General features: G+C 56.9%; 9 protein-coding genes across 13 annotated transcripts in view; 5 read left to right on the top strand and 4 right to left on the bottom strand.

Moving 5' to 3' along the window:
- Positions 1-1696: 1696 nt before the first annotated feature.
- BMP1 (bone morphogenetic protein 1) lies at positions 1697-42459 on the bottom strand. Of its 2 annotated transcripts, XM_081236694.1 has the most exons (20): positions 42286-42459; positions 35100-35213; positions 32141-32305; positions 31838-31955; positions 31357-31535; positions 30492-30597; positions 28626-28750; positions 28004-28119; positions 19814-19916; positions 18005-18121; positions 17596-17741; positions 17299-17494; positions 15904-16029; positions 14946-15106; positions 14345-14525; positions 10458-10583; positions 7262-7389; positions 6662-6875; positions 4585-4835; positions 1697-2426 (listed from the first exon to the last, which is right to left on the bottom strand). In XM_081236694.1, the coding sequence occupies exons 1-20, from the start codon at positions 42437-42439 to the stop codon at positions 2292-2294; spliced, it is 2961 nt and encodes a 986-aa protein (XP_081092820.1). In that variant the 5' UTR covers positions 42440-42459; the 3' UTR covers positions 1697-2291. The 2 variants fall into 2 exon arrangements, with proteins under 2 accessions (XP_081092820.1, XP_081092821.1); XM_081236695.1 differs by lacking the exons at positions 1697-2426; positions 4585-4835; positions 6662-6875; positions 7262-7389; positions 10458-10583 and adding an exon at positions 10914-11274.
- A 944-nt stretch (positions 42460-43403) lies between these two features.
- SFTPC (surfactant protein C) lies at positions 43404-46116 on the bottom strand. Its single transcript, XM_081236874.1, has 6 exons — positions 45987-46116; positions 45091-45249; positions 44626-44748; positions 44289-44399; positions 43795-43942; positions 43404-43604 (listed from the first exon to the last, which is right to left on the bottom strand). The coding sequence occupies exons 1-5, from the start codon at positions 46026-46028 to the stop codon at positions 43805-43807; spliced, it is 573 nt and encodes a 190-aa protein (XP_081093000.1). The 5' UTR covers positions 46029-46116; the 3' UTR covers positions 43404-43604; positions 43795-43804.
- A 6367-nt stretch (positions 46117-52483) lies between these two features.
- LGI3 (leucine rich repeat LGI family member 3) lies at positions 52484-60243 on the top strand (the record flags this gene model as incomplete). The annotated part of the gene is made up of 8 exons (XM_081237025.1): positions 52484-52689; positions 53549-53620; positions 54436-54507; positions 54830-54901; positions 55002-55073; positions 55722-55891; positions 56048-56212; positions 58270-60243. 8 exons carry the CDS (start codon positions 52484-52486, stop codon positions 59085-59087), a joined length of 1647 nt encoding a protein of 548 aa, XP_081093151.1. The 3' UTR covers positions 59088-60243.
- A 3918-nt stretch (positions 60244-64161) lies between these two features.
- Positions 64162-68251, top strand: REEP4 (receptor accessory protein 4). Its single transcript, XM_081236999.1, has 9 exons — positions 64162-64218; positions 64592-64689; positions 65502-65574; positions 65969-66045; positions 66137-66257; positions 66678-66791; positions 67208-67343; positions 67509-67663; positions 67757-68251. Exons 2-9 carry the CDS (start codon positions 64658-64660, stop codon positions 67820-67822), a joined length of 774 nt encoding a protein of 257 aa, XP_081093125.1. The 5' UTR covers positions 64162-64218; positions 64592-64657; the 3' UTR covers positions 67823-68251.
- A 7347-nt stretch (positions 68252-75598) lies between these two features.
- On the top strand, positions 75599-75703 carry HRURF (HR upstream open reading frame; the record flags this gene model as incomplete). Its single annotated transcript, XM_081237728.1, has 1 exon — positions 75599-75703. The coding sequence occupies one exon, from the start codon at positions 75599-75601 to the stop codon at positions 75701-75703; it is 105 nt and encodes a 34-aa protein (XP_081093854.1).
- Positions 75704-77192: 1489 nt separating this feature from the next.
- Positions 77193-90048, top strand: HR (HR lysine demethylase and nuclear receptor corepressor; the record flags this gene model as incomplete). Of its 2 annotated transcripts, XM_081237624.1 has the most annotated exons (18): positions 77193-77804; positions 78798-79545; positions 80766-80916; positions 80995-81182; positions 82624-82788; positions 83657-83746; positions 83926-84041; positions 84891-84972; positions 85368-85531; positions 85648-85884; positions 86083-86248; positions 86448-86517; positions 86693-86823; positions 86945-87064; positions 87163-87278; positions 89153-89317; positions 89720-89848; positions 89986-90048. In XM_081237624.1, 18 exons carry the CDS (start codon positions 77193-77195, stop codon positions 90046-90048), a joined length of 3513 nt encoding a protein of 1170 aa, XP_081093750.1. The 2 variants fall into 2 exon arrangements, with proteins under 2 accessions (XP_081093750.1, XP_081093751.1); XM_081237625.1 differs by lacking the exon at positions 89153-89317.
- Positions 90049-95418: 5370 nt separating this feature from the next.
- Positions 95419-98187, top strand: NUDT18 (nudix hydrolase 18). Its single transcript, XM_081237024.1, has 3 exons — positions 95419-95696; positions 96629-96842; positions 97092-98187. The coding sequence occupies exons 1-3, from the start codon at positions 95535-95537 to the stop codon at positions 97685-97687; spliced, it is 972 nt and encodes a 323-aa protein (XP_081093150.1). The 5' UTR covers positions 95419-95534; the 3' UTR covers positions 97688-98187.
- Positions 98188-99806: 1619 nt separating this feature from the next.
- Positions 99807-114157, bottom strand: FHIP2B (FHF complex subunit HOOK interacting protein 2B). Of its 3 annotated transcripts, none has more exons than XM_081237698.1 (17): positions 114068-114157; positions 109737-109815; positions 107395-107567; positions 106624-106728; positions 106207-106329; positions 105762-105989; positions 105459-105655; positions 105033-105141; positions 104724-104800; positions 104175-104364; positions 103454-103599; positions 103206-103334; positions 102950-103040; positions 102603-102746; positions 102123-102263; positions 101811-101911; positions 99807-101576 (listed from the first exon to the last, which is right to left on the bottom strand). In XM_081237698.1, the coding sequence occupies exons 1-17, from the start codon at positions 114110-114112 to the stop codon at positions 101438-101440; spliced, it is 2217 nt and encodes a 738-aa protein (XP_081093824.1). In that variant the 5' UTR covers positions 114113-114157; the 3' UTR covers positions 99807-101437. The 3 variants fall into 3 exon arrangements, with proteins under 3 accessions (XP_081093824.1, XP_081093826.1, XP_081093825.1); XM_081237700.1 differs by lacking the exon at positions 114068-114157 and adding an exon at positions 108275-108455 and having other exon boundaries at positions 109737-109816; XM_081237699.1 differs by lacking the exons at positions 109737-109815; positions 114068-114157 and adding an exon at positions 109183-109261.
- A 3868-nt stretch (positions 114158-118025) lies between these two features.
- DMTN (dematin actin binding protein) overlaps positions 118026-121896 on the bottom strand; it is a 23375-nt gene continuing 19504 nt past the window's right edge. The window contains 6 exon segments of the mRNA XM_081237542.1: positions 118026-119889; positions 120025-120105; positions 120395-120521; positions 120523-120649; positions 120824-120872; positions 121044-121108. Of these exon segments, the coding sequence (XP_081093668.1) occupies positions 119776-119889; positions 120025-120105; positions 120395-120521; positions 120523-120649; positions 120824-120872; positions 121044-121108 (563 nt within the window). The 3' untranslated portion in view covers positions 118026-119775.

Below are 121896 nucleotides of genomic sequence, written 5' to 3'. Positions count from 1 at the left end.
TGCAGCCAGCTCTTGATCAGCCTGCAGTGCCCAGAGGCAGCCTCTGGGAAGATGGGCCCGGGGAAGACTGGGAGGGCCCACTAGCACGGGTCCCTGAGTCGTTAGAGGGGCCTGAGTCCACGGTGGTGATGGAGTCTTGGGACGGGTGCCCAGGGTGGCTGCATGGGTCAGTCCTGAGCTGCCTCCGGCTGTGCTGTTGCTGTTCACAGGGGCCCTGACCTGGGTGGGGGAGGACTGGGTACTCTCTTGGGCCGCAGTCCTGCAGTCTGGATGGGGCTGTGGTCCTGACTCTCTTCGCACATGTGGCTTGTAAACTGGCAGCGCGGTCCTCTGAGCTTCAGAGGAACCTGCAGGGCTGGTGAGGAGAGCTGTGACCACTGACTACAAATTCTGCCATGGAGCTGAGGCCAAGTTTGTTGGCAAAGTGTCCAGATGAGATGCCTGGGCGGCTCCAATGGTTTGGGGGTTTTTGTATTCTGTTCACGGCCCTCTGAGCTGTCCTGAGCACTTTGATCAGAGGAGGTGGAGGGGTGGCCGTGACATCACAGCCTGTGACCTCACTGGCCCTCCGGCCAGCACCCACTCCGTCACCTGCGCTCAGGACTAGAAGAGAAGGCTACAGCCTGACCATGGGAGCTGATCCTGCATGCGCACCAGATACTAGCCATGTGTCTGGTTTCCACTGCTGCTTTCTGCCTAAAGGACCAATATGGGATGCACCGTGCCGTATTGCTCCCTGGGGGTAGGTCCCCCCACAGTCCAGACAGCAGCTGGCACAACATCTGCCTCTGCAATGGGAAGGAGTTTGGGGCCAGTAAAAGACCTACAGTCCCCCGAAGGCTCTCAGGGAGCTCCAGGGCTTGGAGCAGGCTGCCTGCTCGCTCTGGAATCTGGGACTGGCCAGTCCAGGCAGAGAACCTGGGTCCTCTCTGGGCTTTCTTTCCCTGTGAGATCCACGGAGAGAAAGGGTAGAGAGAGCCTCCTTTGAAGGGAAGGGGCAGGGATGTAGTTTCTCTCCACCTGGTCTCGGGGAGACAGGTCTGTGCCTCACTATTGCCTGGAGAGGAAGAAGGCAATGGCAGGAAGGAAGAAGCCAGACAAGACACAGCCATGGGTCGCCCTGGGAGAGGGGGCCAGAGCTGGAATGTTTGCTCAGTGGCCGCGAGCATCTGGCTCTTGTCCCACTGAGGAGAGAAGGATCCGAGGGGCCAGCACTCGGGGTCCGACCTTCAGGAGGGCGGGCACTGGGGGCCAGCTGGTGGATCTGTACTGGCTGATGCTGGTGTTCTGGGTCCTGGTGGGCTCCCCTAGCCCGACACCCAGACCCAGAGACAGAAGACGCGGATGGACACTGGATGGACAGACACACGCCATCCCCTTTTACATAGCTCCTCTCTCCCCACTGAACAGCCTGTTTACAGAACGTTCCACCCCTTCAGTTGTGTGGGAGAGCTGCGAGCAGTGTGTGTACACGGGGCACCTGCAGGCTGAAGTGTGCGAGGCGAATCTGTGTGTGCCCGACCGTGAAATCCCACCCTCTGGGGCCCTGGAATTGACGGAAGGAAAGGCAGCCAGTGAGGCCAGGTGTCCTGGCTGTGGGCCGGCCCCGGACACAGCAAGCTTGCGCATCTGGAGTGAGACGAGCCACCCCACGCCCGCCGCCCCCACACCCCAGACAGCATCTGGCACAAGATACTGGCTGTAACACTTTCGGTTTATTGGCTGGGGTGCCCCGGTGTGGCCGACCAGCCACTGGGCCTGAGCGAAGCCCTGTCTTGCTGCCGCACCCACTCCCCTGCATCTTCCCGCCCTGGCTCCTGTGGGACATGTACGGAAACTCACGCCCCAGGAAACAGGGGGAAGTGGAGGCTTAAAATAAAACCAAATCAGGGCTGGAGAAGGGGTGGGAAATGTACATTACAATGAAGATATGCCACCGGCCATACACAATACAGCGTGTAGAGACGGGCAGGGAAGGTGGGCGGGTCCCGCTGACAGACCCTCTCCCACCGGGCTGGGCCCCCAGAGAGGAATGGCCACTTCAAGTGTCTCAGGGGAAGCTCTGGCTCCCTGGCCCTGGCCCTTCACTCCTGGCGGGGGCAAGGGAGGAAGGGGTCGTGGGGCAGTGGCTCATGTAGGAGTCCAGTGCCCTGCCACACCTGGACCACTGGCCCGCAGGTCCTGGCACCTGGGGGACGGGGACGGGGTCCCGCCTTCTGCCCGGCCCCCGCTGTCCGGCTCAGTTGACTGAGGGCAGCGGGCCTCCCGTCCCCGCCGCGTGAGGGCAGTGGTCACTTCCTGCTGTGCAGCATGTCCTGGAACTTCGTGCTGGTGTATCGCAGGTGGAAGCCTTTTTTGGTGATGGTGTCATCCGAGTGGAATTTCACCAGGACAGAATCTCCCGCAGAGTACACCTCCTCGGGAGGCTGACAGAGGAAAGGGGTGGGCATGAGACTGAGGACCAGGGGCTGGGCTGCCGTTTCCCTCCCCGAGTTCCCCAGCTGTAAGGAAGGCGGGCAGCTCCCGACTTCCGCCAGATTCCCCCAGCGCCGAGAAGCAGGAGGAGGATTCTTGGGAGCAGGGGTTTAATGGGGTGCCTGGAGGAGGGGAGGTAGCAGCGGGTAGAGGAGCTTGTCTTAAGTGCAGAGTTACACTCTCATTCCACATCCAGCGCTGCTACTAACTAGTTAGCTGTGAAGTCTTAGGCAAGGCACTGCCCCTCGCTGGGCCTGGCTTCCCTCAGAAGCAAATAGGAGCAAAAGCTCTCTGCTCTCCAAGCCTAGAAGGGCTGGTGGCAGGAACAAAAAGAGGATAGCTGTGAAAGGGAGCAGCTTGTCTGAGTGGCTGCCTTGTTGCTGTCCCGGCTGTCTCTTGGAGAAGACAGGACAGCTGGGTCCCCCAGACCCGGACTCGGCCACTACGCTCCTGCCCTCCCCCGATGCTGGCCATGGTCAGCTCCGGCGGATGCCCCTTCCTAGGCTCCTGCAAGCCCCTCCTCACCTCTGTGTGCAGGCCCTCAGAATGACAGCCGCCCACAGGGCATCAGCACCAAGAGGCCCTGGCCCTCAAGGCGTGGAAACGACCATTTCCGAAACCCTTGGGGACATTTCCAGCAACCATGCCGGGAAGCCCTGACGGAACTGGGTTCCTTCCCCAGGTCCCCTCCCGTTTGCTCCAGCCTGATGGAAGTCTTTGGAGGAAGCCACCTGGGGACACCCAGTTTGGTGTGTGACTCACCCAAAGGTGTCAGATCAAGGGAGTCATAAAGAGCTAAGTGGGGAGGGGGCACTAGCTTGGTAGCCTGGGGATTCTGGAGCGGCTGAGGCAGGCAGGCAAGGGGGCTGTGTGCTCCGCTTCCCCAGCTCTCCACCCTGTCCCAGCCCGGCCCAGCCCTTGCCAGTTGACAAAGGCTGAAGCTCTGTTCCTAAGGGGATATTCCACCGGCCAGTGCTGGGTTCAGCAGCTACTGCTGCTCCTGGGAAGTTTAACCCTTCCTGGGGCACCCAGGTAGCCCTGGAGCACGGCCATGAGATAGGCAAGGGACCAGGGAAGTGATGGGAAGGAGGGCGTGTCTGAGTGTGCCTATGAGTGTGAGTACATGTGCAAAAGTGTGTGTGTGTGTGTGTGTGTGTGGAATGGCGAGGGGAAGATGGCATTCACTGAAGGAGGAGAGGATTAAAAAGAAAAGAAAAAGAAAAAAACAAAAGAACTCACAAGCTCTGCCTGGAGGAAAATAAACCCACCTCTGTGGTTTTCCTGTGGCCTTAGTTAAAACCCTATCAAGCGGGCTTCCCTGGTGGCGCAGTGGTTGGGAGTCCGCCTGCCGATGCAGGGGACACGGGTTCGTGCCCCGGTCTGGGAGGATCCCGCATGCCGCGGAGCGGCTGGGCCCGTGAGCCATGGCGCTGGGCCTGCGCGTCCGGAGCCTGTGCTCCGCGGGGGGAGAGGCCACAGCAGTGAGAGGCCCGCCTACCGCAAAAAAAAAAAAAAAAAAAAAAAAAAAAAAAAACCCCATGAAGCAAACTTTTGCCCACTGCCTCTGAAAGTGCTATTTTATGGACCAAGAAGTAATATTCAGTATCTGCTTGGACAGTGACATCAATGTGCTTTGGGACCAGCTGGCCTTTCACCAAGAAGAGAAACTGGCAGCGGAAGAGATGAGGGTATTGTATAGCTCCGCCAGAACGACTGCCTAGCACGACTCAGCTCAGTCCTGGTCTCTGGCTCCTGCCCCAACCTCTGCCCTCATTCCAGGCCCTGGTCAGCTGCCTTTGGACTGGGACGAGGGAATCAGAGGGCAGAGGGAACTCCACCCCCCTCTCCAGATGCAAACTACCTTCGAGACCCAACCAAACTGGTGCTGAGCAGGCTTGGGTCAGGGCAGGGCCTATCCCAGAGGCTGCAGGAACCTCTGTGTTGACCAAAAAGGACCTGGTTTCCTAGGTGGGGATGGCCCAGGGTGGGGCGGGCCTCTGCGAGCGACCACCCACTTTGTAGGCCTCTGGCCCCTACACCGTGCCAGGCAGGTGCTGTCCCCTGGGCCGGGGCCCCAGGCCTGCAGAGGTGGGGGGCGGCGGGTCTCACCCCGGAGCCGCAGTAGCGCCCCAGTCTGGGGGCCGTGCTGTCGTAACCGTCGAAGAGCTCCATGTAATCGTAGCCGCAGTCGGCCTCCTCCTCCACCTCGAAGGTCTGGAACACCAGCTCCACGCCATAGCCTTCCTCGGCCACGATGACCCACTCGCAGTCCACGCCCCCGGGGTAGTTGTTGTCGCCAAACTGGGCATGGGAGTAAAGGTCCTTGGTCTTCACCTCTGCCTGCACCTGGCCTCCACACTCTGAGGGGGGAGGGGGACACAAGATCAGCCACCACCCCCTGAGCACGGCTGCGGCCCAGGCACTGTCCCTCCCCCTATTCAGGCCTCCTGGTCGGATGGAGGCCCTGGGACAAGGCCACATGGCTAGTGATAGGTGGGTTTGGACCCGGCCCAGGCCTTGGCCTGGAACAAGTGCTCTGTGGCTTTCCCTCTGGAGAGATGCCCGCGGAGGCCCGGGGACGTGGTGGGTGGAAGGCCGCTCTGAGTGGAAGCCCCAGGGAGAGGTTGCTGCTAATTGGCTCCAGCTGATGGCTGTCACGGAAGAATGTGGGCCCTGTGTCGCCTGAGCTCCCATGCTTAAGCAAGAAGACGTACTTGTGGATTTTATGCGAAAACTCCTAATTTTTAAACGTTGGCTCATGTTTTTAAAAAACACAGTGTGGGCCAAACAGAGCAAGTCTGAGGGCCAGCTGGAGTTCCGGGCCTCCAGTGTGTGACCCTGTGCTGGGAGGGGCAAATGAGAGCAGGCAGGGCGGGGTCAGCCCGTCCACCCCTTCCTATGCCCTCTGGCCTCCAGGACACCTGGGCTCACGGGTGGGGAGTGGATGGGCGAGGCCTGGGTCAGGGGCTGAGTTAAAAGGGAGGAGCGGGACTGTGGACCCATCAGTTCTGGGGCTTCCCCAACAGGTAGCTTAAGACCCACAAGAAGCCTGCTAAGCCCCCAGCGGTCACCGTTGGCCTGATGTCCCAGGCCTCACAGGACTGGGCTCCAGCCTTTCTCTGTAGCCACACCATTCCCAGTTCACTGTTGTCCTCACATGCCCATTGCTCCAGCCAAACTAAATGACCTGCAGTCACCTGTGTACGCCCAGAGCTGTCTGGGGTTATGGCTGTGCTTGGTCTCCTCCCCTGCCTGCAATGACCCATCACCTCACACCCAGAGCGAGGCCCTTATCGTGTTTTGTCTCCTGCTGTAATTATCTGTCCGTGTCCTGTCCCTCCCCTGGGCTGTGGGTCCCCGTGTGGGCAGGGTGAAGGGCTTACACCTGATTCATCTCTCCGTGCCCCTCTGAGTCTCCTGCAGGGGCCCAGGGCTCAGTAGAAAGGTTGCTGAATAAACGAGCAAGTAAATGCAGAGTAAACCCCTCAAGAACTGAGAGGTTTGTCTGCTTCGTTCATTTTTTTTTTTTGCAGTACGCGGGCCTCTCACTGTTGGGGCCTCTCCCGTTGTGGAGCACAGGCTCCGGACGTGCAAGCTCAGCGGCCATGGCTCACGGGCCCAGCCGCTCCACGGCATGTGGGATCCTCCCGGACAGGGGCACGAACCCGTGTCCCCTGCGTCAGCAGGCGGACTCTCAACCACTGCGCCACCAGGGAAGCCCTGCTTCGTTCATTTTGTGACCCGCACTTAGGATGCTGCCGCGTACCTGCCACGTGTTCACAAATGTCTGCGGAATGAATGAACGCGTGAATCTGGGGGGGTGGAATGTGGGTGGCCTACTGCACAGTCAAGTGTCCTACCTCTGGGGACTCCAGGGGATTCCCTCCCCATCTCTGGTTCTCTACCCACTGTTGTCACTGCCCTGTTTTCTGACCTTCGCACCCCTCATCCGGACCTCCTCTCCCTGGCCCAGGAGGCTGACTCTCTGCCCCTCTGGTCTGGCCTTCAGGACATGCTGTCTCTCCACCCGGCCATGGGCTGGGCCTGTCTGTGTCTTCAGGAGCTCTCTGTAAACCTCCGACTGGAGCCCAGGGCCTGCCTTTGAGACCAGGATCAGCAGATGCCTCCAGGACAAATGACCACACAGGGCACCAGCTGCCCCCACCCTGGCCTGTGGTGGGCTCACCTGTGGAGTGGGACGCCTGGAAGCCCTTCCTCTGCACGGAGTTGTCAGAGTAGAAGCGCAGGAACATGCGGCTGCCCGTGGCCAGGACGGGCTCAGGCTTCTTGCTCCCACAGAAGCGGCCCAGGACGGGGGCCTTGGCATCACGCCCGTCGTACGCCTCCAGGTGGTCATAGGCACACTCAGGCTGGGACTCGATGTCCATCTCCATGAAGGTCTGGAGGGCATGAGGGAGGACAGCGAATTAGGAATTATGTGGCCGGGGGCAGGAGGCATGGGCAACAGGTGGCAGCAAACCAAGGCCCCTGGACCCCTGTTCACGGACACCAGGGCAGTGGCCACTGCTGATGGATGGGAGATGGGGAGGACCTAGGAAGGAAGTGACGGCAGGTACAAACCCACTGTATGCTGGGAAAGGGCCTCTGTCCACACCAGACTTGGGCTTCTCACAGGGATGGCAGCCCTGTGGGCTCAGCCAGGCCACCAGCCCGCAGCCTGCATGGCCCTGAGCAGTGCTCTGAGTGACGTGGGGCTTTGAAGCTGACAGGAAATAGGTGATGGGCAGATGGCACAGAGGAGCGGGGTGGGGAGTGGGCACCTTACCAGCTTGACCCGGTGCCCGGGGGTGCTAGAGATGGCCCAGGTACACTCCTTCTTGCTGGGGTATTTGTCAGGCCAGTTGGGGCTGGTGATGGTGCCGCTGGTGGATGTCACCCTGTGGTCACAGCCGGCTGTGGAGAGGTGAGTGAGGGGAAGGGGATCAGCAGGGACCCCAGTGCTCCAATGGCCCCTGTGAAGAAAGGAAGGAAGAAGCCCCTCCCTCCCCTCCTCCTCCTTTCTTGCTTCTCTTGTCCCCCACTTAGAGGTGGCAGGAAAGCTCACATCACTTCTTTCCCATTCAGTCACCCAGCCCGGGGAAATCGAGCTGCTTGGTTCCAAGCTGGACCTCACCTGGCACCGTCCATGGAAGCACCCCTCCCAGGCGCCCTGTGTACACTCCTGGACCTTGGAGGCCATTTGGCCATACCACCTCTGCCCTCCACGAAGCTGCCATCCTCTGATCTCCTGCCATGCTTCCATATCCACAGAAGACTTTGGCACCTGACTCAGTTCTCTCCACCCGACTCCTGCCACCATCCTAGGTGATGTCAACAAACACATGGATGGTCCACCCACACGCTGGCCTCGTGCCCCTGACCTTCTCAGCTCTATGGGTTCTCACCTCTCACCCCCAAGGCTTCGCCATCACCCTCCAATTCTCGATGCTACAAACACACCACCGTCGCAGTGGCCACCTCCCGTTCTTCCAGGGCGCTCAGGCCCTCCCTTTCCCTAACACCTCCCCAGCTTTAGAGAGAACCTTCCACTTCCTCCCAATACTTCCTCCTGGGTTGACTTAACTTGCTTCTCTATCAGCTGGACCATGTGGCCCATCACCCCAACTGCTCATCAAGGGCCATGCTTGAGCGGCACCATCTTGGAAAACCCCATTCGTGGTCTCCAAGCATGGCTGGGCCCCCACTCCCTTGACGTTCTTTGGACTCGTCCTTCACCAGCTCCATCTCCCACCTCCTCAGCTACGGCTCCGAACCTTTGGCCCTCTCAACTCCCAGCCCCGCTCCCAGTAGACAACCTCACCTCCTGCTTCCTGGAGAAAAGCAGGGCCCTCAGATATGAACAACTTCAACTTCCCAACCCCTACCTGCAAACTCACCTTCCCTCCTGCCTTGTCTTAGAGAAGGTGCCACTCCTCCTGGGCAGGAATGGATTTTCCTTCCTGGAGCTGGAGCTCATTGCTGCCCACCATCTGGGGACCCTTGTGTCACACATTTCCCGCGCTCACTCCCTCTGCCAGCTCGGCCAGGCCACGAACCTTCCTACGCTTTGCCCATCCTGAAACAACGCTCTCCTCCTGCTCCCACCCATCCTGTCTCCTTGTCTTCAAGAAAACTTGCTACACCATGTTCTCACTACTCAGGGCTCCTTGATCCACTGCAATCTGCCTTCTGCCTCGGAACAGCATGGCCTCACAAACTCCAAGGCTGATGCTTCTTATGCGTTATCATCCAATCTGACAGGTCCCTCTGAGGAAAAGCCAGTGCACTGCTGGACTGGGGAGGAGAAAGGGGTGGGTGGGGTGCAGGCCGAACAGCTGTGCCTATAGTCAGAGGCTCACAGGATGAATGCACACCCGCCAGGGTCCAGAGGGGCAGTGCCCTCGCAGGCCGCCCAGCAGCCCGGGTGGAGGCAGGTGGAGCTCCTGGCCTCCACGTTTGAGCTATGAGCTGCTTCCATTACCCATCTTCACCTTCCCATGTCCACACTCACTGCCCGCCACCCCATTTTTACACCAGTTTTCCCCACCCTCTAATTTCTCCTTCCATGCCCACTTCTCTCCCCAGCTACACTGCAGTCTCCTCGGGAGCAGAGGGATCCCCTCTTGAACCCCCTACAGAACTTTGCACAGAGCTACGCCCTCCGCAGGGGGTCAGGAAATACTGATTTGTTACTAGCCTAGCACTTGAGTAAGAAACGATGAGTTCTTCTAAAGTGAATCGGAGCTACACACAGGCCATCTTCCCAGGAAGCTTACACCTGCTCCTGCTATCTTGTTGATGTCAATGCTGAGGGTTCTTTAGCAAAACCCTGTTTTTCATAGAGAGTACAGAGATGGCTTGTAGTTTAGACAACATCAGAAGAAGGTCTCCCCTAGCTAAAAGATAAGGGGGCTCCGTGAGTCAGGTACTCTATATTTGGAGAGCCTGAAGTGATGGGGATGGAAGCCCTGGAATGTCCGTTGGGTGCTTCACCTCTGTTTATTCTAGTCGGCAGTTTATTTGCTGGTACTTTGGTTGTCCACCTAGTAATGGTGAGAAGAGGCATTTGCCAGGCACTGTGCTCAGTGCTCAAAGCAAGGGCTCTAAAGCTTAGGACCATCTCATGGGTGAGGCAGTTGAAGCTCAGAGAGCCAAAATGACTCACCCAATGGCACACAGACTCTCAGTGTCAGAGGCGAGTCTACATTGTGCTGCTGGGATAGTACGTCCGCAGCAGGCACGGGCCACAGTGGAATCGGCAACTGGGAGCGGGCCAGGGTTGTACTGCATCCAGAGAGGTGTCACGTGATACGGGCAATGACCCGAGAGCTGTTTCCAAGGATCTGCAGGGCTTCAATGTCAGGGAAGCAGCAGCCTTGTTCTGGGTGTCCCCAGGGGTCAGAGATGTGACCGATACCAGTGACATACGTGACTGCTTGCTATGAGCCAGGCACTGCTCGGAGCACATCACAGCGCCCCGCCCCTAGGAGGAGGGTGCCGGTGCCATCCAGGAGTCACTCAGTGAGCAAACCCGGGTGCGGAGAAAGGAAGTCAGCTGCTCAAGGGCACGTGGCTGGCTAAGTGGTAGGGCTGGGCCAGGCAGCCTGGCACCAGAGTCTGTACTCTTCACCACTGTCCCAGCTTGCCTCCCTGACAGCGGGAGGTCGGACAAAGAGAAAGACTTGGACATGGATTTTAAGGAGCACTAATTACCAGAACAGCCTAACAATGGGGCCTGGGGGCGGCCCCTCCTCTCCAGAAGTGTGTGTGGCTTGGATATTGCTGGGGGGGGGGGAGGGATGGGGGGGGCGTCCGTGCTCTAGGCGGGAGGCAAAACGAGGTGACCTCAGAGGTCACTCAGCTTCTCGAGTCCAAAGAGAGGCCGAAGGAGATGACACCTCTGAGCCCGCTCCCCAGCCTCGGTCCTTCAGGCCTCAGGCCGTGGGCAGGGGAAGGCGCCCGGGGGCTCCGGCAGCGCTTACCTTCCTTGCAGTCGTGCTTGTTGTCGTGGAGGACGAAGCCGCTGCGACACTGACACTCGTAGCTGCCGAAGGTGTTGACGCAGTCTTGCTGGCAGCCACCGTTATCCTTGGAGCACTCGTCCTTGTCTGCAGGGGGAACAGGCAAGGGCAGACCAGTGTGTGCAGGGCTGAGGGCTGCGTCACCCCAGGGGAAGTGGGAGGACTGGCTGGGCGTCCACCTCGCCCTCCCCCGCCCCCCCCACAGGCGGGGTGGGGAGCGGAGGTCAAGGCGATGGTGGGGGTCCAGGGCACTGCATCAAGCGGAGGCAGCTGAGGGGGGCCCAGCTGTGCAGAGAGAAAGGAGGAGTGGACGGAGGGAGGCTGGGGTCTGGAGCGGACCAGCATGGGAACCCTCTACCATTACCTGCTTACTGGACAGACGGACAAGTGGAAAAATAGACACACGGACAAGCAGACTGCAAGAGAAAGGAGCAGGACGCAGGGGTCCCTCTTTTACTTCACAACAGGAAATGTCACAGACACCATCAAAATGGGAGGGGCGGGAGGCAGGGAGGGTCCCCTGTCCACGTGAGCGGGGGCGGGGGCGAGGAGAGCACCAGTTCTGTCCGGCCGGGGGGAGCCGGGCCGGCATGGCCGAGTGGAGGTCGGGGTGGGCGGCAGCAGAGCCCCCAGCCCATTCCGTCCAAGGTGAGGTTCCTGAGTAACAAAGGGTCCGGGAGGCCAGGCGGGCCTCACTGGGGGGTCCGGTTTCTTTTCTGCACTCGGAATTTGAGATGGTGGGGCCGTCCCCGGGGGGGCTGCAGAGCTGGCCTCTTTTCTGAAACGAGAGAGAGAAGGAGAAAAGGGACCAAGGGGTGCGGGTGGAGGGCGGGGGCCAGGGAGGGAGAGCAATGAAAACCAGGCCCGGCTCCGAGGGGGGTCCACGGGCAGCGCGGGGTTGGGGGCAGGACACACATGCAGGACGGCCATGTCCGGAGCAGCCAGGCCACGGAGGGGCAGCGGGTGGGAGGAGGCACAGCGACAGGGGACAGATGGGAGGAAGCCTGCGGCAGGGAGAAGGTCTTGGGGGTGGGAATGAGGCCCGCATGCTGGGGAAGGAGACGTCGAGTCTCTAGCAGAGGGGAGCAGTCCATGGGAAGGGGGCCTCATCCAGAGCTCGGCTCTCTCCTTCTGGTGCTGCAACTACAGAGTGTGTTACAGACACAGGCACACACTCACGCCAACACACCCACAGACATATTATCCCTCACCCTGTACCGTCGTCCCGACAGGGTAGCACAGACACTGACCCACAGGTGCACAGGATACAAGTCAGCCCCTCACACACAGACACCACACTCACACACATCAGCCATCAGCCACCTGTGTACACGTGCACACAGGGATAGACGCCGCTGGCTCACTCCCTGTGCGTGAGGAAGCATGCACAGGCACACACAAGCACAGGTACAAACAGAGACACACGTGGATGCAGAGACCACGGGCTCGTCAGCAGGCCACTGCGGACTCGGGAGGGCTCACAGGCGCAGCTGCACCCATTCGGGTGGATCTGCACATGCGCTCTCCCATGAACACAGAAACCGACACACAGAGAGACACGTGGTCACAGGCACAGACGGGTACATCACAAACACATATTCTCCAGTCTCTCCATGGTCATTTTGGGTACTGTGTGCCTGGAGCAGAGGCAGGCATTCAGGGAGGGGGAGTGGACACACAGAATTCCAGAGATGAGCCCCGAGGTAGAAAGATGCCCGCTGACATTCACATGGCCAGGCGGGGTCTGTGACAACGGCGGCCCTGTGCCGGGTCTCCCTTGGGAGAGGGGCCCGAGGGCTGGAGCACTGGCTCCCAGATGGCCCTGCTTCTCCAGTCCACTCTCAGGTGAGCCAGACCCCGTGGGACCCAAACAACACAAGGTCAAGAGGTGGAGTCCCCAAGTCCTCCCCCAGGTCTCCTCAGTTAGAGCATCGGGAGGGACCCTGACAGAGGGCCCTGTGGAAGCTGCCTTTGCACAAGCCCTGTGAGAATGTGGGGTGATGGGCACCCTACAACCCATCCTGGGGTTTCACCGGGTAACTCATTGGCGACTATGCTGGGAGCTTCAGGAGTCCCAGCTCACGGAATGAGCAAAGATTGTCCTGAAATTGACCCCCATGCCTTCCTCATATTTGCACCCCAAAAACCGAGTACAGTGCCTGTCACATTGTAGGGGTAAAAGAAATACTTGCCCAATGAACGAGTGAGTGGGTGAGTGAGTGCTGAGTGCAGTGTTGAGAGCTGTGAGCCCTGAGAAAGGGCTGCTTTAGTGCCCAGAGAGGGGCTCTGCCATGGTTGGGGGCAGCCTCTCCTGGGAGCCAGGGATGCAGGTTGCAGGAGGGGCAGGAGCAGGGAGTGGACACGGGCTGGGACAAGGAGATGGCACTCACCCTCCAGTGCCAAATGCCCCGGAAGGTGGCTGGGGTCACACTGAAGGTCTTCAGGCTCTCTCTTCTTCTTGCCTTATGGTCTCCTCGCTGGGTGTCCCAAAAGTCCAAATAGCCCCCCTCCTGGGGGGTCAGAGTCAGATGCCCTGGACCCTGAGGGCTGAACCTTGATGCCCAGCGGTGAGGGTCCTCTGCAGGTTTCTCATGAGAAGGGGCGGTGCAAGTGTGCATGTGCAGGTGTGTGTGTGCGTGCGCGTCTGTGCAGAGCTGAGGGTGGGCTGAGGGTGGCACAGTGTCGGGCCAGGGCAGGGTGGTAACCGTGGGTGGAGAGCCCTGGGCTCTAGGTCTGACAGGTGGGGTGCTGGTCCCCCTCCGCCCCCCCCCAAAGACTGGAGCAACAGAAGGGCAGGAAGAGACAAGAGTAAGCAGGTAATGGTTTCCCCGGGGCCGAGCCCATCCCTGAGTAGATGTTACGTCCCCTCAGCCCTCTGGTGAGCACCTCACACGGGTTCCAGGTGGGCCCAGGGAAGAGAGGGAGTCGCATTGCAAGGGTCTCAGCCAGCAGTGGGGCAGGGGCTGTGAGGTACTGTAAGCAGAGCGGGGTGGGTGGCAGTACGAAGCAGGGAACCAGTGCACAGGGGCAGTGCATGGCATCCAGTGGGGCAGGCGAGGGTGCAGGGCGGCCACATAGGGGGCTTGAGGATGCAGGACCCTGGGCAAAGGAGGGGAGAAGGAAGGCAGCGGGGACCCGGCCGGAGGCTTCTGGGCTTCCTGCCGCCCATGCCTGGCCCACCAGGCGTGCAGGGGATGAGGATCCCTGGGCTGTTCACCGACTAACTGTCTGCTCCAGCCAGCCCATGGCCTCCTGTCTGCCCGGAGATGGGGCCCTCAAAGGGACTTGACCCCAGCCTTACATGGGGCAACTGTCAACAGACATGTGCTGGTTGGATCTGAGTCCCCCACCGTGGGCCTCGGGGGAGTGGGAAGGCTTTGGGGTTGAGGGAAGGGAGGCTCCTCATCGCTTCTGAAGGCCCCGGCATGACCCCATTTGGTGTGTGCAGGTTCCGATTAAAGATCCAGCCGCTGCCAGATAATCCGCCCCACAGTCCAAGGCAAACACCCTCCTCTTCTGCATGCGGCAGTAGCCGGCCTCACTGAACTCCCTGTTCCCAGGGCCTGACCTCTCTCGGGTCTTGGCTTGCGGCCCCTGAGGCCTGGAGCGCCCTCTCCCTTCCTTTCTGCAGGCCTATGTCCTGCCCGGCCTCAGGTCGGCTCCCATACAGCCTTGAGGGCTCAGGAATAGCGGGGTTCAGGCGGGGAGGGCTGTCCTGGTGGTGGAGGGCCAGTGGGGGGAGCAGGGGACAGACCCTGCTGCCCGGCACCAGAGGGGCTGCAGAGTACAGGGGTGCAGCGGCAGGAAGAAAGGGATGCGGGGCTCGGAGCTGGGGAGTCCGGGGTTACCTGAGAAGAAGTGGGCCTTGAAGCCCTTTTTGGAGACTGTGTTGTCGGACTTGAATTCCACACGCATGTTGTTGTACTGGGAGGTGATGACCTCGGGCTTCTCGGAGCCACAGAACTTGCCGTGCAGCTTGGAGTCGGCCGTGAGTCCGCTGCGCACCTCCACGAAGTCGTACTTGCACACCTGTGGGGCAGCGCAGCTCCAGGCCCACCTCCTCCAGGAAGCCTCTCCTGACCACCCTCGCCTGAGGAGGCTCCCTGTTCTGTGGGTCCTTTCGCCTTTAGTTACCTGCTTTGCCACATCTAACAATTCAAAAAGTGCCACCCCACCCCATCAGTTCCTCTTGTGCTCCCCACACAAGCCCCCAGCCCTGCCTCTCCCCACAGGCTTCTGGACTCCACGTCCTTCATTCCCACGTGCCACGTGCTCCCTGGCCTTCAAGGCCCTCCTCCCTGAGCCTCCCCTGCTTCCCCTGAACCGCCCCCCCACCCGCCGCCTCTACATTCCTGGAGTATTTCTTTCGGAGGGTAGGAAGCAGGCACCAGGCTGAGCTCGCAGGCCTCAGATCTCCCTGCGTCTCCCCAGCCCCAGGCGGGCACTTACATCATTGCCTTCAGTCTCGAAGAAGTCAAACTGCAGGGAGATGCGGTACTGGGTGGGCGCCACCAGCTGCCAGATGCAGTTTTTGTTAGGGGGGTACTCTTTGGGCCAGCCCGGGCTGGTGATGGAGCCATTGAGCTTGGTGAGGAATCCACCACAGGCAGCTGGGGGAACAAGGGAGGTGGCGTCACCCACCAGGAGTCCCTGCTCTAGAGAAGGGCACGGACACAGGCTGGGGTGCGTGAAGGAGGAGGAGGGGGTTTGTGGGTTCCCCCAGCCTGGGGGGCTTGTGTGTGGTCTCTATGGGGAAGGAGGCAGGAGAGGGGGGTGTCTTCAGAGTAGGAGGAGATGTGTGGTCACTTCAATTTTCTCTGGGAGAGAACAGGCCAGGCGTCTGCTTAGAGGTGGGGGGTGGGGTGAGGGGCTCCAGAAAGGCAGTACCAGTGGGCGGGGGGGGGGAGGGGGCGTGGCTGGGAGGGAGGCAGGGAGGACCAGGGGGCAGGGACTGGGAGGCACGGAGGGAGAGGGAGCTGCTCAGAGGTGAGTGGAGAGAAGCCCCGCAGCAAGACCAGGCTGAGCTGGAGTTAGTTAGCCAGAGAGTGTTTCACTACCTCCTGGGAATATTTATAATGAGAGGCTGGAACTCAGTGCCTGTCTAAGAACAGTGGTTTCCAAACTGTGGATCATGACCTACTGCTGGGTGATGAAATCAATCAAGATCAGCATTTAAAAACAAGAACAAGAATGAAAACAAAACCAAACCAGAGTACATCACACCTGGTCACAGTGTGTTCCGGGGGACTGAAATAGACAATGTATTCCTTATCCATGAGTAGTGACCAAAGTGCCAGGGAATCCTAGTTTTTCTGGAAAGGGGTCTGTCCAAGGGCAGAAGAGATCCAGGCTGGAGGGTTTGGGGTGGGAGAGGGAACAGGGTCCTGGGCAGCCTGGGGGCACTTACCCTCACAGCGGCGCTTGTCAGGGGCCAGCTCATACCCAGGGTCACAGCTGCACTTGTAACTGCCCAGGGTGTTGAGACAGCGCTGCTCACAGCCCCCACGGTTGGGCCGAGAGCACTCGTCCACCTCTGCGGTCGTAAGGAAAGGGTGTCAGTGACTCCCAGTCCGGGGCCTGGGTCCCTCCTCCTGCCCTCTGCTTGAGAGTCAAGTCCAGGGTCCCTCAGGCTGCTAGGACCACCCCCAGTCCCATTCCAGGGGGAGGAAGTCAGCTGTGACCTGCTCAGAACCCCACTCGGTTCCCAGGGGATCCTGTCTGTGACAACCCCAAAGGGACAGGCAGTGCCCTGAAGGAGGGGACAGGTGGACCCATGGAGCCTTCCTTCTGACCACACTGGCTGGGCTGGTGGCCACCACCATTCACTGGGGCCTCTCATGTGCCGTCCCCGGCTGAGTACTATTCTTTCACCTCTGCTTCAATCCCTACATGAAGCCTGTGATGGAGGGACTGTAACTGTGCCCAGCTTACGGACGAGGAAATGAGGTTTGGACAGAACATCCTCAGTGCCCAGGTTCACGCCGATGAAAAGTCCACGCTGCCTTGTCTCCACCCTGAGCTCCTAGGGTACTTCCTGCCTGCACATCTCACCAACGTTCCTTCAGTACAAAGTTCTGGACTTTCAGGCAACTCCTGAATTGTTATGTCAGTTCTCTGTCGAGCACCTACCGTGTGTCAGCTACTTTTACCTACGTTTGTCACTTACTCAATGAGGTATGTAGTGTTTCAGTGGGACCTTTTCTGCCCAGTTAGGCCATAAATTCAAGGGCAGGGCGCCAGGGTCTACGAATCCCTCACAGTGTGTTGAGTGAGTGAATGAGGAATGAACGAAGCCATGGCAGCACCATTCACAATAGCCAAGGTGTCCACCAACGGATGAAGCGAAAGGAAATATGGTTCAGACACACAGTGGAATACTATTCAGCCTTAAAAAAGAAGGACATTCTGCCATATGCGGTAACACGGATGAACCTTCAGGACATTATTTTAAGTAAAATAAGCCAGTCCCCAAAAGTCAAATTCTGCATGATTCCACTTACATGAGGTATCGAAAATAGCCCAATTCATAAAATTAAAGAGTGGAATGATGGGTGCCCAGGGCTGGGGGGGGGGGGGAGTCATGAATCAGAGGGCATAAAGTTTCCGTCAAGCAAGGAGGTCTGCACAGCACCGTGCCTCGGTCAGCAATGCTGGTTTGTACACTTAGATGTGTTCCGAGCATAGATCTCAGGCTAAGTGTTCTTACCACGGTCAAATAAACTTTAAAAAATAAAAAGAAGGAACAAAGGCGGTGGGTTGGCCACAGGAGTGGGCCGGGGTAGGGGAGCGGGAAAGGAGGCACCTTTGAAAAAGTTGACGGCGAAGCCAGCTTTGTTAATGGACCCATCAGAGACGAACTTGAGCCACAGGCGGCTGGACGTGCTCTTGATGTCGTCCGGCTTCTCGTAGCCGCAGTAGCGCCCGATGAGGGTGCTGCTCTCGCTGTGCCCATCGCGCACTTCCAGGTAGTCATAGGCACAGCTGTCATGGCGCTCAATCTGGGGGTCGGGGGCTCCGTCAGCAGGAGGAGCCCTGGCGGCCCAGACCCAAGCCCCGGAAGCCCGCAGGAGGTGGGCCGTCCTGGAGGTCTCTGACCCACCTCAAAGGACTGGAAGGTGAGGCCCACATGGAAGCCCTCGGACACCTGGATCCGCCAGATGCAGACTTTGCTGGGCCGGTAGTCGTCGGGGTAATTGGGCGACTGGATGTGGCCGTTGTCCTTTTTCACATCTCCCCCACAGATGGCTTTGGGGACAGGGAACGAGGTTGGAAAAACAGGATGTCGGTCAGAACGCTCTGCAATGTTCGAGAGCCCCTCTACCCCCCTCTTCTAGCCCTGCCCACCTACATCCCCGGCTTCCCAGTGCCCCTGGCCCTGGCCAGCCCCAGTGGGATCTCTGCTTCCTCCTTCACGGGCCCTCGGCCTTGCCCCTGGGGTGCCAGGAGGGAGTGGTTCTAGGGTGCCCCAGGACCCCACCTCTGACTCCCCCGTCCCCCTGCCTCGGTACCTTCATAGACCGCGAAGAAGCCTTTCCCGACCCAGTTGCTGCTGCTGCGGAATTCAACCCAGAGGCGGCTGTCGGTGGAGACGATGGGCTCTGGGAGTTTGCCCCCGCAGAAGCGGCCTGCACAGACAGCGCGGACAGGGGGCATTGAGGCCCAAAGTAAGGCCCTCTCCCTTCCCGCACCAGGGCTGCACCTCCAGGAAGCCCTCCCCACCTCTCTGAGGGGCTCGGGGGCTCTGGCCCTGTCTACACTTGACACACATTCAAGTTGGCCTGCATCTGGTCCAAGGTCCAGTTTGGCCTTGAAGAGCCAGAGTCCACTCTAGAAGATTTCATGCCCTTGAGGGAAAGGATAGGAGTCTGTTTCTGGGAGGAAAGGTGACTCCTCACGTTAGCCAACGGTACCTGTGTTTTATTTACTTTTTAAAAAGAGCATCACCATCACTACTGATCCTTTCTTATTTACTCTCCATGCAAACAAGTAATAACCAAAAACAAACACAGTTTTCTTTTGCTCAAATGCAGGGGATGCCACGGGACCCCAAATAAATCCCAGAATCCAGGGACTGGGTGAGAAAATGTCCTCTTTGAAATAAAACCTGACAAGAATCCACATAAGCGGATGAGGCTGGCCATCTGTGGAATTCTTTGTAGTCAAGAATTGACTAGGGGGCTTTCCTGGTGGCGCAGTGGTGGAGAGTCTGCCTGCCGATGCAGGGGACACGGGTTCGTGCCCCGGTCCGGGAAGATCCCACATGCTGCGCAGCGGCTGGGCCCGTGAGCCATGGCTGCTGAGCCTGCGCGTCCGGAGCCTGTGCTCCGCAACGGGAGAGGCCACAACAGTGAGAGGCCCGTGTACCGCAAAAAAAAAAAAAAAAAAAAGAATTGACTAGGGATGATTTGTGTGTTCGTAATAAGATGGGTGTTTCCCAACTTTCAGCAATGGACAGAGGGTGCTGCCCTAGGAATGTAAGTTATGAAAAAGAAACTGCAAAAAAAAAAAAGAAAGAAACAGCAATCTTGGAAATGCTAACACTCCTGTAGCAAGAAGTGTCGTAATGACAGCTGCTTTGGGTGACTAATAAGAAATATCTGAACATCAGAAACTGGGGGAAAAAAAGAGATGGTTAGCAAGGATTTGTCAGCCTGCTTCAGGCAGAGGCTGTGAGACAAAGTTCTAACGCTAATGAGCGGTCCTGAGCTACTTAGGCTCACATCCAGATCGAAGAAGGAGAATTCATGTAGCTCTTCAGCCTCTAACTCTGTGTCCATTACAGCATCTTCTGTCCTGTGGTTCTGACCCATCCATCTCCCACTTACCCACTCCCCTACCCCGAGACAAAGCACCCTGTGCAAACAAGTTTGGGCGACCGTGCCAGGAATGTAGGCCTCTGTGGTGCACCAGGCTGCATCGTGGGCACCCTCAGGCCACATCTCGCAGACAGAAAACAGAGCCTCTGAAATCGCCCAGATGAGGAAGAGAGCCTGGAGCTGAGACGATGGGCCTGTCCATCTCCCTCTGTCACCTTGTGTGACTGCCCACACCTATACACTGACAGCCACCCTCTGAGGGAGGCCTGGAAGCCCATACTGAGGACCTTGAGGTCCAGACTGGGGAAGAGACTTGCCCAAAGTCACACATTTAGTGATGGAGCTGTGGCAGTACTGACTATACCAGGACCCCTGGTTCCCATGCTAGGGTGCTGCCCATAGCCAAGTGCTAGTGTTGGGGGGAGGATGCACAGCGTGTCATGTGAGTAGTCCTAAGAAGGACGCAGCTGTGGAGGAAGTAAGGCAGGGCTGTGCCGGTACCTCGGAGGGGCGCCTTCCTCCAGAAGCCATCTCGGACCTCCACGTAGTCGTACCAGCACAGGCGGCTGCGGTACAGGTCCATGGACGTGAAGTTCAGGATGATCTGGGGAAGTGGGGGAGGAAGAAGGTGACACCGCTGCCCACACATCGCCCGCCGGCCTCGCCCACCAGCCCCAGGACCGCTGCCTGCCTCGTGAGGCTGTTTGCCATGGGTTATAAATAGTTAAGTGTTCCAGAAAGGAGCTCCTGGCACAGAAGTGTCCCTCGTCTCCAGCCATCTGCCAGTTCTAGTCAGCATTCTTCCCAGATACCCCAAGCCAGGCCTCACTTAAAATGCACAGCCTCGTTGAAAATATGTTTGAGACCTTGGGTCTCATTTCACTGATCTCCTTAGTAAGGAGCCGTTGCTTAGGGTTAAACAAACCCAGCTCGCTTCATGGTCAACTTAAGTAATATAAATTACAGCATCTTTAGAGGGAAGAGGTCTCCTTGGTGAGAGGAAGGGCCCAGGGAGGCATGTGGGACTGGGGGCAGGGGGCGGCCTGAACGGGAATGAAAGGTCCAGAGCGGAAGAGCAGAGGGAAGAAGGCCTGAGTTACCCATCATCACGTATTTACTGAATGCTGATTCTAGGCAGGGCTCGTGCTAACCGCTGAAGGGACTATCAGGTCTGCATGCCTCCCAAGAATGGGTTTAAGACACTCAACTATACTTCAATTAAAAAAAAAAAGGGGGCTTCCCTGGTGGCACAGTGGTTAAGAATCTGCCTGCCAATGCAGGGGACACGGGTTCGAGCCCTCATCCGGGAAGATCCCACGTGCCGCAGAGCAACTAAGCCCGTGCGTCACAACTACTCAGCCTGAGCTCTAGAGCCCACGAGCCACAACTACTGAACCTGCGTGCCGCAACTACTGAAGCCCATGCGCCTAGAGCCCGTGCTCCACAACGAGAAGCCACCGCAATGAGAAGCCTGCGCACCTCAACAAAGAGGCGCCCCCGCTCACCACAACTAGAGAAAGCCTGCACACAGCAACAAAGACCTGACGCAGCCAAAAATAAATAAATAAAGAAAAGAAAAAAAAAAAAAAAAGATATGTCCCTGTCAAGGAACTTAGGACTTAAAAGAATAAGACATATGCATGAAAAGACCACCTAGTGAAAAACTCAGATTCCAGTCATACGAGCCTGGGTTTGAATCTCGCCTCTGCATAAAATGGTACATAAAATGAATGGTGCATAAAATGAGGAAACAGCATCTCACCCTAACACAGCAATACATGGGTACAGATACTGCCTTAAGCACCTCCTTCACATAAACTTATTTCAGCCCTTGAACTCATCAAATGTTCACCTAATACTGGAGGAACGTTTGATACCTCGGTAAGTACCAAGTCTCCCCAGCAGGGGGGCATATGAACAGGTAGAGAAGCACACTTCCTAGGAGGGAAACTGCTTAGTAGTTTCCGGAGTGAGCCCTGAAGCCTGCTGTATGTTCAGAGTCCAACAAGCAGGGACTCCAGAGAATGGCACCCGCATCTGCGAGGAGTGTGCAGGGGGCATGAGAAGGCCCAAGGGGCCCACCTGTTAGGTGCTAGCTGGGTTCCCTGCTGGAGGAGAAGGGGACAAGGGTGTCCATCTCCCCTGTGGCTCACCGCAGTGTTAGAGGCAGACAGAGTGGAGGCCAGAATGAAAAAGATCCCACAGGTGCTGGCAGTTGCTGTCTGCAGCCAGTACTGCCACTGGTCAAGGAAGAGCTCCTGGCTCACGGTCACTTTAGCACTGACCCCGTCAGAATTCTTGGTGTTTTCTTTTTTTTTAATTTTAATTTTAAATTTTATTTTATTTTTACTTATTTATTTTTGGTTGCATTGGGTCTTCATTGTTGTGCGCGGGCTTTCTCTAGTTGCAGCGAGCGGGGCCTATTCTTTGTTGTGGTGCGTGGGCTTCTCTTTGCGGTGGCTTCTCTTGTTGTGGAGCATGGGCTCTAGGCATGTGGGCTTCAGTAGTTGTGGCTCGTGGGCTCTAGAGCACAGCTCAGTAGTTGCGGCACACGGGCTTAGTTGCTCCGCGACATGTGGGATCATCCTGGGGCAGGGCTCAAACCCATGTCCCCTGCATTGGCAGGTGGATTCTTAACCACTGCACCACCAGGGAAGTTCCTTCTTGGTGTTTTCAATATCCACCTGCACTATCCTTCCCATTTCCTGACCTCTGAATTCCCTAACCTCCTCTTTCACCCTCTCTCTGCCCCTTCTCAGCCAGCACACCATGCCCTCGACCTTGTTATCATCCATAATCTCAAATCCAAGGACCCCACTCTACAACCATGAGCCCCAATCTTTCCTTGCTCACTCCCTCTGTACACAGAGCTCAACGATCCTTCCGGTTCACTGCAACCTTCAATCTACTGAGCCTGTTGTACTTTCACTGCCTTTCACTCCCGTGTACTCACATTTCTTCTGACCTAGCTTGGAACCCATGGTCCATCTTTCATATTTTCTTTTGATTCACACATGAGTTTAAATATGTTTGTGTTTGGGGGGGCTTTCATTAATTTTGTTACTCTGAGATGTAATCGAGTGAGATCACGTTTTGAAAAGTGCACTACAGGGGACTTCCCTGGTGGCGCAGTGGTTAAGAATCTGCCTGCCAATGCAGGGGACACAGGTTCGATCCCTGGTCTGGGAAGATCCCACATGCCGTGGAGCAACTAAGCCCGCGTACCACAACTACTGAGACTGCGTGCTGCAACTACTGAAGCCTGTGCGCCTAGAACCTATTCTCTGCAACAAGGGAAGCCACCGCAATGAGAAGCCTGCGCACCGCAAGGAAGAGTAGCCCCCGCTCGTCGCAATTAGCAAAAGCCCACGTGCAGCAACGGAGAGCCAACACAGCCAAAAAATAAATAAAAATCTAAAAATTAAAAAAACATGAAAAGTGTACTATATTACTCCTTTTTGTTTTGGCCGCGCTGCATGGCTTACAGGATCTCAGTTCCACAACCAGGGATTGAACCCGGGCCTCGGCACTGAAAACCTGGAATCCTAACCACTAGGCTGCCAGGGAACCCCCGAAAACTGCACTATATTACTCTTTATGATGATGATTAATCATCATTGGGAGTATTATTATTATTATTATAAAAATACAAGTCCTGGCATTTTGAAAAACTGAAGTTGAAATTCTGTTCTAACTCTTGCTATAGAGCCAGTGTCTTATGACCCAATATTTTACCTTTTTAGAAAAGACCAAATATGACCACAGAGGAAGTTTGATTCACTATGGAATCCTCGGTGCATGGCACATAATAGTTGTTTAATAAATATTTCTTGAATAGAATTTTGCTTTTTGGAATCTATTCTAATACACTTGCCCAAGTGTATAAAGATTTAAGTTTCAAGGTATTTATTTTGGCAGTAATAAAAGCTTGGAAGAACTTAAATCAGCATCCATCAAGAGACCTGAGGGGATGATTAAATAATTTAAGGGCAATCAAGATGATGGGATGCCAAGCAACCACGAAAGTGATTGAGGTAGATCTATATGTGCTGACATGGAATGATGACTGTGATTTATTGTTGAGTGAAAGGCAAGTTACAGAAGGCCACCCCCACACCCCCACACTAGAAGGGTCTGGAAGGACATCCCAAGTGTTACCAATGCTTAAGTTGTCTCTGTGGAGTGGGATTTGGAGGATGATCAAGGGGAGAAAATTCACGTTTTACCTTAGGCATTCCTATATTGCTCAAAATTTTTACAACATGCATATGTTATTGTTATATCTAGCAAACAACAAAAATATCTTTCGAAGAGCTGCTGGGTGGAAGAAGGAATGCAGAGGGCCGAGTGAGGGCTCCCTGACTCCTAAACTTACACCCTTAACCCCTACTCCACGTGGCCTCCTTGGGCCTGCCAATCAATTTCACTCAGCAAGCAGCCCTGAGAACGGCAGCCACTTTCCCTTCCTCCCCGGAAACAACTGTGACTCTGTCCAGGGGGGATGGATTCAGGCCTCTGAAAAAGAAACCGTGCCCAGCCAGCAGAGCCCCACAGGGCCCACCCAAGACCTGCCACGGGCAGGAGGAAGCAGAGGCCACCTCACGTGGAAGGAAGAGACCTGGGCGAGCAGTCAGGGGCATCCTACAGGGAGGCGCAGCCACAGCTATACTGAGACCGGAGGTGTCTAATTAAGAGTTGTAACAACTTCTGTCGTGTGGAAACAGCTGTGGGCTGGTGGCAGGGGCACTGCCCTTTGCCAAGGAAAACTGGGCCAGCTCTGCCACTTCCTGGCTGGTGACTCCGGCCCATGGCTTGACTTTGTGCCTCGCTGTCTCTGTCTGAAAAATGGAGGTGACCATAAGGACTCCACTGGGGAGTCGGGGGTAAATGAGATACGGGTCCAGAGTCCCCAGGTGCACCCTGCGTGTGGCAAGTATTCCTCATGCTTGTTGGGTGCTCTCAGGGAGGAGATGGGAGAACACGCCGACCCTGGGGGACCTGTTGTCTGGCTTCAGTCAGATCTTAGGCCTCACGTAACTCCTCTGGGCCTCTGTTTCCTTATCTGTAAGATGGTAACGGTAATAGTACCAGCCTCATAGGACTTAGGGGAATCAAATTAATACATGTAAAGTTTACGACCTTGTCTGACACGGGTGCCATACATACATGTCACACATCCATATGACAGGGTATGCCACTTGATAAACATTAATTTCACTCCTGGAGTTGAATTTGCTTAGATAGTTTGATACTGGGTTCACAGGATGGTCCAGATCAGAATCCAGGAAATAGAAGGTGGCAAATGAGGTACCCGGGGAAGTTGACCGGGGCTCACTCATTTAATAGAGCAGGACCGTAGAATGATACTAGCAGCTAACATTGATTGAATTCCCACTATGTTCCAGGCAGTGCCCTAAGCACTTTATGTACATTAACTTGTTTAATCCTCGTATCAACCCCATGAGGGAGGTACTATCACCAGGCTCATTTTACAAATGGGGAAACAAAGGCACAGAGAGGGTAAGCAACTTCCCCAAGATCATACATCCAGTAAAGAGCACAGCTGGGAGTTAAACCCAGGCACTCTGGATCTTAAACTTATACCCTTAACCTCCATTCCATGTGGCCTCCCCAGGCCTACCCATCAAGTTTGCCCAATGGCTGTGCAAAGAACGAGCATCAACTTTCCCTCCGTGCTCAGAGCTCTACGCCCTTCAGTGCCTGAGAAGAGGGACTTAAGGGAGGGCCCAGCCCAGGCCTTGCAGAGGAGGGATGGGAGGGGTCATCTCTGCCCAGCTGGGGGATGGGAGGAGGCAGAATTTGGGTTGGACCTTGATGGGAATGAGGGTGGATTCGGCCAAATCCAAAAACATTTTAAGCTCTTATCTTCCTGGTTCCTCTGCAACATTTGCCTACATTTGTCTCCTTCTGAAACCACTTTCCCGCTCATAAAGGAGTTCCCTTTGTTGCTTGGGAAACACTGTAAATCCTCTTCAGGGCAGCTGCTAATTACGTGCAGTGTAAAGACTTGAGGATCCTCCAAGGAGTCCTCCAGAGCGGCTCTTTCTCCTGCCTGACATCCCTACGACTTGCACAATTGTACAAGATAAGTTTTACATATCATCACTTGCATGTCTGGCAATAAGCTGAGAACTGGTAGGCAAGTGAAAAACAACAACCTCTCAGGAGCCAAATAGATGTCAAAGTCCATCTGCTAACACACGTGGATTTATTTAAGGTTTACTGTTGAAAGAGTAGACTTTGGAGTCAGATAGTCCTAGAACTGAATGCTGGTTCCACCACTGTTACCTGAGCAAACCTGGCCAGATCTACTCCTGCACTTTAAGCCTCAATTCCCTCCACTCTCCAGTAGGGATAACAGTACCTACGTCATGAAACGGCTGTGAGGAATAATGAGATTGTGCATGTACGATGCCAATACTTTGGCACATAATTGGTAAGTAACAAAAAGTGGCCATGCCAACTTTATGATACCATCCTCTTCTGCCTCCCCAGCCTTTAAATGTTTCTGTCCCCCAGGGTTCCATCTTTGGTTCAGTTACAACTCTACAATTTCAACCAGGACCATGGGTGAGTTTTACTTTTTGCATTTCTACAATCATGCACTGGTTAATCTGGAATTTTTATCCGTAGCCCACTTCTCTCCCTGAGCTCCGGGCAGGCCTCTGAAAAAGGATGGGGAGTCTTGTGGGAGCTATGAAGGGAGCAGGTCCCAGGCAGAGAGAGGCTCCTAAGGCAAGGCCATGTGTTCTCTAGAGACTAGGGCCAGCCCATGCCAGCCCACAAAGCAAGGAAAGAAGAGGGTCCTGACCAAGTTGCCATATGCCTGCCAACTGAGCAAACCTCCTGAATGGGAAAGAAAGGGGTGCTCTACCCTACTCTGTGCTCCGTGGGGCCGCGGACTGTCTCGTGCACCTGTCCATCCCCAGGGCTGGGCCCAGCACTGGGCACCTAGTGGCCACACAAGTTGCCGAAGGGCACTTAGTTGTTGGAATGGGACAAGGCTTTGGAATACACAGAGTATTTCAATCACAGACTTTTATGTCATAATCTAGGATCTATGAGATCTTGGGGGGCAAGTTAATTTTTCCAAGTTTGTTTTCTCATATACAGAATGAGGCTAACATTAGCACCCAGCCTATAACGTTGTGCTAAAAGACATAACACAGAGATTTAACACATGCCTGGCCAATCATAGGCTCAATAATCATTAGTTGTTATTATTATTATTGTTATCTGCGGTGAGATTTCCAAAGGCTGGAGACCCTCAGCAGAGGAATGAAGGAATCCAGGGCAAGGTCACTACAAGACAGTGAAAAGGACTGCAATTTTTAACTCAGATTCAGAACAAGAAGAACAAGGAAGGGGTGGGTTCACTTTTGAGGGAAGATGGTAGAAAGTTAACCAAGGGAGATAGGGAATTACTCAGCTCTCCATAAAAGCCTGTTGTAAGTGAGGACGATCTTCAAATTATAAAAAATAAAATCAGCATCGTTTGGAAAGGAAATAGAAGCTCAATAATACAGAAGGAGAGTCAGCGAGCACCTCTTTAAATTGGCTTTTGCCTCTAGACTCAAAAATGACATCAGAGGACATTCAAATAACTTGCAGATGTGAGCAGTGTCTGTAATCTTGAGAACTCAGAACAAAATCTTTCCCAGTTTTCAAAAGGGGTTTGTATGCATGCGTGCATGCACATGCGTGTGTTGGGAAGGGGGTTTAGAGTGAATTCTGGGAATTGCAAACCACTGAGTTCAACGGTGATCCCCAATTAAACAGATGGTCTATAACCATTTAGAAAAGAAACACTTGACTACTTTGGGGTTCACTTGAAACAAGGTACATCAGACAAATCTCACTTCCTTTTTAAAGGGGGATTTACCAACTGGTGAAACTGGTGGATTTGTTTTGGTAAGGCAATTCATCCATGTATTCGGCATTTATTAATCACTTCCTGTGCCAGAGACATCAAGATGACAAAGGCCTGGTCTCAGAAGCAGCTCATATGGTGGTTGGTCAAAAAGGTGGTGACCAGTGGCTGGCTGGTAATGACATTTAGCATAGTCATAGCTAGTGGAATAGTTTTGCCTGAAGCCTGCAGATTACTGGGTCAATGTCAATTCAGAGGGAGATCTTGGATCTGCTTTAATTCATGTCCTGTTCAATATTTTGAGCAAAGGCCAGGTTCGGAACACCCAGAAGACATGCTTATCAAATGAGCTCATGGCAGAGTGAGGACGGCTACCTGCTGGACGGTGGAATTCTGATTCAAAATGCTGTTGGAATGAGCAATGTGACCGGTAATAAAATCTAACCCAGCTCAAGGCTGCACTAGGACATTAAGAAGCAAGTTCCAATCAAGGGAAATAAAGCCTTACAGCTGACTCCTGGGAGCAATAAAAATATGAAGGACATGGAAGGTCCAGGGGTGGGTGAGAGGTCCAGACGCCACATGAAAAGCCCGTGAATGGATCTGAGAAGCACTTAGAAAAATGTCTGGCACATACTAAATGCTCTTCACAAGTTAGCATTTATATACAACTATTAGTAGAAGCCTCTCATCATCCCGCAGGGTGAATGAGTTTACATTCCCCAGGGAGGTCACTCACAGCCACATGGACTAAGCTCTCCTACTCAGGGGTCCTGGCAGAGGAGAGGATGCTCAGTTACCTTCTCCCCAGGTGTGACTGAGATGCGCCATACGCAGTGCATGTGGGCGGAGTAGCCGTTGGGGTACTCGGGAGAGGAGAAGTTGCCCGTGCTATCTTGCAGGGTCTCTCCGCAAGCTGTCAAGGAAAGGAAATGACTGGGTTGCTGGCTGCACGTGCCCAATCCCCCCAACTTTCTGGCTTCCCTGCCCTGAGCCCTGGCATCCTTTGGGGGAGAGGAGAGAGTCTGGGATGGCCCTGTCCCATTAAGATCCATCCCTTCTCCTTTCCGTTCTACCTAGTGCTGCAGGATGCCCTGTTGTCAAGGCAACATGGGTTCCAGAGTTAAGGTCAAGCTCCTTGGGGGGCCTCACTCCATCTCACTCCCTGAGAATCGCTCTGCACCCCCCATTTTCTGCTCCTACTGTCCCTCACTCTCACCCTCAGAAGATGGGTGGCTCGGCATCTCCCCACCTGATCCAAGCCCCACTTTGGGTCTGTAACTTGAACACCCCCCCTCCCTGGGTGCCCCGTCCCCCGACACCAGGCAGCCTCAGCCTTTTCTAAGTCTCACAGCCTCAACCTTCTTGGCCCCAGGGCCTGCCCTCCACCCCATCCTGGCCTGTCCCCACCCCTGCCCCGACCTGGGCACTTGTAGAGCTTGCGGGCCTGGGCAATGTCCCCCTTGCTGAGCCGGGTCCTCTGGCCGATGGGAGGCTTCACCCCATTCACCTCGTACTTGGGAACAATGGTGTCCAGGAAGATGCCCCTGAGGAGGAGAAGCCCAGCCTGGGTGAGAGTCCGATGGGAAGGAGGGCGGCTGGCCTGCGTGCACCGGAGGTCACGACCCCGCAAGAGCCCAGACATTCCTCAGCAGGGTCAGGGACGGGTGGAGACATCTCACCCTGTCATTACACTGCCCACTGACCAGCAGCCACCCTGCTCCGTGGCAGCCATACCACAGGGCCTGGGGGAGCCCCAGGAACGCTTTGGGAGGTCGGGGACATGGACCTAGGAGGCCCTGGGGACCCACCGGTGCTCCGGCTCAGTCTGGCCCAACTCCCAGCCCCGGGAGAGCTCCAGACCTCTAGTCAGTCATGTCTCAGCCCTGCCCGGCCCTGCTTCTGAGGCCCCCTGTGCTGATTCAGCCCTGACTGCACCTCTCCCAGGACTACCCAGGGCCAATACTTCGCCCTGCTGGCACGGGTTACTCCTGATGTCACGTGGGACAAGGCCAAAGGGCAGGCTCCACCGTGGCCAGACCAGACCCCAGGGACAGCCCCGCTAGCTCCTGATCCATCAGTGTCCCCTGTCCCCTCTGTTCCTGCCTGCTAGGTCCTGGATGTTTCCATCTGGGAGGAGCAGGAGGAAGCGGGAGCAGGCGTCGCTCCACCTCCCCAGGGCCCCTGACTCACACCCAGCCGGGGAGGACTCAGCAGGAGGTGGGGTGGGATGTGGTGGGAAATGTACAGGGGGTGGTCTGTGGGTGCGGCAGGTGGGATGACCTCACCACCCTTCCTTGGTCTCTGTTCCCTCAGGTCTGGAGGCAGGAAGAGTGGGTCTAGAAGGAGTGTCTGAGGAGAGGGGGAGGGCCAGGGTCTGGGAGAGCAGAGACAGAGGATGACGACAGAGCCAGGCACGGGAAAGGCCAGGAGGGGGTGCGAGCTGGGGTGCAGGGGGCTGGGGGGAGGCTGAGGAGGAGGAGGGGCTGTTTCCCACACTCTGCTAAGGAGAAGCTGGGACGGGGAGGCTGGGCCACTACTTCTGGGAGCTCTGGCTGTGATTTCTGGGAACCTAGGCCCAGGATAAAGAGTAGGCGTAGGGGGCTTCCCTGGTGGCGCAGTGGTTGAGAGTCCGCCTGCCGATGCAGGGGACACGGGTTTGTGCCCCGGTCCGGGAGGATCCCACATGCCGCGGAGCGGCTGGGCCCGTGAGCCATGGCCGCTGAGCCTGCGCGTCCGGAGCCTGTGCTCCGCAACGGGAGAGGCCACAGCAGTGAGAGGCCCACGTACCGCAAAAAAAAAAAAAAAAAAAAAAGAGTAGGTGTATACGTGCTCGTGAGCTGGGGAGCGGGGCTGGTCCAGGGCAGAAGCCAGACTTTGTGTCAATCAGCCAATTACGAAAAGGCAGACCCATCATGCCCCCTTTGGCTGAGGGTTGAGGGGAAAAGCTCAGCTCCTTCGGGCGGATACGGTTCCGGGGCCACAGCACACCACGCGGCTGCACAGCAGCTGGGTTTCAGCCTCCGGGGCCAGGTGTGCCCAGTACTAGGTGAAGAACCCAGGCTCTGTGAGTCCCGGCCCTGCCATGGACCCACCGTGGAAGAGAACAGCAGGGCGGGCAGCACCCATGGGTCCTCTGCTCGGGGGCGCAGCCACCCAGAGGCCCACCCTTGTCCTCGCCAACGCCCCCAGCAGGGCAGGCTAGTGCGAAGCGGGAGGCCTCCGGAGGGCGGGGTGGGGCGGGGCGGGGCGGGGCTGCCCCGGAAGAGGCGGGGCCCCGTCGCTCACCTGGAGAATGTGTTCCGGGCATAATGCATGATACTGTCAAAATCATAGGTCTCCCCCAGGGATTCCACCTCCTGGACCTCCATCTTCAGGAAGTTATACTCCTGCCCTGCGAAGACCAGGAAAAGGGTGTGGGGAGGTGGGAGCGGGCGGGTCTGTGCGGGATGCAGTGCTACCTTTTCAGGGTGGGGAACGGGGTCCTCCTCCCTGCACTTGAGAGGTGCCCCCCCTACCCGAGGGTCTGGGCAGCTGCCAAGGGAAGCCTGGGGGAGGGGCGGGTCTCTAGAAGAGTCTGTCCAGCAGGGCGGTGGGGGGTGGGGTTGAGGACTTGCTGGAGGGAAGGCTCAAGGGAAGATGGGAAGGAGGTGCCCATTTCTAGATAGAACCACAGGGAGATGAGAGCGGTGAAGAGTGGAGGAGGCCTGGGGAGAAAGGGAGGAAGCAGGAAGGGAGGGAAGAAAGAGAGCACAGTGGGGAGAAAGGAGAGAGGAAAAACCCCTTAGAGGACAGCATAGGCCAAGAGCGGGAGACTGGGGAAAAGTGAAGAGAAAGGCTGAGGCAGCGTGGGGGATGGGCCCACCCCTTCCCACCCGCCACCCTAAAGGCCAGGGGGGTTCTGGCTGCTCCAGACAGCCCCTGTGTGCAGGACCTGGCCATGGCCTGGCCCCCCATCTGAAAACTGATCTGCAGTCCCTGAGCTGCTACTGACAGGGAGGAGATGCTGCAGGGGAAGGGTCTGGACCCCAGGCAGGGTCTGTGACTACCCAGCTGGCTGGGACTATAATGCTGAGTTGACCAAAGGCGATGGCTTGAGGGAGCAGCTCCCACCCTGACCAGGAGCCCTGGAGGGGCAGGTAGAGGCGCGTACCTGGCTGGATGTTCTCGCGCACGATGGAGACGTGGCGGTCTCGGTCGGGCCGCGTGTGTTCGTGCCAGAAGCCGATGACATGACCCAGTTCATGGACCACGATGCCGAACTTGTCACAGTTCTTGCCGATGGAGATGGCCTGGGGGCCCCCACCACGGCGGCCCACGTAGGAGCAGCACCTGGAGGGCGGGGCCAGCTCAGGGGGGCGGTCCCGAGCTGGGGGAGTGCATCCACTCAGGGGTCGGGTGTGGCTGCCAGGGGGGCCAGGGAGCGGAGGGGTTGGGGAGGGACCCGAGTGCGGGATGCCCGGACTGTGTGCTGGGGTCGGAGCCACATCCGGGGCAGCTCCTGGGGAGATGCCCCATGGCGGGAGGGGACAGATGACGCAGGGCCGTGCCCAGATGGGACAGCTGCAGTGCTCGGGACAGAACATGGGTTGGGGTGATGGCCGAGGGTACAGTGCCCAGGGGCCCCTGCTCACCCGCAGGGTCGATAGGTGAACACAATATAGCTGTCCTCGTCTGTGCGCTCCAGGAAGGTGACACAGGTGTGCTTCTCCCAGTGCCTCATGGCCTGCCGGAAGACTGCCCTCTGGCTGCCTGCCAGGACCAGGGAGGCCAGGCTGTCACGGTTGTCCAGGTGGGCCCACTTCCACCCATTGCTAAAGAGTCAGCCGTTCACTGGACAGGCAGAAGGCACCACTCACGCCATCATGCACGACGGGGCTATCCTGAGGCCAGGCCAGGGTGCAGGCTGCTCCCCACACGCCCGATATCATGCTCACCAGTGAAGTTTCCCCCGATGACAAAGGGGATGACCCCATCGGGCCACACGCGCTCTGGTCTAGACGTTGCTGCCCTCCGGCTCCGGGACCTGCTTCTCCATCTCCCGTGACTTTTCCTCTGCGGCTGCCCACTAGTACTCTGACAGTTGAGGGTGGAAGAGTTTCCTGAAATTGAAAGAAGGCGGCATTTGGTAGCAAGGGAATGAAGAGCAAGAGGAAGCAAGTTACAACCGATCCTCATTATCTAGGGATTCCGTATTTGCCCACTCAGTAAAAGTTCTTTGTAACCCCCAAATCAATACCTTCAGCTCTTTCATGGTCACTTGCTGTCATGCACAGAGCAGTGAAAAATTTAAGTCACCCAACAGGCATGATCCCAGCTGAGCCTGAACAAGGCGACAGGCTGCCTTCTTGTTTCAGCTTATACTGTAAATATCTTTTTCACGATCTATTTAGTGCAACATTTTTTGCATTTTGTGCTTTTTCTTGGTGAGTTTGCTGTTTAAAATGACCCTCCCCTTACCCCCCTGTAGTGCTGAAGGGCTGTCCAGTGTTCCCAAGTGCAAGAGGGCTGGGATGTACCTTATGGAGAAAATACCTGGGTTAGAGAAGCTTTGTTCAGGCATGAGTTACAGTGCTGTTGGCCATGCGTTCAACGTTAATGAATCAATGCTATATTAATTAAGGTGTCTTTAAATAGAAACACACATAAGACTGGGTTACGTATTAATGAGTTGATGAAAATGTGACCAGAGGCTTGCAGGAACCTAACCCTCTATTTCTCCTAGGAGTAATGGCTCAGAATTTGCTAATTCAGTGTTCGCAGTGACTTTATGGAATAACTGTAAGGTTATTCTATAACTCTATTCATGAGTACCATGAACAGAGAGAACTGACTGTCAGTGAAAAAGACAACAGCGGTGTACTCGTTTCCCCAGACCTGCAGGGGACCTGAGACGAGGCAACAGTCCCATCTCAGCCAATCAACCTTCATATTTATGGAGCATACAGAGCTTGATGTCCTCTTTAAGTATTCCCAAGTACATGTCCTCATTTGACACAGTAGCTCTCTGGATGGACTGGGCAAGTGTCGCTATCTACGTTTGACAGATGAGGAAACTAAAGCCCAAGATTTGCGCAAAGTCAGATGGTGGGTTAGTAGCAAGTCCAAGTTATCCAATCTCCTTTCTGCTTTCCTCTTGTCCCATGTCTACTAGTCCCCACTAAGGTCAAGTAAGCCTTGCTAGTTACCAGGCTACCAGGTCACCATCCAATGCCAGCTGCTCTCTGGGGTAGTTTGACCTTTACTCCATGGCCTGCCCATGCCAGGATCCTCCCTCCTGCCAGATAGGACAACTGCCTGGCACCACCAGAGTGTGCCCAGAACAGGTCCCAGGTGAGAATCCCCCACCTGGGCAATGGGAGGGTTACCTGTGAGCAGGACCACGTTCCAGAGCGGTGAGAAGGCTGGACAGAACCCGGACAGCCCAGGCCCTCAACCCTCCCATTCCCTCACACATGCACAAGTGCCAGGCTCGTTGGGGTGGGGGTGGGGGGGTCCTTGGACCCACCCCTGACCCTGAAGAGCTTTGAGTCCAGCTGGGGAGAGAGACATATAAACACATCATTGCAATGTGGTGCGACTTATGAGATGCTAACCGTGTAAGCCCAGAGGAAAGAGCACAGAAAATGGTGGCATGGTCAGGACTCAGGGACGATCGGGGAAGATTTCACAAGAGAAGCTCTTGAGATGGGCTTTAAAGGATGCGTAGAGTCTTGCAAAATGGGAGCAGGAGAGGAAGCCAGGAGGGACTGAGATGTGCAGCGAAGAGCCTGGGATTTGGAGTGAGAAGGCTTGGGCTCCTGTCCCAGTTTTGCCACTGACTAGCTTTGGGACCTTGAGCATGTCACGTTACCTCCGTGACTCTTAGTTTCTGTACAGATGGTCTCTGACTTAGGATGGTTCTACTTACAACGTTTTGATAGTACGAAAGTGATAACACACTCAGTAGAAACCGTACTTCGAATTTTGAATTTCCTGGGCTAGTGAGAGGCAGTGTGATCCTCTCTTGAGATGCTGGGCAGTGGCAGCGAGCCGCAGCTCCCCGCCAGCCACACCATCACGACGGGAAACAGCCCGTACTCTTACAACCATTCTGTACCCAGACCACCATTCTGTTTTTTGCTTTTGGGACAGTACTCAATAATTACGTGAGGGATTCATCATTTTATTATAAAATGGGCTTTTGTGTCAGAAGATTTTGCCCAACAGTAGGCTAGTGTAAGTGTTCTGAGCACCTTTAAGGTAGCCTGGGCTGAGCTATGATGTTCAGTAGATTAGGTGTATTAAACTCTTTTTTTTTTTGCAGTACACGGGCCTCTCACTGTTGTGGCCTCTCCCGTTGCGGAGCACAGGCTCCAGATGCGCAGGCCCAGCGGCCATGGCTCACGGTCCCAGCCGCTCCGCAGCATGTGGGATCTTCCCGGACCGGGGCACGAACCCGGGTCCCCTGCATCGGCAGGCAGACTCTCAACCACTGCGCCACCAGGGAAGCCCCCCCAAATGCATTTTTGACTTAAGATACTTTCAGCTTATGCTGGGTTTATCAGGATGTAACACCATCATAAGTTGAGGAAGATCTGTGTCAGTAAAGTGGGAGTTGTCCTGACCTACCTGTGAAGGTGTTTGGGGACAGTCAAGTTAGACCATGCTTTTGAAAGTACTTTGTAAACTGTAAGCAAAAAACAATGTGGGTGCTTAGCTTCTGGGTATGTCTACACTTGCCACTGCTCTGGGGAAGGGATAAAGATATCCCAAGGGAAGACAAGCCCTTATGCTGGGTTGAAGCTCATGGCCTCTGTCCTGGGAGGGCCTGGCTGGGAACCGGGAGGTTCCTTGTTTTTCCAATTCTGGAACCCATCTCTGGGACAGAGAGGGGCCAGCCCGTACTGGGTGTACCTGCAGCTTTGATGGAAGACCTGCTGGTTGCACGCTGTCTGAGATCCGCAGCCTGCTGCACCTGGAAGGCCCTCAAGTCCTCCTCATCAAGGGCGATGTCCCCAAGGAAGGCAGCTGGAGAGAGAAGAGGCCGGGGCGAGTCAGTCCCCCAACCCAGCACTGAAAGCCCAGCCCTGTGGGCACAGCCCCTGGCCCCAGCAACTGTAATCCTCAAGTGCCCTCTGACGAAGGGGAAGGGACATGGGGGCTTTGAGGATCTCTAGGGAGACTCATGATCATTTTTCAGTTGGAATCTCAGCAAAGCGGATGCCCACCCCCACCAGACTGTTAGCTACTGAAAGCCACAGTCGTGTCATTTATTCCAACATTCTTTAGCAAATGCTTAGTAAGCACCTACTGTGGGCCGGCACTACTCCAGTGATTAGCAAGACAGAAGAGGTCCCTGCTCGCAGGAAACTGACCTTCAAAGAAACACAAGTAAACAAATACAGAGCTCGAGAATTCCAGGAAGGGATGGGTGCTACCAAGAAAATAAAAGGGGATGAGAGGACTGAGTGTCTACTTCGGGGGCCATAACCTTAGCATTGTGCTGAGCATATGGAATTCACTTAACAAATGCCATTTCGATTACATTGAGGGGAGCGTATACTGAAGGGAGCCAGGACACCTGATGGGCTTGGAGGAAAAGGTTTAATAGTTCTCAAGTGATTCATATTCTGAGTCTCAGAGTCCCCTCTCTGGAGGAAGAAAGGCCTGGGGGAAAAGAACCCCCCTAATGGGACATTTTGATTTCTGGAGCTGCGGGGTGAGGTTTCCAGAGGGATGGGTTAAACAGTCTGTCTGCTTTTTGAGAAACAGAGGCCCTGGAGCTGAGCGCTTTGGAAGGAGCTCAGATGCAAGCTTCATGCTGGGCTGCTGTGGGGGAGGTGAGAGGCTGGGCTGGAGGTGGAGCAGAGAGCAGCCTCCCCCCAGCTCCACCCACAGTGACATCTGCTTCTCATCCCAAGAGCTACACAGGCCTGGTGGGCAGCGTTACACAAATTGTTTTAACCTTGAGGCCTTGCACACAGGTTTCTCCTCCCCAGATGGCCCACTGGGTGGACAGACACACACACACACACACACACACACACACACACACAGTCCTACTCATCAACACAGAATCAGACACATGGGCCAGTGTTCCTCCAGACACACGGTGACATCCACAGCCATGCCATCAAAAACAGAGCTATAAAAGTCACAGAGACAACCCTGCACACACAAGCAGCACCCATACCACCCCTTCTGGTGGGAGGCACTCAATAACGTTTGTTCAAGTGAAGGATCACGTCGATATTCTTTGGGCTTGCAAACACGTGCCCCAGACACACACTCTTCTACAGATGTGACCTGGAGCTGGATGGGCAGAATGCGGGAGTGACTTTAGCAGTTATCTAGGCCAACTTTCCATTTTACAGATGTGGAAACTGAAGCCCAGAAGGGCAATGATTTAACTGAGACCATGTTGCTAGTCACTACAAAGCCTGGGTTTATAACTCACGCCTCCTGATTCCCAGTCCAGTGCTCACTGCACTGAAGTTCACCATCTTGCAGAACCCATATTCTAAATACTCACTCAGACACACAAATCCACCAAAAAATACACACATCACAGACAGTCCTAAAACACACATGCAGAAGCTCCAACACACACAAACCCAACTGCAGGTTCCAAGCCCATTAAGCCAGTAATAGTAGCAATAATGACACCTTATGTAAATGTCTGTTGAAATTTATGTGGTGCTTTCCAGTTGACAAAGTGCTTTCATATTAATGAATTCATTAATCCTGGCCCACCAGGGACATGCCCATTAAGCCAAGCTCCACCCATACACTTGCCTAGGAGTGTCCCATTACAAACTCTTGGAGAGATAAGATAGTGGCTAGATTCGAGCCCACCTCCCTGACTTGAGGATCAAAACACTTGGATGTGAGTGGGGAAATGACTTGGCCAAGGTCACCAGCTGGTAGGTGGCCCAGAAGTTCTTCCTCCACACGAGAAAGATTCTCTTATTGAAAACATCACCCTTGGCGGCCTTGGCTCAGCAACTGATGGGATAGGCGCTTCTCAGCTGACATGGAAGGGTGGCCTTAGCAAGGATATGGGATGGTAGGTACACCCCACGGAGGTGGTGGCGGGTCCTACGTGCCAGTGTTCATACGGGCATTCATGTCCCACGTGAATGCCCTCACACCTCTGCTCACTTTGCACCTTTGCACAGACGCTGCACCGCCAGGCTCACACAGCCACACCCGCAGACATCACCAAGTACACGTGTGGCTGGACATTTAGACTCATCTTCGGACATAGCTGCAAACAGCAAGGTCTTTGGAGTCAGACAGACCTGTCTTTGAATCCCAGCTTGACTACTTCTCACTGACAAGTCATATGAACTCTTCTAAACCTCAATTTTCTCCTATATAAAAAAGGACCAAATAAAACAATCTGTCTCCCAGGATTACTGCATGAAATAAGGCATGTAAATGAAGCATCTAGCACAAAGCCTGGAGCATAGTAAGAAGCCATGGAATGGCCACTGTTAATATCGCCCCAATAGTAGCCCTATAATATCAAGTTCAGCTCTCTACTTTCAAGGGCATAGAGTTTTCACCCACACTGGCCTCCTGGCTGAGTGAAGTCCCCAGGTGCTCAGAAGCAGAACCTTAAATTCCAAGTACAGAGGCCACAGAACTGTGTTGGCCTGTGGGACCAAGGCGGTGTGCAGGGCAGGGTGAGCGGAAGGCGGGACACGCTCTGGGCTAGCCTAGACGTGGAGCTCACTGCCAGCAGTGCCCTGTGGTGGGAATGTCATGACTGAAGAATGCGTGGGAACTGAGGGGGGAGGGGAGAGATGGGGGTTGGGCAGGAGAGCCTGATGGCCAGGAGCTGGGCCTGAAAGCCCTGTCCATTTGGGATGCCCTCCGGGGAAGCTAGGGAATCTGGATCCTGGAGAGTCCAGGATGCCCCTCCTTACCAGGAAGGAAGCCCTGGGTCAGGGTCAAGGTTAGGATAGTAGTTGTTTTCAACACAGGATCAAAAGTTTTTGTTTTGTTTTCCAGCTGTAAACCAGCCAGGAGCACTTATGGCTGCTCCACAGCCAGTCGTTCCCCCCGCCACCCCCGCCATACACACACACACACACACACACACACACAAACACCCGACCCCCAGCAGGAGAGGAAAGAAGAGAGTAAGCATCGCACCCTTCAGGTCGGCCTCCTCACTGCAGTCTCCTCCCCTTTTAGGGGGAGGGAGAGGAGCCTGGCTGGTGCGACGGGAGGCCCAAAGCCATGTGTACCAGGCATACTACGCATGTCCCATTACACAGATGCAAGCTTCTTGCTGGGGGAGGACATGCGTAAGCTCCTGCAAGTGTTTGCGTGTACTTAATCACAGGTGTACATTTACACACAGGTGCACATTTGCACATGCACTTACATGTACTCAGGGGTACCAACGTGCACAGTTGAACAGACTTGCCCATAAAGCAGGGGCACACCCACAAATGTGCAAAAAACACACTCCTGACTACTTCCCTGTGCAAGCCCTAGTGTTTTCAAACACACAAAGAACTACACATGCATACCCCATTTCACAGGCTACACCCCCAGAAGGAGAAGGGCACCTTTAGAAATGGAGAGGGGAGAGGAGAGAGAGAGAGATTAGCCGATTCCCCAGGCTATCCTCAGGAGGTAAGCTTCAGTGGCCTGAGGAGTGATACATTCGACTGCCTCCCCTCCCCCAATATCTTCTCCCAAAAACCCCTGGAGAAACTAAAATTTTTGAGTTCCTTCTTCTGGGCGAGTCCCATCGGTCCTCCTCCATCTGGAGCCCAGGGAGATTGGGAAGACTTTTCCTGCTCCCTTGGGGCACCTAAAAGAGAAGGTGACTCATGGAGCAGGGGTATAGGTGGGTGGGTGACTCATTCAGCGTGTCTGGAGGGGGAATGTGGTCTGGCAAGAGAAGGAATTGTTTCTCAACCTCTGGAGCTGATAACCTACTCCTCTGAGGCCCCCTGAAGTCCAAACCTGGGCTACAAAGCCCCTGGGATGAGGATGCTGACAAGGGCTGGTGAGCTACTGGCCCACCTCACCTCCCCAAAGCAGACCTCTGAGCTGCCAGGTGAGGCTGAAGTAAGGTGTTTGCTGGCTCAGGAGAAGCCCTGTGGGCTTCTCTGCTGATGGGAGCAGCTGTGTCCCAATTCCTGCCTCTAAGGTCCCTCCCAGAGTCCTGAGTCATCTGGGGCAGCCAAATGGAACTGGGAATCTTAGGGAAGGATTCCCTTGATGGTTTGGCATCCCAACGTACAGGAAATCAGGGCTGACTCGCAATCTCCCTGGGAGAGAGAGAGGGCTTGGTGGAACCAGCTCTGAGCACACACAGGCCAGCCTGGCTTCCTGCCCATTGTTCTGGTCTTGCCCAGAAGATCCAGGCACCTCTCCAGGGTATCAAGGGTCTTAATTTTGTCCTTACTGCAACAGTAAACCATCACTCTGATGGTAACAGCAAGAGGTGACCTCAAATGAAGAGGCCCCGCTCTCCTGAGAGATCACAGGTGAGCCAGGGAGTCAATGGGGCTTTCATTCTTGGTCCTCGACGTGCAAGGAGGAGGAGAGGAAAAGGAGAGAGCTGGAGAGCATCAAGTGGGTAGAGGGAGCAGGAACAGCCAGGTGCATCCAAAGGAAGTAAAGCCAGACACGCCTGCCACTGCCACCTCCCGCATCTGGAGGGCAGGGCTCAGAGGGGGCAAGAGGTGAAGGCAGGAGAGGTTAACACAAACAGAGGAAAGAGCCTGGGGACCTGAGGCCTGAGGGTGTCGGTGTGGGGTCTTAGGAGTCAGGCCGGAGGGAGGCAGGGCTGCACCAGTCACACCCAGGAGGGAAGCCTGGTCTGACCCTGACTCTTGGCCTTGTCAGGCCCTCCTGGCCACCCTCAGGCCTGGCCCAGCTCCCCACGAGCCCCACGAGCTGGAGAACTTTCTCCAGAGTCCTCATTTGCAGTTCCAGCTCAGCGAGCCCCTCCCTTCCATGAAATCTGAGACTGGGGATATCCCTCCAATTTCCAACCCTAGTGAAATACATCAGATTGGCTTCCTACCTATTCTTTAAGACCTTGCCCAGCCCTCCTTCTCCACGAAGACCTCCCCAAACTTCCCAGCTTACTGTAATCACTGTTTCTCTGCCACCACCACCCAGGGCTGCAGAGGGGCAAGAGACTCCTTGAGCCTTTCGGGCTTTCCCTCTTTGGTTTGCGCAGTTGGTTATGTCCACGTGTGTTTTGCGCCCCTTTTGGACTGTAAGCTCCTTGAGGGCAGGGGGCATGACTTATAATTCTCTGTATCTCCCACAACATCAAGGCCAGGGCCTGGCACCTCTTAGGCATTTAGTAAATGTAGACCAGTTGAATGAGTAAGTGACACCAGGATGGGGTTAGGGAGACACTCCCTTCTCCTGAAAACCAAGCCTATTCCCTCAGAAAAAAAATGAAGTCAGAGCACGAGGCACAGAAAACAGGGGGTAGGCCACTAACATTTATTTAGTGCTTACTGAGTGTTACGCTCTCATATGCATTTTATATATGTTCTCACATTTAATCCTTACCACCAGCTCTACGGAGAATCGGAGAATCATATTATCAGTTCCATTTTACAGGTGAGAAAAGCAAAGTTCAGAGATGATAATTACCATTCCCAAGATACTACAGCTAATGAGTTATGGGTCCAGGATTGACAGCTAGGTCTGCCTGCCTCCAAAGCCCACACTCTGTCCACTTAGCCTCATGTCCACCCCAAGCCCAGCGAGAAAGACGGAGGCTAATGTCTGGTTTGCTCACAGCCCAGCAGGGGAGGAGGAGGAAGGGCTGAGGGACTGGCTTTTCCTCCTCGCACGGGAAGGACTCTTATTCCTCCAGTTTGCTCTGATCCATCACCCAAAGAGGGGTCCCCCGGGTCAGGACCAGGGCAACCTGCCCCCCAACACCTCATGCTCCACACAGGCACTTCTAGAACTCCAGGCACTGTGCCACTGCCCTGGCTCTGGCTATTTGGAGACAGTCTGAAGTCAGAGGCAGGAAGTCGAGGAAAGGTTCTGGTATCTTATGCCCTGTGTGTTCTCTTGTCCCAGGCAGCCTGTTCAGGGTCATCCGATCAGGCAAACGGCTGGAGTGCATGACCATCTGGTCACTCTGTGTGGCGGGGCGGCGGGGGTGGGGGGGAATCCCTCTGGGCCCAGGAGGAGTGAAAGGGTTACACGGGGTCTTCATGGACAAAGAACACACACACACACACACACACACTCACTCTCTCTCTCTCTCTCTCTCTCTCTCTCCACCCCCCCCCCGGGGCCCTGACCTGGGCTAATTAGCCTCCAGTGTCTGTGGGACAGAGAGGACTGATATACAGTATCTGAGTTCTCTGTTTTTCCCCTTTCGACCCCACTTGGCCTCAGTAGGGTCCTCTGGCACACGGGCAGAAGTTAAGTCCCTGTCCTGGGCTGGCTTCTCTGACTTTGACAGCTGTCTCCGAGGTCAGAAACCTGCTGCCGCTGTGGGGATCATGGGATTCCCAGTGGGTATGATCTCAGAGGATCCCTTGAAAAACTTTCTTCTTCCACTTGCTGGGTGGGGGCCTCAGGAGACCTGCTCCTTGGAGATATAGGCCTCCCTGAACCCAGCGGGACAGACGTGCAGCCCCAGGGCAGCCTAGACAGACAGGCTGGAAAACACCAGTGTGCTGGAGCCCGGGATGGGGGAGAAGGGAAAAGTGCACGCGCACACACACACACACACACACACAGAGGAGTTTGGCCGGAAAAGTTTCCAGTAGAAGGAAAAGCCTCCTTGGCAGCAGGTTTCTCCTGGGACCCGGGCAGGAATCCTCTGGGAGAGACCAGAGACAGCCACGGCAGCTCCCACCAACAGCAGCAAAACTTCAGTCCCTAAAAGTCCCCCAAACTTCCCCCTCCCTCTCTCCCTCTTTCTTTTGTTCCCCACTGCATTGCCAACCAGGCAGCTCCCGGCTTCCCACACCGGACTGTCCTCCCCCAACCCCGAACCCTCAGCAGCCCGCGCCTCCCTCCCAGCCCCGGCCCGCCCGCGCCCGGCCCAGGCGCCCCGGCACCGGCCGGTGGGGTGGGGGGCGCCTACCCGCCTTGCAGGGGTCTTTGTAGTTGAGGGGCTCCGCGTCGTCCTCCTCCCCCAGGTCATAGGTGTAGTCGGCTAAGTCGAGCTGCCGGCCCGGGCGCGCGAGCAGCAGCAGCCAGAGCAGCAGCGGCAGCGGCGGGCGGGCCACGCCGGGCATGCTGGCGGGCGCGGCGGCGGCGGACGCGGTGGCGGCGGCGGACGCGGTGGCGGCGGCGGACGCGGTGGCGGCGGCGGACGCGGTGGCGGCGGCGGACGCGGTGGCGGCGGCGGACGCGGTGGCGGCGGCGGCGGGTCGCGCCCGGACGCGGGAGCGGACGAGAGGGGAAGCGGAGGACTGGCGGCGAGGGGAGGGCGCTCCCGGCCGCCCGCTCTCCCCCCGCGCTCTCCCTACCTCTTCCCCTTCCCTCTCCTCGCCCTCCCTCCTTCCTGTCTCCCGCCCCCTCTCCGGCCCGGCTTCTCCGCTCTCCCTTCCCTTCTTTCCGTCTCTTTCCTTCTCTCCCTCCCTCCCTCTCCCCCTCTTTAGGGAAATGAGCTCGCTGGAGGGCGGGTTTTCGCCTGGAGCTCGGCCCCCCTCGGGGCCGGGACCGTGCTCGGCCGGGCCGGGACGTGCGCCAGCCGGAGGCGGGGAGGGTGTAGAGCCGGCCGGCCGGGAGGGGGCTCGGGAGGCTCGGGGCGCGGGGCGGCGGGGCCGGGGAGGGGGCGCCGGGCGCCGGGCCCCGGGGTGTCCGGCCCGGCGCCCCTCCCGGGCCGCGGAACACGCCGTCGGGTCAATCGTGCCGCCTCCGCCTCGCTCCGTCCCCCGATTTTGGGCCGTGTTTCCCCGCCTGCGGCTCTCGCTCTGCCTTTCTCGGACCCTCGCGCTCTCCCATCTCGGTCCCTGTCCCTCTAGTTCTGTCCTTCTGTCTCTCGCCGTCTCCGTCTCGCTCCCTCCCTCGAGAGAGGCCACTGGAGGGCGCCTGAAGCCCGCGGATTGCTCCCCAGTCCCCTCGCCTCATCACCCTGGGACCGGGGGAGAATGGGAAAGCCCGCTTGGCGTGCCCAAGGCCCTAGCCTTCCCCTGGCTGGCCCCCACCAAGAGCGGGACTGAGGCATGTGAGGGGATAGACGAGGTACACCCCTCGTTTTTCAATCAGGCTGCTTTATTCTTTGGTGTAGGAACCCCCTTGGGCCCTAGGAACTGCTTCTCCTCTGCCCACCTCTCCCCACAGCTCCCATTTCTCCAGGACCAGTCCCAGTGGTATTGGCAGGAGCGGCTTCCTGCCTGTCTGCTCAAAACCCTTTGCTCCTGGAGCTTTGCTGTCCCTTTGGGGTTTGCTGAGGCCCTGCAAAGCAAAGGAACAATGTTTATTATGTGGGGGAGAGGGACGTGGGGTGGTGGTGCCTGTGAACCTTCCCTCCCCTGAGCTCTGTAGGTGACCCCGCCTCCGTGGTTCCCCCAGTGCCTGGTCCGCTGACATGACCATCCTGGGCCACTGTTGCTCCAGTGCCCTGGAGGAGGTCACACCTGCTCACCTGATGGGTCCTAGATGTAGTAGAGGGGCACCTCACCACACAGGGTGCTCACGGTGTTGCCCAGGAAGGCCAGGTCCCCGGAGGATGCCAAGCCGGTGTCACGGCCCTCCTCCTGGCCCAGCTTAGAGGTAGGTACTGAGGGCTCGGCCTGGAAAGAGCACTTGATTTGGAGGCTGGGAACTGAGTTTCTGTCTCACCTGCGGCCCTTATTGTGGGACCTCAGGTGTGTCAGGCAATCTTTCTGAGTAAAGAAGGGGCTGTGCTGGAGTCAGAAGCCCCCAGGGGGGGTGTGGGCTCAGCTGAGGCCAGCAGCTGGGCTGTGGGGTGGGGATGGTAAATGGGTAGGAAAGGTTTGGTGCAGGGGAATCCCAGGAGGGCATTCACCTGGCAGTCCACGAGGAGCAGCGCTTTACAGGTGACAAAGAACCATCATCTTCAACGCTCCTCATAGCAGCCCTGGGAGGGAGACAGCCCACTCTTACCCACACACCCACCTGGAAGTTCTGGAATTTTCTAGTGAGAGCCTCAAGACTTGGGATGCTCTGCGGATCCATCTTCATGACGTAGCAGCAGGTTCCTGGGGCTGGCTTGTAGGCAATCAGGAGCTGGGCACAGGAACCCCAGAGTTGGTTCGGGAAGGCGCTGCCTAGCTCGCTCCTAACTCTGGTCCTTGGCTATCTCCCTCTAGGTTGGGGACGGGAGGGAGTCATACTGGAATCTAGGGCTCAGGCAAAAGTGCTGGGTGGGGGGAGAGGTGGACATGTACGAGTCCACAGCTGGATAGGTCTAGCACGGTCTAGCCCTAGGGTCAAGAGGTCCAGGCACACCCACCCTCTGGTAGTCATACACCACGATGCCATTGGAACCAACGGAGAAGGTGGCAGTGGTTCCCACACGCTCACTCAGGGCCAGGCGTTGCTGGGCTTCCGGCCCCGCGAAGCTCATCTCTAGGACCTAGGGGAGGGCATAGTGCTGCCTGGCATTCCTCTTTCCCCACTCATCATGCCCACCCTCAGTCCTCTATACTCAAATGCAATTTTTTCTTCCCTGGGAGCTCAGAGAGGCCGAGTGGAATCAGGTGCTGGAGGGAACAGGTCATCCCACCATGGGGCAGGGGCCTGGTGAAAAAGCCCAGGCCAGGTTTGCCACCCTGTTCCCACCTCTGTCCTTCCCTGAGGTGCCACTTGCCTCCTCCCGTCATTCCCCTTGGGCAATTTGCTATCTGCCCACCCCATCCCAGGGCCTTTGTCTGGCCTGCCCTGTACCCACTGCCCACCCCATTCCAGGCCTGCTCACCATCTCAGTATGTTTCTGGCTCATGTGAAGACCCATGAGCAGGGCCCCTACAATCACCACGACAACAAGGACCACCACCACGACCATGATGAGAAGCCGTTTGATGCTCGCAGGACAGCAGGGGATTTGGAACCGGCCCCCAGGGACTGCTGAGTAGTCCTGACGTGGTGGGGGCAGGAAGGGAGACAGGTGTGAGGTCATGAGGATGCCCTTTCTTCTCCCTGCACAGCCAGGACACCTTCCCACACTCTCCCGAGGCTGAACAACCAATGCTATGGACATGCAGAGAAGGGCTGAGGAGATCGGAGAAGGCTTCCTGGAGGAGGGGGCCTGGATTCCAACAAACCCACAGATGCTTAGAAGTGAGGTCTGGCTTGGAGAGACCCAAGAGAGACTGTTTCACCAGTCTCATCTCCTGCTGTTTCCTCCAGACCTCTGGCATCCCAACCATGCCTAGTCCCTCTCTGTCCTGCGTCGCACCCCCCCCCCAATCCATGCCTTTATGCATACTATCCCTTCTTCCTGCAATGCCTTCGTTCTTCTCAAGCTGGTGAGATCCAACTAGTTCCTCTGGAGCCAGCTCGAATGTTATTTTCTCTGCGAAGCTTCCTGTGATCTCCCGAGTAGTGGCTCCTTACCCAGTGCTCTCTACAGCCCTTTCCACTGACCCCTGTGGTGGCTCACGGCCCCTCATATGGGAATTAGTGGCTGACAAGTCTATCTCTCCAAGAGTCTCTGTCTTAGTGGTTGGTGTCCTTATCTTGATTTAGCACAGTCCTAAGTTAGTTGAGTGAATGAATCTGGATGAGGAAACAGGCCCAGAGGTTGGAGGAGGTAGGGCCCGCCACACACAGATACACTCCCGCATACATGTGCACACACACGATCAAACTCACCGGCGGGCTCTCCATCAAGACCTCTTTGCTGCCCACATCCATCTCGCGGTAGACACCTTCCCCTCCTCATCTCCAAGTGTGACTAGGGTCTTATATGTGCCAGGAGAGAGAGGGGACAGAGGTGAAAGACCCAGCCCCTGTCTGCCAGCCAAGCCCTCAGCTTTGAAGCCTGTTTGTTCCTGGTCCTCCAGAGCCGAGGCCCCGATAAGCTAGCTGCAAGAGTGCCTAAGGGCCATTGGCGCTGGCACATGAGTCCTTTGGCCCCAGCAAGAGCAAAGCTGGGTAAGGTGAGCAAACCTGCCCTTGGGCAATCTACACCTCTCACCGCCGGTGTCTTGCTGGCGTGCCCGCCATTCTTGCTGGCACCTGCCCCTGCAGTCCTTTGGTTTTTCCTGTTCTTCTGCCAGGCTGAACCTCTTAGGCAACCAAGGGTCTGACCCAATGGGTCCACCACATTTCCCAACAGAACTTCCCCCAAGCATAGGGCTGAGCTCCAGGAAGGGGAGCCCCTGTGGACCCGCAGGGACAGTACTAAAGGCACGGGGTGCTTTGGCATCAGTGTGGGCGTTCATAAATGGTTCATAAATTCTCTGAGAACATCCGATTTTCACTTCAAGTATCTGCCTCACCTCCTCCCACACATTTCGTACCTAACCTCAGACATGCCCCCAGTCATTCTTGCCCAGATTCTGAACACTGTCCCCTCTGGTTATAAATGCTTACTAACACACAGTTTTTCTTTCTTTGGCATAGGCTTGTTCGTAAGCTGAAGGCTTTTTTTTTTTTTCTACCCTGCTTTTACTTTTATTTGCATTTATTTTATGCTGAATTTATTTCCAAACCATATGTTTTTGTTTCTTCAGTTTCTTCTGGGACAGCTTTCTCTTCTGTGCAACCTCCTCTTCGGGTTTAGGAACAATCTGCTCTATTTTTTAGGGAGGATCATCTCCATGTGGCGGGGGGAGTCCTACAGGGGTTAATCCAACCGTGAGCTCTGTGAAGTTCTGTGCTGCATCGCGGAGGCTTGTTCACCTGCATGCGCTTGATGACCAGAGAATCCACATCTAAACCCTTCAGCTCAGCATCACTCTCTGCATTTTGAAGCATGTGCAGCAAAATTCTGCACTCTTTTAGAACCGCCGACCCTATGTCTAGCCCCCAAATTGTAGGTGTGTTTGGCCTGAGCACCCCTACCAGCTCCACAATTGTAACGAGGGAACAGCGCACATTGCTTCTGCAAAGTGACATCATTCAAATACTTGGTGGCTTTTTGGATATGCACACCCTCGACAGCCTGAGCAGTTTCACAGATGTTCCTAAAATGAACACGAAGATTTGAACTTCTGGATTTGCATGATCCTGTGGGGTTTTCTGTATCAAGTGAATAGCAAACCATCTTCAGAGATCAAGCTGGAGGCTTATGATAGCAGTTCCATGCCTGACACTTAGAACCAGACAGCCTTGCACAGGGCTGGGGGTGGTGACGGACGGGGTCCCCATCTCCTCGTCCCTGAATCAGCCCACCTGCCTGGTGCTGATTCGCACCCTACCCTCCCGACACTCTTCTTATGTCCTCTGATCCTATATTTGCCCTGAGAACGCTACTCACCCAGATGTGAACCACTTTCTGGATCTTCTTCTCTCTACCTTTTTCCTGCTCTTTGCCCGAAGCCATCTCTGTTGTTTTGTTGTACTAAACCACGTTGACTAATGGCTGCATCCTTTCTCTTGGGCTCCCTCCACTTGCTGGGCCAGGCGATCCCTACAGCGCCTCCACCTCTAAACTTTCAGGCCAGTGTTAAGTCAGAGCCCCACACCTCACTCCACTCTTGGCCTCACCCCCTGTCCTCCTTGTAAGTGAACTCCAACACTTCACCCCAATTCCTGTCCCTTGCTGGGGCCCCCTCGCACCTTGGTCCTGCCCTTCAGTCATGAGCTGGCCCCCAACTCTCCAGCCCTTGCAGGCTCCCGTGTCCCCACAAGGACCCCCTCTCCAGCTGGAGAGCCTTCAGCCTCCAGGTTGCACAATGGCATGGCATCTGAGCTGAGAGCCCCGGGAAGCTCAGAGAAGGAGAGAGGGACAGAAGTGTTTGTTTCCCCCCACCCCACTCACCCCCCAGCTGCCACTTTAAATATTTGCCTAAGCCTCTAGCAGCAAGTGTCCTAGGAGGAGTGAAAGAGGGGGAGGGGGCTCCAGGGAGAAAGGGGGAAGAAGCATCCTCCTCTCAACTGTGTGCAGCTTCAGCTGCGTGCAGGTGCCAGATGCAGAGGAGACAGCCTGCCTGCAGGGCCCACCCCTGCCCGCCCCACGCCCCCACTCCCGCCCCCCGGTTGTCCTGGCAACACTGGAACTGATTGGCTGACTCACGAATACTGGGCCTGAGCCAGGTGGGCAGCGGGCCAGCGGGAGAACCAAGGAGAAGGGCAAGCATCTCGGGGGTCCCTGTGGGCATCTGGGGCAGGGGGCACATAGTCCAGCTGTGGGGCTTGTTCTGAGCAGGTGCTGGGCTTAGGGCTTGCCATCATCTCTGGCTGCTGGGAAAGGGATCTCTTTCTTGGAAAGGAGCCTCGGCTCTCTTGGGTCCTCAGTCTCCCCTGCAGGCTGCCCTTAGACTGTGGTTCTTACAACTTTGTTTTTTTCTTTCTTTCTTCTTTCTTTTTTAACTTGTTTTTGCCTATTTGGAGGTTGGGGAAGGAAGGGTGAGCTCAGGTTTCATAAGGGAAGTTCAGATGCTGGCACTGACCTGGTAGAGGTTTCTTGTCTTCCTGCTCAGGAACGGGGGCACGACCTTCCGCTGGGCATGCAGGGCTGTTACCTCGTCTCCCACACCAGCCCTCTGCTGCAGGTTTTTCACATTTTTGGCCTTTACTTAGGCCATTTCTCCTTCCTGGAAAACGCACCTTCAATGCTTCTTTACTTCTCTGAATACCACCCACCCTAAAAGCCCAGGCAAGAACCAATGACACCCCATCTGTGCTCACCACCCCAGCCTACGGCGCCCCCTCCCTCCTCCAAGATCGCCTAGCCTTCCTGATGCACTTTCATCTGCCACTTAGCAGGCACTGCTGTCCCCATCAGCTACATGGGTGTTTTTGGTTGCCTTTCTTCCCAAAAAGCCTGCCGGCCCTGGGACCAGCCCTGAGACGGTGCTTTCCTGAGGCTTCCCTCCGGGCAAGGAGCATGCACGCAGCCAACATGTAACTCTATTCAATGATAATAAGACTGTCACCAGACATGAGGGGGCTCCTGGTGAGGGGTCAGTAGTTTATTCCTTCAGTATGTCCTCAATGCTTCACTGGCCAGCTCAGCTCTGGGACTTTGAATAAGTCATTCTGCTTTTCTTGACTTTAGTGTGTTCATCTGCAAAATGGGTCTAATACAGCCTGTCCCGTCCCCCTCTCCAAGCTGTTGTGAGGATCCAATGACGTCACGATGTGAAAGTCCAATCTTCATGACTATCATCATCTACTTCACCCCCAGGGCACCTCTTCTCAGTAGCTAAGAATAGGACCCAGACGGAGACTTCCCTGGTGGTCCAGTGGTTAAGAATCCGCCTTCCAATGCAGGGGACACAGGTTCGATCCCTGGTTGGGGAACTAAGATCCCACATGCTGGGCCTGCGTGCCGCAACTGCTGAGCCCATGCACTCTGGAGCCCTCGTGCCATAACTAGAGAGAAGCCCTCGCGCTGCACCGCAGAGCCCGCGCACCACAAAGAAAGATTCCTTCCTAACAAAAGATTCCGTATGCCACAACGAAGATCCTGCATGCCGCAACTAAGACCCGAGAAAGCCAAATAAATAAATAATTGTTTTAAATGGTCAGAAATTGGAAGCAAAATTTGTGGAGCTTTAGGGCTGGAGAGTATTCTTTAAAAAAAAGAAAAAGAAAAAAAAGATAGAACCAGGGACTTCCCTGGTGGTCCAGTGGTGAAGAATCCACCTTTCAATACAGGGGACGTGGGTTCAATCCCTGGTCAGGGAATTAAGATCCCACATGCCACGGGGCAACTAAGCCTGTGCCACAACTACTGAGCTCGTGCGCCTCAACTAGAGAGCCCATGTGCCGCAAACTACAGAGCCCACGCGCTCTGGAACTGGCACACCACAACTACAGAGCCCACGAGCCCTGGAGCCTGTGTGCCACACTAGAGAAGAGAAAACCTGCACGCCACAACTAGAGAGAAGCCCGCGCGCCGCAACGAAAGATCCCGCATGCCTCAACGACGATCCCATGTGTCGCAACTAAGACCCAACGCAGCCAAAAATATAAATAAATAAATAATAAATCTTAAAAAAAAACAGAGAGAAAAGAATAGGACCCAGACTCCCCCTTTCTGTCTGTCTCTGAGTTAAACCTCTCTGAGAACGTGGGTGATGGAGAGCCCCATGGCAGCCACTGCTGTTTGTGCCTCCCCTTTTCCTCCTTCCAGCCCCTCAGCCGCAGGGGATGAACAAGATTCACTCTGCCCTTTGTGTGCTGGGCAGAGCCGTGCCAGGGACGGGGGGGGGGGATGGTTGCCCAGCTGCCCCAGCCACTCTCCCCACCCCCACTGCTTTTCTTCCCACAAGCTGGCATGGGGAGGGCAGCACGGGCAGCTGGATGGGCCGTAGCAAGTGAGCATCCAAGGTCAGGGGCATCCCTGGCTGGGAGAACATGGACTTAAGCTCAGACCAGAGAATCCCCTGCCAGCAGAAGCTGGGGACAGCTGGGGAAGCATCTTATACCTAGCGATCTCGGTTTCCTGGACTGATAGAAAGAGTGCTGGACTGGCAGCCCGGCCAACTGACTGTACCTGTGAGGTCTTGGGACAATCAGACACCCCCTCCACACCCCAGGGAAATAACGTAGTACAGAGTAGCAGTTCTCAAACTTTTTGGCTGCAGGACCCCTTAACGCTCTTAAAAAAAGTAGCGAGGACCCCAAAGTGCTTTTGTTTATGTGGGTTATACCTATTGATATTTACCACATTGATATTTACTGAGAAATTTTAAAATATGAATTAATTTAATTAATTTAATTTAATTTAAATTTACTTTAATAAATAGCAATAATAAACCCATTGTATGTTATAATATACATAACATAAATTTTTTTTTTTTTTTTTTGCGGTACGCGGGCCTCTCACTGTTGTGGCCTCTCCCACTGCGGAGCACAGGCTCCGGACGCGCAGGCTCAGCGGCTATGGCTCACAGGCCCAGCCACTCCGCGGCATAACATAAAATTTTTTAATGAGATTAACTAGTTTACAAATATGAGGGAGCAGAGTGTCATTGTTTTACATTTTTGGAAATTTCTTTAATTTTGTTAATTCAGTTTAACAGAAGATACCTCTGGAAAATTCCAGGGTACTTCTATAAGAGCATGAAAGTGAAAAGGGCAAATAATGTCTTAACATTGTGAGGAAAACTAACAATGTTTTGACCTCACAGACTCCCTGGAAGGTTCTCAAGGGCCTCTGGGCTCCCTGGACCAGACTTTGAAAACCCCTGGTGTAGAAGAACGGCTGTGGACTTTGGAGTTGGGCAGAGGGGATTTAAATCCCTGCTCTGTCACTTTCTTCTTCGGGTACTACGGGCCTCACTTTTCTTATCTGTAGAAGGGGATGAATATCAAAGACCTCAGAAGGTTGAGGCGATTAAGTAAGTAGAGTACACAACACGTAGTAGATGTGATATCAAGCTTGGCTGCTTTCCCCTTGAAGTGGGCTTCAGTTTCCTCGTTTGTTAAACAAAGGGCTGGACTGGAAATGTCCAAGGCCGTTTCCAGCTCCAACAGGCTGTGGTTATTTAGTGAGGAATGTTCTGGAATTCCACACATTCCCATTCCAACTCCAGTGATATTTCCCCTTTCAGCTCCCACAGACACAAAGGCACATTCTGTTTACTAGCCTGTGGAGACGTGAACACAGATACACACATGTCACTTATGACACATGACATGCCCATGAACTCTGCTTAGAGGCCGCTGAGCGCCAAGACATACGCACAGGTACACAGAGGTTCATGGATCTATACATAGCGCAGAAATGCCTGCCCGGAGGAATATGTGCATGTGCCTGTGCCCGTGCAGAGACAGGTGTGCACGCGTGCAGGATGCACAAGGAGAACTCGCACACACGCGCTCACGCACAGCCACGAGCAGATGGCCCCAGAGACCGCCCGCAGGGTGTGCAGCGGCCAGGGCCGCAACCACTCCTTTCAGTGGCTACTCCCCGCCCGGGACTCCCCGCTCCGCCCAGCGCGCCCCCGCCGCCCGCCGCAGTCCGCGTACTCCCAGCCGGTCAGCCCTCGGCTCGCCCTGGTCTGCGCGCATCTCTGCATCTCTCCGAGGGCTCGGCTCGCTGGAGCGAGCAGGGGAGGGGACGGCCGCCGGCGCCCGAGGGCCCGAGGAGTCGCTCTCCGCAGCGGGCAGCTGGGGCCCTAGCTGCGGCAGCGGCTGCCTGTGGCGCCCGCGCGGGGTGGCCGAGCGTGGTGGGGCGGGAGCTCGCAGGCAGCATGGCGGGGCTGCGGGCCAGGCCGGGCTCGGGGCTCCGGCTGCTGGCGCTGTCCACGTTGGGCCTCTGCCTAATGCTGCAAGTCGGCGCCAAGAGGCCCCCCAAGACGCCCCCGTGCCCTCCCAGCTGCTCCTGCACCAGGGACACCGCCTTCTGCGTGGACTCTAAGGCAGTGCCCAGGAACCTGCCCTCCGAGGTCATCTCTCTGTGAGTGCTCTGGTCTGGGGTGGGGTGGGGTGGGAGAGCTTGAGAGGGGAGGAAGGCAAAAACCTGCTCTGGGAGTGGGTGGGGAGAACCCCTGCTCCACCTCTACAAAGTGTGGGGACCAGGAGGGCTCCAGGGGGTCCTCAGGACTGGAGATTCAAGGCATCAGCCCTGGCTGGGAGTTCTGCAGTCATGCAGGCTCAGCAGCGGTGGCTGGGAAAGCTGGTGTTTCTGGCCAGGAATGAATCATCACCACCATCAGCATCAATGAGACCTACTGTGTGCAGGGCTCTGGACTTGGAGGGAGGGGGTTGTTTACATGAGCATGGGGGCCCCTGCCTGTGATGTCACACCAAGGACAGAAGGCTTCTTGTGGGGGAAGGGTGGCAGCAGGGGGAGGGGTGGAAGTGAGATACACTCCTACAGTGCCCTGGCACGGGTCTCGCCAGCCACTCTGCACGGGGCCAGCCAGCCTGTCACTTGCAGCCAGCGGCCTCAGGAACTAGACAGGCTGTGTGGTCCTTGAGAGCAAGATGCTAATCCACCGCCCCCATCCCAGTGCCCCATCCCTCAACAGCACCCAGCACACGGTGGGTGTCTGGATGATGGAGAAGGTGCGGGTAATGGAACCGTGTTTGGGCTGAGGTCCTTAGTGCTCAGAGAAGCAGTAGGGGAGGATGATGAGGAAGGCAGGCAGTGAGCTTGTGAGAAGGGAAAGACAGCCTCAAGTTGGGGGAGGAGCCAGGTGACATGGGGAGTTTCCAGGGCGAGGGTATGCAGAAACCATGGCCCTGTCCACCTCGTGCCACCCCAGCAGAGTCCCTGCATACTCCCCTGGTACTGACTCAGGTGTCCCCTGCAGGACGCTGGTGAATGCTGCCTTTTCGGAGATCCAGGATGGAGCATTTTCCCACCTGCCACTGCTGCAGTTCCTGTATGGACAGAGCCTTGCTGAAGGAGGCCGGGGAGAGGGGCGGTGGGGTGGGCAGGGGAAGGGGACAGATCCCGGACTGGGGAGAGGGGAGAGGTTGTGAGTAGCCTTTGGAGGTTAAGAGGCAGGCGTCCCTTACTTTCTCTCCAATGGGAGAGCCACAAACAGTGAAGCAGCGGGGAGTCAGGAGGGATGAAGGAGGTAGCAGTTTTGGGGAAGGAAGGTGGGGGTCGCCCACAAAAGCAAAGAAGCAGGTATTGGGGGCCCGGTTAGGAATGGACTTTCCTCCTCTGCAGATCCCAAAGAATTGGGTGCAGTAACTTAGGCTGGTGCCAGAGGGTGGACACTGCAGGGGAGAGAGCTCATCTTAGAGACAAGTGACCCCAGGGATCAGGTTCTGAAGAAAAAGCTGGGGGACTGAAAGGGAGGGAAGATGGGAGGGTCTGGAATTCTAAAAGGGGCTGCTTATGTTTGAAGCCCCAGTTGCAGGAGAGAATATATGTGGTTATCCTCAAACTTGCCATCCATCTGGGAGGGAGTGGAGAGAGCTGGGGTCAGGGTGGGAGACAGAACAGTGGGGAAGGACCCAGCTTGACAGGAGAGATCCGCCCCTGGCTGTTCTTACCCTAGGAGTAAAGGGACCCTGGGAGCTTCTGGGACCAGAGCAGGCTCCTGCCTGGACCTGCCGCCCAGGCTGCTCTGGGGTTCTCTGCTGGGGTCCCAAGGGTGGGAGGCATGGCCCGGGGGTGAGGCAGCCGGCTGGGGGCTGGTGCGGCAGGTGTGCCCTTGGAAGCTCTAATCCACCTTTGTCTCTGCAGGTTGCTCAATTCCAACAAGTTTACACTGATTGGAGACAATGCCTTCACAGGACTGTCTCACCTGCAGTACCTGTGAGTGGGAAGGAAAGGGGAATTGGGAAGTGGAAGGGAGGAGGGCTGAGGGGGAGGGGCAGTGAGGAGGGCTGGGGGGGGTGAGGGGGTGAGAGCCCTTGAATCCTCTGACTGCAGGACTCAAGCAGAAGGTCATTTCATCCATCCCTCTGCCTAAACCATCCCGCCTGGATGCCCTGTCACCACAGACTTAATGTCGCCAGATTCAGAATGGAAGCCTGTCTTAGGGTCATGGGCTGGAATCTAGGTGGGGCATGGGAAGTAGCTGGTCGAGGGCCTGGGATCCCGACTGGTGGCTGAGACAAGTTCTCATTTTCTCCAGCTTCATTGAGAATAATGACATCTGGGCACTTTCCAAGTTTACCTTCAGAGGACTCAAGTCTTTGACACACCTGTGAGTACATCACACTCGTACACCAGACCAAAGCCCCCTGTCTCCTGTGGACTTTGGCTTCGGTCACGATCTTCATATGACCCAGGGGTCTCTCTTGCAGCTCACTGGCCAACAATAACCTGCAGACCCTGCCTAGAGACATCTTTCGGCCCCTGGACATCCTGAGTGACTTGTAAGGCCTACTTCTTTTGACAATGGCACGGAGGGACACGTCCCTGGAGGGAGGGGTGTGGGAGCCAGAATTGGGAAGATCATAAGGTCTTGACAGGCTGGGAGGGTTTGGGTTTGGGACGGGGAGAAGGCTAGATTGAGTTATATATAGATTGGTAGCCTTTCAAGTTGGGGTTCTTCAAGGCATCTGTGGGCCCTCTTAAAATGCACACGAGACGTTATGTATATATGTTTTTTAAAACATGCGCTTTTAAAATCTATGTAAGATTTAAATCTACGTTAAAGTCTGATAGCATAGCCACAGTCATTGATCAGTATTTCTACAAGAAAACAAAAGCCCTGGATTGTGGAAGGTTTGGAGGAATTGGGATGCAACAGATAATTGTGCAGGTCATACACTGCAAAAGGCACCTAGCCAAGGAAGCAAGTAGGGGATGAAACTCAGCCCGCACTCTGCTGGCCAAGCACGTGTCTACGGGGCTGCACCCACCCCAAGGGGAACATTTTCCTAACTGACACAAAGATGCCACATAAGCAACCCACAGCAGCCTTGACAGTATCTACTTCTGAAAACCTAGATGGCCTGGGTGGGCAGAGCAGCTGGGAGCCTGTCCCTCTCTGTGTCCCCTCCATTACTCTCATGATCCAGGGACCTGCGGGGCAACTCGCTCAACTGTGACTGCAAGGTAAAATGGCTGGTGGAGTGGCTGGCACACACGAACACCACAGTGGCGCCCATCTACTGCGCCAGCCCACCCCGCTTCCAAGAGCACAAGGTGCAGGATCTGCCACTGCGGGAGTTCGACTGCATCACCACAGGTAGGAAGAAGGTGCCCCACCTCGGGCATCAGGCTGGGCCTCCCCAGGGAAGCTCCCAGCACTCTGCCTTGCCAGTCGAGTAACCCTCACCACCCAGAAAGCTCTTACCCTTCTCCCTAACCACCACCTCCCCCACCGCCCGACCCATCCCTGCAGATTTCGTGCTGTACCAGACCCTGTCCTTCCAAGCGGTGTCGGCCGAGCCCTTCCTTTACTCCAGCGACCTCTATTTGGCTTTGGCCCAGCCAGGAGTCAGCGCTTGCACCATCCTCAAGTGGGACTATGTTGAAAGGCAACTTCGAGACTATGATAGAATCCCAGGTATCTGCGCCTGGCCTGGTTGCGGTGGTCCTTATGGTGGGGTGGGCTCCACTGTTCCTCCTCATTGAGTTCCTATAGGTAGAAAGATAGATGAAACATGGTCTCTGCACATAAGAACTTTCTAGTCTTTGGGGGGAGGCTGACACATACACACATAACATCCAGATAATACGTAGGTGTTAGGAGGAAGATATGACCACAGTGCTCTGGGAGCACAAAGGAGAGGCCTACCCTGGGCAATCAAGGAAGGCTTCCTGGTGGAGTGGATGCCTAAGCTGAATCTTGAAGGATGAGGGAGAGGGAGGAGTGATATCCAGGATCCTGGCTTAAGTAACTGGACAGTGCCAGAGAACTAAGGAAGATGTAGGAGTGGCCAGTGAGCTCAGTTTGGGATCCACTGAGTTTAAGCTGAGTCTAGAAGGCTGAGGGAGACTTAGCTAGGAGAAGAAATGTGGGAAGGGTATTCTGGCAGAAGGAACAGCATGAGCAAAGTCAAGAAGGTGTGCAACAGCTTAGCATGTGAGAGCATGCACGTGTAAACAGTTAGCAGCTCACAGGATGACAGCGTAATGTTCAAGGTGGAGAGAGGCAGACGAGACCCGAGAGAGATGAGGACCAGGCCTTTGACAGGTTTTGAGCAGGTTTTGAGCAGAGTGTATGAATCAATCCAATCTGTATTTTGGAAAATTCCCTCTGTGAGCAGTGTGGAGAGTGCTAGGCATGAAGCAAGACAGGTGGGCACACCAGGAGGGGTTCAGCTGGAGCCTGGACTGGCACAGCAGCAGTGTGGATGGAGAGGTAGAATAAGGGGGGATTGAACTGGCACAAAAGGAAACAGAAAGTTTAAATTGCCCTGTATCTATGAAAGAACTTGAAGTCGTTACATAAAAAACCCTTCTCCCGAAGAAGACTCCAGGGCCAGATGGTGAATTCCATCAAACATTTAAGGAAGAAATAATACCAATCTTACACAAACTGTATGAGAAAGCAGAAGGGAGGGTTGACAGGACTTAAGGACTGGTCAGCGGTGGGTGAGGGAGAGGGCGGCAGTGTTGGGGATGGCTCCCAGGATTCAGGATGGGGTGACTGGGTGGAGCCACAGATTGAAATCAAGAACACAGGTTTGGGGGTAGATATAGAGCTCAGTCTCGGCCAGCCAGAGTTCGAGATGCTTGTGGGTGTGGGGGGAAGGAGGGTCTAAGCTGCTGCTCAGGAGCTGGGGGAGTCATCAGCATCTGGGTGGACAGACCAAGGCTGTGGAAAGGACTCAGGGCAGTGAGTGCCAGAGCCTGAGGCTCAGCACAGGCTTCCCTTGGGAAACAAGTGGGGTCATGAGGAGGAGGGTGGTGAAGCAGCTCTGGCAAGCAGGAGAGGAGAGGCCATGACTGGGGACACCAGGAGAGGCGAGAGTGTGTCCACACACGACTCCGGTGCCTGAGAAGGGGTCCGGGTAATCTGGTTGTGGTGCAGATGTTCTTGTACATAAAAGCCCTCTCGCAAGTGGGAGCTCTTGGGGGATTGTGTTTTCATACACAAGGCTCCAAGGCTCTGTTTACCTAGGCTTTGTCACCAGCTGTGGCTGTGTTCAAACTCTTTCTCCTTCCCCTGCCTCGACATTCGCCAGTGGGGTAGCTTTGGGCAAGTCACTAAGACTCCGAGCCTCAGTTACTTTCTGTATGAAATTACAAAATAATAGGGTGTATTTCAGCGTGATTCGTTGAGGCAATGTGTTCACACTTAGCACAGTGACTGTACACAATAAAAGTTCAATAATGGACATGACAGTTATACAATCGGTCGATATCTAGCAGCACCTACTTTGTGCTCAGTGTCAGCTTATATTTGAACCTTGGGGTCAAGAGCAAAGGGAGGGTGATGCTGAGATTGATTATTAGCTGTGAAACAATGAGAAAGCATTGAGCACCCAGTGGATATTCAGTGGGGAAAGAATACTTCCACCGTTGGAAGGGACCGACCCTCTTTTCTGAGGGTGTGGCGTGGGACAGGGGCTTGCGGGCCCCCTGACGCTGCCTGACTCGCTTCCTTCCATCCTGCAGCCCCCTCTGCAGTGCACTGCAAGCCGATGGTGGTGGACAGCCAGCTGTATGTGGTGGTGGCCCAGTTGTTTGGTGGCTCTTACATTTACCACTGGGACCCCAACACCACGCGCTTCACCAAGCTGCAGGACATCGACCCTCAGCGCATACGCAAGCCCAATGACCTCGAGGCCTTCCGCATCGATGGCGACTGGTACTTTGCCGTGGCTGACAGCTCCAAGGCAGGGGCCACCAGCCTCTACCGCTGGCACCAGAACGGCTTCTACTCCCACCAGGCCCTGCATGCTTGGCACCGTGACACTGACCTGGAATTTGTAGACGGCGAGGGCAAGCCACGACTGATCGTGTCCAGCAGCTCCCAGGCCCCCATCATCTATCAGTGGAGTCGCACCCAGAAGCAGTTTGTGGCCCAGGGCGAGGTGACCCAGGTGCCTGATGCCCAGGCTGTGAAACACTTCCGCGCAGGTCGCGACAGCTACCTGTGCCTCAGCCGCTACATCGGCGACTCCAAGATCCTGCGCTGGGAGGGCACCCGCTTCTCCGAGGTGCAGGCGCTGCCCTCCAGGGGCTCGCTGGCCCTGCAGCCCTTCCTGGTGGGTGGCCGCCGCTACCTGGCCCTGGGCAGCGACTTCTCCTTCACACAGATCTACCAGTGGGATGAGGGGCGGCAGAAGTTTGTGCGGTTCCAGGAGCTCGCGGTGCAGGCCCCTCGGGCCTTCTGCTACATGCCTGCTGGGGACGCCCAGCTGCTCCTGGCCCCCAGCTTCAAGGGACAGACACTTGTGTACCGACACGTGGTGGTGGATCTCAGTGCCTAGAGGGGGTCCGAGGCCTCTGGGTTCCTCGGGCAGCACTGGAGGCTGGGTGGAGCCTCCGGGTGAGCAGCATGTTTGCCTGTGTGAAGACACACGTAGCCAACCTGCATACATGCCCTCACGTACACATCCCCCCTGGTGAGCATGGACTGTACCGTGGACTCTAGCCCAGGGATGCCACTTAATTTTCACTGTAATCAGCATGAAGTCTTGTATACGCACCAGACAACCCAGCCCCTGGTGCCCTCCCACATGTGGACGCCGGTTCACGCCACACCACATCTGCAGCCTCCCTTGCTCTGCTGCCTTCCCCATGCTCTGGCCCAGGGAGGTGTCCTGGGAGGGCTGGAGGCTGAACCGCTCCCTCCTGTTTTTCAGCTTATCCTTCTGGCCCTCTGGTCTTTCCTGTTGGTGCTCCAGGTGTCTGTTTACCTGCTCATGCTCTGCATTGCAGCCCATGGCCACATCCTTCATACTGCCGGGTGCACTCACCCACGCTACCCGCCTTCTGCACGCACACATGGACACGGACAGACCCCCTCAGTTACACGCACACACACCTGTCTACACTCCCATCTCCATGTGCACACATGCAGATTCAGCGCTGCCTAAAGTGGGTCCCCTCCATGACCTTGCCTCTCTTCCTGGAGGGGCACAGAGTACCTGTCCTCCTCTGCTCAGCCCTGGTGTGCCCATCCTGCAGCTGAAAATGATTGGAATGGTGGTGCCAACCTCTGGGCACCAGCTTGACCTCCTGGGGGGCAAAGCCCCTCTGCCCGAAGCAATAACAACAGCTCCAGCAGACCCTGCCTTCTTCCCAGCGCTGCCTCAGTGCTTACTGGAGTTTCCTTCTCTGACCCTGAATCCAGCTCACTGGTGAACAGGAGACCACCCAGGTGAAAGCCTTTCTGCTTTTCTTTCCTGTAGCTGCCCCAGCCTCAGACCAACCCCTGGTTCAGCCCCACCATTGGGATATGGACCCTGTGCTGTGTTGGCTCCTTTGGGTGCGTCCAACAGCTGGCCAAGCCAGGGTCGCTGCAAGCACCTGAGGCATCTGGGCAGGTGCCAGGAGTGGAGCTGGGCTGAAGAGCATCCTGGGGGCCCTGGCGCCCCTCCAAACCACAGAGGCACACCCCAGGAGCACTGCCTTTCAGTGCAAGCTGAGTGCCGCAGGGGGGAGGGAGGGAGGGTCCTGTGGGAGCGGCACCTGGCAGCCAAGCTTCTGCTGCCCTCTGCTGTACGCTGGGAATAGAGGGCTCTGAGATGTTAGGCTGGTAGGGAAGGCACCGGGCGGGGAGCCTCTTCCCTGTGCCCAGACTGTGTGGGGACCTCCAGGTAGGAGGATGCCCAAGGGCACTTGGGGACAATGCTCTGATTCACTTATTTTATTTATTCACAAATAAAAAGTTTCCACCCCATTGACGGCTCTCAGGTATCCAATGGTGATGGTCAACAGCACCTGTTCCCTTAAGAACAGAGCTGTGTTGTCTTGCAGGGGGCCAGCATCAGCTTTCAGACCCCCTTCCTCCCTGCTCCCCTCCCTCTGAGCAGTAGGCACCCCAAAGTCAGCCGGTGCTGGGGTCAGGAGTTCATGGTGATGACGCTCGGGTGCTGGGTGAGTGTGACTAGTCTCCATCACCTGGGCCTGACTCACGGTCAAGTGTTCCTTCTTGGAGATCACAGTCTTGGGGCCCGCTGAGACTGGAGGCTGTCCCTCGGTCAGGTCAAATCCAACCAACAGGGCCAAGGACAAGCTCAGCAGTCCGTCTCCTCTCCATCCCCCTCTGCTGGACAAATATGTGTCATCGCTGCCACCCTCCGCCCTAAGTGTGAGATTTCAAGCAAGTGGACTGATTTCTCCAAGCTGAGCTTCTCCTTCTGTAAAGTAAATAATAAAGCGTACTTTGTCCAATCCTGATTCTGCCACTTACTAGCTTGGAGGTCTCAACCATATTCCTTCGCCTATTTCTATCTCAGTTTCCTCATCTGGAAAATGTGGATAATCATGCTACCTATGTGAGAGGGTTAACGTGAGATTTGAATGCATTAGGTTTATAATGTGTTAATATATGTAAGGCTTAGAATCATGTGTCTGGCACAGAACTAAGAATTTTTTTCTTTTTAATTGTAGGACTTTAGGAGATACCCAGGTGGCTCAGAGAAGGCTGCTTTGTGGGCGAGGAGAAGGTTGATCTTTGGGGAGACCTGCTGTCTGTGGATTAGGGTTCCTGACCTATCTTCAGTCTCAGAGCCCCTGTACCCTACATCTTACCTTTAGCCTCAGATGCCCACTCCTCACAATAGGGAATCTCATAGGTGATGTGTTTGGGTTTCCACCTCCTAAAACCACATTCACGTGCTCTTGGCTTAGCAGGTATCTCTTGGGACCCCCCAGCCACACTGTCCTGGGAATGCCTTCCTGCTTTTTCAAATGGGGAATGGGCCCTCATGCTGTGCCAGGGAGAGGTTGCCAGGGAAAGAGGGTTGTGTCTCCCAGACATGTTGGCACTCTGTTGCCCAGTAGAAAGATAAACATCACTCTGACTGTCACTCCCCCCAGGGCACTCCCCAGGGTTGGGAGACACTTCTCCCCCTGAATGCCCAGCTTTCTGCACGTGGGGAATGGAGCCCACCGTATGCCTGCCTGGTCACCTGCCAGAGGCAGATCATCGTATGTCCAGAGAGCTGCTTAGCAACCCAGTGTAACCGGGTGACTGTGTCAACAGCTCAGGACCAATGGGCGTGAGAGGCAGAGTCCACTCACTCTGCCAAAGCCCAGGAGGGTGACCCCCTCAGCTGTCAGCCTCACGCCCCTCCATGCTCTCAGTAGCAGACCTCTGACATCTTGTCCCTTAGATTTTTCCAGGCACAGTCATAGGGACCAAGAGTCTCCATGTGAGAGACGGTCCCAGCTGGGTTGGCTTAGAGTGGGCACAGGGGAAGCTCCTCTCCAGCGAATGGGGGTAAAGTGAGGCCTGTGATGCTGAGGTCAGGTGACTCTGGAAGGCAGCGAAGGTGGGGGAAGGGAGGCAGTTCTGCAGCAAGTACCAAAGGCCCGAGGCTCACATGCACACAGTCAGCCCAGGTACCCTAACTTCTGGAGGAATGGATGTCCATTCCCTTTTCTGTACCCCCTGCTCCTCCTGAGCTGTCCAGAGGGTCAGTCATATCCTTTTGCTCCAAGGAGACAAGGATACTTTTCACCTTCATTACAATGTCTGTGTCCAGAGATGGATGGTGGCCGGGACCTTCCTGAGGGGATCCTAGCCCTGGGTGGTTCTTGTTCCTCCAAACTAGGGTGGGAGCTAGGGCCAATGTGAGCAGGTGATTAGGCAGGGGGAGGGAGGCATCAGGGCCTTGGGGGAGTTTCTCTGTGGGCCAGTTTCACTGCAAGCTCTCCCACTCAGCAACACCAATAAAACTGATGATGCTAATTATGACTATGTAGTCACTGAGTGTTTATTTATTCCCAAGAAGCCTCCTTTCCCTCCATCATTAGCTATTCCATCCTTTTGATAGAAGGGGAGTGTTAACTGTGGCTCTAATAAAAAGTAGTAACTGCCCAAGTTTTCCACCCCCACGCTCTGGGCAGCTCTGCTGTCGCCCTCACCTCAGCCCTGCGAGGCAGAAGGGAAGCTGTGCAGGGTGCGGGGTGGGGGGTGGGGGGGATGATGCATTCCCCATTTTCAGAGGGAGGAATGAGGCACCTAGCAGAAGAGGTACAAAGAATGCAACCCCACGTGGAAAGTTGTAGAAGCAGCAAAGTTTGCCTTCTCTTTTTTTAAAATTACTTTTTATTGGAGTATAGTTGATTTACAATATTGTAAACCTTTTCTTTTGAGCCTCCCGCCTTCTTCCAGATACACACCTTCCTTCTAGAGGAGCTTTTCCATTCCCTGTCCCCTCCCAGGGCTGCCCTCAGAAGACTGATTAATCTAAGCATTTATTTATCGTTCACCATCAGGTGCCGTTGGGCAAGTTACTTTCCACCATTGAGCCTATTTCCTAAATGGTAAAAAAAAAAAAAAAGGATCTTTGTAAAGATCAAGTCTCTGCGCTCAAAAATGCACTACAAAATGGCAGTCGTTGATACTGTTAAGCTCTCAGGAATATCTGTGCTCTTGACTCACGGAAATAGGTGAGATTTCAAACTTTTGGGGAAGAAGACATGGGGGGCTGGGGACTCCACCCAGAATCTTTCAAATCAGCCTGCCCAGGGATGTGGGCTCTGGAAAGGTATCCCAGAGAGAAGTCAACTCCTGAAGCCCACTCTTCAGCAGGGTGAGCGGGATGGGGGTGATGAGTCCCTCAGGTTCTCCCTCCTCCACCTCCTCCCCACTTTCCCTCTAGGTCACCTCAGCATCTTTGAGGCGCTTACCGATCTCCCAACCAAGTGCTATAAGACCCGGATTTGCTGGCGCCCAGCCAAACCTCCTTCTAGTTCTCACCTGAGCCTCTAACGGTGGCGTCCACCCATCTCATGCCCATTCCCATTTCACAGAGGGGAAAAACGAGGCAAAAGAGGGGAGTTAGTGAAGATCCGCGAAAACTCTGGACTCCAGATTTCATTTCTTTCTTCCCCCGTCGCACCTTTTTAAAAATATTTATTTATTTATTTTTGGCTGCATTGGGTCTTCGTTGCTGCGCGCGGGCTTTCTCCAGTTGTGGCGAGCGGGGGCTACTCCTCGTTGCGGTGCGCGGGGTTCCCATTGCGGTGGCTTCTCTTGTTGCAGAGCATGGGCTCTAGACACGCAGGCTTTAGTAGTTGTGGCTCGCGGGCCCTAGAGCGCGGGAGTTGTGGCGCACGGGCTTACTTGCTCCGCGGCATGTGGGATGTTCGCGGACCAGGGCTTGAACCCGTGTTCCCTGCCTGCATGGGCAGGCGGATTCTTAACCACTGAACCAGTGGGGAAGTCCGCACCTTTTTGTTTCCGCTTCCTACCCCCAAATCTTTCCCGTTCGGAGGGCTACTCAACCTACGGGCCGCATCCACCAGTCGGAGGAGCATCGCCACTTTAAGGGGCAGGTCTCTCACCTCCCTGACCTCGCCCCGCCCCCTCCGCAGCCGCACTGCGCCTGCGCCACGCGCCGGAGACCTGGGGTTGGGCAGAGCCCAGTTCCGTGCAACTTTCAAGTGAGTTGCAAACTCCGCCTCGAGGCCGGTACAGGTGTCCTGGCGCACTGGGGCCGTAGGTACCCTCACGAACGCAGGCTGCGACCAGCCCCCACTGGCCCGGGACCCACAGAGCCCCCGGCAAGGGCCGAACGCCTGGTTCTCCGGGACAGGAAGTGCGGGTCGGAGCCGTAACTGCCCGAGCGACGGGGCGGAAGAGCGTGCCGGCCGGTACCGGCTCCCAACTCGGTTCCTGCTTGCCCCGGCCCGCTGGTCTCCCCATTCTTCAGGCTTCCAGCACTGCGGAGTTAGTGGGCGGTGGGCTCCGCCTCCACCAAGGGGCAGCCCGAGCGCCCCTGTGGTTCCCACACCTCCACTGTTAATACCATCCCAGCGCAGGCGTGAGCGTCCCTCTGGGCGTCTTCCTGGAGGGATCTCCCTTCGCTCCCGAGACTGCAGGATGGTGTCCTGGATGATCTGTCGCCTGGTGGTGTGAGTATGGCCGCCCTAATACCCTCTCTATCCCTGGATGTCAGCCCGCCCCTGGGGTGGAAGCTGGGAATGTCTGGTGGAAAGGGGGGCGTCTTCTGAGCTATGTCACACATTTCCCCTCCCTCCAACATTCACCGCAAGGTTTAATGGACCTGCGGGCCTGCACAAGGCATTGGGCATCGTGTGCTTGTCTCCCCCGCACTCAAGCCAACTTGGCTGATGGCGACCCCCTGCAGTCACACACGTACTGCAGGCAGGTGAGTGGGACGGAGGACCACAGGCCGGCCAGCCGCCCCTTGGCAAACACAGGATGTGGCACGTTGTGGGCAGAGAATCCAGGTGCCGGCTTCCCATCTGAGCAGTCAGTCACGTGACTCACCACCCTGGGCCCAGCTTCCCCACTCTGTCCTACTCCTCACCTGGCTGGAATATCCTTGCCTGCAAGCTGGCAGTGCCAGGTCTGGTGGCCCTGGGCCTGATTGCACGTCCAGGGGAGGGAACAGCCTGGTGCTCTCATGGCTCAGAAGCCTGCCCCCCACTCACCTCGTGGAGTGGCTGTCTGTGCTCTGGCTGCATCATGCACCCATGGGCCACTCGTGCAGGCCTGGGCAGGCTTGGGATGTTTGTAAACAGCAGGGTGGGGAGGTGGCCTCCAGGGCACTGACTCAGGTGCAGGTTGTGCAAGCCAAGCAGGAAGAACAGGGTAGGCACTGCCACCTCGAACGTGGGGTGGGGGGGAGGCCGCCACCTGGCAGGGGCGTGGGGAGTGGCACCCCTCACACTCTCCCTCTGCTTTGGGGGCTGCTCTTCAGGCTGGTGTTTGGGATGCTGTACCCAACTTATGCTTCCTACAAGGCTGTGAAGACCAAGAACATTCGTGAATATGTGAGTGCGGGGGTGGGTAGGAGGGCTCAGCTCAGGTGGGGAGACCACAGCCTTGGGGGTGTGGTAGGATTTGGCGAGGTGGGGGAGTCCGAGCTGGCCTCCCTTTCCTCCAGGGGTATAATCTGGTGGCGTACCCTGGAGCAGAGTGGGTGTGGATGGAGGATGGGCTCTTGGGATTCTTTGCAGGATCTTGTGGGTGCAGCCTGTTGGGTGTGGGTACAGGAATGAGTGGCAGTTTCTCGGAGGCAGCTTTCTAAGGCCAGCCAGGTGCCAGGGGAATGCAGTGGGACGGGCTTTCTGGAATCTCTGGGCTGGGTCAGCCCGGGACAGGGGATTTGGCACTGCAGGCTCAGCTGCTGGCCTCTGACCTCTCTGCCCGCCCCTCCCCGTCCAGGTTCGGTGGATGATGTACTGGATCGTCTTTGCACTCTTTATGGCAGTGGAGACCTTCACAGACATCTTTATTTCCTGGTATGGGCACTGGGGTTCTGTGGGCTGCGGGGAGGGGGTGGTCCTCCCTGGCCTGGTTCCCTGGCGGACCTTGCCCCCTCTGCTCTGACAGGTTCCCTTTCTACTACGAGATCAAGATGGCATTTGTGCTGTGGCTGCTTTCGCCCTATACCAAGGGGGCCAGCCTGCTTTACCGCAAGTTCGTCCACCCATCCTTGTCTCGCCATGAGAAGGTACCCCAGGGGGAGGCAGGGTGGGCAGTGTAGGAGTGGGTGTGAGGCGAAGAGCCCTGGACTTGCAGCGCAAGACACTGGGGACACCTAGGCTCTAACCCCAGTCCTGCTGCTGTTTAGCCATGGGGCCTTGACAGAGCCTAGCCTTCCTCCTCTTCTGGGAAAATCAAATGGGGACACATGTGAATGACCTTTTGGGGGTGTGAAACACCAGCTGGAAGTTGGTTTGGGGATGGCGGGGGGAGGCTGGAGCACGGCCGATCATTGAGGTGTAGGATCCGGCGAGTGGATGGGGAGCCCTGTGCTCTGTGGGTGGGGTGGGCTGGGAGGCGTGCCTCCCAGTGGTTTCTCTGGGCCACAGAGGAGTGACTAGGGCTGTGCGCCTGAGCTTTCCTCGCCCCCCCCCCGCCGTGTCCGCAGGAGATCGACACCTACATCGTGCAGGCCAAGGAGCGCAGCTACGAGACGGTGCTCAGCTTTGGGAAGCGGGGCCTCAACATTGCCGCCTCGGCTGCTGTGCAGGCAGCCACCAAGGTGTCCTGGGTTCCAGCCCTCCCCCATCCCCACCCCCACCCCCAGGGCCTTTTGAGCGAGTCCAGCTCTCTGTCAGGGAGCCGAGAGATCACAGCTGTCCAGGCCGGGGGAACAGGGGCGAGAGGTGACAGGTGGGGTGTTGGCAGGAGCACAGAGCTGGAGGTTCAGACTTCCCTGGCTCTGACACTGACCGTGAGTGGCTGCTCTTGCACCCTAGGCCCTACCTCCTTGCTGGCGCCACAAAGGCACAGGGCTGGGAGGTTGCCGTGTTTCTTTCGATTCTGAGGCTTGTGCCCCAGGGATTGCTTGCATGTCAGCCTTGACTTTCCTGGGCAGCTCCCCTGGTTGAGGCCCCTTCCTGCCAGGAGCCCTGCCCCCCTCCGTCAGGTGGTGCAGCGGATCCCACTCTCTTGCAGAGTCAGGGCGCACTGGCCGGAAGGCTGCGGAGCTTCTCCATGCAGGACCTGCGCGCCATCTCCGATGCCCCCGCCCCCACCTACCAGGATCCCCTCTACCTGGAGGACCAGGTACCCCACCGCAGGCCACCCATCGGTGAGTGGGCAGAGGAAGCCAGAGCTGTCCCGAGAGGGATGGCTTCCTCCAGGCAAGCTGTGGCTCCCCTCAGAGCCAGAGGAAAGCCTGGTTCAGCGGGCCCCAGGCCTTCAGATTGTGTCCGTGCCCAGCTTTGCCTCCCGGCCTCCCTCTCCTCCACAACAGGGTACCGGGCAGGGGGCCTGCAGGACAGTGACACTGAGGATGAGTGTTGGTCAGACACAGAAGTGGTCCCCCAGCCATCAGCGCGGCCCCGAGAGAAGCCTCTGGGCCGCACCCAGAGTCTGCGTGTGGTCAAGAGGAAGCCGCTGCTGCGGGAGGTCGGTGGTGAGGAAGGCACAAGGGAAGTGAGCTGCCCTGGTGGCCGCCTCAGCCCGGATCTCTCACGGTGTGCCTGCCCTCTCTCCCCACAGGGCACGTCGCGCTCCCTGAAGGTTCGGACGAGGAAAAAGACCACGCCTTCAGACATGGACAGCTAGGGTCTACGGAGCCTGGCCCGGTCTTACCTCGTGCCCTGCAGGGCATTGGGACTGTTTGGAGGGGACCTCTGGCGGCACATCTGGCCTGCCTGCACCATCTGCCCGGGTGCTGCCCTCCTGACTCTTGCTGTCGGTTACGGGCCACGTGTGGGGCTGCATCCCTGATGTACCAAAGCAGGCTGGCCTCAGGGTTCTATTTATTATCTTCCTCGCCCCTCTCCCTTCCCAGGTGTGGAACCAGAGCCCTCCCCAGACCCCTGAAAAACGAAACCCAAAGCTCACCCAGCTGTGTTCGTTCCTCCCTGTCCTTCAGAGTACTTCACAGCCTTCTCCAAGGCCATGTGTGTGTCCTGGTTGTATGATTTGTGTTGGTGAATGAGGCCAGGTTTGTGGAAGTTTTGATAAATAAATGCTCTGTAAAATGTAAAAGTGCTCGGTCTCTTCTGGTTTGTAGTCCCGGTCCTCACAGCACCTGTTATTAGACAGCCTGCCCCAGGCCAGTCTGGGCCTAGTGCTGAAAGGCCAGACAGACTGCCAGAGGGGCCCAGTGTTCTGGGGCAGATAGCCATCGACAGATTGTTGTGATGCGGCAAGTACTATTAGGGAAAGCTCTTGGGGACCTCTGAGAACACGGATGGGAGAGTGGCGGGGTGGGGGGGTGGGGGGGCAGTCCAGAGTCTAAGAATGCAGTCCGGAGGGGGTGGGATCAGGCCTTGACGGGAAGTAGAAACCAGTGGGAGCAAAGGTGTGGAGGGGCCTCAGGCAGCACGATAATCTCATGGGGATTAGCTAAAGCTGTGCGGAAGATTAGGGCTGTGGAGGCCGATTTCCTCCGAGGGCCTGCCAGGCCTCTAGGCGGCTCCCGGTGCATCGAGTTCGTAAACACTCAGGCTGACAGGAGCTTTGCACCTCTGCGGAGTGGCCGTGAGAGGGCAGCAGCTGCCAGGGTCTGGGCTGCCCCCAGCTTCCAGGTCAAGGAGGGCGGGGCTTGGAGGCTGGCTTGTCAGCTAGCTGGCTGGAGGGATGATGCAGAACTCTGGCCCGGCCTCCAAAGGCCCTCCCTGTTGCTCGTGGTCATTGGTCCCCAGCCAGTCCCATCCACGAATCTCCTCTGTGCTGAGACCCAGGCTGTGGGCTGGCTCCACTCCATCCCCTACTCTAACCCCTGGGGCAGCCAGTGCCCAGCCCTACCCTCTCCTGCCCCTGGATGCTGGTCTCACTGTACTGTCCCCGGGCTGCTCCCCTCTCCCACCCACATGCGTCCCCTTCTTTCCCGGATTAAGTCAAGAGGTGGGTGAGAGTGTCGGCTAGGAAGAGGGGAGATGGGGTGGTCACCCGGCGTGACCTGAGGAGAGTGGATTAGCTCTGGGTATGGGGATTATCCGAGTTTATTTGGGGGAAGTAGTTAATCTGCTGGGTGGCTTAGCTCCTCGCGGATTGGTGTTCAATGACTTCCTATCTTGGTGTTCCCTTGCATCATGGGGTTGATTTATCTCTTCATTTATTCATTCAAAAATCTTTATTGAGCATCTCCCAGGTACCAGGCATGTTTCGAGAAACTGGGGATGCAAAGTCAAGTGAGAGCTAGCACCTAGAATGTGGCTGCCCCAGCAGGGGCTGCTCTGAGCCCCTGACATATATTAATTTAGTCCTCACAACAATCTCATGAGGTATATACTATTATTATAATCTCCATTTCACAAACGGGAAAACAGGCACCGAGAGGGCAAGTAATTTGCCTGAGGTCACACAGCTAGTAAGTGGCAGATTTGGGCTTGGAAACCAGGCAGTCTGGCTCCAGAGTCAGTGTACTTAACCACTGTGCAGAACTAGAGCAAATGAGAAAGTTTCTTGCCTGGGAGGCAAGAAGAAGGAAACTAGCAGTTATCAAACATTGATTGTGGGGGACTTCCCTGGTGGCGCAGTGGTTAAGATTCCGCCTGCCAATGTAGGGGACACAGTTTCGTGCCCTGGTCCGGGAAGATCCCACGTGCCGCGGGGCAACTAAGCCCATGCGCCACAGCTACTGAACCTGCGCTCTAGAGCCCATGAGCCACAACTACTGAGCCCACGTGCCACAACTATTGAGCCCACGTGCCACAACTACTGAAGCCCACGCACCTAGAGACCGTGCTCCGCAACAAGAGAAGCCACTGCAATGAGAAGCCTGCGCACCGCAACGAAGAGTAGCCCCTGCTCGTCTCAACTAGAGAAAGCCCGCGCGCAGCAACAAAGACCCAACGCAGGCAAAAATAAATAAATAAATAAATTTATGAAAAAACAAAAAGAAACATTGATTGTTTGTCTGACCTTGTGTTGGGCATTTTAAAGAGATGATTTCCTTAAATCCTCCTGTCAAGCCTGTCAGGTCGGGGTTATAGCCATTTTACAGATGGAAGAACTGAGACTTGGAGAAGTGAAGCAACTTGTCCATGATTGTGCTGCCTGTGGGTCAGGGCCCTGTCTCCTGATGCAAGTCTGCCCAGGAGTCGCCTTGGCGGGGGTGGAATGGCAGGATCCACACCCCTGAACCGAGAGAGAAAAACAGAGGAGTGTGTGATAAACGGACAAAATGAAATAAAAACTCAAAGCGGGGAGCAGCTGGGGGAGGCCTGAAGGTGCCGGCTGGTGAGGGAGTTTTCCTGGGAGCTGGGGCTTCACCAGCCCTCATTCCTTGGATGGGGCCTTACAGTGGCAAGCAGGGTCACTTGGGCCCCGGGGCTGAATTAGAGATGGTCCCTGATGGCTATCTTAGCCCCAGCCTCCTGGCAGGCCTGGCTGCCCCGCTGCTCCTATTTCTGTCTGCAGAACGCATCACTTTCATTCCAACATTGGCCTCCAGGCCTTTACTGCACTGTATGCATCCCCTGTGCTCCCAAGAGTCTTCCATCCAGGCTGACACGGCCTTCCTTCATGATCTGCCTGCTCCAAGAACCCTCCCCTGACTCCAACCCCTCCTGAGGCTCCTGACATCTGGCCCACTCACCCTGTCCTGGGCGCACGATGCCGTGGGCTGTGCTCATGTGCCCATCGCCCCCTCTGATCCCTGACCAACCAGACTCCCCTAGACCCCAACTGCTTCTTGCTCCCCACCTCATCAGTCTGGACTCTCTCATGTCTCCATGCTTTTCTCCTGTCCCCCCAACACTCTGTCCTATTCCTATTTGCCCTCTGAACCCCACTCAGACATCACCTCCTCCAGGAAGCCCTCTGTAACCTTCCCTTTGGCCCCTTGGGGCTGATTGATCATCTAGACCACGCTGTCTCTGTGCTTGCATGGACTTCTATTTTTGCCTTGAGCACATCGTATTTCCCCCCACACACACTACATTGTGACTTCATAATGAATAGATTTGCGTCTTACTTTTGTATCCTGGCCCGGAGCAAATGGTGGTTTAGACCAAGTGAAATATTGTAGTACGTGGTGAAGTACTTAGTCTCTCATTTCTGAGCTAAGCATCACCCCCTCTGTGATGCTCCCCTGATTTTTCCAGGCTGGGACTGGAAGCACCTTGTTAACGTTTGTTAACATGCCAGACTCCAATCGTTACCTGCAGTGCCCAGTACAGGGCCTGACACCTAAGGTGCTTCAGGGAATGTTAGCTGGTAAAAGAACATGGACCAAGTGAGCAGAAGCTCCTCGAGGCCGGGGATGACCTTGTACATTCATCTTTGTACCCTGCATCTCCTTGGTGCCCATGACAGAGCCTTGAAAATGCCCAGGTCTCTGTAACACATGTTTGGTGAACGTCTGCTGCAGTTGTTTGGATTCCAAGACATCCTGGGGCCAGAAGGGAAGGGGCAAGGAGAATTCCAAGTTCTGGACAAGCACATGTGATCCCGAGACTGGGGCATTGGGTGTGGGCTGGGCTTCCCTCAGAGCCTGCCCTGTCCCTCTGAGAATCACTGACACATCTGCCCAGCGCCATCTCCCTCTGCATGGGGTTACTGGCCCAGCCCATGCCCTCTCTGGCCTGGCCCCTAGGGGAAGGTTAGGCCTTGCTCTGGCCTACGCACGGCCCCCCACCTTCTATTACCCACCAGTGTGCCCACTGCCTTCCCAGGCCGAATCACGCCGGGCACTGGTAGGGAGATGAAGAGCCTAGGCCAGCTCCCTTGGAAGCACGCACCTTTGCTCGGCCCGGGTACCAGCCCTGCTCGATTTGCGCTCACGCTGTCCTCCCCGTCCATCTTGCCTGCTTCTGAGGGACGCCCCCATTGCCTCCGAGTCCCCAGGTGCAGGTGGCCCTTCATTCCCAGCCCTCCCTTCTCCCTCCTCCCCGCAGCCCAGCTGTCCCTTGGACCTTTCTGGTGGCTCCTCTCTTTCCCTACCTCTTCGGCCCCTCCCGGTCGTGGTCCCCCTTCCCTACTCTGGCCTCCAGGTGCACTAGCCCCACTGCTGCATTTTTCGCTGCCACTCTGGGCGGCAGCAGCGTGGTTAGCCTCTTGTTTCAACACAGCCCTGGCCCAGGCTGAGTTGGGGCATCGTGGCTGGCACTGCCCCACCCTTTAAAGGGTTGAGGAGGTGAGCACTCCGGCTCTCACCCCCTTGTCCCCCGCCCAGCATCAGGGACTGGGATGCCCTATAGCTGGGTAGGCGTAGAAGCCCCAGCAGGAGGATGAGGCCCGCTGCTTAGGAAATCCCGGGAGCCAGAGCTGGGTTACTAGGCAGAAGGTCCTGAGCCCGGGGCGAATGAGGTAGCTTTCTCTACCAGGGTGGCTGGATGGCAGGGGAGGGAAGGTTGGGCGGAAGGAGAAGGGGCATTGGTGAGGTGCAGACTGAGAAGAGGAACGAGGTCAGAGATGTGGGTGGGTGGGTGAGAGGGGAGGGGGCATCTGCCGCGGAGCTTCCTCCTGGCTCCAGAAGCACCTCCACACTTCCCTGCCTCTGCCCCTCTCCCCAGGTCCTAGGAGAATTCTCCCCGTTATTCCCCCCTCCCCCATGCCCCCGCCCCAGGCGTTGCCACAAGGGTGGGGGTGGGGTGGGGGGAGGCCAGCCTCAGCTGTCTGAAGGATGGAGGGGCTGGGGAAGTAGGGCTAGGTGCCCAGACGGCCGCGTGTGTGGGAGGGGATGTCCTCAGATGCCCTCCACCCGGCAGTCCCCGCTCTGACGTGTGGGTGCCCCCCCTCTCCCTGCCCGGATTAGTGGCAGCTTGGCCTGACTCTCCGGGGCTCCTTTCCCCGCCCCCGCCTGCTGCCCTCCCCTGGGCAGGGGGCTACTCCGCCCGAAGGGCACTTGTGCTTGCCCAGGTAAGGGGCTCTGGGGACAGCGTGAGGGCAGCTGGCTCACGAGTGCTGCTGCGCGTGTCAGTGGGAATGTGTGTATCAGTGTGTGTGTGTCAGTGCTCTTGAGGGGTCGTTGCGGGGCCGGAGCGGACCCATGCGTGTCTGGGGGTGCTGGTCCGCTCGCCTCTGTCCACGGATCCGGCATTGTGTCCACACGTTGCGTGGCTTTCCTTCTGTTTGTGTCTTTGTGTGGCTCCCCAGATCCGCTCTGTCCTCAGGCACAGAACAGCCGGCTACAAGGGCTCTGTGGGCCTGGGGCATGGGCTGTAGAGCAGGATGGGGAGCTGGGCGAGGGTGGAAAGGGGTTCCTTCCCCCGCCACCCCAATTCCCCCCACGACCCCCTGGGCATTTTAGGAGCCTGTCCTGAGAGTCCTGGTCTAGTCCAGAGACAGTGATCTGACAAAGGAGACTTGGCAAAGGGGGTGGGGGGAGGTGTCTGTCCCACTCCCCTGGGGCTGTCCCCATCCCCTCGGGGCCTGGACAGCCCAGGCTCCCACCCTGCCCTGCCCAGCCTCTTCTAGGCCTCAAGCCGCAGGAATCTCCCCCTGGAATCTCCCACAAGTTTTGGCTGCCAGAGGACACAGATGGGGGACTACAGGCACACCCCAGCCCTCCATCCACATCCTGGAGCCAGCCTGGGAGCGGAAGGCTGGGGCTTGGGGCTTGGGGCCTGCAGTCTGGGTTAGACCCTCCAGGATCACTTCCCCTGGCACACTCAGGTCCAGGCCACCCCTCAGGGGAGCTGGGGGAGGAAGGGAGTGTTAATAACTCAGTCATGTAAACAACCCCTACCAGCCTGCCCTGCCACAGAACCGGCCTCTGGGGGAAGGCGAAGGGGCCAGGAGAATCTATGCCAACATGACCTAAGTCTTGCCTGGTGCCGACCCCTTCAGGCCTCCTCTCCTCAGGACCCTTCCTCTTCTCCTCAACTGGTGAAAGGATCCCGGCCTCCCCTCCAGTCTCTTGGGAGGAAGGCTCCCTCCAGGCGGCCCTCATGGCTTCCTGCTCCAGGGATGGTAGTGTGACCTGGGACAAGGCTAGAGGCATCCAAAAATTCATCCCTTCGATGGAATGGGGGTGGGTGGGTGGTGCTCTCTGTCCCAGGCTGGGTGAAGGCAGGCCAAGGATGGCTTCCACAGGGAGGCAGGGGAGTCGCGGGGTGGGACGTGGGTGCCTGAGGGGAAGGGAAGCGCCTGTTGGGCGTGTGGGTTTCTGTGTGTGTCTGAATCTGTCTGTGTGTGTTTGAATCTGTCTGTTTGTGTCTGTGCTCTGGAACCACCCTCGCAGAAGGGCCAGGATGCTTCCTCGGGTGGAGGGTGCCCTGCTTTCCCATTTCCTCTCCTCTCTGCTCCCTCCCAGGAGCCACTCCCATGGGCTCCTCTCCAGTGCTGGGCCTGGAAACACTAGGAGCACAGGATGGCGCAGACCCCCAGAACACAGGGCTGGAGCAGGTGGTGGAGCGCATCTGGTCCCACTTCCTCTCTGGACAATTGGTGAAACTGGGGCCCTTAGACCAGGAACAGACTAGAGCCTAGACCTTTCTAGAACTGCTAAGGCAGGACACTGTGCCCTGGGACCGGGGCTTGCGTCTGGAACGGTGAAGAGCAGCTTGGCCAGATGAGGACCGGGCAGGGCAGACGTGGGTCAGCGTGTGTGCCCATGTGCCAGAGCTGGAGAGGATCAGGAGCCTGTGGTCCAGCAAGCACAGGGTGGCTGGCGTGGGTCAGAGCGCCCATCACTGACCCGTGAGAACTCGACTGCCCCTGCCAGCTCTGGCACTGACCCCTCCCAGCAGCCCTGCCCTGGCACCCCTGGGGGCACCCCGCCCCATCGTGGCCTGGTCCGGCCCCTCCCGCCCTTTGCTCCAGTTCCCGGGCTTGGCACCTATAGTGGGGGTGCTGCCCGCCTGCCAGGCTCCGGGGCCGGGCCCACGGGAGGGTGGGGCGGCTGGGAAGCTGGCACGCTGCCCCGGGGGAGCCTCTCTCGGCAGGCGCCCGGGTGCCGCGGGGGGGAGGGGGGAACAAAGGGCTCATTCTCCCCGTGCGCAGCCGGTGGCATCGCCGGGGCGTTGGCGGAAGCCCCCGGGGCCCGGGAGGGGGCAGGCCCAGGCGGGGCCGCCGAATCTCGGGCTCCTGTTTCCCCGCAGGGTGCTGGAGGAGGAAACCGGCGGAGCAGCTTCCCCACTCTCAGTTGCGCGTCTGGCGATGGCGATCAGAGGTCCTGCTGCCCTCTCCGCTGGGCACTCCTTCCATTAGCCACGCCGCGCCGTGCTGCGCCGTAGCTGGTGCCTCTCTCCCGGGTCACGGGATCGGCCTCCCTTCCAGGCACGACCCCCTCCCCCGGCCCCTCGGCCTTTCCCCCCCTCTCCGCCATCTCCGACCCGGGGCGCACGATCCCCCCGGCCCGGCTCCCTCTCTCCCTCCGGGGGCACCCGCTCCCTAGCCCCGGCCCGGCCCTCCGCGCAGCGCAGCACGGAGTCTCGGCGTCCCATGGCGCAACCCACGGCCTCGGCCCAGAAGCTGGTGCGGCCGATCCGCGCCGTGTGCCGCATCCTGCAGATCCCGGAGCCCGACCCCTCCAACCTGCGGCCCTAGAGCGCCCCCGCCGCCCCGGGGAAAAGAGAGAGCCAGCGCGCTGAGCAGAGAGCGGGAGAAGGAACGAGTCCTCGCCCGCTGGCCGGGAGGCCCCGGAGCCAGCCCACGGGGAGAGGGCGCCCGGCGTCGGCCACAAAGACCGCCGCCGCCCGCGTCGCGCCCGGCGCGTGAAGCCCAGGTAAGGGCCGAGAGGGGCGCCGGGCGCGCGCCTTCTGGGGACGCCCATAGCAGGGCATTTCTCAGCCGAGCCCGCGCCGCACGCAGGGAACGAGCTCCCCTTGCTCCTCTGGGCTTGGCCACACTTCTGAAAGTTAGGATGCCCGACGGGGCTGGATCGCGTCGGAGCGGTGGCCCCAGAAAACCCGAGCGCCCTGTGTCACGGCTCCCTGGGCTCCCTCCCCTCCTTCCTGGGGCTTCCCCCAGTGGGCCAACGTGGCCGTGCTGGGAGAGCGCCGGGGCTCTGGTGCCACCTGTCATCCTGGTCCTTTGCACGCACGTTCAATTTTCCCTCCTTTGCCTCTCTCTGGGCCCCAGCCCGCTTTCCCCGCCTCCTTCCCTCCCCTCGGCCAGGCTGCAGTTACCAGCGTCCACCGGCCGCCCTAGCACTGCCGGCTGGACTGGGGCATCTTGCCCCATCCCAGCTGAGGCCTCTAATTCCCCTCCCCTGTGCCGGCTCCCTCCCTCCCTTGGGGGCAGTGGTGGAGCTCCCAGCCCCCAGCAGTTGTCCTGGGCTCTGCCTTAGAAGCCAAGAAACTACGGCACCTGGAAGAGGCAGACTCGGGGCTGCCCAGGTGTAGGGAGAGATTCCAGGCAGCAGCCCTGCTTTCCTCCGTGACTCCAGCCTGCCCTGTCTGCACTTCCCACCCAAACAAGCCTAGGTGGGGCTGAGGGCTGGGGGTGGGGAAGCAGCACCCCCAGAACCAGAGACTGCAGCCCAGGGAAGAGGCTTCTGAGACTGCCCATTTCCCAGCCCTATTTTACACAAGGGCACCAGAGGAGTGACGTGACTTGCCCAAGGTCACACAGCAGGTGACTGGATCAGGGCCAGGATCCAACCTTCTTGTCTCCCAGTGCAGTGCCTTCCACGGAGCTCATCTTTTGGGTTCTTGCCCTCTGTCCTTCCCCATGGCTCATGACCAGTTCCAGGCTCAACAAGGCCAGGACATGTCATCCTAGAATCGGCAGTCTCTACTGAGGGGCTGTGGCCCAGGTGGGCTGTCAAGTTCCAGGCATTCAGGGGAAGGGATGACCTCCCACACTGGAACATCCCACTCAGGCGGGTCCTTCGAGTCTCATGTGGCAGGCAATGTGGAGCCCAGTTGTAGGTTGTCACTTGTCTTACTGGTTTGGGGTGCCTTGGGGCTGCCAGGGCGGTGCCCACTCTGTACCAGGCGGTAGGGTGCTTGAGGTATGTGCCTAAGCAGCTCATGCCTTGGTGGTTATGCTCCAGGGACCCCCTCTGGGAGAGCCCCATGAAGGCAGGAGAGTGATGGAGAGTACGCCCAGCTTCCTGAAGGACAGCCCAGCCTGGGAGGAGACAGCCCCTGAGAATGGCATCGTGGGACCAGAGCCGGATACCCCACCACAAGATGGCCTGAGCCCTGCAGCACTGTGCCTGGGAGAGCCTGCTCCTTTCTGGAGGGGTGTCCTGAGCACCCCAGGCTCCTGGCTCCCCCCTGGCTTCCCCCAGAGCCCAAAGGACGCGCTCCCATTGGTGGAGGGCAAAGGTCCCCGGAATGGGGAGAGGAAGGCTAGCTGGTCAGGCAGCAAGGAGGCGCTGTGCTGGAAGGAGGCGATGCTTACCCGTCCGCTGGCATTCTGTGGGTCAGCGTGCCCACCTTGCTACGGCCCACTGATTCCTGAGCATAACGGTGGCCCTCCCAAGAGTGACCCTGTGACCTTCCGACCCTTGCACTGCCCCTTTCTTCTGGAGACCAAGATCCTTGAGCAAGCTCCCTTCTGGGTGCCCAGCTGCCTGCCACCCTACCTAGTGTCCAGCCTGCCCCCAGAGCGTCCATGTGACTGGCCCCTGACCCCACACCCCTGGGGGTACTCCGGAGTCCAGCCCAAAGTGCCCTCTGCCTTCAGCTTAGGCAGCAAGGTGAGTGTTGGAGCCGAGAGGGTACCTGGGGCTCATGCAGCGGGGCTCAGTGGCCCCTGAGCAACCCTGCCGGGGCCAAAGCACTCTGCCCTTCCATTTTTTTTTTTTTTTTTTTTTGCGGTACGCGGGCCTCTCACTGTTGTGGCCTCTCCTGTTGCGGAGCACAGGCTCCGGACACGCAGGCTCAGCGGCCATGGCTCACGGGCCTAGCTGCTCCGCGGCATGTGGGATCTTCCCGGACCGGGGCACGAACCCATGTCCCCTGCATCGGCAGGCGGACTCTCAACCACTGCGCCACCAGGGAAGCCCTGCCCTTCCATTTTGATGAAAAGATAAGGTGGTACCCAGGCAGAGGAGGAACCTGTCAGCTCAGACATAGTCAACCCCAAGCAATTCCTCTTCTGAGCAAACCCATTTCATTAGGCCTCACCTGCCTTTGGGCCATTTCAGGAATTGACTCACGCATTGTCCACCCAGAACAAGGCCCTGGGAACTGGGGCCTCAGAATGTGTGGTCTCGTCCTGGTGGGAGGGGCAGACAAGGCCTTGTATCTGGGAGTGGGATGGGCAGGTGGCCCCATGGCCTGTACCTCTGGCACCTCCCCCACAAGTGACCCCCAGGGTCACCTCAGGGATGAGATGTAAAATATTTTAAATCAAAAAAAAAAAAAAAGAAAAATATTTTAAATCCAGTGTGGTACATGGCATCACACAATCTGAATAGATCCTGGAGGACCTTTGACTGTGCCAGGCATTAAGCCTTTAGTTGCTGGATTATGGGGAGGCCTGAGAAATCCTGGGGAAGGGTCTGGGGTAGCCAGGGCTGTGGCGGAGGCAGTTAGGGGACCAGTGCCTATTAACCAGTATGTTCTTCAGTATTTTCACAACCCTTAAAGCCACACAGGCTCACACCTGCTGGCTGTCAGTTCTGCCCATCCTTTTAAGCACTGGGAAGCAAAGTCAGCACGAGCTTAATCCCTTCTCCTCTCTTTAGGGTTTTTACCGCAAGGATCCAAGCATTCTCAGGCTGGCAAAGGAGCCACTGGCAACTGTGGAACCTGGGCTGCTGGGCTCAGCCCCTGGTGGGCATCTCCAGAGAACTGGAGAGACAGGAGTCGGCAGGCATCAGAATCTTTGCCCCCTTGTCCTGGGGCATCCAGACACTGTTCCCCCGACCCCGTGGCCCACTTGTTCCCCAGGCCTGGTTCATGGCAATGTCTGGGCTGTACCGGGAGGCGGGAGCCTTGGGTACCAGCTGAGGCCATCAGCCATATCAAGGTGCCCCTCTCCTGGGCCTCCTACCACCCAGGTGGACGGTTGCTCACCTCACCCACCAGCTAGAGATGGAGGTCTTGGCCCTTGTGGGAAGTGCCAGAAGGACCTGGAGGGGGGCACCAGTGGGCCGAGTGAATCCAGCGAGGAAGCAAACAAGGCCCCTGGTCCCAGGGCCTGCCCGCCCAGCCATCACACCAAGCTGAAGAAGACATGGCTCACACGACACTCTGAGCAGTTTGGGTGCCCAGACAGCTGCTCTGGGGAGGAGGAAAGCCCAGCAGCCCAGCTGCGGGCCCTCAAGAGGGCAAGCAGCCCTGAGGTCCAGGGAGCAGTGGGCAGCCCAGCTGCCAAGCGCCCCTCCGGCCCTTTCCCGGGCAGTGTGGGGCAGGGGGCCAGAGGTTGGCAGGAGCCGCTGGACTCATCATTTGGGAACAAGGCAGAGGCTGAACAGCGTGATGACCACAGAGGTAAGGGGACAGGGGAGGGCCTGCAGGGGGCCCTACTTGGGAGGGTGCCACCGGGACTGGGGCTTTGCAGGGAGGTGGGATCAGAAGTCTTTTATGAGTGGATCACACCCAGCTGTCCAATTGCCCACCTGGATGGGATAGCTCTCTGGGAGTCCTTAGCATGTACAGTCCAGACCCGTCCAGCGTGTGGCTCCTATTTTCGTGTGCCTTCTCCCGAGCCATGGCGTTTTGGTGACAGTATAATGACAGGGTTCAGAGTGTGGACTCCGGAGTCAGAATACCTGGCTCCTGACTTTGCTGATTGGTGCTGTGTGATCTTGGGCTGGTTACTTCACCTCTCTGGGAATCAGTTTCTCCATCTATAAAATGGGGATAAAGACAGCACCTACCCCATAAACAGTGCTGCAAAGATCAAACAATATCATTCACGTAAACGGCACTTAGCAAGTACTCAACGAACAGTCACTTTTGTGATTACTTGTCCCACAAATCCCCCATCGGGGGGATTACATCTCCTGAAGGACCCCTTGTCCTGCCTCAGGAACAAGCAACTACTCTCTGGGCCAGCTGGATCGTGGGAACTCAGTTTGGACTCTGCCAGTGTTAGGACTTGGGCACATCTTGGACCCCTCTGTCAAGCTCTGCCCTTCATGGAGGGTTCTGGCACTGCTGACCCCAGCCTCGGTTCTTGGGGGTCGCCTCGGTTTCTTGGCCTCCCAGACTGCTGGGCCTGGATCAGGACTCTTTCGCTGGTCTTGCACCCCTGTACCTGGCATGGGTCTGTCTGTGCTCCTCCAGGCCTCTGCCTGGGCTGGGAAGCTGTAGGCCCCTCCGACTTCTTGGGTTACTGCACCTGTGGCCTGTGTTGAAACTCTCCGGCCTTCTCACCTTCCATCGCCCTCCGTCCACGTCGGGATTGTCTCTTCACACTGTCACACAGCCAACGGGATCACTGAGGCTGAGGCGGAGCTAACCCAAGTCTCCACCGACTGGATCCTGCGCCCCAGCTGCCCCAAACTTGGCCCGTCAGTCCACGTTCGGGCTCAGCCTTTTTGAAGTTTCCAGCTGCCTGGTTCCCTCGTTCCGAATCAGGCCTCGTAGGCCCGGGCCTAGGGGCAGCGCTGGCTGTGTGTGGGGACGGGCTGGGTGTTAAGGCAGGGCCTGGGGTTCACAGAAGCCCAGGAAGCCCAGCCTCCTGACCAGCAACATTGTCCCCTCAGGACCCCGAGACATCAGGGCCAGCCTCCAGGACCCAGGGCTCCAGGATACACGTTGCGTGGCTCCCCCGGCAGCCATGACTCAGTGCCAAAGCTGTGCCCAGGCAGCTGGTGAGGCGGAAGGGCCGGCCTGCCACTCCCAGCCCGTTCCCAGGTGAGTCTGTTGCCCCTGGCTGCCCCCAGCATCCTCCCAGTGGGGCTCCCTGCTCACCTTCCTCTGCCCTACCTCCAGATTGCCTCTGGGAGGGGAGCAGCCACAGGAGGAAGACTCAGCAGCCAGCTCCGAGGGAGGAGGGTCTGGCCCGGAGGAGGCCGGGCTCAGCATGGGCCTCGCCAAGCACCTGCTAAGTGCTCTGGGAGACCGACTGTGCCGCGTGCTGCGGAGGGAGCGGGAGGTCTTGGCCTGGGCCCAGCGGGAAGGTGAGCAGGCCCCACCAGGCGTTCAGGACCCCGGGACGGCCGGGTCCTGTGGTCAGTGCTTTCACCAGGAGCATGGGACCTCCCTCCCCCAGCACTGCCTACCAACCAGCTGCCAGCGCTGGAGAGCTCCTGCCCCACTGTGCCCTTATTCCCAGCTGAGTCAACTTGTATTCCAGTTTCTGGCCTGGACGGGAGATGTTGGCAAGGTGTAAAACCTGGTCTGGCCCAACCCTCTAAGAGCTTCGGGCTTGCTGGGGAAATGAGACTGAATGCCAAGTGTCTGCAAGGGCACCGGGAGGGAGGTGGGGGTCGGGCGGAGCTCCCTGCAGCTTTGCAAGGGAGGGAAGGCTTCCGGGATGGTAGGGCGGTTGGGCCCTGGGAAGCTGGTAGCACTGGGGCCGAGGTTAGAGATGGGAGGAGGCAATCAGCTAATCCCTCTGGCTCCAGGCTCTCCCTCCTGCATCCCTTCCACAGGGAATGCCAAGACACTCCTGCCGTCTTGTCACTCCCTGGATGGAACCCCCTGGTGGCTCCCTCTTGTCCCAGGAAGTCCAGCCCCTCCCCCTTTCACAGCCAGCCCCTGTCCACCCTGCCACCCCCTCCGCCCCGATTCCCCGGCACACCGCATCACGGTTCCCGGCACACAGCATCACGGTCTGCCCGGCCCTCTTGGTTCACCTGAGCTCGTCCGCCCCCTCGGGCCTCGGCACCCTTTGCTCCCTCTGTCTGGACCGCGCTTCCCTTCCATTCCTACCTGGTGAATGAAAAGTTACTCATCGCTCAGGGCTGTTTGTGCAGCTGTCCCCACCCTCCTCCTTCCAGCCCACTCATACTCTAGCACCCACCCCATGATGCCAGGAGCATTACCATGTTTATGGGCCCATCTCCCCCCTTGTGATGTGAGTGCTGGGAGTGCAAGTGCCAGGTCCTGACCAGCTCTGAATCCCCAGCACCCAGCCCTGGATGGGACGAGTGTGTGTCGATGAGTATATGAACGTGTGCTCACTGGCAACCTCCCACCTACCAACAAGGGCTTGGTCTGAAACTCTGGGTGAGGGAAGGAGCAGCCTCCCAAGGTTTCCTCTTCTGAGATACAGAGGAATCCCCTGAGGAAACACCACTGTGTTGTGGGCTGGGGAGATGAAGGACTGTTTTGGGAGTCCTGTGGCTCAGGGAGCCCTGGGGCAGGCGCCGGGGAGGTGCAGCCTGCACTGGCCTGGGAGGGTTGGCTGCAGACGGACGGTGCAGCGAGTAGGTTCTTTACAGGGGCTGTCGAGTACTCAAGGGTGCCTGCAAGGGAGCCTGTCTCCCTTCTGGGGCAGCCCCTCAGTGGAAACTGCTCCTGTGTGTCCATCCCTTCCTGGAGGCCTTCCACATGAGGTCCTCAAAGGGGACACTGACTTGAGGCCCCTTTGACCCTGTTCTCTCCTGTGGTCAGCAGGCCAGGGGCCAGCCGGGACAGAGGACAACCCAGGCATTCCACGTTGCTGTAGCCGCTGCCACCATGGACTCTTCAACACCCACTGGCGATGCCCCTGCTGCAGCCACCGGCTGTGTGTGGCCTGTGGTCGCATGGCGGGCGCTTGGAGGACCAGGGGGAAAGAAGGTAGGAAAGGAGCTGGGGGCTTCGGGAGGGTTGCTCTAGAGTTCGTGGCCAGGGACTTCCCTGGCAGTCCAGTGGTTAAGACTGCACTTCCACTGCAGGGGGCACGGGTTCGCTACCTGGTTGGGGAACTAAGATCCCACATGCCACGTGGCGTGGCCAAAAAAAAAAAAAAAAGTTCATGGTCATTTCTTGGCTGTGGCTCCCTGAGAAAGTCTCCCTCCGCAGCCTCAGCTACCACTGCTCAATGCCCTTTAGAGCAGACCTTTTCCTCTCCCCAGATCAGAGGGCCATGCCCATATCCTTAAAAGAAGCCGAGTGCCTACTCTCTATCTCTCACCTTGTTCAGCTTGCACCTTTTTAAACCTGACAATGCTGTGAAGTAGGTATTATGGCCTCCGTTTTCCAGATGAGAAAAACTCAGAGAGGTTATGTGACTTGTGCAAGGTCACACAGCTCATAAGTGTTGGGCCCAGGATTTAAAGGCAGGTCTTCTGATTCCAAGTCCTGCTCTCTTCAAGGTTCTCAGCTTTCTCTCCCTTGGCTCAATTCCGCCACCTCAACACTTGAAATTTCCCAGTGTTCCAATAGACATGGCCAAAAAGAGTTCCAGAGTCAGAAACCTTTCGGAACACCATATTCTACATGATTGTCTCGCATCTTGCAACGCACTCAGCATATTAACGCCTCTGCGTTCTGCAAGCAAAGGATCCTATGTCACTAGGGAACTCAGGTTTCCCAGAAAGCCCATGTTTTGTAGATTCTCAAGGTCCCCGATTTAGATATCGTGCCCTTGCTCCTCTTCCCTGACCTTAACCTGGGCTTATCTTGATCTCCTGACCTGCAGCTTCTCCTTTCCTACCCCCAACAGGCTCTCAGGAACAGTCCATGGAGAAGTGTACCCAGGAGGCTGGGCACAGTGCCTGTTCCCTGATGCTCACCCAGTTTGTCTCCAGCCAGGGTGAGCCTTCTTGGAGGGGTGGGGCGTACAGAGGGCAGGTCCTGGGGGAGACCAGCTTCCTGTTTGGATGCCCCTCAGGCCCGATCCCATGCTCTCCTGGTTGATGAGGCCAAGCAACATGGAAGTGGCCCCCTGTCTGCAGTCACTGGCAAATTCCATCTCCCCTCTCCCCCTCACAGCTTTGGCAGAATTGAGCACTGCAATGCACCAGGTCTGGGTCAAGTTTGACATCCGGGGGCACTGCCCCTGCCAAGCTGATGCCCGGGTGTGGACCCCTGGGGATGGGGGCCAGCAGGTAAGAAGCAGGGCACGGGACAGGGCACTGGCTGGTGCGCCCCAGGATTAGGCGGTGTGTCTGCAAATTCCTAACTTTGGCAGGGTTTGGTCCTTCTCTTTTGAGGGGAATGATGAGGGACATGGAAGCTGGGTGAAATCAGGCTTCTTCTCTTCTTCCCCTGGGGATGAGGATCCATGGAGTGAGCTCCAGCCTCTGCCCCACCTCCCCCCACCCCGCCCAGCAGCAGTCCTCACTCTCTGTCTGCCTGGAGGTCCCACCCTCTTTGTGCTCATTCCAGCATCTTGCTAGAGCTGCTGGAGTCCTGTCTTTCCACTTCCCAGGTGCAGGCTCCTACAGGTGGAGTGTCGGCCCACCTTCTCAGTATTCCCCGCACCTGACACAGAGCAGGTGCTCAGTGTGCATTTCACAAAGTTTTTATGAAGTTCATGTTTTTATTATAAAAGTCATTTATTCAAGAGAGGGTTTATCAAATGCCTTTTGTGTGCCAGGCACCGTACACATTCCCACTGTGGAAAATTTGGAAAATACAGACAAGAATAAGGAAGAAAACAGCAGTGGCTTACAATACCACCGTTACCATTTTGACATATTTCTTTCCAGTCATTTGCCTATATATTTATTCCAGCCTCTTTTGAGTATACTTTATCGTGCTGTATGCATAAGTCCATGGGCAACTTTTTTCCACCTAACGTTGTATCATATGACATTTCACTCCTTGTAAACACGATTTTAGGACTTAACATTGAGTCTACTGTTAATGCCTGTGGGTTGAATTGGATTGAGATGCATTTGCCATTTTTAAATCTCTGGTTGGATGGGGGGTGGGGTGGCGGCTGGATTTAACAGAAGGAGCCGACGGAGAAAACTCCCCCAACTCCACAACCTTCCTGCAACAGGGATACCAACAGGACCAAGGACATTAAAGAGGGTGAGCAGCCCCCTGCGCCTTGCTCAGACTGTGCGGGGGAGGCTGAGCCAGGCTGGAATCCCCAGGAGAGACTGGAATGGCTTTAGCCATTCCCCCAGCACCCCCCATCAACATCTCTCTTGTCAAGTCATTCCAAAGAAAATAAACCTAAATAAAATTTAGGACAAGCCTCCTAACCCCTCTCCAGCCAGACCCCTGTTCTGAGCCCCTCCTTTGGAGAGGTCCTAGACACGCTGGCAGGAGAGCTGGTGGGAGGCAAGTGCATCCAGACCAGAGTTGAGATGGTCAGTGCCAGTGAGGACAGAGCAGACTCCGCTGGGAGAGGAGGGAAGAGCACGTGGGCAATGGAGCCTCGAGAGAAAGGTGAAGCCCCTCACCACTCTCCTTCCTAACAGAGACCCCAGACTCCAGAGAGACCCCGGCAGAGGACCGTGCTGGCCAAGGGCCCCTGCCTTGTCCCTCTCTCTGTGAACTACTGGCCTCCACTGCTGTCAAACTCTGCTTGGGGCACGAACGGATACACATGGCCTTCGCTCCTGTCACTCCGGCCCTGCCCAGCGTGAGCGAGGCCACGAAGGGAGGGCTGGGGGCGTGGGGCCAAAACTGGGCTGGCCTTCCCTGCAGGGTCAGGCAGGTCCTGAGCACGCCTGCCTCTCCGCCCCTCCCTCCCCGCAGGACGACCGCATCACCAACATCCTGGACAGCATCATAGCGCAGGTAGTGGAACGGAAGATTCAGGAGAGAGCCCTGGGGCCGGGGCTGCGGGCCAGGCCGGGCCTGCGCAAAGGCCTGGGCCTGCCCCTCTCACCGGTGCGGCCCCGGCTGCCTCCCCCTGGGGCTTTGCTGTGGCTGCAGGAGCCCAGGCCTCCGCGAGGCTTCCACCTCTTCCAGGAGCACTGGAGGCAGGGCCAGGTGAGGCTCCCAGCTCTCACAGCCTCACCTACCCTCAGGGCCTTGATCCCGAGGCCCAGGCAGACCTGGTCCATCCCTCAGAGGGAACAACAGGGCCTGTCCCCACGCCGTTCTGGTGCCCCTACACCATGCCCCGGCCTGGCCATGTTGGGTACCCCATCCATTCTCCCTGTGTTCCCCTTTCTTTTCCCACTACAGCCTGTGTTGGTGTCAGGGATTCAGGGGACATTGCAAGGCCACCTGTGGGGGACAGAAGCTCTAGGGGCACTTGGAGGCCAGGTGCAGGAACTGACCCCCCTCAGACCTCCCCAGCCCGCAAGGCTGGGCAGCACAACATTCTGGGAGGGCTTCTCCCGGCCTGAGAGTGAGTATCCCTGATGTGGGGAAGAGGAGCTGGGGGCCCCTATGATGCCGGGGGGGCATCGAAGTCCCAGAGTGACCCTGGGGGCAGCTGGAAGCAGAGCCCAGAGCAGAAACTGGACTCTGTTGCTGCCACGGGAGCAGGGCCTCTGGGCCAAGGAGGCTCCTCCCCGGGCCAATGGCCTTCCTGTCTCTTCCCCTAGTTCGCCCAAAGTCAGATGCGGGCTCGGTCTTCCTGCTGCACAGAGCTCTGGGGGACGAGGACACCAGCAGGTGTGTGGTGCCGTAGGGCTGGCTGGCCGGGCCTCCCTGCCTCTCCTCCTTGGCCCTGTGATGCTTAGTGCTCTGTGCTTGCCTTGGGAAGTTACTCTAGCTTTGGGGGCTTTGACGGGGTCTCCGGTGCCTGGATTGAGCCTGCTGGGCGTGACCCCCCCCCCCATACACACAGGGTAGAGAGCCTGGCTGCCAGCCTGCCACTCCCAGAGTACTGTGCCCGCCATGGGAAACTCAACCTGGCCTCCTACCTCCCTTGGGGCTCTGTCCTGCGTCCACTGGAGCCCCAGCTGTGGGCGGCCTATGGTGAGTATCCACTCCATTCCTGCCCAGTCCCTACCCCCTTCCTGTCATCTCCGAGAACACGTGCGTCAGTGCCGAGGTCCTGGGGCCCATTCCCAAGTGTCTTTTCTCTACCTCCATACAGGTGTGAGCCCACAGTGTGGGCACCTGGGGACCAAGAACCTCTGTGTGGAGGTGACCGACCTGGTCAGTGTCCTGGTACGTGCTGAAGCCCCACTGCCTGCCTGGCACCGGACACAGAAAGGTGCGTCCTGGGCCGGAAGCAAGGGTTGGCGCAAGCTGTAGATGCGAGGTGCTGTCTCTGCTGTCCCTGGGCCCTCCTGAGCCGTCTTTCTCCCCCAGATTTCCTCTCAGCCCTGGATGGGGAGGGGCTCTGGTCTCCGGGCAGCCAGGTCAGCACCGTGTGGCACGTGTTCCGGGCACAGGACGCCCAGCGCATCCGCCGCTTTCTCCAGATGGTGAGGAGGGAGCCGGGAGCTCTCCCCTTCCCCTTCCAGCCCCAGAAGCTCTCCCTCTGTGTGTGTGTCCCGTGTGCTCGCTCCCTTGCCTCAGGTGAGCTGGATTCCACTAGTACAGAGAAGGCAGACTGGGCCCTCCTGAGAGGTGTGCGGTGGGGCGCACAGAAAGTGGGGGACCTAGTGATGAAATGAAGCAAGAGCTGCCACAGGCTGGGCACTGTGCTCAGGGCCTTGGGTACATTACCTCTGTTAATTGTCACGACCACCCCGTGCAGTAGGTACTGCTGCTTTCCCATTTTGCAGGTGAGAACACTGAAGCTGAGTGGTAAAGCTGGGACCTGAGCTTGTGGCTGTTCCCAGCCCGGGTCGCTACACTGTGCTACCCCTGGGGGCAGGCAGCCTCCCTGCTGCAGGCTCCAGGTGGGGCTGGCCGAAGGGCAACAGGAAGCTCACCTGAGCATCCGTCCCACTGCTCCCCTCTCGGAAATCTGCACCTTATGAGGAGGTGCCCTTTGAGGTGCTAGAAAGGAAGGGCTAAGGGGAGGCAGCGTGGTAGGTGGAGAGAGACACGGGGCCGGGAGAGGGGGCAGGGAAGAAGAAGAGGAGGGAGTGAGCGGGAGGTGGGCAAGGCCCCGGGGTTCCAAAGTCCAGCTGAGCCCTGACTGTCCTGGGGAAAGGACGCCCACCAAGTGTCACCCCTGCTCAAGCACATGCACACACACGGACATGCAGGTGTCGATGTGGCTGTCCACTGCCACCCTCCTGCCCGCAGGAGACGCACGCACTTGGATGGACGCACGCAGGTGCTGGAACACGCAGAGGGGAGCAGACGGCAGCGCGCCTTCATACATAGACGGCCTTGTCTGCTCTGGGCGTGGCTGGCTGTGGGCGGTCCCGCATAGCCAAACCCGATAATTCACCGGGAAGGTCTGAGGGGCGTGTTCTCACTGGGTGGCCTAGAAACACCGCTCTAGTTCCAGGTTGGACTTCCTTGGCACCTGCCTGGGGTTACCCTAAGGGTGCAACCTGACTCACCAGCCCCCCTCTTCCCACGGCCTGGTCTTGGAGGCCTGAGCCCTAAGCCCAGGAGTAATTGCTGAAGTTCTAGCTGAAGGGCTGGATGGAGCTGGTGGGCAGCTGAAGCACGATGCTGGGTTCACCTCTGCAGGTGTTCCTTGGGCCCTGGCCTCCACGAGTTCCCATCTACCCAAGGAGCTCCCCGCTCTGGTTGGGCCGGTGAAGACCCCCAAAGCTATGCCTGCTTCAGAGGCCTCAGCCTGGACAGGCAAGCCGGTCGGTCCATCCACTGGGGAGTCAGAACTTCCATGTGGTTGTGCCTTTTCTGGATCTGGGATCTTAGAAGAATCTGACGAATGCTTTGGATTGTCTCCCCAGGGACATACAGCTACCTGCTCACCTACAGTGTAGCACACAGTTCAGGATCTTCCCAGGACTCCACAATTAAGAGCTCCTGGTGTAGACAGTGTATGAGTTGAGGTTATGCAGGACGTCTTCCTGGGTTTTGGAGACAGGGGTCCCTTTGAAGGAGGGAGCAGACGGCCCAGGGCCAGGGCCACAGAGGCTACTCAAGGCATCTAGCCCTGGGGAAAGCGGGGATTTAGACCCCCAGCCTCAGAGCGCTTAATCCTTTCCTCTCAGCTCCTTGCAGCCACATCTCTATTCTGCCAACCTGAGAGACCCCAGCCCTTCACCATCCCGCTCCTTTCTCTCCCACCCCTATGTCCGCCCCCTGCCCTTCAAGACTTGACCCCTGCATCTCTTTCCTGTGCCCCTGGCCTTTGGGCAGCCCATGCCCCATCTTCCTGCAGCCCCGCCCTAGCCTCCCGCCTTGCTCATTCCTCCTTTTCTTTGAGGTGTGCCCGGCCGGGGCGGGAAACTTGGAGCCTGGCACCCCGGGCAGCTGCTACCTGGACGCAGGGCTGCGGCGGCGCCTGCGGGAAGAGTGGGGTGTGAGCTGCTGGACTCTGCTGCAGGCCCCCGGAGAGGCCGTGCTGGTGCCCGCGGGGGCTCCCCACCAGGTGCTTCCCCGGCGCGTGCAGGCGGGGGCCCTGCGGAGAGCTCAGAGTATCGGAGGCATTCCCCAGCGTGTTCTCAGTCCCTCTCAGTTCCCCTCTGGAGCTAGGCAGAGCAGGAAGTCACGCCTCCACTGCGGGGAAGAGGAGAAGCCTAGTGGTCTTGAAGTCATCGAACCAACTGGGCGTTGTGTCCTTGGGTGCCCACTCTGCTTGTGCCGTCTCTGGCATCCCCTTGGCCTGGTTTTGGCCACGCCCTTTGGGGGTGGCTAGTGCTGGATCCAGGGCCTCTGCTCTCTGAGAGCTGGGTGGGGGTCATCTGGGGAAGCAGACTTCAGGAACCAGTGGGGCAGGGTGCGTCATCCTGAGTCCCCACTGACCCTCCTGCCCGCCCCCTCCCTGGCACAGGTGCAGGGGCTGGTCAGCACAGTGAGTGTCACTCAGCACTTCCTGTCCCCCGAGACCTCTGCCCTCTCTGCTCAGCTCTGCCACCAGGGGCCCAGTCTGCCCCCTGACTGCCGCCTGCTTTATGCCCAGGTGAGTGTGACACTGGCCAGGAGCCTGGGTGTGCTGCCCAATTCCCCCCACGGCACAGCTGCACCCAGGGAGGGTGTTCTCGGCAGGGAGAGCTCGGGGCGTGACTGTAAACTCCTTGTCATCTCCTTTTCTCCTAGATGGACTGGGCTGTGTTCCAAGCAGTGAAGTTGGCTGTGGGAACGTTGCAAGAGGCTAAATAGGGGGATCCCAGGTGTCTGGGGTAGGGGTTGGGAGCAGGCAGACCCGTGCTCAGCCCAGCCACAGCTTCAGCAGAGAATGGCACTGGGGAACTTGGGGACTTCTGCTCAATCCCGCAAGCACCACTCTGGACACAAGCAGGGCACACCGTTCCCTGCCCCTGACCTGGGCCCTAAGGCCAACAACCACAGCGCCACTGAAGCTCGCACCTGCCCTTTGCAGGCTGGCACTTGCTCCGGCCCGAGCTCCTCTCCATGGTACCAGACTCACACTGGGGGTGACCGGCTCCCTCCAACCCCTGCCCGCCAACCCAGGAGACGAAGAGCCCTTCCTTGGGGGACCTCGGAAATCATTCTGGCTTAAGCAACACCCGCTGCTGCTGCTTCATCTCCTGTTGTCTCACCTGTGCCCGAGCTCTGCTTATACCACCCACATCCTCCTGGGCTCCCGGGCGGCCCTTTGCACCGCAGGCGTGCTGGACAAGGGCCACCGACATCCTGCCCTCTTGCCGGAGAGCTGTGAAATGTGGGGAGGGGGCAGTATCAGGCCACTACCCAGGCTTGGCTGGAGGGGTTGCTATGGGCGAGGCCCCATCCCTGCACCCTCCTCTCGCCGCCTTCCTTCTTGATTTCCATTAAAGGCTGTTGTTTTGTGATGCTGCCATGTGGTTGGCCGTGCTCCTGCAGGCCACATGGACTGGGGAGGGAGGGGACACGTGGAAATGGAGCAGGGTGGGAGGGGGCTGAGGCTGTGGTGACGGGGACCTCAAACACCCCTGCCTGTTCTTCTTAGGGTGGGGGGCAGGGTCCCTCCCTCCCGCAGAGAAGCAGGTGGAGCCTTCCAAGGGGGCTGCCCTTGAGGATACTCCTGACAGCGACAGCGGGCAAGGCCAAGGTCTGGGCCACAGCAGCAAGGCCATCTCCCTGTGTGGCACCAGAGATTCTGGAGCCCTCACTCTCCCCACGAACTCCAGGCTACCCCATCTCTCCTGTCTGACCTGACCTGGAGCTCCGGGAGTCTGGCCCGGGAGAGCCCCTGCCCAGCCTTCTGCCCTCGGTAACCATGGCCAGCCCCATGCCCACTGGCCGGTTGCCTGAGACAGCTGACAGCCCCTCCCTACCCCTGGGACCCTCTGGTGTGACTCCACCCACTCCCCTGCCCTTGTACATCTCACCACAACATCCTCCAACTCGTGTTACAGTTGTTCCTGCAGTGGTTCAGGGAATGTTTTATGAAATAAATTTTTGTAATTATAAATTTAATATACTTTCAGAACATTTAGAAAATAAGAAAAAGAAACCTGTAGACCCACCTCCACTCACCTCCAATCCAACCACTATTAGTCTTTTGGTGTATTTCCTTTAGTCTGTTCTCCAGGGACCTGTTTTACACATGGTTGAATTGGGGTGCTTTGTACTGGGTTTCCTGTCTTGTTTTGGTTTTTTAATTTATTTATTATTTTATTTATTTATTTTTGGCTGTGTTGGGTCTTGGTTGCTGCGCATGGGCTTTCTCTAGTTGCGGAGAGCAGGGGCTACTCTTCGTTGCGGTGTGCGGGCTTCTCATCGCGGTGGCTTCTCTTGTTGCGGAACACGGGCTCTAGAGCGCAGGCTTCAGTAGTTGTGGAGCACGGGCTTAGTTGCTCCGCGGCATGGGGGATCTTCCCGGAACAGGGCTCGAACGCATGTCTTCTGCACTGGCAGGCTGATTCTTAACCACTGCGCCACCATGGAAGCCATGCTGGGTTTCCTTCTGTAAAAATGTATTGTGATCATTTCCTGGGTTGCTATCTAACCTTTATTTTAAATGGTTGTGTATATTCCCTTAAGTGGCTTGGCAGTGATTTCCATAATCATCTCTCATTTTTTAAAAAGTTAGGTTTCTTCATTGTTTGCAAAGCTAGGTTATTTTCATTTTTTTCCACAGGATAGGAAAAAAAGCAAAAAAAAAATTAAGGAACTACTGCACTTTATGTGCCAGGGATCTCACTGAATCCCTTATCACAACTTTGGGGTCGATATTACTTATTTCCATTTTACAGAAGAGGAAACGGGCAGGCCGGGGTTAAGTGTGTCACCCAAGGTCACCCAGCAATTTTAGTGGCAGAATTGGGACTTGAACCAAGTTTCCTGACTTAAGCCGCCTCATTTACATTACAGTCTTCGTGTTAATGGATTTTGCAGATGGGCTTGCTGTCCCCTCTGTCCTCCTCCTTCTGGTACATGCACTTCAGAGCTGATCACGTTCCAAGTGGCACGGAGTGACCCATCCTAACCTACATTTCACCTTGTATAGCCGTGTCCTGATGTCACTCCAGAACCCCAAACACGGGGTCCTTCCTGTGGGAAGATGGTGATGGCCCCGGAACAGGCCCCCTCTCCCCTCCAAACCTCTTTGAGGCCTCCCCTTTCATGGCAGGTCACAGCACCCTTGAGGGCATATTGGGTCTGGCTCCTAGCGAGCAGCAGGTGGGCCAAATGTTTCAGAACTCGACCTGGGAATGAAACCTGTCCAGGTGGGGACTCCGGGCCCTAGGCAGTTGAGAGCGCCGAGTCTTAATCACTAGGATCGCTAGGGAAGTCCTATTTTTTTTTTTTTTAGACTTTTAATTTTGAAATGATTTGAGGTTTCCAGTTGAGTCACAAAGATACTACAGAGAGTTCCCAGTTACCCTTCATCCATAACATCTTATAGAACTGTGGCACAGTGATCGCAACGTAAGAAATTAACACTACCATTAGCTAAACAACAGATTTTATTGGGATTTCACCAGTTTTCTGTTTTAGGATCCACCCATCCACCTAACAGATGGCCTAGAGGGTAGATGTGGCTCCCGCAAGGTCACCCAGCAAGCTAGTGGCAGGGCACAGGCTGAAGCCAGACCTCCTCCTCCCCGTACTCTGGGCTACTATCCTCCTCACCCTTCCTGCTTTGTCCAGGGCCAGGGCTGCTGCTCCCTAAATGACTTTAGCCTCACAGACACCCTTGCCCCACCCTGCCTGCCTGGCCTGTTTCTGAGGTTGCCTATACTGCCTTCCTGTTCCCATGCATGTGTGTCCACAGGCCCCAAAACGGCTGGCTCAGGCCTGGCTCCTGTGGGTGCTGGGAGCACTGCACCGCGGGGCCAACCAGTTCAGCCACTTCTGTCCACTGTGCTGCTCAGCCACCCATGCCCGCCAGTGCTCAGCCCTCTGTGGGAAAGGAGAATGCAGAGCAAACCTGATGGAGACCTACCTTTGTTTCCGGTTCTGGAAGTTTCTATCTCAGACCCCCTCCCTCCCTTGGCTTTTCCGGTTCTGTCTTGGGGTCTCTCCTGACTCAGTCTGGTGTGTGCTCTGTCTCCCAGCACCTTGAGAAAGTCTACTTTCCGTTGTCCCCCTCAGAATCTGCCAAGGCCTGGGTACACCCCCTCAAGGGCCCTCTGCCCGTGGGGCCCTTCACAGTTTACAACTGGTTTTCAAGTTTCTCATGTGCTCTTCATCACAGGGGTGATTAGGTCCACTTAACAGGAGAGGAGCGCTTTTCCCAGTGATAATGGGGGGAGTGGAGACACGGTCTGCTGCAGCCTTTGCTCTTCCGGTCAGTTAGGACATCTGGTATTTATCTTAGGCTGCCTCTGAGACTCTCAGAGCCCTGCCCAGACATGACCTCACTCTCTCTCAAATCATCCCTGGGAGGCAGAAAGGAGTCTGGGACTAACACTGTCCCTACTTCACAGATGGGAAAAGCAAGGTCTAAACACACACACGCACACGCACGCACGCATATATGTGCGGCAAATACATCGACAAGTTGCTCTGCAGTCCTGGGGGCCTGACTTCAGCCCTGTGAGTTCAGTTGTTTGGGACGTGACAGGTCTTGGATAGGGGTAGGGGCAGCAGCGTTCACCAAGTGCCTCAAAAGATTGCGGGTCCCCCGGGGATACTCCACAGCCTAATCCAGCACCCTGCCTCCAGGCACCTTCCAGTAAGTTCAGTATGTGAGAAGGGCCTAAGGAGGCTGATCTGGTGTGGCTGGAATTCCCGAGAGTAGGTCTAGTTCATGGTGGCCCTGTAGGCACATTTCATGAAAATGCACCTTTGTGTGGTAGCAACAAGTGCTGTGGCCAGGAGGGCCCAGCCTGGAGCGTTGGTGGGCTGCCTGGTGGTGGTGACCCTCGCCAGACAGCCCACAGAGCTGCTCTCATGATGTCTCACCTTCCCAACAGTCCTGGGAAGGAAGAGCTGTTAGGAGCATACAGGATGAGCGAACAGGCCCACAACTTATTCAGGGTACAGAGCCAGCCAGGGAGCAGTGGCTGGGCATCCAGCTCCAAGTCCAGCGCTTTGTCTGCTCCACCAAGCTACTGTTCCCCCAAAAGGGACATGCCCAAAGCCAGCAGGAGGGAAAGGGGGGCCCTCACTGGGGCTGAAGAGCTCAGACTTGGCTGATTCCAGCTTCATTCCAGCTGGCCCTGCCTTCCTGTCCTGGGAGGAGGTTAAAGGAAGCTCTGAGGAGGAAAGATCAGGCGGCAGGGGAAGCAGGAGCTCCCCAAATCAACCCACACACCATCTCTCAATATCCCAGGGCTCCGTTAAGTGCGGGGGCGGGGGGGGTGGACAACAAAGAGCAGGACCCGGCCCCCGCAGGGGAGAGGGCCCTGACCCTGAGAGGGAAATGCGGCAGGCAGGGGGCCGGGAGAATACTGAAGGCTGGGCAGGCTGATCTCTGCCCCAAATCCCGCCTTTCATCGCCAGGCACACCTTGAGCATCCCAGCTCTGTTCCCCTCACTCCTCTGAGCGCCTGTAGCATCTCATGCCCAAATCAATCTTTTAGTCCTTGGCTTATAAATCAGTTGACTTTCCATTATATGTCTACGTCCACGTCTCCAACTAGATCAAAATCTCCTCCAAGGCAGGAGCTCGTGTCCTCCCTGCCACGTGACAGCCAAGTCCATTTTTAGTGAAGAAAGGTTATCTGGGAAGTGTCATTTCGGGCAAGGCCGTGGTTTGTTTACGACAAAAGCTGGACAGTGGGTCCAAGCTTCGGGCCCGGGGGACGTCTTCGGGCTTGTAACGTCACCGTCGCTGGCCGCTGAGGCGCTCCGCAGCCTGCGGGCAGGATGACATCATCGTCGGGACCGGTGCAGACAAGTGCGCGCGGGAGGAATTAGCTTGGCTGGCGGCTGGCTGCGCCGGGAAAGAGAGAGGAGAAACCGATAGAGAGGCAGAAATGGGGCGGGGTCCGCACTGCCAGGGCGGGGTGCCCAGCCCCTTTACGGACTGGCCCCGCCCCACCGTGACAGACGCGAGCTAGCCAATCCGGGCCGGTCGCGGTGACGCGCAGCCTATCAGCGGCCAGGGCTCGCCGGGCGCTTCCGCTTTGCGAGCGCGTCCGGCCCGAGTTCGCAGGGGGAGGGTGTGAGTGCGACGCGTTCCACGGTCACCCAAGTTCATCCCACCCGGCTTGGCCGGTCTGCGGGGGGCCCGCCTTCTCCCTGGGGACCCGATGGCCTCGGAAGACCTGGCAGGGACGCTGGCGGCCGTTCTGGGGGGCCGGGGGCTGCGCGTGCAGAGCTATGACTCGGGGCCGGCCGGGGAGACGCCGGCGCAGGTGCGGCTGCGGAAGAACGTCTGCTACGTGGTGCTGGCCGTGTTCCTCAACGAGCAGGTGAGCGTCCGCCCGTCAGGCCCACCGACCAGGCCTCCCGGGCTCGCAGGCAACCCCGGTGGGGACAGAGGACATACCGGCAACAGGCACCGCTTCCTGGTGTGTGGCTCTTCCCAGTTTTGCAAAGCACTCTCACAGTTACATCTGAGCCTTGTGCAGCCCAGCCCTGCGATTGTCCCGATGTACAAAGAAAGAAACTAAGGCCCAGGAGCCTGCCTGTCCCATCCCTCTAGGCCTCAGTTCCTTGAGGCTATCTTACGCCTCTTCCTTTCCCCAGAATCTAGCACAGTGCCCGCCGCGGAGTGGGCTCTCTTAAAGACCTGTCCAGTGCTTCAGAGACCTCCCCTGGGTCCCATGGGCAGTAACTGCACAGCCTGCACTTACACTCAGGCCTTCTGACACCCTGTGTGATGCTCTTTTTGGTGCTGATCCCTGTACAAGTTGCTGTGACAACAGCTAGAAGGGGCCGGAGCCATAGGTAGGAGTTGTACGGGGTGAGGGTTTGGAGTGTGTTTCAAAGTCTAGACTCCACTGTGAGGACTGGCCACAAGCAGTTTATAAATCACAAGGGGAGGTGAGAGATATGCAGTGACTTATGCAGACATGAATCAGTGCAGGACACATCGCAGCCCTCGCTGGGACACCTAATCTCCAGCCCCTGAAGCAGCTCCCAGGAATCTTAGCCCCTTTCTGAAATGGAAACTTGAGTGCAAAGAGGGATGAATTGCAGAGGCAGCTTCAGTCTCCAGACACACAAGGGCCAGTGGCCTGGAGAGCGCAGCAATTTCAGGGTGTCCCCCAGAATGTGGGTATTGAGCAGCTGTATCTGAGATTCGTTATGGACCCAGGGCAAGCAAAGGCTGCTGGCTGTGTTGCTCCCCAGGAGCTCCCATCCCGGCTGTGGTGGGTGAGGATCCTTCCTCTCCCTTCAGGATGAGGTGCTACTGATCCAGGAGGCTAAGAAGGAGTGCCGTGGGTCGTGGTACCTTCCCGCGGGGAGGATGGAGCCCAGGGAGACCATTGTGGAGGCGCTGCAGCGGGAGGTGAAGGAGGAGGCCGGGCTGCAATGTGAGCCTTTGACGTTGCTATCTGTGGAGGAGCGGGGCCCCTCCTGGATCCGCTTTGTGTTCCTCGCTCGCCCCACAGGTATGGCCCAGTGGATGGCAGTGTGGGCAGAGGGCAGTTGACACCGTTTCCCCAGCTTGTCCTCAGGTGAGATGAGCCCCTGTTCTGGCTGGTACAAACCTGGCATCTCCAGATTCCATCCTGAGGACTTGACTCGGGGCCTCCCCTGGGTCAGGGCTAGATGCCTGGGTGGCCCTTTACACTGCCAGGCCCAGCACTTCCCTCAGCATAATACCTTTCCCCCTACCCTGTCACCTACATCACCCCCAGGTGGAATTCTCAAGACTCCCAAGGAGGCAGATGCGGAGTCCCTGCAGGCTGGCTGGTACCCACGAACCTCGCTGCCCACCCCGCTGCGAGCCCACGACATTCTGCATCTGATAGAGCTAGCCGCCCAGTATCGCCAGCAAGCCAGGCACCCTCTCCTTCTGCCCCAAGAGCTTCCCTGCAGTCTGGTCTGCCAGCGGCTCGTAGCCACCTTTACCAGTGTCCAGACAGTGTGGGTGTTGGTGGGCACAGTGGGGATGCCTCACTTGCCCATCACCGCCTGTGGCTTTGCTCCCATAGAGCAGAGGGGTGGCATCAAGGTGGCCGTCCTGCGTCTGCTACAGGAGTGTCTGACCCTGCACCACTTGGCAGTGGAGACCAAGGGGTTGCTTGGACTGCAGCACCTGGGCAAAGACCAAACCGATGGCATCTGCCTGAACGTGCTGGTGACGGTGGCTTTTCGGAATCCAGGTATCCAAAATGAGCCCCCGAAGGTTCGGGGTGAGAACTTCTTTTGGTGGAAGGTGGTGGAGGAAGACCTACAAAGTCAGCTCTTACAGAGGCTTCAGGAATCATCTGTTGTCCCAATCAACCGATAGGAGGCTGCCGTCAGTGGTCCAGGAGCTGGGTTCCCATGGGCAGTAATTGCACAACCTGCGCTTACACTCAGGCTGTCTGACCCCCTGTATGATGGCGTCTGTGCTTCAGAGGAGGCTTTGCCTCTGAGAGGCACAGGGGGTTGGTAGAGATCTTGTTGCATGGGGAGCAGGGCAGTTCTCCTGGTTCCCAGGGGGACTTCCATCTCTTATTGCCATGGAGCAGGTCCCTGCACTGCATCAGAAGGGACAGTGCCTTCAACCGAGCAAGGAGTCCAGAGCTCAAGGACCCAGTTGCCCTGAGGGCACAATGAGGGCACAACTCCCTAAGGGGATGTGAGGACTTTCTGGACCTGAGGTGGCACCTCCTCATCGTTTTCCGTGCCCGCCTCAGTAAGGGCCTCATCCAGATTCTCAAGCACTTAGAACGTGGAAGGAGTGCTGGGGGAGGTCATTCCAAGGGAGTGGGTCCCTGGCTGAGTAAATAGGTGTTGCTTACTTTGCCTTCCCGCTTAAATGTCTCTGTGGGTTGGAAGTGAGCAGGAAAGGGGGGCTGCCATCAAGAGAAGCTCCTTCCCTCATCCCACTGATACCACCCGGGCCTTCCCAGACAGCAGGTGACCGGATGGCAGGCTTCCTTTGTCCACCACAGCCTGACTTGGGCCCGCTGGGGCTCCTTCATCTGCCTGCCAGGTGGGATGGGACTACATCCCCTCCAAGGTTTGAGCAGTGAGAAGGCCAGGAGAAGCTTCAGGTGGGCGAGGAGCTGTGAGAGCCGCCCCTGCCTCTCCCCCCCCAAGTTTCTTGCTCCCTGAGCTTCTCCGACAGATCCCTCCCGACCTTGCCCTGCCCCCCGGGCTCCTGCCTCTGCCTTGGTACAATTCCAGCCCAAAGCCAGACCAAAGCCCTCTCTTCATTTCCCCTCAGCTCAGCTGAATCATGATGGTAGGAATTATTTTTAGAAAGAATTTTACTGAAGTTTAAGGGAAAACCAAAGGAAGTGAGGAAAATATATCACAGCTCACTGCTATACACTCATCGCTAACATACAGGTTTTGTTCCGAGCAGGGAAACACTTGACTGGGTTTCCCTTCTGAAGTGACTCCACTCTGACACCGAAGGACCAGGATAACCTCAAAGACCCCCTTCCCTGCCTCTCCGGGCTGCCATCTTGTTTTTCTGGCCTCTGGGGCTGTGGTAGAAATACTCTTGTTCCCTCTAAAGACAGACATCTTCCAAATGAGGGAAAGAAACCCTTTCATTCTGGTTACCCTTCTCTCAGCGTCTGACAGACCCACCGGTCCATATCCACATTGAAAGACAGTGATCTTCCATTATTTTGCCTATAGGAGTTTTCAACCCTGGGTGCCCATTAGAATCACCTGGAGAGCTTTAAAAACAACTGTGGGCCCACCCTCAGAGATGTGATTAACTGGTGGAGGGCGGGATTGGAGCACTGGTATTTTTAAAGGTAGCCCACAGGGGGATGCTTTTAAAAAGCAACGAGGCGGGGCTTCCCTGGCAGCGCAGTGGTTGAGAGTCCGCCTGCCGATGCAGGGGACACGGGTTCGTGCCCCGGTCCGGGAAGATCCCACATGCCGCGGAGTGGCTGAACCCGTGAGCCATAGCCGCTAAGCCTGCGCATCCGGAGGCTGTGCTCTGCAACGGGAGAGGCCGCAACAGTGAGAGGCCCACGTCCCGCCCCCCCCCCAAAAAAAAAGCAACGAGGCGAAAGCCACGGATCAGGCCTCACCCTGCATCTTCATCTTCCCTGCCTTGGAGTGCTCTTGGGAACCCCCCTCAGAGGGTCGCCACATGTATACACTTAGGGACAAGATTTTTTAAAGTATCAGGCCCACTGTTCACCATTAAAGCAGTCCTACCGCTCACATCAACACCAAAAAGGAGACTTGCATACAGATGCCTCAGGTGGCCCATTCCCTCGTGGTGTCTCCAGGGCTGCTGGCTCTCAGCTGTAGACAAGCCGCGCAAAAACAGTGCTGCTTGGCCAAGAGAGGCTGGTTCCTGGTAGGTACCAGGGAACATCAGATCTGCACTGCCAGAGCCTGTCTCTGTTTACCACTCCGGCCCCCACCACACACACACTGCCCTCATACACCCCTGTGCTGGAAAAGGAATTTAATTCGCCTTCCTTAGGAAGATGGGCCTGAATCAGCAGTGGAGCCCTGGGCGGGAGGACACAAAGGGTGCAGGAGAACAGGGCAGCTGTGTCCACACAACCACACCATTTATTGCCGTGCTGTCTAGCGGGGACACCGTGCGAGTGCCCGAGTGCACTGGGGAGCAGAGTGTCTGACTCCCGGATGCTCAGACGTTTTCTGAATCGAAGAGTCCAGACCCAATTCGCCCGCTGAGCTTTGCTCCCGTCCCACACCCAACGCCCACGTGCGCACACACGCGTGCAGGCACAGGCACGTGGACAGTGTCCTCCGGAGCAGCAGTTAAATCTTCCCCAGCTTGGAGGGATGCGAGAGGTAGAGGTCATTGAGTTTCCTCCTCTTTCACGTCACCTCTTGGCAACCTGTGGACGGCTTCTAGAAGCAGCATGGGCAGAAAAATGAAGCTAGTGGAGCTCTGGCCTGCTCCTCCTTGCCCAGGAGTGAAGCCAGCAACTGCAGTTTGCTGTGAGGTAATGCCTGGCGCCGCCTGGGTGCTCCTGCAGGTTGAGACAGATTCGGGCCGGGTGGGGTGGCGGCCCCAGCCGTGGAGGTCATGCAGGGAGAACCACACCATGACCAGCTGGCTGCCTGTGACCCAGCCCCCCTCCCCGGCCAGGCCTCGGGGGGGCCCACGGTCCGGTGAGCATCTTAGCCTCACCCGGACCCAAAGCTTCCAGCACCGCTGGGATTGAATTCCATGGAGAACCCTGGCAGGATGCTAAAGGCAAGGCCTGGCCTCCCCCGGTCTCTGAGCCCCTCTGCCCAGGTGTCGTGGACCTGCCGAGAGAGGCTCAGAAGGCGCCAGAGAGAAACCAGCTGGAGCTGGAGCCTGGCATCCAGCCCCCCGGGCTCCCCAGGCCCTCTCCCACCCTGGCTGCAGTTGCATCAAGCTTCTCATAAGCGGCTGCCCCCACCTGGGCGCGGAGCATGCTTTGGGCGTTTGCCATGAGGCTGTTGGGAATTGTGCAACAGTCTCCAGGAGGGCTGAGCGGGAAGAGGGGCTTCCCCTGCTGTCCACTGCCGCTTCCCCAAGGGTTAAGCCAAGAAGGCAGGAGAGAAAACGTCAAGTCTCGGCGGCATCTATGGTACTTGGTGTGGCAGACAGGGTCGTGCCCGCAGCTCTCGGCCTGTGGTCCTGACCAGCCTCAGAGCTATATCAGCTCACTCCCCCTCGTGCCCCTGGAATGAGTCTCAGGTCTTGGCCTTCGCCACAGATGGCCCCCAGAGACAGGTGACAGGCACAGGACACATGAAGCTCTGGGCCTGGGGGCTCACCTGGCCGTCACCCAGCTCCCCAGAGAAGGCCCCGAGGACACCATGCTGCCCAGAAAGCCACCTCTTTTGCTACTTGGCTTCTGATACCTCGGAGACCCACTCCTTGAAACCCAGTCCGGTGGAGCCAAAAGGCCAAGGTCGTCTTGAGTTAACCCGAGAGTGGAAGCCCAGACCTCCCCCCAGGCAGAGGTCCCCGGGATGTGAAGGAGACGGAGCCAAGCCCCCGCCGCGGGAGGACAGCGGCGGCAGCAGTGCCAGGTGGGAGGCAGCTCTTGGGCAGAGGTGTCACGCTCCCGGTTCAGACGTGCCCTTCCGGGGGTTCAGAGAAGCGCAGGGGAGGACCATGTGGGGGGAACTTGACGAAAGCGATGGCAGCCAGCTCTTTGCAGAATTCCTCAAGGACTACCACGCCCTGGAGGAGGGTCTGGTGGTCCAGCCTGAAGGAGACAACATGGCGGGGGTCACGGCTGGGAGGTGTGGGGAGCGTGCCAGCGTGGTATGCCCGTGTCTGTGAGGGGTCACCCGGCGGCAGCCACCTCTGACTGTGAGGGACCACAGGCCTCAGCAACGGGCCCTCCTCTGTCCCCGGCCTGGCGCCTCCCCCACCCGGAAGCCCTAGCTTTCCCACCCCGGGGCTCTTCCTTGGGCACCCGCTTCCCTCTGTTACTTACTGCTCCCCGGGGACCTGGCCCATCAGCTGCCTGCGCACCAGAAGCAGTTTGCCTGGGAACTGGGGCACCCTCTGAATTCTCTGCATCAAGTCCCCGATCACCTAGAGTGGGAACAAGAGGGGACTGAGGAGGAGACCAGCGACACTGCCGCAGGGTCCCTGGCTCTGTTGCACCATGGGAGGGGGTGGTACCAGTGCTTTCCCCTGGCGCTGGCAAGGGTGCCCACTCCTGCAGCCCCCAGCACCCCCATCCTGTCCCCCTCCCTTCCTGTCCTCAGCATTGGCATGCTCCCTCTGGCCTGGGCATCCTTACCCTGACGAGCACAGAGAACAGGCTCCGGCAGCCAGGGGCCAGGTTGATGTAGGGATCCAGGAGGTACTCGTGGATAAGGGGGTGTGGGAAGAGGGCGAGCCGGGACAAGACTGAGGTCACTTGCAGGTTCAGGCTGTACGGCTGTGGGGAGCACGGTGGACAAGCGAGGGTTGGCACAGGCGGTGAGCACTCCTGCGCCCCCCACCCCCCAGCAAGGCACCTGGCCAGTGTGAACACGCGCGGGGGTTGGAGATGCATGTGATGTGTGTGTCACGGGTTCCCTGGGGCTGAGGACCAGGGCACGTCAGGGCGTGTGGAGCAGAGACGAGACGGGGCTTCCCGCCTGGGGAAAGGTGGGGCTTGAGGGGGGTCGTGGGGCCAGAAAAGAGAAGCTGACTGGACCCCCACGGCTGGGCCCTGCTCTCCTGAAGGACTCCAGAGGCCCTCGCCCTGTGGCAGGGGCCCAGCCCTGTCGGGCACCTGTTCTAGAATCCGGGACATGCGGTCGAACAGCATTCGGAGGAAGTGACCCTCGAAGAAAGGCCGTTCAGGCTCATGGGGGTCCAGGGGTGCGGGAGCTGGGGGCCAGCCCCAGGGTGCCACTCGGGAGCTGCACTCCTGGAACTGAAACAGGAGGGGAGAGTTAAAAGAGGTGGACTCAGTGGTCAGGAGGCACCAGCAGACAGAGGGAGCCGCGCAGGCAGGTGGGGCTCGGGCACTTGGCCAGAGCTGGGAGCACCTCGGGCGGGAGATCGCAGAGGCAGAGTGTATTAACCCCGCGCTCTGAGCGGCGAGAACTGGGCACCGGCAGAGGCCTTGACACTCACCAGTCCGTAAGCATCGTGGACGTACGTGTCATATCCGGTCTCCTCCAGGAAAGCCGAGGTCTTGGCTTCCTCAGGAACGAGGCAGAGGAAACTGAGAGACAGGACCCTCGGTGTGGAGGTGTCCCCGCCTGGGCCGCCCTGCTCTCCCCGCTCCACCTCCAGCCCCGAGGGAGCACTCTCCCGGCTGCACCCCATCAGGGCTGTGGCCAAAGACGGAGCAAAACTCAGGTGGCTCAGACTTCCTGACCTCTCCTACCTGTTGACAATCTCGGTCACCGCTGTTTTGCCATCGGGGTTGGTGACAGGGGCAGGGGGAGGCTTCATGGAGGGTTGAAAGCTGGGGTCAAGGAAGCCATCCGTGAAGTAGGGGTCTTCCTCCAGATCTCTGTGCCAGGGCAGACAAGCGAGGCGCCAGTGAACGCAGGAACTGGTGTGAGGTGCTGGGGGCCGGTGGGGGGGTCCCGAACGGGCCGAGGCCTCCCCGAGGCACTGAGGTTCACTTACAGGGTGTCCTCGTAGCTCTCGGGCTCGGGCGAGCCCCGGGCCACGTAAGGGCGGCCCTCGAGGTGGCACAGGATCAGGCTGTGGATGATCTGCTCGTGGGGCTTCTGGAGCAGCTCCTCAAACAGCCGCAGCGTGGCGATGCTGATCTGGGACAAGAAGCGGTCAGCAGGACACCCCTTCCCCACCCCAGCCTCTAGGGGTGCCTGGGAAGTGCTCACCCAGATAAGAGTTGTCCCCCTAGGAGGGGCTCACCTCCTCCAGCCGGGGGCTATGGTGGCAGGTTTTAAGGGGAGCAGATGGGTGTTGGCCCAGGAACCAGAAGTCTGGCTGGTCCCTGTCCCATTACTAATTTGAGGTGTGGTATCAGGCAAGCCCACTGGCTCCTCGGAGCCTTAGTTTCCATGTCTAAAAAATGGCCCGGAGCTGTCAGCTTCAAACAAGCCAAATGAATATAAAAACATTTTGTAAGATAAAAAGTGCCATCACAAGTATGTGATCACAGAAGATTAACTGCATGACAAAAGCAGTTTGGCTACCAATCACTGGGTCACTGCCTTTTTCTGCTTTTTTTTTTTTTGGCTGGGGGTGGGGGTGGGGAGTTGGATTTCAATGGCCTCAACCACCTGGAAAGCTAATGCGAATGGGAAGAAGCTTCAGGAAGTCCCTTGGGCAGGGGTTGGGGGCCAGGGAGCGGTTAGAGAGGAGGGCCTGCCCGCCTCACCTCATCAGAGAGGTGGTCGCAGTGCCTGATGAGGTGGCCGCCCAGGGTGCGAGGGCTGTCCTCGGGGGCTGCAGGCTGCTGGTCCTTCCCCAGGAGGAAGGCCACGGCCTCCCGCAGCAGCGCAGGGGAGCGGAGCTGGCGCAGCATGGCGGTGAGCAGGGCGGTGGAGGTCAGGATGCTCTGTTCAGACCTACGGGGAGGGCGCGCTGAGCCAGGCGGGGCAGGCGAGACCAGAGTAGGAGCAGGGAGGGAAGGGGTGTAGGGGGCAGCACCCTTTCCTGGTTCCCTTGCATCTTCGGCTGGTATTTCTCTGCTCACACCCCACCCCTCTTGAGGTCCTAGAGTCCAAGGGTGGGAGGCCTTTGTTAGCCCACGTAGCTCTGAGCCACGAGTGTGTCAGGGGAACAGGCAAACATCAACTGATGGAGCCCACAGACTCCCATGACTCTGGACAAGGAGGTCCCTGGTCTCAGGCGCAGGAAGGGGCTTGGTGGGGTGGGCGGTTCGCCCAGACTATGGCTACGCCCAAGGGAACTGCACAGAACTTACACGTGCAGGAGCTGGGGCTGCAGAATCTCCACAAATAATTTCTCAGCCACGGACTTTGCCAAGGCATCCGAAACCACCTGGGCGCCAAAGAGCACGTCTCAAACACATTTTACCTCCGATCGACAATTTTCCACTGAGAAACAGCTGTGTCCTTGCACAGAACCTAACAACAGGCAGAGGGTCTCTGCTGACCCCGGGCCCCACCCAGCTCCCAAGAGACCCCCCTGGGGCCTTGAAGTAGAGACACAGACAGAACACCATGAAGCGGGGGACACCCAAGAGAGCCCTGCCATCGCCCACGCCACTCACCGTGTGTGCCTCTGTGACGAGGTGGTCACAGTAATCAAACCAGCCCAAAAAGGCAGCCAAGGTCTCCTTGCCGGGGAAGGAAGCCTCATCAGACGGGGCACTGGGTAACCTGAGGGAGAGCGAGGGAGGTTTGGGAGGCCTGCTTCAGCTACGTCCAGGAAGCTGGGCCTTTCTGCCCTCAGCCCTAGAACCTCTGTTGCTGGGGCTCAGTTCTACTGGGGGCTCTGAGGGCAGAAGCCAAAGTGATGCTTTCCTGGAAGGCGAGAAGGCCCTTGGGCATGGGCTGTAACCTCAGGAAGACGGCGGCCAGCAGGGGTCCCCATCCCCCCTGGAAAACAAGAAGAGCCACCACCGGGGAAGATGACGGACGGGCAGGGCTTCCAGCCCCTGAAGATGCAGCCCAGCCTTCCCTGGCCAAGCGCCTACCTCCAGCTGATGCCCTCTAAAGTGGCAATGTCTGCGGGGTCCAGGAAGCTGGGCAGGGACTGGTACAGCTGGCAGAGGTGCTCGACGATGGCAGGGCAACAAGGGCTGCTCTGCACCAGGTAGGTGGCAGTGGCCTGGGAAGCCACGCTTACCAGGACCAGCAGGTTCTCCTGGGCCTTCAGGGCCACCCGACCTTTCTAGGGGATAAGGGTATGACTTCAGTGACGTGCGGCTGAGCCCCCAAGTGCCCTCCCAGCAACTCGCCCTCCCCATCCCTGCTCCCTGCGTCCCGGCAGCCGGCACCTGGCTCTTGCACAGGCCAATCAGCGAGGTGATGAGGCTGCTCTCCCCAGTGCCTCCATCTGGCTCCTCGGTCTCAGCAGGCAGCTGGGTGCTCAAGGCCCGGGCCCCCCAGGCACCCCCGTCAGGAGCTTTGCTGTGGGGCTGCTCCTCATTCTTGAGGCCGGCTGCCTCTCTCGGCAGGGCGGTGGCTTCTCTGGATGCCTCCTTCCTACCGACGGTCTTTCTACCCTGCAAGGGAGGCTGCGTGAGGCCAGGCTGTGGTGCAGACCACGCCCCGTGATGGCCCCTTGGGAATACAGGGTGGGTGGCTTCAGCGTGGAGCTGGAGGGGAAGCTGCCTGAGCGCCTCCCCGGTGCCTGCTCCAGCCTTCTGCTTCTTCAGAAGGGCCACGGGGGATTGCCCCGGGGTCTGGGCCCTCCCGCTCCTGTTCCCCAGAGGCGCTCACTTCTAGAATATAGGTGAGCAGGGCTGGATCCTGCTGGATCTTGGAGCAGAGGACAGTGGTGAACTGCACCTCCTCCTTTTCTGTGAGGGATCCAGGAACTGTCCCACCAAGTCGGAGAAGTTTCTGGAAGCGGAGCAGGACAGAGACAGAGGGGAATGGGGTGGCAGGGAAGAAAAGGAAGAACGGGGCGGCAGAAAAAAAAAACCCCGCGCACGACCATGGGTTCAGACTCAAACCTGCGGCACGAGTCCTGATGGAGAAGCTGGATTTGGGGGCTTTCTGAGAGTCTCAGAGGGTGGAGTGTTTTTGGAGAGAAAGGTCCGGTGCTTTGGGACTGGCCTAGGAGCAGCACCCCCTAGCTTTTCTTGAAAGCATAGGCCTCACCCCCAGACACCCCTTAGCTTCTGGGCCCCTCACCTGCACAGGCCTGTGGACGTTGAGGTAATGCAGGAGGGGATGCTGCACCTGGGCCAGAACCTTGCTGAAGAACTGGAGCACCTGCTGCCGCATGCCTGGCGGGTACTGCGGGTCGGGGGACAGAGTGCCCGTCAGTCAGGCGGCGAGGCCACGCCCCCACCCGGACCACTCCTCCCCTCACTGCGCGGAGGGGCCTTCTCCCCCAGCCTCCCTCCCTCACGCTTGGAAACTGGCCTCCTCTATGCTGCCAGCCCGCTTCCTGCTTTTCCCTTTTTTCTTTTCGGCCGCACATGCGGGATCTTAGTTGCAACGAGGGATCCAACTGTGCCCCCTGCATCAGGAGCGCAGTCTTAACCACTGGACCTCCAGGGAAGTCCCGCCCCCTTCCTGCTTTATTTTCGTCCATAACCTTGTCTTTACTGAACATACTATACGTGGGCTCCTTTGATTATCCTGCCTCTCCCCACTAGAGTTTTCGCCTGTTTCAATCACTGCCGGGTCCCCAGTGCCTAGGACACAGACTGGCACACGGCCGGTCCTCGGTGGATCTTTAATGAACGAACACGGACTGAACGAAAGGAAACATGTCCTCAACCCCGACGACAGCAAGAACGCGCCACCAAAGCAAATAAGCAAGGGCCCGAAGCCTCAGGGTGTTCTGAGACAGCCTCAGTGCCCCGCCCCCAGTGTGGGCACCGTGGGGAGCACAGATAGACCTGCTGGACACCGGCTCCGGTGGAAAGTTCCAGAGGCGCGCGGGGTCCTGCCCACCTCGGCCTTGCCCAGCGTGCACAGGGTCTCCAGGATCTTGTGCTGCAGTAGGTACTCCAGACACGGCCCCGCCTCACCGGCCGCCGCCTGCTGCTTCTCCTCATACACCAAGATGTCCAGCATCTGCTTCAGCCGCCAGGGAATATCTGTTTTCTTGGCCGGGGTGTTTTCATCTAATCAAGATTCAGGAAACAAGGTGGGGTGAAGAGGGGCACTCTGGCTGGCTGGGGTCAAGCCCACAGGGCCTAGGGGGTGGAGGGAGGTGGAGGCCAGCCTGGAGCAGGCCAGGTTAACACTTTTCGTCAAAGACCAGAGGAAAGGGAAGTTTACAGTTGATGCCTCTCTAGTTAAAAAGACAAAAGACCTCCTAAATGAAGCCCAGGATACAGCCCTCTGACGGAGCATGTGTGCAGGCCCCAGCACTTTATGAGAGGAAAGCAGCAGCATTTTTTCTCTGAACCTCGGGGTCTACAGAAGGACACCTGCTAGGGCTTCAGGCCTGCTCTGGGCCTGAGTGAGAAGCTATGGACTCAGGGGTCTCTGTTATATTATTTAGAAGTCATCGTCGATCAGCTTCCAAACAGATAACCTCCTGAGGCCTGTTTCTGTCTCTTTTATACTCAAGGAAGGCAATACTCTATTTTTTTTACAAAGCAAAAAAAAAAAAAAAAACCAACAAATCCATGCATGACCATGGGTTCAGACTCAAACTCACTGCACAGTGCCCAGGTCCTGATGGAGAAGCTGATTAGTGGGGTTTTCTTAGTCAGTCTCAGAGGGTAGAGTATTTTTATAAAGAAAGTTTTGGTACTTTGGGACTGGTCTTGGAGCACCCCCTAGCTTTTCTTGAAAGCACTGGCTTTTAAGCGGGGCAGCTCACCTCGCCCACCCCTGCACCTCCGGTCCAGGGACCAGTCTGGAAATTAACGGATTGGGCCCAGGTGAAGCCCCAGGTGGACCCAAGGCAGTTCTAGATCTTTTCCTAGTCTCTGGTAGCTTGGGGCTCCCTGTCAAGAGATCTTCAGTCTAAAAGCTGCAAACATCCAGATGTAAAATAAGTCCTGGGGATATAATGTACAGTATGGTGACTACAGTTAATAATACTTTACTGTATATTTAAAAGTTGCTAACAGAGAAGATCTTAAAAGTTCTCATCACAAGAAAAAAAAATGTAGCTCTGTGTGGTGACAGATGTTAACTAGACTTATTGTGTGATCATTTCTCCATATTTCCATATACTGAATCAATATATTCAATTGATTACACCAATTATATGGGGTTGGCCAAAAAGTTTGTTCAGGTTTTCTGTAAGATGCTACAAAAACCCAAATGAACTTTTTGGCCAACCTAATGTGTCCATTATATCTCAGTTAAAAAAAAAAGGGGGATCTTCAGTCTAAAGCATTTGTTCTTAACTGGGGGTGATTTTGCCCCTGCTCACCAGGATATCTGGCAATGTCTGGAGAGCCATTTCTGGTTATCACAATGGGGAAGGAAGGGGCGCTACTGGCATTTAGTGGGTAGAGGTCGGAGTTGCTGCTAAACACACAGTGTACCTCCCCAGCCCCCTACAACAAAGAATGATCCAGTCCAGGTGTCACCAGTGCCAAGACTGAGGAACCTGGTCTAACAGAACGCTCAGAGGGTCCCTCAGAGTGTCCAAAGGCCACTTTTAATTTCTTGGGTTGGCTCAGGCTGGAAATAAAGCCTTTAGGAAAGGTGTAGGCTGGAATCAAACCCCAGTCTGAACTCCAGGAGGTGGAAGGCTAGGGATGCTGGAAAGGTTACCTGGCAACCAGTGCATCTCCACCAATCCCAGCATACTGACTACAAAGCAGCCAGTGAGACGCTGCCCCCTCAGTGAGTGATCCTGATGGGCCCAGATGACCCAAGGCTTTGGCTTTTTAGAGCGTCAGCCTGGGGAGAAGGACCAGGTGTGCTACATGCCTCGCCAGGTCTCTACAAGAGAAATGCCCTGTAAGTTGGCTCACGGAAAAGAGGAATTTATTCCATTTCTTTTCTTTAATCAGTAAGCCCTAGGCACAGGGCCCAGGCACTTGGGGACTGAAGGCCTGGACATTCTGCCCAACTGGAAGCTGGGGGCAAGTGGCATTCAACCTCTGGGCTGCAGGGTCAGGCTAGTGAGACCTCAGCCTCCCTGTCCCCACTCCTACCTCACACAGGTCCCCTCCCAGAAGGTCAGGGTGGGGCAGCCCCCACTCTGAGCAGCGGATGTCACCTTCCTCAGGACACCTGCATCTCTGAGCTGCAGGGTGACTCCACCCACACCTTCCTCCCTGCTCCCTCCAGGGATCCCTGTGCGGAAGGAGACCAGGCCTCACCTGTGCTTTCAATGTAGTAGTTTGTGATGCCCTTCCAGTGTTCCACGAAGGCCTCCAGCAGGTCAATGCTGGGCTCCCGCTGTGGAGAGAGCAGACACAACCTAAGTGGTCGCCACCAGCACTCATCAGAAAGGACATTCCACCATCTGCTAAGTGTCGGACGTGTGCTAGGCCCTGGAGGAGGCACTGTGATCCTGGGTTCTCAAATTGAATAGTTACACGTTTTCTCCAGGACATTTGCACATTGTCTCCATATCTGCCAACAATCTCCTGGTTTCTCTCCTCAGACCCCCTCTCCCTCCTGGAAATGTTGTGACATGAGCACATGTCATGATTCTACATCCCCTGTCCCAGAGCAGCTAAGACTGATGGTAGGGGAAACAGACACAGAAACAGATCATTTCTATATATCGTGGTTATGCTACAACAGAGGTACATGGAGGGAAACAGGAGAGCACCCCCAAAACAATATCAAAATGATACAGATGGAAAATGTGGCGAAGACAAAGCTTTCAGGTCCCTCTTGGTCTGAGAGTCTGAAAATCCGGGTTGAAGGCCACGACAGCTCAGCTCAGCCAGATGGGTACCGTTAGCGGAATATTAAGGAAGTGCCTTACTTATCATGTGCTGCATCTTTCGTCCACGGCTGCAGGCCGTGCACCCCTAGCTCCTCTCCACTCTGCTCCTGTCCACATCTCCTGACTCCTTCGATCGCCCCGGGGGGGATTCTGATCTGCTGTGAGCAACCCCCGAACCTCCCCCCTTTCCCAAAGTGCTCTCTCCATTTCCATGCCCCAGCTGGAACTAACCTTGAACTGGTAACAACCAGTTCCCCTAAAAACTTCTCCAAAAAAGCACATTTCTTCTCTATTCTTGCAGGGTAAATTTTTGCTGAAGAAAAACGCATAGTCCCTACCTCTTAGTCTTTGCTCCGGCCACTCCTCTGTCCAGGAGGCCCCGTATCCCCCTATACCTGTCTAGGTCCTAGCAGTCCCCAGTGAGGTCCAGCTCAGGGCCACCACCTCCACAAAGCCATCTCTGCGGTCCCCAGATGCATCTCTAAATTCACGCTTTACTGCACCACAGGACGGGGTGTCTCCTCCTTCCATAACTCACTCAGTAGGTATCTGTTGAGTGCCTACCACGTACAAGACACCACGCCTGATGTTACAAGCCATACAAGGCTGTCTAAGAGCCAGTCCTCCAGAAACACGCCATGGAGGAGAAGAGAATATAAAACATGCTGAATAACTCAACTACTGAAGTAGTGTGAGAACATAGGAGAGGTGGAGAATGACCTTCGGGCGAAGAGGGGTCACTTCCAACAAGTGGAACAAAGAGGCTTTACCGAGGTCATGCGGGAACTAAAACCTGAAGAGCTGGGTCTGATTTCAACAATTAGAGAAACAGGAGAGACATTTCCTGCAGAAGGAACTTTGCAAAGCATGTCGGGGCCAAGGATGGATTGATGAGCGTGTGGGGCCTTGAATTTCTTGGCCAAACCGAGAAGTCCGATTTTATTTTTAATTTTTTAAATTTTTTATTGTTTTGCAGGCCGCCGGGTGCAGGTCAGTGACATCGGAACTGTGTGAGGAAGAGTCATCTGGCGGGTGTGTAGGAGACAGACACAGGATGAATGCTTAGCAGACCATTATGACAAGAGGAGGAAGCAATCACACTGAATCAGAGGCCTTGAAGTATTCCCCCGGCCTTGGCGGCCCAGGCAGTCTTGTCTTCTCTCAAAGTTCGCTGTGGGGACCACGATTCTTACAGGAGTGGCACCTCGCACAGTCGTTCCAAACACACCATCCATATGGAGTGACCGCATCTTATCACGTTCTGCGTGATGCTGTTATTGTTGGGTGAGCAGTCATCTCTCCAGGAGACTGTGAGCTCCCTGGGGGCCAGGGTTCTGTTTCTGCCTGCCACTAAAGGGCTCTGCACAGAGTGATCACTCACTGATATTTACTAAATATCTCAGCAAGCTCCTTCAGCCCCTTCCGTAGTTCCTTGTCTCTGGGAAAGCCCTCTGACCCTTGACCACGCTACAGTCATCGCACAAGCCTGTGATGAGGTCTCATCTAGCCTTAAAATTCATTTATAGTCTCCTAAAGCCTTAAGCTGGACTTCAATCAAAAAACAACAATCCAGGGACGTCCCTGGTGGCACAGTGGTTAAGAATCCGCCTGCCAATGCAGGGGACACGGGTTTGAGCCCAGGTCGTGGAAGATCCCACGTGCCGCGGAGCAACTACGCCCGTGTGCCACAACTACTGAGCCTGTGCTCTAGAGCCTGCGAGCCACAACTACTGAAACCCGTGTGCCACAACGACTGAAGCCCGCGCGCCTAGAGCTGGTGCTCCGCAACAAGAGAAGCCACTGCAATGAGAAGCATGTGCACCGCCAACGAAGAGTAGCCCCTGCTCGCCACAACTAGAGAAAAACCGCACGCAGCAACAAAGACCCAACGCAGCCAAAAAAAAAAAAAAAAATCCAGCAAGAAAAGGAGAAACAGGAGAACAAACGTTAGCCAAAACAGACCGTTAGAGCTGAGAAAGCAGGGGGGTAATCTTTACCTGAATCTGTTATTAGCTACTGTAACTCCAGCCCAAGGAAACTGCACCAAATGATTAATTTTTAAAGATAATATTATATTTACAAATAACGCTAAAGATTGCTATTCTATTTTGTCAGAAGAGGGCAGGAAGGAGCACTCTTCCTCCTTAACTAGGAGTCAAGCAACTTGCTGGGGGTTTTAACCTGGTGACCCAGCCCTGGGAAGACCTATGCTCAAGCTTGCGGGTGGGAGGGAGAGGGGTCCCCATCTCTCCTGGTGGTCGCACGAGGCCAGCCAAACTTCCAGGGCGTCATCTATATGTTGTATACTGAGGGGCCTAAGATCACCTGCCTAAAAATATCCCCCTTGACCAGCAATACTCCTGCAGCCACTGACACTGAAATTTCCACATAGGAAGCATTAGAAATTCACTTCTCAGGGCTAGGGTCCTGTCTATCCAGTCCACCCACCTTGTGTATGGAGCTTTCCCAGAGAGGTATGAAGGAGTGTCAGATTACTTTCTAAAATGACAGCTATTTTGATTGGGGACAGGGAGGAAGGGAGGAAGGGAGGAGAGATCATTCTGGAACCCCCTCCTGAGGCGGGATGGCTGGAGGCTCCTGAACACCAACGAGGGCAGGGCTGGGCAGGTGGGAGAGGAGAAAGAGCAGAAGCTTTTCATTTTCTTCACAAGTTTGCTTAAGGCTGAGACTGTTTTCACTCAGTAACAAGCTCCGATTTGGTGTGTGTGTTGGAAGGAAGGGGATGGAACCCAAGTGTGTTTCTCCTGAGAACATGTGATACACTCAACTGATCAATTAGGGGGAGGGTTTATACTGTGAGACAAAAGAATTGTTAACTTTACAGGCAGAATCTTGGCAGGGTTGCTTTAACTGGAGGGCATCCCGCCTACCCTATCTAAACGGCACTTTTATCTCGCTCAACCAAGAGAACAGCCGCCGTGGGCGCCTCTCACCAGCCTTCAACCCCAACAGAAAATGGCAGAAACACACACTCCTCGTCCCCGCTGGCCGCCCTAGGCCGCACCGCAGCTGGCCTCTCCTGACTCAAGGTCAGTGGGGCTCGGGCTGACCTGGCGTTGAGACAGCATTCTGGAAACTGCGCTTGTACCCTGCAGACGGCTGTTTCCTGGGCCAGGCGACCCCCCACCCCCCGCCCCCGGACTGTATCTGTACCCTCCCTGGGGACCTGGCCAGTCCGGGGCCTGCACTTCCCAAGTCCAAGGTGAGAGGGCAGACTGCGCCTGAGTGTGGTCTTGGAGGCGGCCGAGGGCTCGGAACCAGGGTAAGGGGCAGCTATTTTTTAAGGCCGGGTGACCAGGAAGGGAGGAGCGTGGGGGAGGAGGAAGGCACCCAAGCTGGGGGAGGGGCCTTGGGGGGAATTTTGGGAAGAAACTATTGGGTGACTAGGGAACACTCGGCACAGAGGAGTTTGGGAATTGGGAGAGACTCGGGGAGCAGGAGAAATAAACAGGAAGCAATTCGGGGAGAAGGGTTAGGGGCCGGAGCGACCTGGAGAGAGCCGGGAACACGCGCGATACGGAAAGAAGCCACTGGAAGCGGGGAGCGCTGCGCGGGAGGGGCGCGGCGGGGGAGCGAGGAGGCCCGGGAAAGGGAACCACGGCCCGGGTCTGGGGTCCCTTCCTGGAGGCGGCCCGCGCCCTCCGCCCGCCCGCGCGCCGGCCGGCTCCTCCCCCGGCCCCGCGCCCGCCCTTCCGGCCCAGGCCCCGCGCGCCCCAGCGTCCCCGGCCTCACCGCCCCCACGGCCTCCTGCAGCAGCGCCCCGAGCCGGCTCAGCATGACGGCGGCCCGGCTCCCGGTTCCCGGGCGGCGGCGGCGGCGGCGGCGGCGGCGGCGGCGGCGGCGGCGGCGGCGGCGGCGGCGGCGGCGGCGGCGGCGGCGGCGGCGGCGGCGGCGGCGGCGGCGGCGGCGGCGCTGCTCCAGGGCGCAGGCGGCGACCCGGACACGCGGCGAGGGAGGCGGGGCCCCGGCCGCCCCGCCCCGCAGCCCCCGCCCCGCAGCCCCCGCCCCGCAGCCCCCGCCCCGCAGCCCCCGCCCCGCAGCCCCCGCCCCGCAGCCCCCGCCCCGCAGCCCCCGCCCCGCAGCCCCCGCCTGGCCTAGCTTGGAGTCGGAGAGGAGGCCGGCAACCAACGTGACCGGGCCGGGCAGCGAGGAAGGGCCCCGGGGTCGGGGGCGCCGGCAGCCGGGTCAGCGGAGGGGCAGGGTCAAGTCCGCCGGGGCCTCTTGGTGAACCAGGAGGCAGCGAGCGAACTACCCTTAGAGAAGGGCGAGTGGAACCAGACAGGATTTTCCTATGAGGGATGAGGTTTCTGGGTTCTGGAAGTCTCTAGACTTTCCTCGTGGGACCCCATAATGCCTTAGCCTCCCATCATATGACGTCAAGGATCAGCAGAAATACATTTTGAACAGCTGACTGCCATGTGCTCAGGAAGAATTTCTTTCCATTCCTGGGGGAATGGGGGCGTGGAGCGGGGAGATGGGGAATGGGCTTTGAACTGGCAGAGCTGGCTGCTAGAAAGCCTCCTCCCTAAGGTCCCAGCTTTTGACATTCCGGGAAACCCTGCTCTGGTTGAGGGTTCTGCCTGGGTAATTCTTGGCCATAATTTTCCCAGTGTGTCCCCCTCAACAAACACACACACACACACACACACACGAGACACACCTGTTTCTTTCCTTGATGCGTCTAGAAGGGCAAAATGGGGCCAGCGTGACTTCTTTCCCCCACCCCTGTCCAGCACAGTAGCCACTGGCCACTTGTGGCTATGGAGCTGAAACGGGCTAGTCCTAATTGACATGTGCTGAAGACATGTCAGACAAAGGAGAAAATGTAAAATAGTCACTAATGATGTTTTATGTTGATTACAAGTTGAAACGTAATCTATTAGATAAATTGAGTTAACCAAATATATTATAAAAATTAATTTCACCTGTTGCTCATTACTTTAAGTGGCTACAGTGCTGGTCCAGAGGTCCTGCAGAGGAAGTCACACTGGCCTCGTTTTGCCCTTCTAGACGCACCAAGGAGAGAAACAGAAGGTGGGTCTCCGGTGTTGGGGACACACTGGGAAAGTTACACCCAAGAGTTAAACAGGCGGAACCCTCAACCAGAGCAGGGTTTCCCGGAATGTCAAAACCTGGGACCTTAGGGAGGGGGCTTTCTAGCAGCCAGCTCTGCCAGCTCAAAGCCCATTCCCCATCTCCCTGCTCCCATCTCCCACCTCTACCCCCCAGGAATGGAAAGAGATTCTTCCTGAGGATAGGGCTGACATCTGTTCAAAATGTGTTCCTGCTGACCCCTGACACCATCTGATGAGAGGGTGAGGCACCAGGGGTCCCACGAGGGAAGGTGGGTAGCCCCTCTCACAGATCTGAGGACCTGGAGCTGTGGGGTACTGGGGCTTCACTGCGCTGGCCCTGCCTTTGGGGCCCCTTTCACCAGTGGGACTAAGGCCCAGGAGGCAACGCCTGCCCAGAGTTGGCCGCGTGCTGTGGAGTGGAGCCTGCAGTCCAGACCGAGTCACGGGGAGGCCAGGGTTCGGCTGAGCTACTATTTGGATCTCAGTTCTCTGGCAGCTGCTTAGGGAAAATAGATGTTTCAAACAGCTCATCTACAATTGGTCCCAGGTGAGGAGCCTATGGGAAATGAGAGGAGGCTTTTAGTCCAAAAAGTATAAGAACAAAGGGAAGAAACAAGCCTATTTTGTGTATCAAGAAGCAATCTAGGGGGCTTCCCTTCCAGTCCAGTGGTTCGATCCCTGGTCAGGGAACTAAGATCCTGCATGCTGCACGGCGTGGCCAGAAAAAAATTTTTAATGAAAAAAAAAGCAATCAGTCCAACACTGTTCTTCTCTGGGTCTTGACTTCCTCATAGGTAAAGGAAGCAGGCTGGATGGATTAAATCTACTTGTTTTCCTTCAAGATATTTCAAGGAACTGTAGAATATAGGGGAAGTGTATAAGAAATTCATAACCTTTTATTTGGTTTAACTTTTAAATTTTTATTTCAAAAGCTCTAATAAAAGTCAGTGGGCATACTTGTATATATGATAGAGCCCACCGATGTATTTAAATTCTGCTGCCAGCTTAGCTCATTGGGAAGAAGATGTTTGAATAAACCCTTCCCTCCTGTCAGCGTAAATGAAGGCGGAAGGCTGTTGCAGAATAAACAGTTTGAAAGAGCAAGGCACTAAGCCCAGATTCAAAGAGATGGGACTTAGCTGCTGCTGCTCAACAACGTGAGGAAGGTGACTGTTCACATTTGCATGCATTTTTAAACCACCGCAACTTTGTAACTACTTATCTGTGTGAATCAGAATTCTCTCCTACCGTGCAACCAAATACAGGAATAAATTAGATCCTGTGTTTGGTGAAAGGGCGGCTGTCATATACAACCCTTGACTTAAAATTTTTATATCCATCAAATAGCTTCCTTGTTCTCACTGATTGATTTCATTCATAATTAACTATAAAATTCAACTTACAGGGAATTCCCCAGCGGTCCAGTGGTTAGGATTCCATGCCTCCACTGCAAGGGCCACAGGTTCTATCCCTGGTCAGGGAACTAAGATCCCGCATGCCGTATGGCGTGGCCAAAAAAATAAATAAAATCAATTTATAAATGTATTCTAATTGCTAATAGTAAGATCTAATTTTTTAAAAAGATTGACTACTAAAAAGGTTTGGAAACCAATGGACTAAATAATCACCAAGGTTTTATTTTAGGACAGACCTCCACTTTGAGCCACTCTTAATTCTCAGGAACTTCAGATCCTTTAGGACTCCGAGTCCAGTCTGCTCGCACCACAAACATTTCCCAGTGCACTGTGATCACACACTCCTCACACCCCTTGATGCTCAAGAGCCTGGGAGCTCCGTGGACAGGGGGGTGCTGGCCTCGTCACCCGTTTCCCTCATGCCGGAATGGGATAAGCCTTCGAAACTTTTGCTGAACACCTAATCCTGGGTACGTGTGTGTGGGTACCGTTCCTCTCTTTGCTGCTCCTGGAGAGGCAACTGTGTCTATACTGGGAATGACCCAGGTTAGCAGTGAAGAAACTGGGATGTGTGTTTCCAGTCTGCAATCATTAGTTGCTTGTAGCTTCAGGCTTGTGAAATGTCTCTATTCCACGATTTTCTCATTCTCGAGAAGGATGAAAACAACCTGTGCCGTTGACCTCGCAAGTTTGTTAAGACGATCAATGTTGTGCATGTAGCAGAACTCCTACAGTTTAATCATTCACACTTGAGCAGTTCTTATCCACTTTGCTTTTGTTTCAGCCAAAGGGGCTGGAAACTCGTCCAAGGGCAGGAGAGTTGATTCAGGTGCCAGGTCCAGTCTTGGGTTCACACGCAGGGCCCCCTCCAACTCACCGGGTCCTCTGGACTGCATACCTCTTCAGGTGCCCAAACCCAGGTTCTGTTCCCCCCAGGTGAGCTGGCCCCATCCCCGCCAGCCCTCACACCCAAAGTCCTCCTTCTGATCTTCCAATCCAGTCTTCACCCCCTCCACCCACTTCAGCAGGCCCGTTCCAAGTCTACGGCCCCTGGGCGGTCCTGCCAAGTCATCCAGGACCAAGTTACCCCTGCTCCCTCGGCCTCCACTTGACCCTTGCTCCTGCTAGATTTCCCCCATCATTTCTCCACCCCTTAGTTCCCCCCCACCGACCCTCGACAATCAGCTCACTGTCCACTCCTACACAGTTGACCTTTACTGGGTGTTTGGCCTCCCCATTGAACTGTGAGTATTATAGACCTGGAGGGGTACAACCATGTCGGCTGTTGATGAGCTTGACCGCCAAGGGGGTGCATTTAGGGGCTCAGTGAAGGGCAGAGCCTTTTCTCCCAGCTGGCTCTGTATTCATGCTCCAGAGTGTGAGTTTCTGTCCCCTCATCCATGTCACCATTGCACAGCCCCTGAAGGAGAGGAGGCAGACAGGACCTTCTAGACTGCCCCCACTTTTCTGGCCCAGGGATGGGGGAGGGTAGGATGTGTGCCCCGCCATTTGAACCCTCGCTCCGTGGCTTTTCTCAGCCTGGCATCACCTGTCCCTCTCACTCAGATCTGGTGGCTCATAAAGAACAAATAAGGGCTTCCCTGGTGGCGCAGTGGTTGGGAGTCCGCCTGCCGATGCGGGGGACGCGGGTTCGTGCCCCGGTCTGGGAGGATCCCATGTGCTGCGGAGCGGCTGGGCCCATGGGCCACGGCCGCTGGGCCTGCACGTCCGGAGCCTGTGCTCCGCAACGGGAGAGGCCGCAGCGGTGAGAGGCCCGTGTACCACAAAAAAACAAAAACAAAACAAAACAAAAAAGAAAAAGAAAAAAAAAGAACAAATAGATTTGGGGCCCCGATGCAACCTTTTAATTCCAAGCAGAGTCCCCCTCCCCCAGCATTATCACACACACATGGTGGAAAGGGATGTCGGGGTCTGGGCAGGAACAAAACCCAGACCCCGGCAAAAAATATATATATATATAATTATATACACGTGTATTTGGAGAGAAGAAAAGCTGGGAGCGTGATTAAGGTAGGGCAGAGAGTTAGGTGAGGAAAGCAGCTGGGGGGTGCCCCAATAAATTACATTCTTTAGAGAGCATGGCGGGGGATGCAGGGGTGTGGGTGGAACCCGGTAGCCAGGACTCGAAGCCTGGCTCCTCATCCCATCCAGGGGAGCCCAAAGGCCTGGGCTCTGCCCGGGACCTGGATGCTAGAAGGTAGCATTCTAGCCGACTCAGCCTGAAGGCTGATGTTGGGCTGGGGGTCTGTATACGCGACATCTCCACTCTAAGCCAAGGCTTCTAGGGAAGCCTCAGGGCTGGAGCAAGAGGCTTCGAAGCTTAGGGGTCACAAGGAGAGGACAGGGTGAGCTGGAGGGCTGGGTGGCCTCCCTGCTGGAGGCTGAGAGGCGGGAGGCCCAGGTGCAGGGGAACCCGTCCCAGGTGAGCTGCGGAGGAGTGCTTGGGTACACACAGGGTCCTGGGAGCTCTCTGCCTGCGTGGCTGCTTCCCACCCTCACGTGCCTCCTACCAGGCCCGAGGGTTCTTCCCACCCATTGGTCAGGACAGCAGACAGGCCTGACCACTAAGTGTCATGTTCATGTCTTACCACTCTCTTCTGGGGACCTTCACATGGGGGTGGGGGCAGGGAGAGGGTGCAGACACTAACTCTGCGTGTGCTGGAGTGCACGCTGGGTTTGCCCTGTGCAGCGAGGACCAGGGATGAGAGAAGGGCCCCCCCGCCCCAGCTCATCATGGGGAAGGAGGTCCACGTCCCAAAACCCCAGCACTGCAGAGGCCTTGCTCTCCCTCGACCTGGGCAACGGAGCCAACCCCACCTCTGCCCCACCCGCCTGGCCCCCAGAGATGATGCTTTGGGGTCTAGTGCCCCCAGCTCCAGAGCCCTGAAGCAGCAAGCGTGAGGGTCAGTCACAGAGCAGGTGGGGGCCATCAGAAGAGAGAGGCCTTTTTCTTGAGTTCGTTTCGCTTCCACAGAGCCAGCTTGCCAAACTCTTCGGGAGACATGGAAAAGACCCTTGAGAAGTCCTCTGCTGACAGGTGCCTCTGCAAGGGGGACACACAGAGGCAGTGTAGGGACAGGAGGCACAGGGTGGGGCTGGGCCACTTTCCCCCACACCGGGCAGGGGAGGCTGCCCCGCCAGTAGCCCCTCACCCACCCAGCACATTCTCCCTGCGTACCTCAAGCCTCATCCTATCCACACCTGGAGGCAACTTGGTTCGCCCCCTGTTGGTCACCACCAGCATTTCGTAAGGATAGACCTGGCGGGGACGGGAGGCGGGCAGTAAGTATCAGGCTCTTCGAGGTCCCCGTCAGCGTAACCCCCTCCATTCCCCAGGCCCCCTTATCAGCCTGCAGGGGCCACGGGGGCTCATGCCACCTTGCCATCCAACTCCCCCAACTTCCGTGCTGCCCCTCCCATCCTCAGCCAGCAGGACCCCTCAGTGCATTCACGTCCCTGGCTTCTCCCCAAGCTGGCCCGCCCCCGATGGAGACGGCTCTGTCCCCTGCCCACCACCCCCTGCCTATGCCCCTGCCCCTGCCCCTCACCTTCTGCTCCAGCACACAGGGAAGGGAGATCCCCCGGTCCATCCTCCCCCTCTGGCCCTCTCCGTTCTGGGGAGACCAAAGCCGCAGTGAGCCAGAGTGGGGCAGGGAGGCCTCCCCAGCCTTACCCTAGGCTTCTTATGTCCTCACCAGGTGACTCCGTAACCCCGCACCCCTCCCCCAACACTGCCAGTCCCCCGTCCATCCATGGCTTCCGTGCTCCACGTGTTTCCCTCCAGAAGGCACTCACCTGCAGGCCTGTGGGAGACAAGAGCCATTGTTCAGAGGCAGCTCTGAGGTCAGCAGGCTCCCAAACCTGCCAGCTCAGCCTCCCGGACCTCCAGCCACAGAGCCCTGCCCACATGGCGACACGGGCTGCCCCAGGGGCCTCCTGAGCCCCTTTCCCAGCATCAGGTCGGCCCTGCCTCTCACCTGGGCTTTCGGTCTCACTCCCGGATGGGCTGAAGTCTGTGGACTGGAGCTGGAAAGGACACGAAGGAATCAGAGGAAGCTGGAGCGTTCCACATCGTCCCCCTTTACTGTAAGGGTCTGGCCGCCCCCTCCCCCCGGGTGCCCACGTAGCTCAGTCCCTCACGGGCCCCACACGCACACTCTTCCCATGAGGCCTGTGACCTCCGTCCTGGGACCTTACCCGGCTCAGGGTGGTCCTGCCGTAGGCGGGGAGGGAAGAAGACTTCGATGTTCCCACGTGCAAGGCTGGAAGAGAGCAGGAGGCCCTGTCTCAGACCCTTTGGCCTGACAGTCATTCCAGAGGGTCATTCGCTGGCCTCCCCTGCCAGGGGCAGGGCAGTGGAGGGGGGACTTGGGGGAATCCGGTGGGCCTCTGTTGGCTTCCAGCTCCTGCCCATAACGTTCAGCAGGTGACATCGTGCTGACAGCTCTGAACTATCCCCAATGCCTCCCCTCTCTCTAACAGACATGCACAAAACAGACATTTGGGCTAAATGTCTGAGTGTTCAAATTGATAGTCAGTCAATGATAGTCAGATGATGAGGCTCACCATCATAAAATGAACCTCTGGAATATGAAAATAAATCTAAAATTTAGTCAAAACAATCGAATGATTACAATTTTATGTTTAGCAATGTTGGTAATCAAATTTCAAATGCTTGATGTTATAAAACAGAAGCTGCAGTTTTCCCAGCACTTTCAGCTGCTAGATGGCACCGCAGTCACTGGACTTGACATTTGCATGACCAGATGTCACTTTCAACTTGACGTCCAATAATATCACTAAGCTTTCAAGCACCGCAGATTATAATTCAAGAAAACTGGTTTTCCGTAACAGGTTTTCCTAGAAGGATTCTTAGTTTGCACTAATCTCAAAATTCCTTCATCTCCAATGACTAGAAATTGCTGGCATGGTATAGCAATTGTTTTGACCAGCATTTTTTGTGTGAAGGTTTAGCCTGGACGGACTCAAAAGTATAAGGAAGAATTGTTTTCTTCAAACATTTTAATAAAATATGTTATTTGGAAGTTTG

The sequence above is a fragment of the Mesoplodon bidens genome (assembly GCF_964165515.1).
Source record: "Mesoplodon bidens genome assembly, chromosome: 6".
In the NCBI taxonomy this organism is placed as follows: Eukaryota; Metazoa; Chordata; class Mammalia; order Artiodactyla; family Ziphiidae; genus Mesoplodon; species Mesoplodon bidens.
This window is presented reverse-complemented; position numbering and strand designations above follow the sequence as displayed.

Bases quoted from the DNA above. Each gene is read 5' to 3' on its own strand.
- BMP1 (XM_081236694.1), bottom strand. From the start codon at position 42,439: ATGCCCGGCGTGGCCCGCCCGCCGCTGCCGCTGCTGCTCTGGCTGCTG. The intron at 28,751-30,491 runs GTGAGCGACGGG...TCTCCTCCTCAG, and splicing joins GCCCGGAACACATTCTCCAG to GGGCATCTTCCTGGACACCA. The intron at 16,030-17,298 runs GTGCCTCCTTTC...TTACGACCGCAG, and splicing joins CGCCGTCAACTTTTTCAAAG to AGGTGGACGAGTGCTCTCGG.
- SFTPC (XM_081236874.1), bottom strand. From the start codon at position 46,028: ATGGATGTGGGCAGCAAAGAGGTCTTGATGGAGAGCCCGCCG. The intron at 45,250-45,986 runs GTGAGTTTGATC...CCACCACGTCAG, and splicing joins TCTTGATGGAGAGCCCGCCG to GACTACTCAGCAGTCCCTGG. The intron at 43,943-44,288 runs GTGGGTGTGTGG...TGCTCTTTCCAG, and splicing joins GAAAATTCCAGAACTTCCAG to GCCGAGCCCTCAGTACCTAC.
- REEP4 (XM_081236999.1), top strand. From the start codon at position 64,658: ATGGTGTCCTGGATGATCTGTCGCCTGGTGGT. The intron at 66,046-66,136 runs GTATGGGCACTG...CTGCTCTGACAG, and splicing joins ACAGACATCTTTATTTCCTG to GTTCCCTTTCTACTACGAGA. The intron at 67,664-67,756 runs GTCGGTGGTGAG...CTCTCCCCACAG, and splicing joins GGAAGCCGCTGCTGCGGGAG to GGCACGTCGCGCTCCCTGAA.
- NUDT18 (XM_081237024.1), top strand. From the start codon at position 95,535: ATGGCCTCGGAAGACCTGGCAGGGACGCTGGCGGCCGTTCTGGGGGGC. The intron at 95,697-96,628 runs GTGAGCGTCCGC...CTCTCCCTTCAG, and splicing joins CCGTGTTCCTCAACGAGCAG to GATGAGGTGCTACTGATCCA. The intron at 96,843-97,091 runs GTATGGCCCAGT...CATCACCCCCAG, and splicing joins GTTCCTCGCTCGCCCCACAG to GTGGAATTCTCAAGACTCCC.
- FHIP2B (XM_081237698.1), bottom strand. From the start codon at position 114,112: ATGCTGAGCCGGCTCGGGGCGCTGCTGCAGGAGGCCGTGGGGGCG. The intron at 104,801-105,032 runs GTGAGTGGCGTG...TTTGGCGCCCAG, and splicing joins TCGTCACAGAGGCACACACG to GTGGTTTCGGATGCCTTGGC. The intron at 103,600-104,174 runs GTGAGGCGGGCA...TTCTTGTCCCAG, and splicing joins GCGACCACCTCTCTGATGAG to ATCAGCATCGCCACGCTGCG.